This window comes from Camelus ferus, chromosome 10 (genome assembly GCF_009834535.1).
Source record: "Camelus ferus isolate YT-003-E chromosome 10, BCGSAC_Cfer_1.0, whole genome shotgun sequence".
In the NCBI taxonomy this organism is placed as follows: Eukaryota; Metazoa; Chordata; class Mammalia; order Artiodactyla; family Camelidae; genus Camelus; species Camelus ferus.
The window spans coordinates 53,652,427-53,795,177 of record NC_045705.1 but is presented as its reverse complement, the minus strand read 5'-3'; the positions used below and the strand labels follow the sequence as shown (position 1 = coordinate 53,795,177).

Sequence of the window (142,751 nt, the reverse complement as noted above, 5' to 3'; positions counted from 1 at the left end):
TGCTCCCTACTCTTTTTTGCCTATACACAGAACAAACTGAAAAAAACTGATTTTTATCGCTTTTATTCCATAGTGTCTTACATGGATGGCAGTCCAAAGAGTTGCCTTATGCACAGTTTGAAGTATCTGGAGCGTGTGCTGCTGAGGGAGAGGAGGGGAGAGAAGGAGTAGGTACAGATCTCAGTCCTAAGACCCAGGAGTACGCGCTGCTGGAAAGAGCCTTCTCCGTGGTGAGGATGACTGTGCGCTGCTAGATTTCTTTGGGTTTTCAATCTGGAAAGGTGTCTACTGACAGAATTCTGGGCCATTTCTTAGTGGGTCAGGAAACCAAAATGAGAATCCACGGAGGGAAAATAATTGAGTGAGTTGGATACTTAATCCGAACCGAAAGAATAAAGGGTGAGGTGAGCTCCATGTGTTACAGCACCTGCATGATAGGATAGCACGGTTCACCGTGTGGTCCAGGGAGGTAGGAGTAGGATCTGTAGGTGGTTTCCCTCCATTTTTGTGGGGAAAACAGAAAAGTAAATAATCAGTTACAAAACAAAGTGCTGATCTGTTGTTTTTTGAGCTCCTATTGTGTTCGGAGCGGTTTGTATTCATATTGCAGAAGGAGCTAGGGTTCAGAAAAGTTGAATTGTTACTTGAGGTGACACAGTAAGTGATGAGATAGGATTTGAATCCAGGTCTGAATTTGTTTTCGTGTGCTACCCTGTGCTTCACAGCTTAGTGGCCCCATGAAATAAATAATAAGACAAAAATAGAACATAACAGGAATGTATCATAAGGATTGACCAGCTCTGTCAGAGTCTATCTGGGACATGATATTGGAGCTTTTTGTTTTTTAACCAGGAAATCAGGAAAGGGTGATGAGGACAGAGGAGTACATGAAAAAAAAAAAAAAAAGCTCAACCTGTTTAGAATCTAAGGCATATGCAGGAGCCAAAGCATAAGGGCCTTCAGTTTGTAGAAGTTGTGGGAAGGCACTGGATAATTAAGCAGATTTAATCAGATTTCAATTTCAGGAAGATCACCCTGTAGTAGTGTAGAGAAGGAGGGAAAGGGAGAGAACCAGAAGGCAGGGAGACAAGTCAGAGGGCCGCTGGGATGGTTGAGAGATGATGAGAACCCAGACTAAGGCAGGGCCAGTGGGTTGGTGATGAAGAGTTGGCTTCAAGAGGATAAGACAGACTCGGGGGGACTTGGAGCCTGGTTGACACTTGGATGGTAAGAGGGGAGGGGTCTAGGATGTTGCCTGGCTTCTTTTCTTTAATTGAAGTATCGTCAGTTTACAATGTTGTGTTAATTTCTGGTGTACAGCATAAAATTTCAGTCATACATACACATACATATAAAAAGCTAATTTTTTTTTTTGTAATGGAAGTGCTGGGGATTGAACCCAGGACCCTGTGCATGCTAAGCATGCATTCTACCACTGTGGTATACCCTCCCTGTTGCCTGGTTTCTGATAAAGATGATTGAAGGAATGGATGGTATATAGAAGCCCTGACTACTCCAGCGTGGTGGAAGCTGAGGAAGCAGAGAAGTGTGTGCAGAGTTAAGGTTATAAGGGTAGTTTGGGACCAAACAGTGAAGTCTTAAATGCAACTAAGTAATTGTGACTTACTTCGTAAACTATGGGGTTGCACCACATCCTTTGAGGAAAGGCTGAAAAATTCAAGTTAGCGGTTTGCTTGTGTGATGCTTATCAAATGCCAGCCAGCGTGCTAAGCAGGAGGTCTTGGCGCCTGCCTAGATTCCACTAGGGGGACAGACGAGAAAAGAGATTGTCAGCTTGGGAATCACAGGGTGCTGGGGGTCATGGAAGGCCTCCAGTTAGGAAATGAAATCCAAGCTGGACTTGAAGAATGAGAAAGAGACAGATTGAAAAAGGAGAGAGGAAAACAGGGCATTCTAAGCACAGAAAACAAGTATGTGCAAAGGCTCAGAGGAAGGCTGTCACAATGTTGCTCCGTCGCTGCCCACTCCTGGCTACTGAGGTGTTTGTAAGGCAGGGACACTCCTCTGTGCCTAAAGGGATGACTGGGTTTTTCTTTTCCCCCCAGCCTTTGCTCATATGTGTACAGGTTTGTTTTTCCTGTGAGTGTGTGTGCACACATTCTCTGTATGTGGTTGGGCCTGTGCTAAATCCACTGCAGAGTGTGTCTGGGTGTGACATCATGTGTTGCTTGAGTTCTGTGACAACACACTCCCCTGATTTTCTCCCAACCCTCTTAACTGGTCCTTCCTCCTCTAACGCCCCTGAAGTTTCCATTCCCCAGGCTTTCATCCTGGGTCCTCTGCCTGGAAGACCTCGTGGAAGCCTGGGGTGATGACTGCCTCTGTGCCCAGGCTCCCGCTCTGGCCCAAGTTCAGAACTGGTTTCCTGATTCCAGACTAGTTAAATGGACACTAGGTAACTCACCTGGATGTCTCAAAAGCATCCTTTTTTTTTTTTTTTGGTGGTGGTGGGAGGTAATTAGGTTTACTTACTTACTCTTAGAGGGAGTACTAGGGATTGAACCCAGGACCTCATGCACGCGAAGCACGCACTCCACCGCCTGAGGTATACCCTCCCCCCTCAAAAGCATCTTAAATTCAACATGTTTCATATTGAACTGATTGTCTCATCTTCCTAATTCCCTTCCTCGGGTGATGACACAACCATGCACCCAGTTGTCAAAGCCAGAAACCTTGGCCAAATCCTTGATTGTCCTGCTCCCCACCCCTTTCCACCAGTTTATCACAGCTCTGCCATCAGTCTTGCCCTCTGTGATATTGCGATATAAAAAGAAATATATATGTTGCTTTTCATCCATGTTCTGGGTTCCTGGCATGCAGCTCTTAAACCCTTTAGAGTTTCCTAAATGCTGAGACCTATAAAGATGTAGAGAGTTTTGTTGTTCCTAACCAGCCCATTTCAACAGCACCTGAGTTTATGGTAATAAAGTGATTTTTGGAAAGCACCCAGATAACCACAGGATGGGGGCTGGATGCCACATGAACCGACCTTGTGATCAGAGGTTTGAACTTTTCAGCTCAGGGAGGGGAGAGGAGCTGAAGGTCGAGCCAGTCAATGGCCACTGATTTAATCAAGCCTATGTGATGGGACCTCCATTAATAACCCAAAAGCACAGTTTGGAGAGTTTCTGGGTTGGTGAACAAAAACGTGTCCAGGAACAAAGTACATGCCAGGAAGATGGTACACCTCAGACTCCACAGGACAGGCGCTCCTGTGCTCAAGACCCTTCCAGACCTCACCCTGGGCACCTCTTCATTTACTGTTGGTTCATATCCTTTGTGACAAATCAGTAACGGTAAGTAAACTTTTCCTGAGTTCTGTGAGCTGCTCTAGCAATAATTGAAGCACTGGTGACAGCCTGGGCTTGTAACTGGCATCTGAAGTGGGGGTGGGGGTGGAGGGGAGGCAGTCTTACGGGACCGAGTCCTTATCCTTCAGATCTGGTGCCATCTCCAGGTCGATGTCAGAATTGAGTTAGATGGTAGGAGACTCAGTTGGTGTCTGGAATTGCTTGGTGTGGGGAAATCAGCTGCACATCTGGTCACAGGAGTGTTTCGACGTGAGTAGTCAGTGTGGAGTAGAGGAAAAGAGCTGCCCTGTTCCCCCTCTTCCATCCATTCTCTTCACAGCAGCCACACTGCTCTTGTAAATGTGGCTGGGACAGACCTCAGGTGAAGTTCAGAGGTGTCTAATTCCCAGGATGAAGTCCACTCTTCCACCACAACCTGTAGGCTCATCATGACCTTGCCTGACTCTCCAGCTCCACCCCGGCCCCACCTGGGCTCCCTTTGCGCTTGCTTTGCCCCCTGCCTGGAGCACAGCCCCTTTAGCTGACTTAGTACCACTCCTCTAGATGTAGTCTGCATGCTGCCTCTTGAAAGGTACTCCTCTACCACAATCCCACAACTTTCTCCTACTAAGCGTGTCTCACCGTTTTGGACTTTGTTTACCCTCTGTTAGAACACAAGCTCTGTGTCTGTTCTGCTGGCTGTCACATTCCTAGATCCCAGAGTGATACAAACAGAGCAGGTCCTCACTAAATGTATGTGGCAGGAGTAAATGCATGGAGGCTTGTAGGACAACTACCACAAGACACTGGACATCATGAGTTCCTCAGGGTCACTGGGGTCCTTTGGAGAGGGGCTGGAGGGAGGTAGCACACCAGACAGGTTATTTAACTCATTCTACAAATGTCTAGTGATGCTTGATAAGTGCCAAATCTAGTGTAAGATGCTAGGGGTTCAGAAATAGACTGTGCCCTCTGCCCTCTGGGTTTCAACCTTACAGTGGAGACACAAAAATAGGAAATTATGACAAAATGGAATACCTGCTATAAAAGAGATAGGAACAAGTCTTGGGAAGACAGCAGAGGGCATGCTGAAATCTGCCTGAGAGCTAGAAAGAGAATTCAGTCTTGAAAGACACTGGGAATTGACAGGAGCACAAAGAAGAGCTTTGAAGAAAGGGATGAAGATCAAAATACTACTCAGTTTTACAGGGGCCTGTGTATAGGGAGTTGTGTTTCCAAGGACACAGCAGCCCAGAAGTAAAAATAGGGTTGCAGTAACAGCCAGGACAGTACTTCTGTTGTGTGCCCTACCTTCTCTGTGGGGACACCTGCCTCCTCAGCTCCTCCCAGAAGTTGTCAGGTGTCTCACTGGTCCTCTGAACCTGGAGTCGATTGAGTATTTTGAAATTTCAACTAAAAACATTTTTTAACTAAACATCATAAAATAATACTTATCCATGCCATTATGTCTTCAAAAACCTTATTTTGAATAATTTCCTAAGTTTCTAGGATGTGGACAAACTCAAAGAATTTTTGAGTGCTGGACATATGGGTCATTTCCAATATTCCATGGTGAACAACAGTGCAGACATGCATGTCAGGCTTTCCGTTTCTTTGGGATGATCTGTTTCACATGTCGCCTGGGAAGCACAGCCTCTGCATGTGAAGGAGACTGCATCACGGTGTCCGCTTGCCCTCTCACCACTGCGGATGGAGGGAATAGGAAGCTGAGACAACATAATCCCACCTCTGCCCTCTGGGTAAGTGCCATACACCTCTCCATTAGCCAGAACCAGAGGCACTGTGAAAATGAGCTCAATCAGAGTCTCTTTGGAGAGCCAGGGAGGTTCTAGGTATGTGGGAATCTGAACACAGTCGTGTTCCTAACTCCAGCCTATCTGTGCTCTCAAGCCTGCGGGCTGCTTGGGTGCAGGAGAGGTCCTGGGCTCTACTGGAGCCCCCAGAGAGAGAATTACTTAAAACTTTGTCCCTGGTGGGCCGGGGGAGTGCTGGGAGGCTGGGACAGAGGGGTCTCTGGCAACGACCAGAGAGTTCTGGATCCTGTGGAGAATGTGGCCCACAGCCACGTGTGGACCCTTGAGGGAATCAAGTGTGGGGTCTTCCTGGATTCTTGCTCTGGCCAAGAAGGATCGAACAGGTAAACTGAGTCATCCCACCCTCTGAGACAGGGCTTCAGCAGGGGATTGGCATCTTGCTTGGCTCTGCCTGGACCACCCCAGGTGGTGAGACCATTTCACCTTCTGACACCCACGGAACTTCCAACAACAGCCAGGCTCTATTAAAGCCAGCCTTGCTCAAGCCTCCTTGAGGAGTCAGGGAATCCGTTCTTACTTCAGGTTTATTTGGCACAGCCTATGACTGTGACATCAGATTCTGAGCAAATCTGTTGAGGAAATTAGCAGTTCTCCCACATGCTAGCCATGGTCAGCATTTCTAGGAATGTTCAACAGGGCCCTGCCAGAACTGAGTTGCTTCTCGCTGTAACATCTAGGAATCCACATGCTCAGTAATGTAAGCTCCCACAGGGCTAACAAAATTCCGGTTGTGCCCCCCTTTCTCCAGTGTTTTCTTCCAGAAGGGTAAAAACAGTTGCATTTGGTGATGATCTAGGCTGTGATTAGGTTTGTTTGTTCCATGATGGTCTGTATGATCCATCCTGGTCTATCTTCTGCTTCATAGGGTTGTCAACCCTGTGCTCGTGTTTCTATCTCATGATGATGGTCATCAGTTTTATAATGGTCTCTGTCCGGCAATGTTGGTCCTTCCGTCCGTGGTAATGGACAGCTCTACGCCTGCGGCTTTCTGAGTCATGGCCACCATGAGGGCAGTCCATGCACAACTTAAAGTCTTGGTTGCCAATTCACGTTCCTTTTCCGGAGTAGTTTTACAAGGGCCTGGTAAAGAAAAAGCACCTCCTGCTTTGGAGAGGCTAGATTGGTGCAAAATAGGAGACCAGAGCTTCTTGAGATGCTTCTTGGTCACTTTTGAGCCACAGAGTGATGACACCCAAGTATCTTACTCCATTCCCCACTCCAAAATCATTCCAAATAAACACTCATTTTGAAAACATGGTTTGAAAAGTTTTCAGTAAATTTCCTAGGGCCGACTCTCCTTCAATCAGATTTTAATGTACAGGCCCCTCTATACAGAAATCCTGGAGCGTCCACTTACCAGGAGAAACCCTGGCCCAGACCTTGACTACCAGACTGAGGTTTCTGGGGCTGTCTGCCCAAGGAAGGAGTGGTGCAGAAGGTCAGACTTAGTCCTATGACCTCTGTGAAATAGCCTGGCCTCTTCAGTGTTACTAGAATTTGGGGCAGGCAAATGAGGGGCCCTCACCAAACTCTGGAGGTTAACAGAAAATCACATCTGAACAGTGCTCAGCTGACTGCAAGGTACAAGAGACAGGTGAGGTAAGGGTTAGCTGAGGATGGAAACCCCATATTTAGACCTAAAATTCAGCTGGAGGGGGGACATACTCAGAACATGTGACAGGGATTTGGGGGGAAGGAGGTTTATGTGGAAGGTGATCTGTATGAGATTCCCATAGTTGTCAAAAAAAAGTACCACAAACTTAGTGTCTTATGGCAACAGAAATTTATTCTCACAGTTGTGGAGGCTGGAAGTCTGACATCAAGGAGTTCGTAGGGTCAGGCTCCATCTGAAGCCTCTAGCGGAGGCTCCTTCCTTCCCTTTTCCAGCTTCTAGTAGCCCAGGTGTTCTTGGTTTGCAGCTCCAGTGCTTCACTGTGCCCCCGTCAGATGGCATCCTCCTGTGTGTCTGTGTCCACCTCTCCCTCTTCTTGTAAGAACACCAGTCTTTTTCATCTTGACTGAATTACGTATGCAAAGACCATATTTCACCAAATAAGGTCACGTTCCCAGGTACCAGGGAACCCATAGTATGCTCCGAAGCAGCAGAAGTGGATGAAGACAAGGAATGGAGGGAAACCAATACAATCTAAGTAAGGTATTAAGCTGTCATTTCCATTCCACTGAGAACTCTTTAAGGAACTATTGAAGAAAACAAACAAACAAACAATTCCCCAACTGAATGACTTGAAGGCTGGAACATTTAACCAGTTCTCCCATTGGTTGAAGAATTTCTTAGGAAGTTAACTTCCTCATACTGATAGGCTGCATCTGTGGCTGGGCTGAACATCTTTCCCCAGCTAATTAGGAGAGCTTGAAGTGGGATGTGGGATGTTAGCACTGTGTGTGGAGCCGTCCACCACAGCTGTGCTGAAGTCAGGGTGGCCATAGGCTGTGGCCCAGGGCAGCAAAGGTGTCTGAGAAGGTACACCCCTTACATTGCTCAGCTCTGCTCATACCCTGCGACGAGTCTACTCTGCCGCGCAGTCTTTAAGGCAGTGGTCAGCTGCAAGCTCTTTGTTTTTATAAAAAAAAACAAAACTTTCAACAGCGGATAATAGTTCCCCTGCTATGGTTGCTCCTAAGACACAATTAATATTTATCCTCTCCTTTCCCCACAACCCAGCCACCAAAGCTGGTCTGAATTGCTCTTCCTGAGAGTCTGGGGCCTTATCAGGCTCTGTTGGCCGTGATTGCCTGGTCACTGCCATCACCAGGCCTGAAAGCACCAAGAGACACTCCAGCATTTTGTGAATGCCATCAAGCAGCAACAGCCTTTGCCTCCTGTGGACACTCGGGGTGATTGCTCCATCCAGTACGGTAACTCTCTGTACCTGATAGTCCATCAACACGAGGAGCCCCAAGTGGAAAGCTTCCTGTGTTAACCAGTGGAACATGTCCCCCAGAGAATCAGAACCTCTAATCCAGCAGAGCCAGTCACAAATGGGAAACAGTTTCTGCAAGGAGGTCGCCAAGGTAACGAGGAAAGGAGTCCATCCTACTTTCACCCCTTGGCTTCTTGGCCTGCGTATTCTAACTACTGGATTACAGCACTGTACTCGGGCTGATAGTTAAAGGCATATACTACATCCTGGAGGACAGTGACCTAATCCACAGGGTGTCATCCCAAAGCCAACTCCTTAGCTGAGCTTTTAGAAGGACTTTCTCTTTCCTACTTTCTATTCTTTGTTTCCAAGTAAGGAAGTGTATGGTAAGACCACTTGTTTAATAAAATCATTGTCATACATCCTTTACCATAAAATACACCCTTCAGCTGAGATTTAACTCTACAAGATCCCAGATTGATAATTAGATATTCCATAAGTCATCGGAGAAGCACTACAAGCATGGAAGATAAATCCATACTCAGAAAAGTTTTCAGTTCCATTAAGGACACACTGCCACCCTCTCCAGGGCGGGAGGAGTCTGATGCAATTAGTCGACCATGTTGGGCAGTCCTCTCAAGGACTGAGGTCAGGATAAGGATCCAGCCTCTGTGACGAGCATTCAGCAGCAGCAGTAGGTAAAACAGCCTTCATGACCCTGTCACTGGATCCACGCAAAGCTTCCATCACTGCCGTGCTCCCACTCTGATCGTGGGCCCAAGCATTTAGTTGGTTGAGGATAGAAACTGATGAATATCCACAGAGAAGTCATTCCGTGTGCCTGGGTGTTGTGTGCCGCCTCCGCTGCAGCTGAGGTTTTCTGATGAGCATTGACCTGAGCCTCAAAGGTCTGCACAATCTGACGCCTCTCCTGTTAGTCCATCCACACGCCTTTTCCCCAAACTTCCTTCTCCAATATTCTAATCAGGCTTTATCCAGGCCTCTGACCAACCAGTTGAGTTACTCTCTGCTGCCCAGAAGTCCATGTCTATTCTCACCTCAGGCCATGCCTCCCTGCATGCAAAGCTGATGGCCAAGTGTACTGCCCTCTAGGAGGACGTCTGTCGCCACTCACCTTTTAGGACTTGTCCCAAGAGGGTGTGTGGTATGGCTGAAGTTCATTTTGGGTTTTGTACCATCGTATCAAGCCTACCCATCCATACACCAGGTTCCAAATGTTTTCTTCCTACAGCCGTGGTGCTCAGGAACCCCTACGTGTGTGAGTGTGAGCTGAGGGAGCAGGTTGGTGCAACAGCAGTGTATGACTTGGAGTCTGAACCACCTTTCCTTGCAGGTTACTTTTGCCCTCTGAACCTGTCCCCAGTGTACCATTGTCATCGTACAACAAATCGCCTATTTCAGACAGCTGACCTGGTGAACATAATCACCCAGTTTATAACTGGTGCCCAGATTACAATGGGCACTTCTAGTCACACAGTGTCTCCATGCCGCACTTTCAGCTCTTCACAGGCTGCGCTTGGACCCCGTAGCGCACCATGAGCTGCTTTTTCATATTTTCGAATATGAGTAGTTCTGTGATGCAGAAGGCATGGCTTAGCTCTCAGACCTAAAAGATCTCCTACTGGAGCTTTCCACGGACTCCACAGAGTGTTCTCATCTAACAGAGAGGCCTCTGGCAGACTTTCAGGCTATAGAACCCAAGAGTCAGGGCCACTGGGACCTGCTGAAGATGCCTTTCTTGCTTTAGTCCACATTTAGAACTGAAATAGACAGCGGTTTCTCTTGTCTCATATAATAAATCCATTCCAACCTACCTACCCCCCTGAGACCCCTCAATAAACTGCAGTGTAGTTCCTTTCTTAGGTTGGGTTCCCCAGAAACAGACTCTGAAGTGAATACTCAGGTACAAGTAATTTATTAAGAAAGTGCCCTAGTGGTATGATGGTGAATGTTTAACAGCTGGCTCTTTAGGAAGAAAGCCTTGATTTATAGCATTTGATAATTTCCATGACTACTCCATGGCAAATGTTCCCACCAGGGCCAATTTAAAGCTACCAATGTGACGTTTCTGAACATGCGTTGGGAAGAGATACTAACAGTTGGCTCTTGGTACTGGCCAGCTCCAGCACACTGCTGAAATGCTGGTACAGAATACAAGAAAAAGAGTGGGTGCGGGAGGACAAGGAAGTGAAGCAGGAATGTGATCTCAGACAACATCCCGCAGAAGTCAGAGTCATCTGATCTTACAGGGAGACTGGGGTACAAGTTACCCCTCAGTGTTGCATGTGCCCAAGGCAAGGATGCTGCACTTTCAAACCCCTGCACCTGTCAGGTGTTAGACAAAGCACCCAGGGTGGATATAAATTCCTAGTTACCTATGGCTGGCTCTGTCCCTCTGAAGAAGAGGTGCAAGTGTTGGGTTTGAGAAACAAAGGTACATCAAAGCTGTTGGTGAGAGTGAAAGGTGGGCAGGACACACCTAGGAACAGTAAAAAGAGACCCAAAAGGATCTGAGTGAAGCACCAGTGTTGTCCCCTACACCACCTCACTGCAGGAAGGTCACCATATGCAAGCTTCAGGGAGCAGTCATGGCAAATGTATTAGACCAGCTCCAGCTGCTCTTGCCTGAGCTTTCAAACCTGAATCACTGGACAGTGCTCCCAGGTTGTTGCTGTACCCCGCAGCCCAATTGAGAGTTGGAGACAGAGTTTTGGGAGGATAGAAAAGAACAGCTTTATTGTTTTGCCGGGCAAAGGGAGTCACAGCAGGCTCATGCCTTGAAACCTGCCCATCTTGGGGTTGGGGCCTTGAGGTTTTATAGAAAAACTGGGTGGAACAGAAAAGGTGGTAACAATCAGGATATTTTACAGGGTATTAACACCTTTTCATCTTGATAAGAACTTGCTATTGTTATGGAGGATTTTAGGAGGGTCTGCCCATTTTCTTGAGGTTCAGTCCATAACCTTCTTTCAAGGCCTCTAGGATAAAAAGATAAGTTATTCTAAGAAAAGAATGCACAGGGAGGGGAGCATGTTACTCATAAGATCAATTTAGCTAAAAGTACAGGCTGGAACAACTCAATAGCCATCCTGCTAGTTTCCTGGCCTTTCAAGGTCAGTAATTTCTCCCCTGTGCAACCTGATACTCCACTCTCCCCAGCCCAATATCCTCAAGAGCTGGTCCCACATTTATTCTCCATGTTCCTACTACTGTGTATCAGATGTGGAGAACCCTCTCTCTGAAAGAGGACAGAGTCCTCTATCTGTCTTTGGGTGATGTCCTTTCTAGCTGAGTCACACTCCCCTTTTGATACGATGTAGCTTAAATCCTGAGATGAAATTACTATTTGCATATCTTGTATTAGATGGTAAGGGAATGAGAGATGAAGGAAAAAATATTGCTTAGTATATACACAAACATATTCATATCAAGAGAGGAAGAGCTCTTTCTACCAGCAAAGGAGGCTCAGCGTAATTTAGGGGTTCAAGGCTCCCAAATTCATCAAAATCTGCTCATGTGTCCTCATCCCAGTTTTCAGGTCCTGCCCATCCCCTGCCTCTTTAATGAGACTCTGGGAGGTTGAGACTATAATTTGCATTGTAATTCAACCACCCACAGTACTAGTCTTTGGATTTAGGTTTAGTTTTCAGAAATGTTGGCCCTGAGGCTAACCATATTTTCCAGGGCAACTCTAGAAGCTTGTATGTCCCTTACAAGGGCGGAGACCTTGGACTAGGAATTTAAAACATAGTTCATAACCATTTTTCCCCCAAGCTCTCCATCTGCACATAGAAGCAGATGATCAGCCCCATTATACTCTGTCTTCACTGAGGTGTTCCATGGCCGCAGTGACTTGGTCATCCAAAGCCTTGTCTCGTATAGGCATTTGACTGCAGGTGTCTATAGATGATAATCTGAGTGACCGTTTTGTTCCTGCATGCCATGTTCTACCACTGTGGCCTTTACCTATGGAAATAGGGTTATTAATAATTTAAAATCTAATCAGAGTCAATGCTGGGTAATCCAGAACCAATTCAGAGACCCCATCCTAAGTTCTGTCCCTCTGGAACCATTTGATTGAGTCAGAGGTCAATCAGAGGCAGAAGAACCATGAGTGATAATGGAGTAAGGAGTTTACCATACGAGTTAGACCTTATGAAATTGTGGGAGCTGGTGGAGCTGTCTTCAAGAAGCTGAAGGGGAGATTTGGCAAGAGCTGGAGCATGGTCGCTGCCCCATGCCATCAAAGCAGATCAGCCACAGCATATGGAGCTGCCATAGTGCCTGGTCCTTGCACAGATCTTCAGAGCATGTGTGTGCATGTGCGTGCACGCGTGCACAAACACACACACACGGCTGCTGCCTCACGTCCACCTTCCATATCTCATACAAACTATTTCCTGGGGCCATTATAATACAGAACCAAACAGGGAGGGGTGTTCTGGAAAACAGTTCCAGCTTAGCTAATTTGACATGTACAAAGGCACCATGTGCTTAATGGCCAGATCTTCTTTGGAAAGTTGAACCAGGAAGCAAGATGTGAGAGAGTGGAAAGACTGATGCAAGAAAATGAGGTGGGTGGGGTGGAAAGAGCCTAACTGAGTTGGTTACCTCTGCAGCAACTGGGGCTCACTCCTGCAAGAACACCATGAAGAGCCATGTAGAAAGGACAACCACCAGTTCCCCACCAACTGGGGGTTTGGGGGTTTGTCCTGGGGTAACTCTCTTATACTTCGAGGCAACACCTGTGCCTGTCCAGGCTCTGCATTTCCTTCAAAGAAATTCCTGAGCCAGAAAAGCAGAAACACCATGGCAGGTTCTTCAAGTGGGATGCCAGTAATATGCTTAGAACTCTCCACAACAGCTGCACTGAAATCCGGTGGGTCCAGGGAGGGGGCACAAGGCACCACAAGCCTTGTTGCAGAGGGCTTGACTCCTAAAGGATTTATTGTGATAGCAACCCAGGTATCGCTCCCATCTGTTGAGGAAGAAACCTGCACAAGGCCTCAGAGAAACTTAGAAACAAAGAGAAGATTTGAACCCAAGATTCTTAGGCCCAGACCAAAAGGTGCTTTCTGAAGGTCTGCAACCTAAAAAGCAGGTGTTTACCAAAAGGAGAGGGATTAAGTGATATGCATTTTGAACAGCAAAGGTGGTTGATACCTCCTGCACTAATGGGGCCTAGGATTATGGGGATCTCTGCCTAGGTAGGTAGAGTCTGCGAAGGTCTTGGCCCAGAAGCCAGCACCTTCAACTGTGGTGAGACCAGGCACAGTGCCCTGGGCTGAGATGACCAAAGCTACTGGTGGTGCCTCCATTGGCCACTTTTGAGCCAACAACACTTGTCCTAGAACCCCACCTGCACTCCAAGGCACAAAGGGATCTTTGCACATCAGCATTTCTTCAGGGCAGTGGATGGTTCCCACCTCCACTGCACTGTCCCGTTGGGGCAGTGGAAATCACATTTAAATCTGAGATTCAGCCAGTGGAATCTTTTTAGCAGGAGCAGCCAATGTCATTGATGTTGCTAAGTTACCAAGTTGGGGTCTACCTCTAGATGTGACTCTTAGCTCCCTTGCAGGACCTTTGGTCCTGTCCAGAACATCTGTGAGCATAGTTGTCCATGCTAGATGGTTTTGGACAGGACCAAATATCAAGGACCTTTTGGCTTGGACCAAACGTCTCCATGGACATTTTGGACAGGACCTAATATGATCAAATATCAATGGCCTTTTGTGTGGACCAAATCTCTTGTGGATGTTTTGGACAGGACCAAATGACATGGAGGATTTTGGACATAGCCCAGCTCTGCAGGCAGTACCCAGAGAAGTATCACATACCTTCTGCAAGCTGTGAGAGGGACTGCTTTGAAGGTACGATACTACTTTGTAGATGTGGGTTCTAATGGGGGCCAGTCATTGCCTTAATATCCAGGGATAATAAGGCAATCTAGTTGGCTGGTCTGAACCCAAAAAAAGAAGCCAGAGGCCAGTGACAAACCTTCTGGGTCTAATTCTGCACTCAAACTGTGAATCAGTCAAGGGAGTCCATGTCACATTCTCAGTCCCAACCCAAGGTCTGGCAAGTCAGAGCATGTCACCACCCTGCTTAAAAAGCCCTTCAATGACTTCCCACAGTTTCTAGGACATAGACCAGAATCTTGTGGCCTTCAAGGGCCTGTATCACTTGCCTCCAGATCAGTACTTCAGCTGCTTCCTCTTTCCTTCCACCAACACCCTTGGGCCATGGATTCCAGGTCCAGTGGTACACTTTTTTTCCTTGAACTTACAATATTTCTTTCCACTTCAGGTCCTTTACTCATGCTGAGCTCTGTGCCTGAAATTCTCTCATCCCCAACTTTACCTAATTAACTTATGTTAATCATTCAGATCCCAGCTCAAATGTTACTTCCTCAGGAAAGGCATTTTACATCTCATCAGACTAGGCCAGTTCCCTGAATCCCACCTTTCTGCATTCAATACTTTCTTGTCATAATTTTAAACACAATTTGTAATTATATATTTGAATACAAATGCTATAGTAATAAAACTAGGTAAGCAAAAACAGAACTTTCCTTCTATTTCCCTCTTACAAACAGCTCTTTAACATCCATTCCTACCAATGACAGTAAATTTAATCTTGCCAATTCAGGCATTTCTGGCAGGTGCCCGATCTTACTTGGGTGAATAGTCAATTTGGGGTTCTCCCCCTGCACAAAAAGGAGTAAATATAGCAGGTCTGAGGCTGCGATCCTTAGGAAGGCGTTTTTGCAAGGCTGGCTCTTGGCTAACATCTGGGAATTGGGATTTCGGGAGTGTTCCCCCCATTTCCTGAATGGCTTACTGTGCCTAATATGTTTACAAACAATATGGTTTATGATTTCTTTTAGGATTCTAAATTTTTGTACATTCTAGGCAAAGGGTGCCTATGCAACCAGCCCCCAATAAAACCCTGGGGCATTGAGTCTTCAGTGAGCTTCTCTGGTAGACAACACTTCACACACATTGTCACAACTTGCTGCTGGGGCATTTGGTTTGTCCTGTGTGACTCCACTGGGAGAGGACCCTGGGGACGCTTATGCCTGGTTTTCTCCAGGCTTCATCCCATGAGTCTTTTTCCTCTGCTAATTATCTTTGTATCCGGGCAGGAAAGGGCTGACTCGGCAGGCCTGCATTGCTTATAGCCTACACATTCCCCCAGAAAGGCTTGTCTTCAGGAGTGGTCCTTAGCCTGGCTCCTAGGAGATGACCTCTGGCCCCCTAGAATACTCTGCCTGATAAGAGTGTTTATATACCCGAGGCTTTGGGCCATCCTGTACCAGTTTGACCAGATAAGTTTATTCTAACAGAATGATCTGTGGTAAACTCCTGTTTCTGATCTGGAAAAGCAGGGAAATTGTCAGGTGGCTGAGATCAGTCAGACAGGCATTGCATATCAATGTGACTTACCCTCCGTCATAAACCTCGGATTCCAAGGCTTGGGTGAGAGTCCCTAGTTGGCAACGTTGTTGCTGGAGAATTACATGTGTCCTCATGGGACTCCGCTGAAAGTCTGCATGTGATTTTTCTTGCGTTCCCCCGAAGCCTTTTCCCATGACTGACTTTAATCTGAATCCTTTCACTCTAATAAACCATAGCCAGGAGGATAAGAGCTTCTTTAAGCCCTGTGAGGAGTCCTTCTAGTGAATCATTGAGCCTAAAGGTGGTCCTTGGGACACTGACATAGTATCCTTACCCTGTAATAAATCACAGTCACGAGTAACAACTATGTACTGAGCCCTGCAACTTCTCTTAGCAAATCATCAAACCTGGGTGTAGTCTTGGGGGATCCTTGTTATTCCCCATCCCCCTTCTTTCCCAAACTCCTAAGAGACGGGGGTGGTTTCTGTATCACCCTGTCTTCTAGGGAAAGGAAAGTGTCTGATCTGTGATCATCTTCTCCATAAGAACTAACTTGTCTCAGCTGGTTATCGTCACACCCGTCAACTTTGTTCATGTTTGCCATCTCTCCATGACTGCTCTGGTCACCTGGCCCATGTACTCTGCATCCTCCTCACCCAAACATTTAAGCCCATTTGGGTCTACCAGCCCTCTTAGTCCTTTAATTTCTCTTATAGGAAGCTCAGAACTTTCTGTGGCATTTTCTGGCCCCAGATTAAGGAAACAAAACTCTTTGAGGCCCCAGCCTTCAGGACCATTAGTCTTGAATCAGCCATTGTTGACGTTCCCACCTCTGGCAAAGGATGCTGGGAGCAGGGACTGCACTTGGATTCCCACAGACTTCACTGGGGTTTCTGTTTTCCAAGCTTTCTGTGTTATTCCACATTGAATTACTTACATCACTATAAATATTTGTGACTCAGAAAGAATGTAATGTTTTTTCTAAAGTTATCTAGCTAATTCACTCTTAATATTCAAACTAACTGCCTATCTATTTTCAGACAACTTTTTGAAAATTCTCAATAATTGATTCATTAATTTAAGAGCGCTCACAATTATCATAAGTATGGCAGCATAGAGTCATGCAATTATAAATATACATGACAGAATTGCAAGCTATAAAGCACATGAGGTGATTTTTCTTCCAAGTTCTGCCTAGAATGTTTTGCCTGTATTTGAAAGCAAATATTCAGATATTAATATTAAATCCCTAAAAAAGAAAAAAATAATAAATCCAAACAACATGCCTTCCTCATACTCTGGATGTTGTAGGCAAGTTACAGGTGATGGGAGCCCACACCATCATGTGATTTTTGATCATTCACAAGTTCAGGGATGCCAGATGTGGCATTCAGTGACCTGGCTTCCAACAAAGCTGAAGCCAAACTGGAGTTTATACATAGTTCTGTCACTGCTGTTTATAGTGAGAAGAATAAAACCAAAATCAAAAAGCAGAACTACAATAACAAAGCTTAGAGGCAGATATTTTCCCCAAACCTTCTTTTTTTAATACCAGAATCTTAATTCCTAACACTCAGCACACCTTTTCATTGCATAGTCAGCTCTTGTGATTGTTCTTAAAACTTCTACCCCAAAATTTAAGAGCATTTTTGTTGTTGCTGTTGTTGGTTTGTTTACTTATTTTGCAGTTTAAAGGTTGAATGTGGACATTGGTGCCTATCTTTTCACAGCCAGCCCTGCCTGGCCCCTTGTTCAGGCTTCCAGAGAGCCCACAGCAGGCATCTCCCCGACTTAGTGAGAACCAGGGATTACTTACCCTGGGAGATGAACAGGCCTCTTCCTGCCTCAGACAGCGGAGTCAGGGAGGTTAAGAAAAGTGACCAGTTTGTGTGGACTTCTTTGATCGCGAGCCCCACCCCTTTCTTCACTTACAGAAAGCCCTGAGGACTCAGAGTAGGGTTGAGGGGATGCTCTTGTGAAGAAGTTCCTGCCACTGTACCTGTTTGGGATGGAGAGGAAGGGGGTGGAGGCTGATGTGGGAGGTTGTGACGTGGTTGTTCAGCTGGGCCTGTGAAGGTGAAGCCAGCACTCTGTGAGCGTGAGAGTGCGGGTGGCCCGTGACATCAGCAAGGTCATTCAAAGTGCCAGTCACCTGGAGATGAGGCCCATCTCTCTGAACAGAGATAGACATCTGCATCTCTTGACCTTGGGCTTGCAAGTGTCAGGATGACTAGGGGAGAAATCCTGTAGGGGAGTCTCCCTTTTGGAATCAGAACATAGATGTGTACAGATGGCCAGAGGGACCCTGCATTGATGTGTTTCCTGTGATGGCTCTGCTTGCTTCCCTCTTGTTTTCCCTCTAAAATGAATAAAGTCGTTAAGGATCTAGGCTGTTCTCGATCTGAGAACACAGGGACTGTGTCCCCCAGGGCCAGAGTGTTAAGGGGGAAGCACTGCTCCTTAGGGTAGCAATGGGAACAGAAACTGAAGGGGAAAGGTCACCGTCAGGGCACAGTGGAGGGCGCACTTGGTTCTTTCCCCCGGAGCTTTACTTTGGAGAGAATGGAGCTTGTTTTAGTATAGGGGGTGTTTCCCTTCACAGCCTTCCATCTCTGTTGCATCAGAGGACTTTTCCTTCTGGGTTTATTCTCTGGGGATGTAGACTCCCAGGTCCCTGTTCCTCATCTTGCCATGGTGGACCCTGGGTCCTAAGTCCTTGTTTTGGGTTTCTCCACTGCTTTTTTGCTCTCCCAGAAATGTGCTGGGTGGTTTGGCCTTGCGTGGCTGAGGGATTCCACCTTACTGGATTCCAGGACCACTTGTCCTAGCATTTCTTCACAAGTAGCCCCAAACCCTCCAGCCTTTGAAGGATACATTTCCTTTCAAATGCAAATAGACTGTCTCCAATCTATCTCCTTTTATTTGGGGAAGTCTAGTATGCCTTCCCCAACATGCACAAGAATTTCCAGGAAGGAGTGTGTTCTCCTGGTCTCCTTTGTTTTTACATTCCTGCTCCTCACTTAATTCTCACTTTCCAACTAGCTGCTCGGCTTGCTGGCCTCCTACTGCACGTTGTCCCACACGTGGACAGTGCCCTGCCTTCTGCGTTGTCCAAGCATCATTTCAACAAGGTGACGGTGCATACATAGCAGACACCTACTGAAGGCTTGGGGATAATAGCGCAGCACCATGGAGCAGGAACCAACTTAAAACAGCATATTTGATATCTTTGTTCTTCGAGTTCCTTGGCCAGCCCTACTCAGGAATTTCTCACCAGCTATTTTTCCTCTTAGACTCTAGCCTTCTGCCATTCACCCTCTCTTCCTACCCAAGCCTTTCTCCTGCATCCTCTCTCTTCCAGCTCCAGACTTATTCCTCCCACCCATCATGTAACCACCGTCCGACAGCACCTACATTTCTAATACTTTCCTAATGTCTGGGATGTAGCTTCCCTAAAACAAGCAGCCTTGTTGAGCTCTTCTGTGCAGTCTCACTGAGGCCCTTCCCCTCATAACCCAAAGGCCCAGTAATCTGCTTTCAAGGAAAAAGTGCTAGTTCCTCTGAGATGAATTCTGCCCACCTGGTTATCTGGGGTGTAAAACTACCACCATTTCATAATGCTCACAGATTCTCTGTCAGGGGAGGGTGCAGCAAGGATGACGTGTCTCCCGTGATGTCTGGGGCCTCAGCTGGGGAGCCTCAAGCAGCTGGGGCCGTCCTGAAGGGCTAGGGGGTGTAATCTTCTGAAGGCCTCTTTGCTCATGTGTCTGGTGCCTAGCTGTGGTGACTCGAGGCTGGGTCAGCTGACACTCAACTGAAGCATCTACATATGACTTTTGCTTGTAGCTTAGACTTCCTGACAGCATGGTGGCCACATGGAAGTCAGACTTCTACATGGTGGCTCAGGGCTCCAGTGAACAAGGGAACACTCGAAAGGCCTTTTATTACCTAAATTCAGAAGTCTCATGCATCCAGAATCAAGGTAAGATAACATAGATTTTACTTCTCAGTGAGAGAGCTCTCAAAGATTTTGTGACCATGCTTTAAGATTGTTGCACAACTCCCTCCCACAGAATGCTGACCTGTAGCTCCTGGCATTGGTAAGATTCAAGGGTCCTTTCTCTGGACCTTTGTTAGGCTCTTCCATCTGCCTAGCTTAGGTTCCTCCAAAATGTCTGGGATGTAACTTCCCTAAAACTTTCAGCCCTGGTTCAGGACACTTGGCTTTGGGCTGCTTATTTGTTCTTCTTATTTGGGTCTCAGGATTTGGAGGTGGAGGTCTGCGGGTCCAGTACACCTGCTATTGGCTCTTATAGCTAGAGAACTCTTATCTTGTGCCAACAGCCTGGCTCCTTGGGGAGGTAGAATCTATGTTTATTATTACCACCTCCAGGGTCTTCCTCAAAGCAGGCTGCCAGAGCCTGGAAGCCAGTGCCCAATGTCAATCTCAGGAGGTCTCTGTGACTGCTGGCTCTGAGCAAGCCCGGGTTGGAGTGGACAGTGCTGCTGGAGCAGGACTTCTCTTATTGTGGGAGTCCCTTCTGAGGTCTTGTTGCCCTTCCATCAGTGCTTTGGAGGAAAGACATCCTTGGAGGCTTGACTTACAACGTTTGGGTCAGGAGCAGTGGCTTCTGGTTCTTCAGTGTCTATGAGAGGCCCCATAAGCTTCACATGTTCTCCAGATAGGGCTCACCCATCACACCTACCCAGACAATGAAATAATGCTTCACAGAGTCACAAGTTGATTCTGGAGTCCCAATCCACCACTCATGAGGTCATCATGAGTATGCTGAGCATCTCACCATTAAGATGTGGTTCAGAAGCAGTAGTTCTGTTTGGGAGGCAGTCCATGCCTGTCAATCTGTAAATCCCAAAGGGAGTAACAGTGTCTGCTTGTTATATACAGCATTCTGCTGAGCACCTGGTCCTTGGTAAATACTGGTTAATGATGCTTTGGGGCAGCTCTGAGGGCCAGTTGGGAAACTTCAGTGGTTATAGATGATTGTATTGCACTGGGTGGCAAATTTCAAAGTTATAGGGGGGACCAGCAAATTATATAAGTGAGAGAAGCCTGCTGGCTGGGGCCTGAGACAGACAGAACACATGCTCCCTGTAAGGAGAGCAGCCACTTCTCTGCTCTGTGCCTGCCATGCTGAAGGCAGATCCAAAGTTGCCAGATTTTCTTAGTTTTTAAGGCAGAATGCAAAGCCCAAACTATTAAATCTCCCTATTTTTGTGTTGTCAGCTTAGTTAATTAGAAAGAAAAAAAAAACTGTGCCAGACAAATAAAAACACATTTGTGAGCTGGACGCAACAGGTGTGCTGCCAGTTGCAAGCCCTGTGACCCACAGGGTTAACAGGCAAGTCTAGTTTCACTGGAGTTGACCCTGATCTTGGATTAGTGGAGCTCAGACTCTACCGCCCTGCACTCCACCTCCAGGGAACCTTGGCACCTCCACCGGGACCCTGGCTGCGTGTTAGCGCAGCCTCCCCACCCCAGCGGCACTGAAAGGTCCTTCTTAGGCTTCGACGACCTCTGCAAGAAGATTATACCTGTAAATCCCAGGCGCAGCAACCCAGGATGGGGGAAGGGAAGGGAAGGGAAAGAGGGGCGGAGCAGACCGAAGACTCCCTACTCCAGTTCTCCCTACCCAGCAGTAGCCCGCCCCACCCAGCAGGCACTTCTCCAAGGCCCTCTTCCCTGGGCCACCCTCAGACAGTTGTAGACGAAGTTGAGCCAACACAGCTGGATTTTTTGCCAAAGGTTTTTTAGTAGTAAAAGGGAAAGCACAAAAGGAAATAAACAGAGAAGGCATGGAAGTGGGCATGTTTACACAGCTTGGTCCTTGAAACCCAAGGGGGCCATAATATGCGAAGGGAATCTGGTGGTGGAAGAGGGAGGGAGAAGTGGATTTTCACTCGGGTAAGGAGGCGGCTGAGTCTCGACAGTTTTAGGAGAGGGGGCACTTCATTGGTTAAAGGATTTCCCTGCTGGGGGGAAGGAGGCGGGTAGATGGCGGGAATCTTCGAAACTCGAGGATGGATGGGTATTCCCATTCCTGAGAAGGGGGGCGCTTGACCGTGGCAGGTTGGAGGGGGTGACTGGATGAAGATCTCTCGCAGGAAAGGAGGGGGGCGTCTCTGTCCAGCGGGTCTGAGTTCTAGGCGCTTATCCCAGACTCCTACGCTAGCAGAAGGGAAAGCCCCTAAGTAGTCCCTGTCCCGGGAAGATTTGAAAACAGCGGTGCCCTCGTGACTCCGGAAAAGATGGGACGGTTGCCTTGGCGACGTGGAGCACACATCGGAAATAAATAAATAAGCGGTCCAGGCTGCAGCAGCCGCGCCCCCGCGGGACTCGAGCGCGAGGGAGGGGGCCCCCAAGGGCTTGGGTCCCCGCAGCCCGCGCGTCCCCGCCATTGGCAGAGCCAGAGGGGGGGTTACCCCCCCGGGGGGCCGAATGGTACAGTCCTCCGCCCGCGCCCTGGCCGGGCCCGCAGCAAGCGAGCACCGAGCCCCGCGCAGTTGCTGCCGCCGCCAGCGGAGCCCGGAGCAGAGTCGTGAGGCGGCGATGGAGGGTGTCAGCAGCCACCGGACCCTGTCCTACAGCCGCTGGAGCTACGACAGGTAGGGTGGACGCCTGGAGGATGGGCTCCGCCAGGCCCCTCCGGGTGGCCCTGTGTGGGCACCCTCCGACGCTCGTACTTCTCCAGGAGAAGTGGGCCCTCGGGGGGTGAGAGCGGGCCTCAGCGCCCAGAACCCCCCAGGGTCCCTCGAGCATCCGGGACATCGGTACCGAGAGCCTCAGATATCCGAAACTGGAGCTAAGAGAGGGTGTTCTCACCCGCAGAGCAGAGCTGTCGGAGGAGGGCACTGGGCACTGGGACCCGCGAGCTGCCCACCCACCCCCCACCCTTCCCCCACCCACCCCCCGCTACGTAGAGGGTGTCGATCCGCGCTGGAACAGCGCGGAATAGAGTGGAGGGACTGCGGTGCGGGGCGGGCCCGTGGCGGGTGGGGCGAGGAGGGGCGCTCCTCGAGTCCAGGCCGCGCCCCCACTTTGGCACCGCCACCGCCACCTGGATCTGCGAACCGCTGGACCCTCGGCAGGGACGAGAGCTAGCCCAGGGCGGAGTGCGCCGGGTCACTGCCCGGAACCTGCGAGTCACTGCCTGCTGGACGGAGCGGGACGGCAGCCTGAGGCCGGCTGTCGGGGCGTCAGGAGAGGCGCCGGCGCCCGCTGGGTTGCCAGGCTCCGCTCCCGCCCCGCGGGGATGCGAAGCGGCTGCCGGCGTGGGCGTTTTGGAGCCACGCTCCCCACGCACTGGTCCTGCAGGAAGGGATCTTACATCCTTCCTGGCGAAATGAGAAAGATAAGGACAACTGAATGAGCTGGTCATAAGGTAGGGTAGATTTATTCCGAGATTTTGTCCTTCCTACTTTTTATTTTGGTGTGTTAAATGCCACCCCCCCCCCTTTTTAAATGAAATTATGATGATAGTAAATAGTAGATTTCTGTTTTTGCTGATATTATTGTTGTTTTTAAGGTTCGTAATCCCACGTCAATCTCTAGAATTCTGAAGTTAAATTTTCTGATCCACGGCCCTTAAATGGTGAGGGCTGGAAGAGAAACTTCATTAGAGGGGCTGCTTTCTCCTCCCCAAAGTCTTGCTTCCTGCCGCTCTTTCCCCTGCTTAAAACTGTCTTGCATCTCTGACAGCTCTGGTTTTCAGAGATTCAGAGGAACAGGTGCAGGTTAATTCCCCTAGGAGCCCCCCTTACCCTCCCTCACTAGGTCTCACCTCCCAATTGACTCCATCTCCTTCATCTTCACCTTCCCCTCTCTACTGGCCATCTCTCCTCAGCCTGGAAACCTCTTTGAATCTGTCCTGTCTCCCTCCGCAAGGTGGGTGAAACTGAGTCATCTCTTTTTTCGCTTTCATTGCCTTCTTTAAGGAAAAAATATCAATTTGATTCTGTTTCTTCATCAACCCTTCATTGCGCCATCCTAACAATCAGCTTGCTGTCAGCTGTTCACAATTCCAGTGAACTTGCTCTTTTGAAAAGCAATGCTCCCTATGGAGAGGAACTTTAAAATGATTGGAATATTAAACATAAAATAACAAAAACTTAAAGCTTGTATTCAGATCGCGAATCACATTCATTCAACAAACATGTATTGAGTACAAACAGGCCCTGGAGGTTAGGAGATAAAACTACATTCATTCTTTCCCCCATATGAGCTCATAGTCTAGATTCTAGTCGAAATATGTGGTAGTGTAGACCACAGGTCTAATGCATATATGGAAGGAAATTTTTTAATTGAGATAATTCTATATACTTACTAAAATTTTTTTCCCTGCAAAAACAAACAAACAAAAGCAAGACTCTGGAATTAGCCTGGATTCAAATCCTGACTCCACCTAGCTAACCCTGAACAGATTATTTTTCCTCTGCAGACTTAAGTTTCTTCATCTGTAAAATGGGGACGTATCATGAGTATTAGATGGGGTAATAAATATAAAGGGCTTAGAATTCTGCCTGGGACATACTAATAGGTGGTACCTATTGCTGTTTTATTAATAAATACTGAAAATGTCTCTTGGGAACCCTAGTTTTCCACAGAAGCTTAGTGTGAAAATCACTGTTCTCCTTTTTAGACCCCAAAATAAAGACATTTCCTGGGATTCTGTCCTCAGAACTCTTCTCACCCTCACAACCTCAGCATCTGGGGAAGCTGTGTGAAGAAAACACTTTCTCTGGCCTTGGTCCAGATTAACTGAATCTGAATGTCCAGGAATGGGCCCTTGGAATCCGTATTTGTGTGCGACTTCCCACATGATTCTGATACAGCCGGAACCATTGATCTATACCACCCACCTCCATTTTCTAGTTACTATTTCATTTTTAAAACTTAAGTATTGAATTATTAAAAATAATTACATAATCTTCAATAAACCTGTTAAAAAGATTACACAAGCAACACATGGATGTAGTACACAGATATTCAAAATGAAATTCAGTGATTCTGCAGTCCCCACCCCCAACCCTCTGAAGTAAACCACTGCTAACATTTAACCCTCCCTTTCCAACCCTGTTCTCTGGCTTCTGCCACCACCACATCTTCAAACCTGGGCAAGCACTCCCTGTCACATTCCATCCAAGGTGATCTCTCTGCAATATATAACCTGTTCATTTAAGCTGTTTTTCCCTTTGCTTCTGAAGCCATTTAGATACTGATTATCTGTTGCTGTATAATGAATCACTCTTAAATTTAATGGCTTAAAATAACAACTGTTTTGAGTTAACTCGAGATTTTATGGGTCAACAATTTGGGCTGGGCTCAGCTGGGCAGTTTTCATGGTCTGGGCCAAACTCAGTTTTTCTTGGGCTTCACTGACTCCCCTAGCTGGTGTCCCAGCTGTGAAGGCTGCACATCGCACCCTCTCTCCGCTGGCCCTCTATTTTCCAGCAGGCTCACTGAGGTTTGTTCACATGCTGGTGGAAGGGCTCCCAGTGAGAGAGCACAAGCTGGAAGGTCTCTTAGGTTTGGAACTTGTACAGCATCACTTTGCCTTGCTGATTGCCCCAAGGAAGTCAAAACATCAGCCCACATTCGAAGGATAGAGAAACAAACTTCATCTCTTGAAAGGAGGAGCTGCAAACAATTCATGGCCATTTTATGGTCTACTATGATATGCTGCTTACATTTTTAAAATTGCTGATTCTTCTTGGTGTCCACTGTCTAAATGAAACCAAAGCACTCTCCTCTTTTCCATACTGTTCCATTCTGTTCTCAGTTGTCAACTCAATGCTTTTAACATAGACATCCATATCTTCAACCCCAGTCTTTTTCTTGAGCCTTAACCCTACGTCTCTATATGCCTGTGGACCTCTCCATCTAGATATTCCACCAACACAACTGACTCCACATGTTCAACATCACACCCTTCACTGATAACTCTGGATACTCAGTCTAACATCCTGACAGTCAGATGACCTACCTCAAGACTTTGACATTGACCTTGAACTTTCCAAGTCTAGTCACTTCATCTGTCTATTCTTATCTATATAGAGCTACTTATTATAAAGATAAAATGAATCAGTGTATGCAAAATAACTGGCCCAGTGTCCTAGTGATCTCAACAAGTTTGTTGGCACTTGGTAACCATCTTGTTTGGTTTAAGTCCAAGCTCCAGTCATTATCCCCAGAGGTTTCAGTGCCCACGTCAATGACCAAGCTAGCACTCCTTACAGTTTCCCGACCTTCCCATTCTAGAGACTTACTTCTCTTCCGTTATTTACAGGATGCATCCCTAGATGTTGATACTTGGGATTGCTTCACTTCTGATATCATACACATGAACATCCCAGTCTCTGGCCTCTGGCATCCCCCTCATACATCACTCCCACCACTCTGTAGGGTCATCCAGTGCCTTCATCTCTGCATTTTCTCCTGGCCTTTCAGCCTTTACTTGGCCTCTCTTGTTCCCTTCCCAGCCTGCACCACATGAGAGATTATTTGAATCACTCACTACTGTCACTTTGTATTCCCTCACATATGCTTGCTGCAACCCCAGCCCTGCATGGATCAGTGTTAGGATCTCCACCCCCATTTCTTATTGTGGTATCAGAACATTATCAGAAAAAACTATACAGCTATGCAGGTGGTCCCCACCTTCATAGTCTTCATCTTCAGCTTAGCCATCCACCTCCATCATCTCTCAATCTTTTTACTTCTCCTGCCTTACCTTGCCTCCAATTCCCCACAACAGTTTCCCCAAAATTTCATCATACTCTTCCTTGACCCTTACTCCACACCCCCATACTCTGAGCAGATAATCTACTGCACTTCAGTCACTCCCTTGTGGGGACCTTTTTGTTGTTTGCAAATCTTTGCCATTAGAAACAATTCCAAGATAAACATCCTTGTATAACATAACATTTTTTCCCATGTCTGATTATTTGATTAAAGGGGGTTGTTAGGTTCAGATTTTGGTATTGTTGCCAGATAGTCTCCAGAAGGAGTGAATTGATTTATACTCCCAGTCAGTCCCTTGAACTGCACAGTGGTACGATGTTGGTTTCTGAGTTTGATCTCCCTGACTCTGAGACCATGGAGCATGGTTGCTCAGAATTTGGATATTGGAATCAAAGTGACCTGACTTCAAAGCGCAGCTCTCTCAATTATTGGTTATGTGACTTTAGACCAGTGACTTAACTTCATCTACAAAAAAGATAATAGTAATTGTACCTGCCTCTTGAGATGGTCTGTTCATTTAATGTGTATTTTTTGAGCCCCTCCTAAATGCCAGGCACCATTTTAGGCACTGGAGACACAGCAGCGAACAAAACAAAGTGCCTGGTCCCAAAGTTCTTACTGCCAGCAGGAGTCAGGGTGGGGTTGAGATAGACTGTGTGTGTGTGTGTGTGTGTGCGTACATTTCAGTGCAAAGTGATATATGCTATGCTAAGTGTAAAGAAGAAAAATAAAAGAATAAGAAGGATAGGGTGTGACTACATGTGTGTTGGGGCATTGGTAAATATGCTGTACTGTGTAGTGTGGTTAGGGAGACCCTTTTGATAAGGTGGTATTTCAACAGAGACCTGAAAAAAGCCAGGGAACAAATCATGTTGCTAATGGGGAAGAATGTTCCATGGAAGGGGAACAGCAAGTGAAAAAGTCCTGAGGTAGGAGTGTGCCTAGTGGATATTTGGGAATAGCGAGGAAGCCAGTGTGTCCTTGTACCTAATCTTTAGAATACTTCCTTCCTGCTCCCCCAAACCCCTACTCCCTCCATCCTCAGAGAACCGCTTGGGTGATTCCTTTGCATTTCCTAGAATTTTACATAATGGGAATCATTCAGTGTGTACTCTTTTTGGTCTGACTTCTTTCGTGTAGCATAGTTATTTTGATATTCTTCCATATTGTGTGAATCTGTAGTTCATTTCTTTTTATTGCTGAGTAGTATTCCATTATATGGAAATACCGTAGTTAATCTGTTCACCTGATGGTAGACACTTGGGTGGTTTCCACTTTTTGGCTATTAGGACTAAAGCTATGTGACTATTCATATGTAAGTCTTTGTATGGACATGTGTTTTTATTTCTCTTGGGTAAACACCTAGGAGCAGACTGTCTGGATCATATGGTAGGTATACATTTAACTTCTTAAGAAACTGCACAACTTTTCCAAAGTGGTTGTACCATTTATACTTCCAGGAGCAGCGTATAAGAGTCCAATTTCTCGATATCCTTTGGCAAACTTGGTAGGGTCAGTCTTTAATTTTAACCATTCTAATAGGTAAGTAGTAGTATCTCATTGTGATTTTAATTTGCATTTTTAATGACTGATGACTAAGCATCTTTTCATGTGCTTATTTGCCAGTCATATATCTTCTTTGGGGAAGTGTCTGTTAAAATCTCTTCCCCATTTTTCAAAATGGGTTGTTTACTTGTTATTGGGTTCTGAGAGTTCTTTGCATGTTTGGGTGCATGTCTTTTTTTTTTTTTTTTTTTTTTTTTGAGTTTTGATAGATACATATACACCAGTGAAACCACCACCGCAATCAAGACAGCTGACGTTTCCATCCCTTCCCAAGAGGTGCAATTTGGGTGCATGTCCTTTATCAGATATGTGACTTGCAAATATTTTCTCCAAGTCTGTGGCTTTTTTTTTTCATTCTCTTAAGTATTTAAAGAGCAGAGGTTTGACTTTTGAGGCAGTTCAGTTTATCAATTTGTTTTTCATGGATTGTGCTTCTGGTATCATAGCTGAGAAATCACTGCTTAACACAAAGTGCCACAGGTTTCCTCCTAGGAATTTTCTAGTTCCTTAGGTTTACCATTTTAGCTGTGCTCCATTTTGAGTTAACTTTTGTATGTAGTATGAAGTTCAGTTTTTAAAATGAGTATCCAGTTGTTTCAGCACCATTTGTTGGAAGGACTTTACTTCCTTTGCACCTTTATCACTGTCCTTATGTTTATTTCTGTGCTCTCTATTCTGTCCCACTGATCTATTTGTCTTTCTTGGTGCCAATACCACGCTGTCTTGATTACCGTAGCTTTATAGTAAGTCTTGAAGTCAGGTAGTTTAGGAACTTCAACTTTGCTCACCTTTTTATATTTTCTTTTTCAAACCAGAATACTTATTTACTACTCCACAGTTGTAAAGATCCCTTTCTGCTTATTACGGGATTTGTGGCCCTGCCTGGGGCCCATCCCTAACCCAGAATCAAGCTACTTGGCAAGTAAAATTGGAAGGTTTTTCCTTGAGTGTGGAGTCAAAACAAGATGAAACGGGTGATTTGGAGAGGCCCTTTCACCTAAGCCCTGGAGAAACCAGAGTGTTCTTCTTTTTCAAAGTTTTGGCTATTTTGGGTCTTTTTAAAAAAGTACTTTATTTGTTTATTTTATTGAAGTATAGTCAGTTAGAATGTGTCGATTTTTGATGTACAGCATAATGTCCCAGTCATGCATATATATATATACACACATATATTTGTTTTCATATTCTTTTTCATTACAGGTACTGCAAGATATTGAATATAGTTCCCTGTGCTATAAGAAGAAATTTGTTTATCTATTTTTATATATAATGGTTAACATTTGCAAATATTCTGGGTCTTTTAAATTTTACATTAATTTTACAATGAGATTTTCAAGTTCTACAAAAACAAAACTAAACAAAACAAAAAGGCTACTGGGAATTTGATTAGGATTGTGTTGAATTTATAGCTCAATTTGGGGAGAGTCGACTCTTCAGTAATATTGGGCCTCTTAACCTATGAACGTAATACGTATCTTTCTGTTTGTTTAGATTATCTTTAATTTCTCACAGGTGTATTCTGTAGTTTTCAGAGTACAAGTCTTTAACCTCTTTTAGAAGATTTATTCCTAAGTATTGCATACATTTCAATAAATTGTAAATGTATTTAAAAAATTCATTCTAAACTTCATTCTTAGCATATAGCAATACAGTTATTGTGTGTGTGGTAAAATATACTTAACATAAAATTAGCCACTTCAGTGATTTCTAAATGTGCAGTTCAGTGGCATCAATTAGTCACAATTTTGTGTAACCATCACTACGATAGATTTTCAAAACTTTCATTACCCCCAACCAAAAGCTTTGTGCTCAGTCACAAATAACTCCTCTTCAAAAACAAAAAACAAAATACAAATAACTCCTCTTCATGTATGACTGAAAAATTGAGCTGTACACCAGAAATGGATACCACATTGTAAACTGACTATAACTCAATAAAAAAAAAAAAAACCAAATAACTCCTCATTCCTTCTCCCCCAGCCCCCGCTGTCCTCTAATCTACTTTCTGTCTCTATGAATTTGCCTATTCTAGATTTTGCATATAAGTGGAATCATACAAGATTTTTCCTTTTATCTCTGGCTTTCACTTAGGATAATGTTTTTGAGGTTCATCCATGTTGTAGCATGTATGAGACCTTCATTCGTCTTTTGACTGAATGATACTCCATGGTATGCATTTACCACATTTTGTTCATCCGTTCGTCTGTTGATGGACACTTGGGCTGTTCCCACCTTTTGGCTACTGTGAAAGTGCTGCTGTGAACACTAGTGTGCAAGTATTTGCCCAGTCCCTGTTTTCAGTTCTTTTGGGTATATACCTCCAAGTGGAATTGCTGGATCATATGGTAATTCTGTGTTTAGCTTTGCAAAGAAACACCAAACTGTTCCTCACAGTGACTGCACCATTTTACATTCCCATCAGCAACATATGAGGATCCCTATTTCTCCACATCCTCGCCAACACCAGTTATTTTCTAATTTTTTATAATACTGTTACTATTGTAGCCATCCTAGGATGAGTGAAATAGTTTCTTATTGTGGTTTTGATTTGCACTTTCCTCACGACTAATGATGTTGAGCATCTTTTCACTGTGCTTGTTGGTCATCTGTATCTCTTCTTTGGAGAAATGTCTATTCAAGTCCTTTGCCCGTGTTTTTTGTTTGTTTTTCTAATACTTCTCATTGAAGTGTAACCTCCGTAGGAAAAACTGCACAAGTCTTAAGGGAAGAGTTTGGTGATTTTTCACAAAGTGAATACACTCTTATAATCAGAAACCCCTTTTGTCACTACTGGCACAAGGGTTACCACCATCCTGACTTCCACTGGGCTGGCTTCTAATAGCGAAGATTAGTTTTGCTGATTTTTAACTTGACTTAAGAGTACCGGGTATATTCCTTTGTGTCATCCTTCTGTTCGACAGCAGATTCCTCTGTGTTTTTGCATGAAGTTACAGCTTTCATTCTCATAGCTTTGTAGTGTTCTACTGTGTGAATTTACAGCAGGATTTGTAGTGTTCTGCTATGATTCATCCATTCCACTGTGATGGCCACTTTGAATGTTTCCAGGTTTTGGCTATTGCTGATAGCGGACATTTTAATCAGTATATTTTATTTGATTTTCTTTGCTTGTTTGATTTTTGCAGCTTTGTTGGGGAATAATTGGTGCATAGGAATTACCTATATTTAAGGTGTACAACTTGATGTTTTGATATACATATATATTGGGAAATGAGGACCACAAGCAAGCTAATTGACATATCCATCACTTCACATAGTTACCACTTTGTTTTCGTGGTGAAAACACTTAAGGTGTATCCTTTTAGCACATTTCAAGCATGCAGAACAGTGTCCATAACTGTAGTCTCCGTGCTGCACACTAGATCTTCAGTACATGTTCATCTCGCATAATTGAAACTTTGTACCCTTTGATCAACATCTCCCCATTTTCCTCGTCCCTCCAGCCCCTGGAAACCACCATTCTACTCTCTGCTTATATGACTTTGACTATTTTAGATTCCACATATAAGTGATACTATACAGTATTTATCTTTCTTTGTGGAATGGAATACTATTCATATATATATAGTCTCACTTTTTCTTTATCTGTCAACAGACATTTAGATTGTTTTCATATCTTGGCTATTGTAAATAATGCTGCCATGAACATGGGAATGGAGATGTCCTTTCAAGATCTAGGTTTCATTTTTTTCTGGGTATACCTGGAAGCGGGATCACTAGATCCTATGGTAGTTCTATTTTTAATTTTTTTGAGGAATCTCCATATTGTTTTTCACAATGGCTATATCAATTAATATTCCCACCAACAGCATACAATGTTTTACTTTCTAGTTAATGTCCTTTAAAGCACAGCAGTTTCTAATTTGGACATAGCTGAATTTATCTGTTTTTTTTTTTTCCATTTATGCTTTTGGTGTCATATTTACAGCTCCATTGCCAAATCCAGGGTCATGAAGATTTACCACTGTTTCTTTCCAAGTGTTTTGTGGTTTTAGAGCTTACATTTGGGTCATTGATTTATTTTGAGTTACTTTTTGTATATGGTGTGAGATGGGGGTCCAACTTCATTCTTTTGCATGTGGAGATCCAGTTGTCCCAGCACCATTTGTTTAAGAGACTTTTCATTTCCCATTGAATGGACTTAGCACTCTTGTGAAAAATCAATTGGCCATATCTCAATTTAAAAATGTTTTTAAAAAATCAGTTGGACATAGATACATTGATTTATTTCTGGACTCTCAATTCTGTTCTGGTCTACTTGTCTGTCCTTATACCAGTACCTCACTGTTTTGATTACTGCAGCTTTGTAATGAGTTTTGAATGGGAGAGAAGGGCATGGAAGCAAGACATGACCTGTACTAAACAGGGCTGTGACTCTCAAGAGACTGGATCACTGAGATGGCACAAAAGGAGCAGTAGAAAGAGCTTGAGCTTTGGTATTAGACAGACCTGGTTCAAATCCCAGCTCCATCTCTTACTAGCTATGTAAATGTAGCAGTCATGGAAAACCCTTATTGTTTTGGTTAATTATAAAAATCCTATCTGCCACTTGTGAAAATAAAAGAAACAAAAGTCTCACAGTTTAGAAGTGTATGAAGTGTATGAAGTTCCTTAATCTCCCTTAGTCTCAGTTTCCCTATCTGTAAAATGGGGTGATTTTCTTACAGTGAAGGATCATTGTGAGAACTGAATGAGATAATGTTCATATACCCTCTCAGGTGGGCTTGGATTAGCAGAAACAGACCACACACATCTCCACCATAGGATTAGGTAAAGTGAATTTCCTAATTTAATCAGCCTGGGGCTTATTGGTGACAAGGTACCACGCTGGCCAGGAGCCTCTTCAACATATCTTGCCTGTTGGTTCTCACACAGGGCACGAAGCTGCTGGTGATGCTCTCTGCACAGCTTCTGTCAAGTTGAGAAAGTAGCCAAAATCTTATTATAAAAGTAGCCCTTTGGTATTTAAGGCTTACTTTGCCATTCTGAGAGAACATGGTACTAATGAAATAATATGTTTCTGTTTTCCAGAAGTAGGCTCTCCAGTCGCTAGAAAAAAAAAATTAGTCTCTTCTGGTTCTTCAATCTGACTTGATGTCAGCAAAACTTTGGCGGGGCTGTGTTGGGCTGGGAGGGGCAGCCAGAGTCGAGCCTGGATGTTCCTGAACATTGGCTTTGTTCCTTCACAGTATTCAAACTGCACACTATTCAACCTGCACAGTACAGGTGTGACCTTGGGAAAGCCATTAGCCTCCATTTCCTTTTCTTTAAAATGGACATAATAATAGTACTAGTCTCAGGGTTGTTGTGGGGATGAAATGAGTAAGGCTTAATAAATGCCAAGTGCTTGGGATGATGTGTGGCTCATAAAAAGCGCTATTTAAGTGTTAGCTGTTGTCATTCTGAACTGGCACAGAAGCAGGGCTCCTCCACTACTATCAGGACTTTTCTGGCCAATTGAATCTGAAAGTTGGGCCATTCGTAGGTGCAGGGTAGGTGTGTGACGCAGGCAGGAGGCGCTCTGTGGGAAGAGTGGGCAGGAAAGCGGAGGAAGGAGGCTGTGATGGGTCAGGACTGCATGGAGGGGAGCAGGCCAGGGATTGCAGAGGCTAATGAAGACCCCTTGGGCACCATTTGGGACCAGTGGGGAGAGAGGGCACATTGGGAGGACCTCCAGGTGGGAATGAGAAGCAGGGTCAGATGGAGACTTGCGGGCTGGGAACCTTAACCAGTGCCTGAGATGTGGGTGACAGGGTTCAGCTTCCCCAAGAGCAATTGGGCCTCTGGCCTCAGTGGAGAATTCACAAGTAAACCAGGACACTGAAACAGACTCTTAGGACTTGGACCCGTGCCACAGCTGTCGAGGGGCCACTGCAGAGGGTTCTGTAGGGATCAGCCAGCTGACTCCAGTCCGCACTGCTGGTGGGTCAGTGTCAGCAGAGAAGCTGGAAGGGACCGGGCAGTGGCAGGGCAGACCAGGCCTGGCGGTGTGGAGGGGCATGGGCTGACCACTGTGGCATGAAGTTCACACGTAGCTATTTCTCTGATAAGGACGGGATGCTTTTCCTGTCTGTACACTGGGTCTTATGATGCAGGAAGATGTGTTGCAAGGAGCACTGTGTAGGGAGTCAGGAGTCCAGGATCTGATTCTGCCTGCCCTATTCATTCCCATTCTGTCTCTGGGCAAGCCACTTGGCCATCTGGGCCTGCTTCCCCTGGGCTCTGCTTGACGAAGCACTCTTGTAGTTCTGGTGTTCTGCGAGTTCATGACCTGTGGCCTCAGTGTGTGCTCTGTGATTGGAAAGGCCAGGGTGGAGAGACGAGAACAGGGCAGGCTGGGATCGGAAGCCCTGGGGTGGCAGTGCCAGCTTAGGGGTGGCTGGGCAAGGGAGGCTTCGGCGGCCACCAGAGGTAGGTGACTGGAGACAGGAGGCACTGCCTCATTCCAGAGCTTTTGATGGAGTTGGAGCAGTATAAGACCTGGACAGCTGGACTGGGTGGGGCCCATGGGACAGGTGGTACTGGAGTGAGTGGGGGAATAGTTCTGAAGGTGGACAGTGAGTGAGGGGGGTGGTCTGTCTCCCATGTAGCTGGTATGATTGAGGCTCAGGATGATTAGGTGAGAAGAGGAGTCAGTTGTGGATTTCAGGCAAAGACTTCTTGAGTCCCTTAGGACTTGTGCCCACTGAGATTTGAAGTCATCAGTCACTGCAGTTTCTCAGATAGGGTCACTGGAGGCAGGCAAGCAAAGGCAGAGAGGTCCCGGGACAGAGGCTCATATCTGTGACCAAAGGTGGAAGGAAAGGCCAGCTATGCCCACAGTCCGGAGAGCAGTTGCCATGTAGGGGCTCATGGGTACCTGTTGATATCTTAATTTCTTCATTCTAGAAAATCTGGTGCCCTGATTGACAAGTGCAACTGACCCTGGGTCCCATCTGGGAGATTCTGGTCCAGCATGGGCTTGGGAGAGGGGCACACCTGTGCTCTCCATCCTGAGCCAGGTGTGTGTTCCCAGGCAGCCCCTCTCCGAGGTCCTGGGCAGACAATCTGGTCTTCTAATCTGAAGACGAACAAAGAAAACCCTGCACGTTTGTGTAGGTGGGTCTGTCAGCTGTGGGGAGTCAGCAGGCTTCAGGGAACAGCCTGCCCATGCTGTTGTCACGGGAGGCAGATTTCGGCAGGTGAACACCACCAGAGAACTGGGCCAGCCCCAGTGGGACCCAGTGTCAGGATGAGGGTTGGAGTTCAGGCCAGGGAACCTTTGAAGTCAGGGAGGGCCTGCAGGAGCTAGGATTATCTTCTTACAAGGTCACATTCCTCAGCAAAGACTTAATCCCAACCTGGCTCTGCTCCTCCAGCCCTGCAGACCAACTAAACACTAGGCCAGGAATGCACCACGCACAGAGAGGGCACTCCCTGCTCTTGTGTTGGGCCCTCCCTCCAGTCTGGCTTGCCCTGGGTGGGACATTCTGGGTGGTATTCCCTCCTCTCCAACACCAAGTGTCAGAGGGCTGATGCAGTGATGGGTCGGGCTCCTCTAGGAGAAAGCTTCTGTGAGTGTGTGCTGGTGGGTGCAACTGAGTGTGTACACCAGTAAAGAGTATATCTGGGGTGTGTGCACCACTGTGTGTACTGATGAGTTTGTGTACCTTTGCAGAGAAGGGTGTGTGCACCACCAAGCCTGGCTATATGTGGAAGTGTGAGAGTGATGTGTATTTGAGTGGGAGTGGTGTGCTAGAGAGAATTGACTCCGTGTGTGTGTGTGTGTGTGTGTGTGAGAGAGAGAGAGAGAGAGAGAGAGAGAGAGAGAGAGAGAGAGAGAGAGAGAGAGACAGGCAGAGAGACAGACAGAGAGAGATACTGGTCAGCTCCCTCCCTGCCTCCCTTCCTCCCACCCTTTTGCCCCTGGACACATAGCGGGGAAGTTTGGGAAGCGGGGAGGGGACCAGTCCACTGCCCATTTGCCTGGCACAAGGACTGCGCCTTGAGCCTGCTCTGAGAGTCACCTTGCCTGGGCAGTTTCTGTGCGGCTGGTGAGGGTAGAAGCGCTCGGGGACCCACCAAGGCCCCGAGGCGCTGGAGGGGTCCGCTTAGATCTCCTTGGGGCTGAAAGGTGCAGGTGTGACCTTGGGTGGTGAGCGGCGGGGCGGACCCCTTCCTGCCCGCCGCGCCCATCCCAAAGGAGTTGAGAGCGGGGCCCCTGAGTCCGCAGCGCCACGAGGGGTTCTGGGGCAATCCAGGGCCGCATCAATGTTGGATGAGCCCGCGCTGCCTCCGCGAGGCCTAGATACCATCTTGCTCGGTCTCACTTTTAGTGTAACCGGAGCGCCCAGGGACCAGCCTGAGCCCGCGACTCCCGATCTGCCCGGCGACGGTGCCACCTGCGGGGGGACCGGAGCTGGGGTGGGGAGGCTGGCGCAGGCCCCAAGGCTGTGTCCCAGGACCGGGTGGGGGCCGACTGGCCCGGCCTCGCCGGGCGGGGGTTGGTTCCAGCCTGGCCTTTCCCAGGCCCTTGGGGCCTGGTGCCGGGTTACATCTCCTCCACCCTCGGGCCACCTCGTCCTCCCTGGGGTGTCATCTGTCCGGCGGCGTGTCCTGGCGGCGTGTCCTCGGGGCGGTTCAGTCCCATCCCCCCGCCCGGCTTTGGGGGTTTCCTGCTCAGGGAAGGGGCTGGAGGGGCATCAGCTAGACGGAGAGAGGTCCCCTAGGGGAAGGAGGGAGAGTAGCCGCTGCTACGCAGAGCCTCTCCCTGCAGGTGAGTGCCCTTGCCCTGAGTGCCTGGGGGAAAGGGAGAGGAGGGTAGGACTGAGATCTGGGGGTCCCGACTAGCCCCGCGACTCACCACCCTGACCTTTTCTACTCCAGCCCCTGCACCTTAAACCTTCTGACACCACCTCCAGCCTCGCCCTCAGAGACAGGGGTGAAACGGGCTTAGTAGTCCACTGAGCATCTGGTACTTGCTGGCAGCCTTTGGGATGAGGTTATTACCCTGATGTGGCCTGGGCAGTGGAAAGGGAACAGCCCCTTTGGTGGTAGTAAGTTTGGACTGGATCTGCAAGCAGTGGGCTGGCTGGCAGCCTGTTTTTGTAAACAGTGTAGTGGACCCCAGGCCCACCTGTTTGTTTACATATTGGCTGTGGCTGCTTTCACTCTACAACCTCAGAGTTGTAACCCTAAAATATTTACCATCTGGCCCTTTAAGAAAAACTTTACCCACCCGAGATATCCCCCAGTGCATGCTCCCCTTCACCCTCCACACTTCCAGCTCGCCCCCCACACCGGGGCACACCCCTCTCCCCCCTCTGCATCCCCACACATCTGCTCTCCCCAGGCTGAGTGCTCCTCACACCTGGGACCTATACGCTGGGTCTCCTCACTGCTGCTTTCCTTGGTAAGAGAGGAAGACAGTTGGGAGCAACAGGTATTCCAGAATCAATAGGATATCTGAGAGCTGAGGGTTGAGCCCCTGCAGCACCCTCACCTGACCCCGAACTGATGGTGAGCCCCTCCTAGGCCGCAGGAACGGGGTGAGTTAGCTGATGGCGAGCACGCCTTCTCTGGGACCCCACATCTGTCACCGCAGCTGAGAGGATGAGCAGGTCGGTTCTGGGTTTGGGCTTCCTGTCACCTCTCTGTGGGCCAGGCCAGGAGCAGGTGACCGGACTGGGCCCATTGTGCCCTTTTTTCCTTCAAGCCTCGAGTCTTTGAGAGCAAAGCTAAATTTGTCTCTTGGTTCCCCTTCGCACTGCTGAGCTCAGGGGTCTGTTTCAAGGGTAAGAGGGAAACCCCAGGGCCTGAAGACAGAGCTGCATTCTTGCTATGCTGCCACTAGGTGGCACCCTTGAGGTGTCGGCTCCTGCTGGGGAAGCCTGAGCGTTCTTGCCCACTATTCTCCAGTTCTAGCCTGAAAGGCTGTGGTCACACACATTCTGAATCTCCCTAGGCCTGAACAGCTCTGTCTGATCCCTGAGGCAGCTCATTGACACCTCCAGACTCTAATTCAGGGCATTTTTACTTGGACATAGAGAGAGGCCATCTGGGACAACCTGCACTTGTGATGGATGATCTGTCATCACCTGCCTACTTATCCTCCCTGACAGAGCCTGGCACAGCGGAGGGGGCAGAAGGTGTTTGGTGGTGGAGAGAGTCTTGCCATCACTGTTTACTGCCGTGGTGTGTCTAGTGCTTCTTTAGTGTCCAGCTACGCTGCTGGGAAGTCAGGGGGAAGGATCCAGGCACGAGTGCACCGTGGAGGGGAGCTGGTTCAGAGACAGAGACAGCCTTTCCCTCTCTGTCCTGTTCTGGGTGGTGCCAGCATTCTGGGGGGTCCTCTAGATAGGATGGAGACACAGGCCAGGGCCAGAGAGTGCTGCTGGTTTCCAGGAAGACTTCCCAGGCACACTTGGTCCCTCGTCTGGCCCCAGAAGCCAGAGTAGGCTCCTCAGGGGTGGAGACAGGCTAGGGTGGGCTCTAGCACCTGTGGTGGCCTTGCCCCTCTCATCTGGCCCCAGCTCAGCCCATTCCAGGAGCCCCCTAGCCTAAGAGCGAACAGCTGTGTGGCTGTCCAGGGGTCCCAGACAGAGGCTCAGAGGGCTGCATTTGTGTTGGGTAGGACCACCATCAGTCAGGCAACTGCTTCTGACAGCTAACGATGGTGTCCACAGAGGCCTTCACCCAGCCCAAGGGTGACAGACAGTGCAAATGAGGTCTGAGGTTTGGATGCTGCTTAGAGGCTGTGGATGACGGGCGGGTGTTTCTGTTGACCAGGCCCCATGGAGTCAGTAGAGGCCAGGCCAGCTTGTGCATTTGGGAAGGGGCCCCTTGCAGAATCCTCTCCCTGACATCTGACATCGACATTCAGGTGCCATTTCCCTGCCTGGAACAGGCTCCAGAGCGAGACTGGCATCGCTCACCAGGGTAATTACTGGTTTGGGTTCGATTTCCATTCAAAACAGTAATCCCAGCCTGAGCTGGTGTCAGATCTGAAGGTTGATTATTAGGAACATTTATCAACAGCCTCTCATCTTCAGGCAATTACAGCTAATCTGCCATTCCTGCTCCCAGCCATGCAAAACTGCCAGCCTCTTCCCTGCCCGCCCCCTCCCTTCCCTCTCCTCTTCTCCCCGCTCCCCTCCCCTTAGCAGCCAGTCTGAGGGAGGGCCAGAGAAGGGAGCCACCCTCTGAGTCACTGTCACCCCTGAATGCAGGGGGCCCACGTGCATGCAGGGCACCTGTGCTCCCCAACAGCAATCTGCACGATGCAGACTCTTGTAATATCTGAATCTGGTTCTTTCAGAACTGAGAGGAATCCCTGCGGTTTACAGACATGAACCCATGTCTCTTGGTAACTTGTCACATGACCAGCAAGGGCCCCTCCTGCCCCTAACTTAGTCTGTCCTCCCCTTCAGGCCTGAGACTGGGGTGAAGCAAGTGAGTCATTTACGTCGGGTACAAAATTTAAGGGACTGCCAAAAAGCTCAGTGATCCTGATAAATCATATTTTAATGCAGTGATTTTTAACAACCAAAATGAATGCAAAAACATCCATAATGAACAACATGAAAACTGTAATAAAGACAGTATCCAACCCTGGAGAGCAGGACTTGGCCTCACTGGCCTCACTCTAATTCCAGCCTTGTAGGACTGCCTTTATAATTTTGATATTTTACCAATGATACGTTTGCACTCATCTTGATTTAAATATGATTTATCACTGGGTTTTCCAGTATCTCCCTAAATTTTGCACCCCAGGAGCAAGTACCCCATTTAGCTCACCCCAGTTCTGGCCCTGCTCCCCTACTTACTGTTGGGGCCTCCACCCCCGCCTCTTCTGTTCTGTCTACTGCTACAGGTTGGAGGTACTCAGCTTCTCTCTGCGCCTGGGTCCCCGCCATGGGCTGTCCCACCCATTGCCCATCCTCCACTCCATGCCTCTGGACCCTGCTTTAGCCTTCATCATCTATCTCCCAGAGGGCCTGCAGGTTGCCATGGTAACTGCTGCGGTAACTGGAGGACAGAACACCCTGGTCTTGCCCCACTCCTATAATCACATCCAGCCAGGCATGCTTGACAGTGTCCCTGACACATTGGTCTCAAAGGACTGAAACATTGCTGGATGTGTATGGAGCTGGAGAGAATTACATTACCTGAATCCCTCCCGGGTGGGGCAGATTGAGGACAGCGCGTGGCTAAAGGCAGGCTGTGATGATCTGTTTGTGCAGGGAGGCGAAAGGTGGAAGGAAACATGGATGCTGGCTAACCAGCCTTCTGCAGAGGGTAGGTCTGGGTTCACTGAAAGGCATTGGTTTTGCTGAACCTGGTCTTTAAGACAAGGCACACCTGTTCCCCGCCCCCGCCCTCCCACCCCACTGTGCTTAGCATGACTGAAGGTTAAACAAACATTTCAGAAAGATCTTTGTTGAAGGGGAGCCCAGGACACCAAACTGTATCTGGACTTGAGGCATTGTCACATCAAGGTCTAGGCCTAGGTCACTCAGTCACTCGGTGTCCCGATGCTGTCACAGTAGGAGACCCAAGGAGCTCAGGTGAAATGCAGGGGAAGCACTTCCCCCCGGTTGTTCTCACCACCTCCTTGCCCAGGCTCCCCTGTCTCCACTCCCCACATGGCAGTAGTTCATCCAGTGCCTGCTCTGCTGCTTACGCTTACTGGGTGAGTCACTCCCTCTCTGGACCTCAGTTTCCTCCTCTGGGAAGGTATCAACAACCGTGCCCTCCTTTGAGGGTTGCGCTCACACTGAAAGAGCTAATGTATGTACAAGGGCTCAGAAACTGCCAAGTATCATGACTGACGACAGGGTCACATTCTGCGGGGCCTCAGAGGACAGAACTAGAATTAAAGGGAAATGTATTTGGGCTTGAAGAGGAGAAGAAATTGCTGACTGCAGGGGGAGGGATCGCTCTGGAAAGAACAAGCACCCCGATGCGGGAAGCGTGCACTCCACTCACAGGATTCATAATCCCCTGCCGATCAGCTTAGCTTCCAAAGGGCTTCCTGCCGCAGGAGGGGTGACTCTTGAGGGATACAGTCTATCCAGCCCTGAGGTTCCGTGATTCCTTTTCTCCATCCTGCCCCAGTCCTCCCCCAGGGTGACATGAAGCCTCAAGGTGAGGATGGGCCTCCTTGGAGGAGGCTGGCTTCATCTAGTTAGTATGGTCTTTCATGGTCCGTATTTCTGTGGATCAGTGTATAAACCTGAGAGCTTCAGTGGGAAGGGGACCAGGGGGATGCTGTGCTCGAGAAAGTGTGCTTGCCTCAGCATTGGCTTTGAGGTGCCCTTTGACTCTGGCTGCAAAGTTCTGTTCTGCCAGAAATGGGACAGAAGACACCTGGAAGAGTTCCTGAGAGATGGAGGGATGCGGTTTCTGGTTCCAGGTGGCCACACATGTACACGTACCCACCTGGACGCTGCCACATGCAGTATATCTGTGCACGTATGTTTTGTGCTGTCTTCCTGGCACTGGCTTTGAAGTTTGAGGCATGTTTCAAAGTGGAGAGAACATCACACTGAGAGCTGGGAACCTGGCTGGCCCCTCCTCACTCTGAGCCTGAGTTTTCCATCTGTAACGCAAAGGGCAGGGGATGAGATGCCCTCTCAGCTAACAGTCTAAGTCCTTCCGTTCTCTGAAGCCATGAGAATTTTTGACAGAATGGGCTCATCTCTGTACTCCCCTTCTCGGCCACTTACAGTCTCCCCACACATCTTTCTCTGCCTGTTTGGCAGACCTGGGGGCCAAGGGCTCCAGGATCCCGGCAGGGTGGGGTCAGTGATGTCTGGTTTTGCAATGAGGCGTTATTTTCTGCTCAGAAATTTGAAATTGAATCCCAAAGATTCCTAATTGTTATTCTGAGCTCTTGTGGAAAATGTGAGTATAATTTTTATAAGAGAGTGGCTGAGGATGGATAAGAAAAAAAAGAAGCAGGGCTGGAGGTGGGAAAGCGAGAGGCAGAAGGTGATGTGAGCAGGAGCTCGTGGTGGTCAAGGAGGCTGGAGGGGCTGGCAAGACTTGGGCAGAGTAAAGCAGCTTAGATCCTGTCCTGAGGCTGTGGGGAGCTTCTGGAGGGTTTAAGCAGGTCAGGAGGCATGATCAGATTTGCATTTAGAATGCTCACTTGGGTGCCAGTCAGAGGATGGATTTGAGAGGAGCAAGTTTGGCGGCAGACACAATCCTGATGCGAAGATCTGGGCAGCAGACAAGGAAGCCCCACAGAGGATGTGGGTCTAGGGAAGGGGGAGGGCGGAGTGAGAGATGCTTGGTAGATACCCTCAGAAGGGCTTGATGCTTGTCTCCACTGGCTGAGGAAGGTGGACAGAGAAACACAGGAAGCAACAATGGCACCTGGCGGGCTGGATGTGTCACCCACAGAGACAGAATATATACAATGAATGATGGGACTCACAGGAAGTCCCAGGCTGTGTACCTCAGTGTGAGGTGCTGGGGACATCTAGGGTGTATGTCCAGAGGTCAGGTAGGGGGAGGGGTCTAGAGTTTAGGAAGGGGGTGGGTCCATGACGCAGGCATGTGTGGTCTCTATGTCAGGGCTGTGGGAACTGAAGCCCTATGAGGGGATAAGCTCACTTGGTAGACTTCAGGTGGAGTGAGAGGAAAAGAGTCTGAGGACACAGACAAGGAAATCCTCCATCCCCCATCAGTCCCTCAAAGGCACAATGAGTGTGCCCCCAGCACAGAGCTGGCCACTGACCCCTAGCCCAGGGCTGGCCACAGAGAGGGCATCAGTGAATGTGTCTGGCTCTGGTTCCTCCAGATGGGGCTTTTGTCCTCAATGCACCTGGCTCTGTGGGGGTTGCTATAGTAACCACAGATACAGGGATACACAGTCTCTGTGTTGCCGTGGAAACGAGCACTTGGGTGTCCTTGAGTAGCATGGCCACTGAAGCCTTGGGGATTGAATCTGTCCTAAAGGGTCTGAGAAGGAGACTGTGACGGTGGAGAGGTTTTCCACATCCTAATGAATCAGTGATGGTGGTTTTTCTCTGACTGTTGCCACGGTGATGGAGGAAGACACCCAGGTGGCTTGTGCTAGCTTCAGTGCTGAGCTGAGTGAAACAAGGAATTGCAACGGGCTCCAGGTCTTTGTGTGCAGCCTGAACAGGACCAGCCCCCAAACACACCCCATCCCCTGGCTGCCATGGGGGCCAGGACCCCTTTGCCTTCTTTTTGGGTTTGCACCCTTTTGCCGAGACAGGGATTTTGTTCCCAGGAGGCACTCCTCGGCCCATGGGATCTCAGCATTCCAAGCAACACAGGAAACCTGGGCCCCTGAAACGGGGCCACCGAAGAGATCGGTAAGCACTCGACACCCCCGCCTTCAGCCCATGGCCCCCAGCCCCTGTCCACTATACCCCCTACGACTTCACCCCTTTGCAGTCCCAAGGCCTCCCCTTCCCCACCACCACACGGGGTCCTATCCTTATCCTTCCAAAGCCTCGGGCTCTAGACAGGTGAACAGGGGGCTTCGCTCCTCTGCTTGCCCAGGATCTCGGGGGGATTCCTCCAACACGGGAGTGAGGCCTCTGCCCCCGGCAGCTCCTCTGCTAGTGGGCTCCTCCTGCAGCCTCCACCCCGCCCCCGTGCTCCATTCCCCCGGCTTCGGTCATTACTGCCCTCGTTCTCAGCTGCCTGCCTGCTGGCTCCGGCCCCACAGAGCCAGCCCTTGCCGGGAGTCCCTCTGCCCAATCCCACTAACTCCGGCCTGAAGCGGCCGGGACCGAGACCCCGGAGGAGGCCCTGAGTGACCGCTGTCTGGCCAGGCGAGGGGCAGGGATGATGAGGTGAGGCACCAGGCCGTGGAGTCACCCCTGCTTTTTCTCCTCAGGAGAACAACCAGGAGGAAGTACTGGAAGGAAGGAAGGGAGATCGCTCGGTGAGCCGGCAGGGGAGGCGGGAGCGCTGGCTGGGGAAGGGCTGCTGGCAGGAGACCCTGCAGGGCGGGGGTGGGCAGGACCCCGGATGTGCTGAGCTCTGTGTGTGGGAAAGGGGGTCCAGGGGAGGGGGTGACCCCTAAGCCAGGTCCTCACTCACTGTGATGGTCGTGGATTTGGTTTGTTCCTCCCGGACCCTCCTGTGGTCCTTTTGCAGGGACTCCAGCCAGGTGATGCCGCTGAGAGGGCCCAGAGTCCAGAGCCCCTCTCCCCAGCCCGTCCTGGGTCTCTCAGCCAGGCATTCCCAGAACCAGTGAGGGAGTTCCTTCCCATTGTTCAAAACCCAGACCTGCACACTGCCTGCCCGAGGCTGTCACCCCCGGGCCTGCCTTCTATAGTCAGGAGATGGGTCTTTTCTAAGGCCGCTGACTAGAGCCTTGTTTGTGCTTTATGGATAGCGGGATCCCTCGGATGTGTTTCTTGGCCCAGAGGATGGGCAGGAACAGCTGTCATGTGAAGGAGGGGGCTTGCCTCATAGGTGAGAAAAGATGATGGATTCCCTCCCAGCTGCCTTGTGGCTACTGAGGGTCTCCCGCACCTGCAGAATCTGCCTGCCCTTACAGGGACCAGGCCAGAGTCATAGCGGGGCATCTGGGGCTCTGGTTCGCACCCTCATGGATGTTGGCCCTGGGTTTCTGTTAGGGTCTTTGACGAAGGGTCCTCAGAGGGGGCTCTGTGGAGAGCTGTGGGTCTCGGGTATGGCCCCATGTTCTCCTTCTCTACATACAGCCTCAAACCAGATTGACTTTTTAGCCTAAAGAAAATCTCATGAAGAGAAAAATGGGAGGCAGGGGTGGGGAGCTGGTGGATCACTTGAGCCTACTTCAGAGGCTCTTGGGAAGGAGGAGGAGGAGGGTATACAGAGTGAACCCCAGGGGGCTGACTCTGCTGACTCTTATGAGGCTTGAAGACTTCCGCTCACTTGTCTTCTGCAGCTGGTGCATTTTGAGTGATGTGAGCTGCTAAGTCTCCTTCCAACACCCACGACCTGTACACTGTCAAGGCTGCAAGAATCTTTGAGATCCATCTAGCCCTTTGTTTAATAGGCAAAACTGAGGCCTCAGGGCGGAGTCACACCGCAAGCTCACGGCAGAATCAGGACTAGAACTCAGGCCCCCTGCTCAAGGCTCTTACTTTGCACCACAGGCCTGGGAGCCAGACTTGCTGTGCGGGAGTCGGGAGCTTACTGGGAGCGAATGGTCCTTTGGTTATGACCTTGCCTCATGTGAATGAAGGCCCTGAGCGCGCTGTGGACTGTATATCCACAGCGGATGCCTGGCCATACTGGTTTCTAGGATGACTCTCTCTGGGATTTGGTGTCTCTCTGCTTTTCCAGGCCCCCCTCCCCCAATCACTCTGGCTCTTTCATGTTGAAAGATTTCTGCCACTATCCCTTAAAAACTGCACACGTCAAGATGGTGCCGATGAGTGTGACGTTTCATCCATGGTAGCCAGTCCTGTATGGGTACAGGGCTCTAAGTTGATGGACAAGGGAGGGGAGGAGCCAGGCAGCCTCAGGGTTGAAGGCTGAGTCACAGGGACATAACCTCCACAGGCTGGGAATAGTCATAACTGATGGCAAAGATAGATGGTCCAGCCATGTAAGGTTGTAGCCAGAGCAAAAGAATCTTGTCCCAGTGTTTTTATTGTAGGTTCTACCAGTCATACTGGGAGCTTCCACGTCTATGAAGACAATTCTTCTGGACCCTGGCCTCTGAGTTTCTTGTTGTCTTCAACTCCTTGAATGTCTCCTTTACTTTAGTCACCCATCACTGGGATCTTGTCACCATGTGAAACTGTTCCACCTCTGAAGTCTTAATCTCTCTGTACTTCCTATGCACTCTGTCCCCACCACCCTCCACTATGTCTGTTCATTGAGAACTTCAGGCTCCTGCCTCTTAGTTTTTCTCCTCACCTTGAATCAACGCTTGTTCCCATCCAATCTGAACCCCACGACCCGTTATTTCAACTGCTCACCATTCACCACCTGGCCCCTTAGTCTCCCACACCATCCCTAGAACACAGTACCTGCCTGCGTTCTCTGGTCCTGGCTTATAGGGGTGGGGTGGAGGGTGGGAGGTGGGAATCCCTTCATGAGTTGACACCAGTCCAAATTCATGGTCCACAGCCTCGCTGAGCCCCCAGCAGTACCCAGCAGCCCTGTTGCCTGGTCCTTGCCCCTCCACCCAGGTTCTTCCCTCTGTTGCTCATTGCTTCTCTCCTCTGCATCTTCATTGGCCCCACTCTCCTGGCTTGTTGCTTTCTAACCCAGTTAAGAAATAAAACCAAAATACCTTGACTTTACAACCTCCTCTCTCTCCTACCCTTCTCAGCCAAGTCTATTGAAGTCAAAGTCAGTGTTCATTACCTCCACTTCCTCACCTCCTGCTGAGTCCTCAGTCCACTACAACCTGGCTTCTGCGCCCTCTTCACCCCTCGAGCTTCTCCTGCCTGTGTCTCCAGGGAGTCTTACTGTAAATTCATCTGAAGCCTTTCAGTTCCTGGTTGACCTGTCACCAGCATTTGTTGGAACTGAGTGCACTCTGCCTTTAGAAGCCCTCTTCGTTTGCATTCTGTGACCCCACCCTCTCCTTTTCTGCCTGCCATGCTGATAATTATTTCTCAGTTTTCTTTGTGAGAGTTTCTTCTGTTCAGCCTGGGAATGCTGATGTGGGCCAGGATTCCGTCCCTGTCCCTTTTCTTCCTTACGCTTGTCCCTGGTGAGCTCACAGATGGCCATGGCTTTCACTTCTGTCTCTAACTGATGACTAGAGTTGCTCCTTTGACCTTTCTCCTTAATTTTACTTTTTCTTTTTAGTTCTATCAGTTTTTGTTTCATGTGTGTTGAAGTTCTGTTCGTAGGTGCATAAACATTTAAGATTGTTATATCCTCTCAAGAGCTTAACCCCTTCATCAGTATGAGATGTCCTTTTTTGTCTATGGTAGTATTTCTTGTCCTGAAGTCCAGTTGGTCTGACATTAATATAATCATTCTGGCTTTCTGTGGAAAGTGTTTGCATGGCATCTTTTTCCATCCTTTTACTTTTAGCCTCTCTGGCTTTATGTATAAAGTCAGCTTCTTTTAGAAATCATACCATTGTGCCATTTTTATCCAATCAGACAAATTTGGCTTTTTAATTGGAGTGTTCAGACCATTTACATTAAATATTATTACCAGTGTGGTTGAGTTTAAATCTACCATCTTGCTATTAGTATTCTGTTTGTCCCACTTGTTCTTTTGTTCTTTTTTCTTCTTTTCCTACTTTCTTAGAGATTGTATATCTTTTGTGATTCTATTTTATATCTATTCTTATCTTGCTTATTAATTGTAACTCTTTTTGTTTGTTTTTCTTTTTTTTTGACTAAAGTATAGTTGATTTACGGTATTGTGTTAGTCTCGGGTGTACAGCAAACTGATTTGGTTATATGTATATATCTAGATTTTTCTGATTCTTTTTCATTATAGTTTATTATAAGATATTGAATACAGTTCCCTGTACTATACAAATCCTTGTTGTTTATCCTTGTTGTTTATCTATTTTATATCCTTGTTTATTTTATAAATGGTAGTGTGCATGTCCCATAATCCCTTACTCCCAATTTATCCCTTCCCTGCCTTTCCCTTGGTAACCATGAGTTTGTTTTCTATGTCTGTGAGTCTACTTCTGTTTTGTAAATAAGTTCATTGTACTTTTTTTAGATTCCATATATAAGTGATTTCATATAATATTTGTCTTTCTCTGACTTACTTCGCTAAATAGGATAATCTCTAGGTCCATCCGTGTTGTTGCAAATGGCATTATTTCCTTATTTTTTATGGCTGAGTAGTATTCCATTGGATATGTGTGTGTGTGTGTGTGTGTGTGTGTGTGTGTGTGTGTGTGTGTATACCACAACTTCTATATCTAGTTATCTGTTGGTGGACATTTAGGTTGCTCCCACATCTTGGCTATTGTACATAATGCTGCTGTGAACATTGGGGTGCATGTGTCTCATAGAGCTTTCGTCTTCTCCATAGTGGCTGCACCAATTTACATTCCTGTCAAGAGTGTAGGAGGGTTCCCTTTTGTCCACACCCTCTCCAACATTTATTATTTGTAGACTAATGATGGCCATTCTGACTGGTGTGAGGTGATACCTCATTGTAGTTTTGATTTGCATTTCTCTAATAATTAGTTACATTGAACATTTATTCATGTGTCTATTGGCTATGTCTGTATGTTTTCTTTGGAGAAATGTCTGTTTAGGTCTTCTGCCCCATTTTTTGATTGAGTTGTTTGTTTTTTTTTATTGCATTGTATGAGCTGTTTATATATTTTGGAAATTGAGCCCTTGTCAGTTGCATCATTTGCAAATACTTTCTCCCATTCCATATGTTGTCTTTTGGTTTTGTTTATGGTTTCCTTTGCTGTGCAGAAGCTTATAAGTTTGTTTATTCTTTTGTCAGTTGATGGACATTCACATTGTTTCCACTTTGTAGTTATTATAAATGATGCTGCCGTGAACATCTGTGGCCATGCTTGTTTCTTTTGGGTATGTGCTTAGGAGTAGAACTTCTGGGAGACCGTACATTCGAGCTTTTGAGGAACTCCCAGACTGTTTTCCAAAGTGACTGCACCATTTCATGTTCCCACCAGCAATGTATGAGAGTTCTAATTTCTCCATGTCCCTGCCAATACATGTTTTATCTGGGGTTTTGATTATAGGCATCCTAGCGAGTATAAAGTTGTATCTCACTGTAGTTTTGACTTATATTTCCCTGATGACTCATAATGACTAATGATGTACCTCTAGGCCATTTGTATATCTCCATTGGAAAAATGTTTATTCAAATCCCTTGTGCACTTTTAAATGGGTTATTTGTCTTTTTATTACTGAACTGTGAGCATTCTTTACATATTCTAGGTATAAGTCCCTTATCAGATAGTGATTTGCAAATGTTTTATTCCATTCTGTGAGTTGTCGTTTTACTTTCTTAAAATGGTGTTCTTTACAACACAAATGTTTGAAATTTTGATGAAGTCTAATTTATCTATTTTTTGTTGTTGCTGCTTATGCTTTTGGTGTCGTCTCCATGAAATCATTGCTCAATTCAAGGTCGCAAAGATTTATGTCTATATTTTCTTCTAAGAGTTTTATAGTTTTAGCTCTTATGTTTAGGTCTTTCATTAATTTTGAGTTAATTTTTGTGTGCAGTGTGAGGTAGAGGGTCCCAGGTCATTCTCATTTTGGATAGTCAGTTGCCCTGGCACCGTTTACTGAAAAAAGCTATTTTTTTCTCCCATTGAACAGTCTTGGCATCCTTGTCAAAAATCAGTTGACCATAAATGCGAGTTTATTTCTGGACTCTCGCTCCTGCTGTGTTGATGTATGAGTCTGACCTTATACTGGTGCCACACTGTCTTGATAACTGTAGCTCTGCAGTAAGTTTTGAAGTCAGGACATGTGAGCTCTCTGAATTTGTTCTTTTTCAAGATTGTTTGGCTATGCTGGGTCCCTTGAATTTCCATACGAATTTTAGGATCAGCTTGTCAATTTCTGTAAAGACACCCACTAGTATTCTGATGGAGATAGTGTTGAATCTGTAGATCCATTTTAGGAGTTTTACCATCTTAACAATATTTAATCTTTTTATTTATTTATGTTTTCTTTAATCTCTCTGAAAGAAGTTTGTAATTTTCAATGAACAGTCTTACACTTTTTTTTTTAAATCCACTCCTAAGTATTTTTGTGGATGCTTTTGTAAATTGAATTGTTTTCTTTTTTAAATTTGTTTTGTTTTTGTTTGTTTTTGTTTTGGGGGGAGGTAATTAGTTTATGTATTTATTTTTTGATAGAGGTGCTGGGGATCAAACTCAGGACTTTGTGCACACTAAGCATGCGCTCTGCCACTTGAGCTATATCCTCCTCCCCTGAATTGTTTTCTTATTTTTATTTTTGGATTTTTCACTGCAAGTATATAGAAATATAACTGATTTTGTATATTGATCTTGTATCCTGAAAGTTTGCGGAACTTGTTTATTAGTTTTAGTAGTTTTTAGTGGATACTTTAAGTTTTCTTTACACAAAACCGTGTCACCTATGAATAGAGATAATTTTACTTCTTTTATAATCTGGATGCCTTTTATTTCATTTTCTTGCCTATTCATCTTAGCTAGTACCTCTCATACAATGTTGAACAAATTTGTTTTGATATTAGAAGGTGTGTATTCAATCTTTCTCTTTTAAGTATGATACTTTTTAGTTTTTTATAGATGCCCCTTATCAGGTTGAGGAAATCCCCTTCTATTCCTGATTTGTTAAATGATTTTATCATGAAGGGAGGCCAACTTTTTTCAAATGCTTTTTCTGCCTTGATTGAGATGATAATGTCTTTTGTCCTTTATTCTATTGATAGTGTGTATTATATTAATTGATTTTTGGATGAAAGCCAACTTTTCATCCCTGGAGTAAATCCTACTTGGTCAAGATGTATAATCCTTTTTATATGGTGTTGAATTCAGGTGTTTTATTTTTTTAATGAGGAAGAACATTTTACATGTACCTACATATTTACATTTTCAATGTTCTTCATATGTATGTTCAAATTGTCATCTGGGATCATTTTCCCTTTCCCTGGAAGACTTAATTTGAACATCTCTTGTGGTGCCGATCTGCTGATGATGCAGTCTCTTGGATTTTGCTTGTATGCATTTTTTTTCTTTCTGTTTGCAGTGTCTGCCTCCCCCACCCCCTTTTCTGGCCACTTTTAAGATTTTTCCTTTAACCTTGGTTTTCAACAATTTGATTATGAAGTATCTTGGAGTAGTTTTCTTCATATTCTGTCTGCTGTCTTTTGAGGTTGTTGGATTTGTGGGTTTATAGTTTTCATCAAACTTGAAAAAATTGGGGACACGTTATTTCCTCAACTATTTTTTCCTGCCTCCTCTTTCCTTTTTTCACCCCATAATTACACGTGTGTTAGACTGTTTGGTATTGTTCCACAGCTCACTGATACTTTGGGTTTTCTTTTTAAAGTATTTTTTCCTCTCTGAGCTTTATTTTGGAGTATTTGGATTTCTGTGTCTTTAAATTCACTGGTCTGTTCTTCTCAGTGTCTAATTCTATGCTGGGCCACACTGAAGTCAGAGTGATTTCTTAGATCTGAGCTCCAGGGAGGGTCTACTGGTGGCTGGGTTTTAGGCTCCTGGGCAGAGCTGTCTCCTGTGTGAGGGTCAGAAAGTACCACAAGGAACCCAGTGTGTCACAGGATATTCTTATTGAAAAGAGATCTTAGAATAGGATGGAATGAACCGATGAAGGGTTTTGATGCCTGGGACATGCCCCATGTAATGGAACTCTGTTAGGAAAGGTCCCATTTGCTCATCCATTTAGAAATTAGTTTATATACATTATTTCGGCATTTGATTATAAGCTCCATGAAGGCAGGAGCCATGTCTGTCTTTTCATTGTTGTGTCCTCAGCCTGCAGTGCATGTACACAGTAAGCACTCAGTAAATCATTGTTGAGTGGACACTAACAGCAAATATGTACTGAGCACTTAACAGTGTACTGCATAGTTCTGAGCCATTTACACAAATTAACTCGAATAATAGTCACGCCCGCATTGTGAGGTAGGTGCTGTTGTCATTCTCAATATGAGAGGCAGAAACTGGGACACAGAGTTGTTAAGTAAGCTGGCCAAGGTCACATTGTCACATAAGTGGTGAGGCAGGCTTTCAAAGGCTTGTACCCTTAACCTCTCTGGAATGAATGAATGAATGAATGAGTATTTTGATATGCAATGTCTACAAAAGGAGACCATAATAATCATCAGAACATCAGATTTTCCATAATTTGGACTTTCCATACTTAATATCAATTTATATCTCTATTATATATATATTATTAAATATAATACTCAATTAAATACAATAATCCTGTAACTTTTAAGCATTAAGCAATGCTCACATGTGGCATATATCATCACTGTTATCACCATGATCTTACTGCGTGCTGGGCTTTGTATTAAGTGTTTTACATAAGTTGTCTTTTTTTAACATTCATAGCTCTGTGACATACTTGTTAGAATCCCTGTGAATTCCTGTAATGTGAGTAAGGCTCAGAGAGGTTAAGCCCAAGGTCACAGAGCTTATCACAAAGCCGGACTTGGGCCCACGTCTATTTGACTGCCTGACCATTCTCTTAAGGGCTTTGCTAGGCTCCCTCTCCTGCAGTCTGGCTGAAGTGCGGGTGCCTTGGGCTTTGCGGCTCTCTTTCTCTCACTCTCCCAGGAAGCTCCCAAATCCTAGGGCCTGGTCCGCACCTTACAGCCCTACCCACGGGGAACGGGCAGTACCCCAGGCAGGTTTTCCCAGCCCCTGTCCACCAGGGAGAGCTGAAGCTTCAACAGTTCAGACCCTGGTATGGAGTGCTGTACTCTAGAAATTCAGGGGTGCCACACTGGAGCCCCTCCTAGACCACCTCAGTCAGACTCTTGGGGAGTGCCCCAAGAATCTGAATTTTTAAATAGTTCCACAGGGGACTCTGATGTCCAGACAGATTTGGGCAACACTGGCCCAAAACTATAATCCCAACACCCAGAAGTAACTCCTGCTAGCATTTTGATTAATTCTATTTTTAAACTTTTTATTGAAGTGTATCTATATATGTACACCTAACAACACACACATTTTAGGTACACAGCTTGTAATGAATTTTCACAGCTGAACTCAGTTACGTTAACAAAACCCAGACCAAGAAACAGAACATCACCAGCACCCTGGAAGCTTCCTTTGAACTCTTTTCTGGTAACTCCTTGCTCCAAAGCGGTTAAACTGACTTCTGACATCACAGATTAATTTTGCCTGTGTTTGACATTTATATAAGTGAAAAAATTTGTTATCTCCTCTTTGAGTCTGGCTCATCTTGGCAGTGTTGTGTTTGCGGGGTTCATTGTGTTAGGCACGTACAGGAGTTCGTTTATTGTTGCTGTGTAGTATTTGTGTGAATACAGCACGCTCTATATGTCCATCTACTATTTTTATTTTTTATTGAAATATAATTGATTTACAGTGTTGTGTTAGTTTCTGGTGTACAGCATAGTGATTATACATATATACATGTATTCTTTTTCAGATTCTTTTCTTTATAGGTTATTACAAGGTATTGAATATGATTCCCTGTGCTGTACAGAAGGACCTTGTTGTTTGTTTGATTTGTATGTAGCAGTTTGTATGTCCGTCTATTATTTATGGGCATTTGGGAAGTTTCAAGTATTTGGCAACTGTGACTCATGCTGCCGTGAACACGTTTGTACATGTCTATTGCTGCACGTGGGTGTGTGTATCTGTGGGGTATTATGCACTTAGGAGTGGAATTGCTGAATTTTACACTCAGCCCTAGCAGATGCTGCCAAAGTTTTCCAAAATGGTTCTATACCAACGTGCTTTCGCCAGCAGTATATGAGTCCTGGTTGTTCCACGTCCTCATCAAGACTGTCTTTTCTTTTTATTTTGGCCATTCTGGTAAATGTGTAGTGTATAGTATTGTGGTTTTACTTTACATTTCCCTGGTGAATAATGAAGTTGAGCATCTTTTCCTTGTATTTCTTTTCAGTCTTTTATAATATGCCAACCCTTGGTAACCCTTGCTTCATTAAAAAAAAAAAAAGAAAGAAAGAAAGAAAAAGAAAATGAGTGAGACCATAAAGCAAAAAACATCTGAGAGGAGAAAAAAAAATCAGGGTAAAGTCTTATGATATTTTTCCCTTCACTGAAGTCTGTCATCTTCAAAATAAGTTCCGTCTGACTTTAAGACCTCAAGGAAAACATATGCTCCGCTGTTGTTTTGTCTCTTAGCTCTTTCTTCCTGTGCTTTTCTCAACCACTTCATTTTCACTTGCTCCACCAGCAGCATTTGTATCTTCTAGGGGATGCATTTTTATAAACTTCACACTAATATTCTTCAAAGAAAGGCCATTGTGACAAAGGAAAAACTTAAACTCTGGGTCAGGAAGGAGGCCTTGGGGCATTAATGCCCAGGCTAGTTACTGTTGTTCCACTGGGAACAGGAGGAGCTTTGCAGAGCGGAGCAGAGTGGAGTTGTGAACAGTGCAGAGTGAAGTCTAAAATAAGGTTGTTTTGTTTTGTGCTGCTAGTGCAGAAAACTGTTAATTGAAAAAATGGATTTAAATCCTCTTTAGGTGCTATTCTGGGAAAAAAAGTCTTGAACATTATCTAAAAGAATATGCAGTTGGAGTTTGTTCACAAAGCAATTATATATGTTTGTGCATATATCCTTTAAAATTTTTTTTAATTTTTAATTTTTTATGATAGCAATATCATATAATGTTGAGCATAAGTCAAAAAGCACCAGATATGTCAAAGAGGGGCACCTTAGAACAGGAAGTACAGCACTAAGCAATATAGATCTGATAGTCATGAGTATTCATGTACCAAATAATAAAATATCCTTCAGACAAAAGCAAACACAAACTTGTGTAGGCTGTTTTGACATCTAAGTTTTTTATGTAATATGTTTTCCCATATCGTTAAATATTTTAAATGTTTCATTTCTTTTTATGAACTTACTGAAATGTATTTAATCATTCTCCTATTTTGGTATTTCGATAGTTTCTAAATTCTCAGTGATGAACATCTTTGTACTTAAATCTCCATGCTCACCTGATCACCTTCTTAGAATAGCCTCAGAGAAGTGAAATTAATGGCGGAAAAAGAGTGAGTATCTTAAAGGTTTTTGATACATTGGTATTAGACATTCCTTCTAGAAAAACCATCAATCAGCACTCTCCGCAGCAATATATAACATGCCTCCCTGTTGCCTGTTTTCCAACTTTGCACTCACTTCGATTACAGTGTCTCTTGTCATGTAGAAGACTGTCTTTTTGAACCTAATAAAGTCAGTATGGCTTCTGCATTTAGGCACCTGCTTAGAAAAGCTCCCCTACTCCCTGCACATGATTAGAAAAATATTTTCCAACGCTTACTCCTTGTAGAAATGTTTTCTTTTTTACAGTAAATCTTAATCCATCTGTTATTTTTATGTCTGATATGAAGTAGAGATATAACTTTTTCCCCCCAAATGGATAGCAAGCTGATCTCTAAACCATTTAGTAAAAAGTGCAACATTTCTTCAGTGTTTTGAAAGGCCGTCTTTATAGTAAATCAGCTTCCTCTGCAGATGTGGGTCTCTTCCCACACAGTGTTGGTCTGTTTGGTCATTCTTGAGCCAGGACTGCTGTTCTGGTTCTTTCAGAGTCATAGGAAGGTTTGAAAACTGGTGTGGCGAGTGCCTCCTTACTCTTTTTCTTTTATAAAATATTCTCAACTGTCTTGGAAAATTAGCTTATTTTTCCAGATGAATTTTGGAATAAATCTGTCCAGTTAAAAAAAAATCCCACTGCACTTGTGATTAGAAGAGTATCAAATCTATAAACTCATTTGCCAAAATTATAACACCAGACAGAAACAGAGGATGCATCTCCTTAAATGTTTGTATAGGTAAGATTTCTAGTTTGTTTTTTTAGAATTTTAGTCTGCTTTCCCATATATCTGAGATGTTTCTTGTGCAGTTTTCCTAGATAGGCTATTTCTTCTATTGCTTTTGTGAATAGGATCTCTTATATTTTTAACTAGATGTTTCTGGTATGTAAGAAAATTATTTAGAGTCGGCTTGTCTGAGCTGGAGTCAGTATGTCAGAACTGAAAGGGTCAAGGTGTAGCCTCATCCTCACTGAGGCCAGAGGCTTAGGGACTTGCCCCTGGCTACCAGGTGAGCCATGGCCCAGTCAAGTCTGGAGCCCAGGCCTAAATGCCCAGTTTGTGTCCCCTAGAAACCCCCTAAGTTAGACAAAGAGGAGGGCTTGTTGTAACTCAGCAGTCAGGGAGCCAACTACTGTTGCCACGGAAACCTAGAGGCAGCATCTTCTGGGAGGACCAGGATGTGGAGTCCAGAGAGAACAGGCTGCACTAGGGTGGGACCAGTCTAGGGTGTGTGTGTGTGTGTGTGTGTGTGTGAGAGAGAGAGAGGGGGTGGAGGGAGAGGGAGGGGGGGGAGGGAGAGGGAGAGAGAGAGAGAGAGGGAGAGGGAGAGGGAGAGGGAGAGAGGAACACTTTCTAAAGAGAGAGGTGTCCGCCTCACCATTGTCCACTAAGGCCTGGTCTGTTACTCTGGATTAATGCTGGCTGGTGCTGTAGGAAGGGGTGATGTGCCACTGAGATGGCTTTCTTGTGTCCATCAGACCCAGTCCGAGGCTGCGCCTAGAGTGAGCTGGAAGTGCTCTAGGCAGTAGTGCTGGCATCTGCCCATCATGGGACCTGGAGCCCAGCTAGCATCTGCTGGACACTGGTTCTTTCTCCCTCCAGGCCCAAAAGGGAGGCCCTCACCCAGGCCACATGGATCCTGGGGTGACGGGAGCAGAGAGAGAGACCTCTCACCCCAGGACTCACCTCTGCTGATAATGGGCAGGGTGGCAAGGACAGTGTAGGAGTTCAGGGTGATGATGGGCAGGCGGACAGGACGGGGCCCAACCTTCAGGTGGAGCTGAGGGTTGGGACCGCCAAGGCCCCGGTGTGCCTCTGCCACAGCCTCCGTCTGGCCAGGCACAGGAAGGGGCTGTCCCTGAGCCCTGTGAGCATCTGTGGAGTTTGTAGCTGAGAGCCCTGACTTCCCCGTCACCTTCCTGCCAGCTCCTCCCCACCTGGGTCCTGTACCTCTTGCCTTCTGACCCCTCCCTGCCAGCCCAGGAGAGCTTGAGCTCAGCACTCACTGCACCTGAGCAAGACCTGCAGGCCCCAGGGAGGCCTGCTCTTGCGGGGCATGGGAAGAGGGTCTGGCAGCAGGTGGGGCATCTTTGTTTAGGAGTGGGATTTAGGGAGAGCAGGAAGGAGGCGGGCTGCTGGACTCACCGTGGTGCCTGAGGCTGCGTCTGAAGGACACAGAAGTGTCTAGCCCCAGTCCTTGTCCCCTCCCTTCCCAGTCCTCTGTCCTCCTTCCTGTGCCTCAGGCCGGGGCCTGACCTTCAGGAAGGGAGCTGCGGCCCCAGGGATGCTCACTCCAGCTTTCCCACCTCTTGCTGCCAGGTTCCCCCTCATGCTCTTTGGTCCAGGGGATGGGCCTAGAGGCCTCGTGGGGGCAGGGGTGTGGGGAGTCTTCTGTCTTGGCACATAAGGGTGATATGAGAATGCCTGGAGTGTGAGCTCTGTACAGGGGTGGCCCGTGTGAGCGTGGAGAGAGATGGAGGAGGTGATGGTATGCGTGCATGCATGGGGTGTGTGCGTGTGTGCTGGGGAGGGGCGGTGGGGGTGGCGTGTCTGGAGTGGTGGAGGTGTGTGGTGGGCAGGGTAAGGTACCCACTGAGGTGGAAGTGCCTTGAGTGGGGGGTAACAGGTACGGGGGTGTGCATATATGAAGAATGTGGAGGAGTTTTGGGTACGTGTGTGTGTGTCAGAATTGTGGTGTGGCGGTTTAGGTATGTGAATTGTGGATGAAAATAATCAATAAACAATCAATAATAAGAATAGAAAAGAGATTTATTTGAACCAAACTGAGGACCAGCCTGGAAGCCCGATTCTCAGGTTCCTCTGAGAAACTGCTCCAGAGAAGCAGGGTTTTTGGCACTGTTTTCTATCTTGTCAGAACAGAGAACATTAAACAAGTCAGGGATACATTTCTTCAAGGTTTCCAAAAACCTGCCCGCACGTACATGTCCAGCACATGCCGTGTGGCCTTGGCACCTGGGAGGGGAGTCTTATCAGAGGAGGACCAGCACTGGCGTCCCAGGAAGAGAGGCATTTAATCTTTATTTTTAATGTGGGCATTCTTTACTTCTGGTCAATGTGCCCTTTTCTTTAATAATTAAAGCAGATGTGCAATGTATGTTTGATAGGCCACAAACAGGCCGTTTCAGTTAGCATAAAATTCAAGTTAACTCATGTATAAGCCAGAATGACTTTCCCATACCTCATTATGTGAAAATTTCTTTTATCAGGGTAGTGGGTGCATATGAGATGTAGTTGGAGGCAAACTGTGTACCTGGACTGTCTGAAATGATGTGTAGGGGGCAGCTGTATACACGTAAGTTTGTCTCGGTGTTGGGAGGGGCTGACGCGTCATTGTACGTGGTGTGGCTTGGGACAGGTGGCACTATGTGTGGGTCCAAACCCTGTGTGTGGTGTCCGAGGTAACTGTGTGTGTGTTCAGGGAGCGATGGAAATGGACTAGCACACGAGTGTGCAGAGCATGGATGGAGAAGGGACAGGCGCTGGTGGGCATGACTTTTCCCCGCCAAATTGAGGAAACTGGGACTCACGTGGGGAGACAGGCAGTGATCCCATCCCTGGCAGCTCACAACCCAGGCTCGTAAGGGTTGGGGAGAGGACTGGCCCCCTGATGGCCTGGTGGGTTACAGCCGGTCATGTTCAGTTCCTGAGGGCTACCCTACTGGAGCTGGCTCCCGTCACCCCAGGAGAATCAAGGGTACAATAATGGAAAATTTTTGTAAGCCTAGTTGCTAAATATATCGGTTATTAAGAATTAAACTATATACATGTAAAATTAAATAAATTGTGTTAAAAACAAAGGTGATAAATACTCAAAACTCACCACTTCCTAATTTTTTTTTTAACTACATTTGACTACATCTGTGCTCTTGGGGTGATTTGTGTCCCTTGTGTCTGTGAGGCACTGCCATGCACCTGTTCCCAGCTCCGCATTCAGTCAAGTCGCAAAATCAGAGTGTTTAGTGCATGTAAGTCAGTAAATGCTACAAGTTAAGACTTAAGTTATTCTTTCATCGATTGTCTAGACATAAGGGATGGAAAACCATTTTACGAATGCAAATTACATTTTAAAGCTGATCATGTCTGTATCTGCTTCATTGTGAAAACACAAACTAATGAAGAAATAGTCGTCCAGTACTCAAAAACTATTAACCAGTTCAGCAAAGAAATCTCTCATATCACTGATGAACGAGTGAGGTTTTAACCCATGTTTTGTTTTTTCACCTTCATCTTACTTGTTTTGTTGTTGTAGTTTGTTTTGGGGAGAGGTAATTAGGTTTATTTATTTAATTTTAAATTATAATTATTATTATTTTTAGTGGAGGTACTGGGGATTGAACCCAGAACCTTGTGCATGCTAAGCAGGCTTCTACCCCTGAGCTATACCCCTCCCTCCTCATCCTACTTGTTAAATGAAAATATCAACACTCATTTGTCGTTGAAACTATAGGTTGGCTTTAGACACGGCATAAAGCAAAAATCAATGAACACATTGATTTCTGGGACAATCAACTGGCTATAAAGAATTTTTATTTGTGAGTTATGTGCTCTACACCCTTTATATCAGCAAAATTTATAATCAACTTATGTATGTATGCATGCAAATGTTTCTTGGAGAGTTAGGTATTAAACACCACTGTTTAAAGCTCTCAATAGGTCCTCGTTACCTACCCCCCTAACATGTCTCCTTTACTGGGCATGGGGTGAGGGGAAAGGGGCAGATGCAAGCTCAGAGACCCTGCGGGCAGCTTCTCAGATTGCCAGACAAACTGCAGCTGCTCACCAGCTCCACTGTGACCTCCTCCTGTTCCTGGGCTTTGGGGCTCACCCAGAGGCCCCATTCATTCAGCACTAGCTACCTAAGCCCCTGCTGTGTGCCAGGGTGGTGGGGATTTACAAGTTGGGAGAAGACATGGTCCCTGCCTGCTTGGAGCTCACAGCCCAGTGGGGGAGACACCTAGTCCCAGCCCTTGAGAGTGTGGGGCAGAAAGGGGGCCCCTTACCCCACTAGGAGAGGAGGGAGCCGGGGATAAAAGCAGTGGACTTGATACAGGGGCTCCTCAGCACCTGGGTGCACAGCACCCACGGGATCTCTGTTACAAACTCAGAGACTCTCCTTCGGTGGGTCTGGGCAGTGCAGTGCCCAGGATTCTGCCGTGTGCTTGGGGATGGTGAAATAGGTGACCCCTCAGGCCACTCTGGGAGAAATATTGATCTGGGGAGAGAGGAGGATGTGTGTAGAGGCAGGGAGATGAGAAAGGTGACATTGCGCTGAGAGATATGGAAGGAGACTTGAGGGTGGGTGGCTGGAGCACAGCAGAGGTGGGCCAGCCTGGAGGGGCGGGTAGAGAAGAGCAGGGAACAGAGGGGCAGCTCACGTAGCCCCCCGGGGTATGGATTCTATCCTGTGGAAGGAGGGCCTGTTGAAACATCCTGGTTGGCAGAAAGGTGATGTGCTCAGATTGACTTTGGAAAGTGTGATGCTCTTGGAGTGGGGTGAACTGGAGGTCGGGAGACTGGAAGGAGCTGGAGACATGTGAGGCCTAAACCCAGAGAGAGGCATGGGGGACAGAGGGGAGGGGACCGATGGAAGGGCGTTGAAGTTCAAATCCACAGAGCTTGGGGAAGGAGAGAAGAGTTAGGGTGGCCTCTGGGTTTCTGGAGGGATCGAGTAGCTGGCAGGGCCATTCATGTTGCCAGAAGACACGGGAGGAAGAGCAGGTCTGTAGTGAGGTGAGTTCAGTTTTGGACCTGGAGAGTTGGGGGTACTTCTGGAGGGACCCTGAGGCATTTGGAGCTCAGGGGAGCCATCAGGATGTAGTTTGGGAACCCCAGCAGGTAGGTGGGGGGCATGGGAGTGGAAAGGTTCCCTGGGAGAACACAGAATAAGAATCTCAAAACGGGTGTCTGGATCCAGTCTTGAAGGGCCAGGAACTCAGGTGCCTGTCTTGGCCTCATTTCTGGAACAGATGGCCCAGACACCAGGTCCCTCCACTCAAGAGAACCAGAGAGTGGGTGGGAGAACGGCTGGAGGAGCTCAGAACCTTGGTTTGGTGTGGCCGGCTGCCTTAGGTAGGAGCTGGAGGTCACAGTGCGAAGGAGTCTTGGGGCCTCAGTTCTAGCTCCAGTCCTGGCTCTGCTGCCAACTTGCTGTGTGACCTTTGGCAAATCATTTCCCACTCTGGGCCTCAGCTTTTTTATTTGAAAATGGGAAGGTTGGACCAGACCGGTGACTTTCAAATGATATTTGGAGCCCCAGGGTCACCCAGAACTATCTCCAGGGAATCATTGGAGGGAAAGAGAGAGGCTGAGAGTGCGGCACTCCAGTCCCCACCCAAGCCCCAGCTTCACCCAGAACCACTTGCTTTTATATTTCCTATGTTGGCTGCCAACTAAAACCACAGGGTCAGAGGATCCCAAGTCTGAGAAGCCTTGTCAACATAGAACTGTGGAGATTGAAGGGTAATAAAGCATGATGAGAAAACTGAATACCCTCAGACAGAGGCTGTGTGAACCCCGATGCCCACTTCCATGTAGCGCAGTCACGGTCGTGCCCAAGGTCATGCAGAACTCGGCCTAGTTGTGGGCAATTTCAGCAGTCGATGCAGCTCAGCTTGCTCCCTTCTCCTGGATGGTGGGTCACCAGCCTCAGCCATCAGTGCCCCCGGGGTGAGGGTCCCTGTCCCTTGATGGCCACAGGCCCTTCCCCATGGCTCCCAGGGACAACACAGTGTGAGGGTGGCTGCGAAGCAGCAAGGGGCCTCCCTGTCCCTTGCTGTTCTCTGTCCACTGTTGCTATAAGAATAGAACAGATTCTCTGCACAGGATGAAGAACTCTTGGTTTCTTTCTGAAGTCTGGCTTCAGTGACGATGCCCTGCCACGTGCTAGAGGCCTTAGCGGGTAACCTTGGCTTCCCCTAACCCCACAGAGCTGCCCTGAGCACCCCTTTCAGCTGGGCACTGTCAAGAAACGAGAGGCGAGGCTGGGCCTAGTCTGGTGTGTCAGAAGGCATGAGAGGAAATGCCCTTCCAGTGCCCCCAGGGAAAACTTGGACCCTTCAAGTCCGTGTGACCTCACATCCCCAAGAAGCCCACGCCTGGCTTCCCTCCCTCAGGGCAGGGTCCCTGAGCTGGGGAGGGCCCGCTGCATGCCCTTGGTCTGGGATCTTGCATTGAGGGAGGAGGAGGAGGTCAGCCCAGAGGGGCCAGAGATCATGATTGTTTGCCCCGTGCTCCTCCAGCCCAAGCTCATACCCCAGCGTATACGACCCTCCCTGTTGCTGGGAAACTTGTGCTGCCTCTGCCCTGACCTCCTAAGGCATCGGATCCCCGGCCTGAAGACTGCGCCTTGGAGAGGCTCCAAGGTCCCCAGGTCTCTTGCTCCCTCGGAAACAGTTTGGAGGAAATCTCAGCAGAAGTGACCTCCTCCCTGTCCCCTCCTTGACATCCTCGATGGGGCTCAGAAAGTTGCTCCAGGACCGTTGGGATGAGCCCCCCCCCACCCCAGAGTCCCTCCCTCTCCCCTGGCTTGCGCTCTCGGTTCCCAGGGACCAGGGAGGCCACTGCAGCCTGTTGTCACTTGGCAGGGTGGTTGGCTGGGGCCGGGATGACGACTCTTGGTGTTTCCTGACAACAGGCTGGGGGACGCAAGCAGCAATGTGAAGCTGAAGAGAGTCGTGGAGACAGGGGGCGGTGAGACCGAGTCTGTCCAGGCCACTCCCGTGGCTGGGGTGTGGCCCTGGGCCTGGGGAGGGTCGCTGTTTGAGAGGAGGACGCAGCTTTATAAGATGACTCCGTAAGTATGGCCTGGGTGGCCGGGGCCACAGGCCCCACTGCCCCACCTGGGATGCGGGCGTGGACCAGGAGCCTCTGCAGCCGCCCTGCAGCAGGCAGTGGGGGACCCCGGACAGCTGGGAGGCAGCCTGTGTCAGGGGAACACTCTGCTTGGGTCAACGCAGAGGCCGGGAAACTAGGTCTCTGGGGAACTAAGGAGCCTTGTTCCATTTCAGGGGCCTGAGAACCCTCCCCAGTGTTATAGGCTACTGAGCTGGGGCCTTCCCTGGAAGGTCATGTGTGTATCAGCGTGCGTGTGCGTGGGTGTGCGTGTGTGTGAGGGGCTGTGGTCTCTGCCATGGCTGCTGACTGCAAACTGGCCTTCGGCCCAAAGAAGAGCCCTCTGAACCCCGGAGCCCAGGAAGGCAGGCCCATGACTTCTTTCCTAGGCATCAAAGGCTCTGACAGTGGTTTGCCTCATGGGAACCTCTGTAATGTTTTTAAAATGCATGTTCCCAGGCCCCCTAAATGTTGAGGATGAGGCCTAGGAATCTCTGTTTTTAAAGCCCCCTGGGGTATTGTGCTGGGCAGCTGTATCTGAGTGAGGAAAGCACCGCCGGGCCATCTGACTGGCCGTGCGGAAGCCCAGGCCTCTGCCCGCAGTGCCCCTGTTAGATGCCTGTGCTTGGACTCTTGGGGATGGTCTGGCCCTCCGGAATCTCACGTGAGGGGAGAACCCAACATGCTCTTCAATGACCTCTTCCTGAGGCACAGAAGAGAAAGACTGGTGCATGGGGCGGGCCCTGGAGGGAGAAGGACTCAGGAAGAGGAGGACGAAGCCCCAAAGGGTGGGATTCTTGCACCACATTCTCGCACCTGTGTGGGGCCTCCCACGCAGGCTTGGCCCTCGCAGCCCACCCGGAGCCCAGGGCACCCAGGCCCATGACAGCCCCTCCACCACCCCCGTGTGGTCCTGCGGGTGAGCCTGGCCCCTTCCGCACAGACACAAGAGAATGGAGGTTAGAGAGAGACCCAAGGGTAGTTACAGAATTTCATCAGTGGAGTTCCTTGTTAAACGTTTATAATGCCTTTTGAAAAGTGACCTTTAAAGCTCTCCTAATTAACACGAAGGTTACTGACTTAACTGAGTCAACGTGAAGACAACATGAGGTAACTGAGCGTTTACACGGTGGAGCTGGAGTCTGGGGTGCCCTGAGCCCTGTTTCCCATCCGGCCTGCCCAGGGATGCGCGTTCATCTCCCCCGCCCCTGCTCACTTCCACGCCTCCTGGCCGCAGTGCATCTGAGATGCTCACTCGACCCAGTTTGCTTTGTCAATCCGCAAGCGCTGAACCTTTGGGCCCTTTCCAATTTCTTGCTATTATAAATATCACTGCTATGAATATCTCTGTACAAATTACTTTCTGAATATTTTACTGGGAAGCATTCCCCATGTGGAATCACTGGGTCAAAGGGCGTGCACAATTTTATAGTTCTTGTCACGTATTACTAGAGAGTTCTCTGGAAATATTGAACCTGTTTACCGTGACACCAATTATGGATGGCTTGTCCACACAGCCCTCCAGTGTTAAGGTTTGTTGTTTTTATTTGTTTGGAGCTGTTTTATTTTGGTTTGATTTTCCCTGCCTGGTCATATCGATCGGTCTGGAGCGATGCTGTGAAGTTGAGTATGTCCTGCGTAGTGACTGGTGGAGTTGGGACTTTGTCTCTGAAGGACCCCAAGAACCTGATGGGCAAGGATTATAGTAGGATCAGTCCTGAGTCACAGAGCTGGACCAGGGCTGGGAAATGCACAGCGTTCTTTTTCTAGACTTAATCCTTCCGTCCCCAGCATCAGGGCAGTGTGCACATCAGGACCACAGTTCCACTTGCTCTGAGGCTGAGCGATGGGTGACTCACAGCCACCTGCACCCACTGGGGCCTTCTGGATATGAAGATGGCCATGTTGTGCTTGTGGCTGTGGTCATGGGGGATGAACCCTATTTGGGCTTTGTAGTATACTTGCCTGTTGTTTGATCCTGATCACCACTGGGGAGCTGCACTGAGAGTTTGCCACTGCCTGTCAAACCAGGGCTTTGATGATGGCCAGAGAAGCCAGCTGGGTAAGGCCAGGAATGTTTGTAAGGTCTGGGCTCTCATGTCTTGGCTGAGGTCCAAGCATGAGGAGTTTGGGACCAGGAGGGCCTTAGGAACATTAACCCAAGTCAGGATCTAGGGCTGTGGGCTGCAGATAATGTTGTGAGGGCTCACTGGTGATATCAGGGACCCAAAACTGAGACGGTGAGGTTCAGGGGCAAGATATATCCAGTGATGGAAACTGGGTGCCAAGGCTGTTATGGGCAGGGCCACAGGGCATCTGGGGATCTCAGAGCAGACAGGCCAGATGAGGGAGGAGAGTGAGTCCAGGCAGACATGGCTGGGGGGGCAGCGGGATCTAGAGGAGTGTGTGAAGTTGGCAGTCACAGTGTCAAAGGACTCGGTAAATTGGAGAACAAAGAGTCAGACATGGATGTTCAAGGGTATTCTGGGTAGGATGGAGCCATAGGGCAGTTTGTGTAGCCAAGGGGGTCTTGGAGTCCCTGTCCAAGGGCCTGTCTACTTTGAAGCAGGGTGCTGGGGAGGGAGGACACAGGGCCAATTTGTGATACAGACAACAGGGCCCAGCCTCTTGGAGGGGAATTGGGAGAAGCTGGCCAGGGATCAGCACTCCAGCCAGGCACCTGGATTTGGGTCTGCAGAGGCCTGGATCATGGACATGGGGCTGAGGGTGCAGCAAGCATGTTGCTGGGGCAGCGGGGAGTAGTCCTGGGCTCCAAGGTCCTCCAGGCTTTGGGCAAGAAGCGAATCCTGTTCCCTCTCATTCCTGGCCTGCTGCTCATGGGCCCAGGGCTTGGGTGGGGCTGTGGCAGGTGGTAACAGACAGAGGGGACATGGAAGGGGCCCCAAATGGCAATTCGACAGAGCTGAGAAGTGGTTTGGTGCAGCAGAAGCACAGATTCAGATTCAGATAACCTGGTCTGATCCTGGCACTCCATGTTACTGTGTGATGTCAGTTTACCATCTCTGAGCCTTCACTTCCTCTTCTGTAAAATGGGAGTATTCACTTTAGGGTGATTGAAGAGATTACTTTGGAAAAGAATACACAAAAGTGCTAGCACAGGCAGATGATGCTCAACAGATGCCAGTTTCCCTCCTTTTGTCTCTTGGAGCCCCCAGAGCAGGGTCGTGTGTGTGTGTGTGCGTGTGTATGTGCATGTGTGGTGCAGGAGGGCCCTGGGCTGGAGAGTGGAGTAGGGGGGGGTGTTGCAGGCAGCATGCGTGCTGGCAAGCCCAGGACAGAGCTGGAATAGAACCTCAGGTTCTAGGTTAATCTCACCTGTGGATCATGGTGAATTTAGCCCAGTGGATGCCCAACATGGGAAGCAGCAAGTGGGTGGGTTAAATTCTGGCAAGTGTCTGAGTCTCTGTTTCTGAATCTGAAAAATGGGTTTATTAACACCTCACATTCAGAGTCGAGTAAGGAGTAACGATAATACATGGAAGGTGCCAGCACCCCTCCTGCACAGAGTAGGTCCATTCCTGTGTGATAGTGTGCTTTCTGTGGCTGCTGACTCCTGCTGACCTCAGAATCCGCTCACCATGAGGGGTTTCTCTCTGTGACCCCGGGGTCCATCTTGGGTTTGATAGACACGGAATGGGGCCTGGGCATGGCAGTTAGCGCTCTGGCTGGTTCGGTCTGTGGCTAATATGTCATCCCAGCATCGGCCTAGGAGGGAGGATGCAGCTGGAAGCTGCCCTGAGGCCCCTGGGACCTGAACGGGGCAGGACCATGTCAATTCCCCGATTTCTCATTGTTGCTAAGAGATTCAAGGCTAAACACTCAGCCTGGCCATAAATACTCACCCCATATCCCCTCTCCCCCCATTCATTCCATTCTCAACACCACCCACCCCAATGCTCTCTCCTACCTCCTGTGTCTCCCTCACCCCCTTTTCATTAAACCTTTCTCCAGCCTCAAGTGTAGGCTCTGCTGCAAAGTCCTGCCTGACCCCTGGCCAGACTGCGTTGCCCTCCCCTGTGCCCCCGTAGCTCTGGACCCCATCGCTGGCTGACTTCTCTCTGCCTGGGATTATCTTTTGTTGTGTCTGCATCCACCTGTGTCCCCCACTGCCCTGAGATCCTCACAGGCCGGCACCATGTCTTACTCATCTTCAGGCCCCAGGAACAAACAGGGCCGGGTACAGAGCGAGCCTCAATGCCGGGACGCACAGAGCCGGCCTATAGCATCACTCAACGATTTGGGGCAGGAAAGGTCTGAGTTTCTGTTCTCCCATTAAGTCCTGCTATAGAAACCAAAAAGGGGGGATGACATCCCAGACTGTCAAACCGCAGAAGAATGGCTGAGCTGGTAACGGCCAGAAGAGGTCATTTGTGTTAATCCTTTATCTCTGAACTGTTGGACTGAGGCCCACAAAGGGGAAGACCAGCCCCAAATCACTCAGCAGCGAGAAGTTGTGACTGGTGTTCAGACTCCAGTGTACTTTCTGCTTTGTGGAACTGTTCTTTGCTTTGCTTTCTTCTACACAAACCACCTGCTAAAGTAGCCTCAATTACTTACACTGAAAATCAGCCCAAAGCTCACAGCTCTGGAACGTTTCCCTCTGCCCGTTCCAGATAACCACAGGCACACTTCGTTTTACACTGTTGTCACAATTTTGTACTCCCAGTTTCTTATTTAGTACTTTTTGTAATTAACATTTAAATTAAGTTCTTACAGAGAATGGGGTATATTTCTGGGTTGCTTATTTCCTTCCATTGAAGATTCATGTGAGATTCATGTCCCTCAACACACTGTTTTAGTTGTTGTCACTTTAATATAGTTTAATATCTAGTGGGACTGCCCCTCTCATCAGCCATCATCGTCAGAATGTCCTTTGCTTTCCTTACTTGTTTTTTTTTTCCTCCTGATAATTTTTACCTGGGTTTTCTAAAGGAATCAAGGGCGGGGAAATAGTTTATCCCAGGCTGCCCTGATCTTGGGTGTCAACACAGGGCACTGTGTTGAGTTGGGCACTCTTAACTCATGGCTCTGAAAATGGAAAAGAGGCCCACTGATGGGGTGAAATAAGCAAAAAAAGAAGTAGTGGTCCCAAGTCCCTGACCACCCCCTCCCTCACTAGCGCCCTCACCTGCCGTCCCAGGATGCAGGGAAGGGCGCCCACACAGTGTGGGCGTGCTCCCTCAGGATGGATGTAGCTGGTGCTGGTGATCGCACAGTGACTGAGGGTTTGCCTGAGACCAGGAGCTTCTGGGCAGCTTCCCATGTAGGTGGGAAGTCTGGGGAGCATGCCCCGCCCACACATCCTCTGAACATGCACCACCAGCCCTGCACCCTTCCCCCCTCCCCAGCAAGGGCCCAAGCTTCCTGCCCGGTCTGTCTCCATCCTAGATCTGTTTGCTTTGGTGCAAGAGTCTGCCTCCTGCTGCCCAGTCTCCCCAAGTTGTTAACTCAAAAACAACACCTCACCTGTAATTAGTTCATTTACTCCTAAAAGCCCTCACTTTTGAGGTACTGAGTGGACACCTAATTGAATCATTGACCCAACTGCTTTGTGAGACGAAATTTAGGACCACTGTTGATTGACACTAGCCGGCAAGGCAAAGTGATGCCTTTGCCTTTCTTGACATGGAAGCCTGGTTCACAAACTGTCTTGGCGTGTGCCTTCCCTCCCTTAGATCATCACCTAAGGGAACCTTAAGAAATCCCTGCATGTTATCAAGTGTCAGAATCCCCTTCGAATTTTGCCTTGAACTAAATGAAGTCTAATTTAGGAAGAATTACTATCTTTAAAATAGTCTTCTCATCTTGTAGGACTATATTAGGAATCTCCATTCAAGTTCTTTTTATACATCTCAGTTATATTTTATAATTTTCTTCGTATGGAGCACAAAGAAATTGTATTAATGTGATTTTAAAGGATTTCCTACATAATCTTGCCATTGTAAATGAGATGTTTTTTCAGTCTATAAATGATTATTATTTTGTAATAATAGAAATGTTATTGACTATTTCCTTTATCTTTTTATCTGGTGACTTCATTGAATTTTCTTTTTTAATTTTTATTTAAAAATTTTTTAATTGAGGTATAGTCAGTTTACAATGTCATGTTAATTTCTGGTGTACAGCATTGTGATTTAGTTATACATATATATATTCCTTTTCATATTCTTTTTCATTATAGGCTATTACAAGGTATTGAATATAGACTTTGATGAATTTTCTGATTCTAGAGGTTTTCTTGTTGATCCATTTAAGTTTTCTCAGGCTCCCAGGACCATGTGCCATTTTCAATCATATAAATTATAACTCTGCTTTCTAATATAGTGGACTAATGACTGTTCATGTCATCCTCAGGAACTTTTAAAAAATTGTAGTTGGCTTGGCTCCATCCTTACTGAACCACCACCCTCGGGCTCAGCAACAGGAGCTGGGACTAGAAGGAGAGAGGGTGCGAGGTAGATTCCAGACCAAGGAGACAACATTTGCAGAGGTTGGGAGAGCACAAGCTTGGCTAGTCTGAAAGCAGACCAGTATGGCTGGAGAAGAGAAACTTAATCAGCTCTGTGGACACTTAAAAATGTTTTTGGTCTGTAAGCAAGAGATGTCAGTGAAAGATTTAAAGCAGCAGGTGCAATGGTAGATTTGCATTTGGAAAAGATCACTCTCACTGCCATGTGAGAACAGCCTGCCAGGGAGCCAGAGGGAAAGGGGGTGCAGCTCATTATGTAACAGCAGCTAACTCATCCGTCTCCTTACTATGTGCCAGGCGCTGCTCAAGTGGTTTATGTGTATTAACTATTAAGTTTCCAGGTGCGCAGGGAGTTTGTGGCAGAGCCTGGTCTGAAGCCAGCAGATCTGGCTCCAGAGTCCACACCTGAAGCACACAGGTTATCCCACGCCACAGATGAACTAGTATGGATAAGGGCGGTGGTACTGGAGATGGTGAGAAGACTGAAGAAGGGGATCAACTGGAGGGACACTTAGGATTCAATATCAATAGGACCTGGTGACGGACTGGATATGGGGGGTTAGTGGGGGGAAATACCGTGTTTTTCCACATATTAATGGCTGTTTGGAGTTTCTCTGGGACTTGTCTATCTACTTTTCCATTGGGTTGTTCGTATGTGCTTATCACCTCTACTCTTTTTCATGGGGAGGGAGGGGATTCAGACCCATTGCCAGGGTGCATTCTGCACCCTGTCTCCTGGGTGTGTGACTGAGTAAGGGATGGTCCCTGCTCCTCATGCTTCTGCTTAGGGATGTGAGAGCGAGGTGAACCTAGTCTCAGTGTTTCTGATCAGCTCTCCCAGGGCATTTGGAGGGGGAGGTGAGGAATGTGTGGTTTTTTTCATGTTAATTGTCAGCTGGGGCCCTGGATAATGGAACTCGAGTGACATTGGAGGCCTTTGACATTAATCCAACCTTCTGATCTTATAGATTGACACACTGAGGCCAAGAAAACTGGGAAGAGATTTGTTGTTGGTCATGTAGGAGGCCAGGGACCTAGACCTAGAATTTGGGTTTCCCAACATTCAAGACACTAAAGGCATCTTCAGATCAAGTGAGGACATCAACCAACAGCATCAGCTAGTGTCTGGTCAGCTGCCCTGGTTGGGGTCCAGGGGAGGATCCTACAGAGTGTCAGAGCCAAGAGGTGGGGTGGGGCAAAGTTAAAAATAGGTTGCGTTGAGCCAGAGAAATAGGTACCGATTGCTTGTGAAAACCAGATGGACTGAGGTGCGAGTCTGGGGAGCTGGGACCCAACACAGGGACCTGGGGATTTTGGAGCAGGTGGTCAGGAGGCTGGGGCAGAGTGGAGGGGGACCAGAGCTTGAGGAGCACACAGCACCACCCAGAGCCCTGCCTGCTGGGGAGGGGAGACCTCTGGAGTCCTTGTAGAGGGTTAGCCCAGCTTGCCCATCTCCAGGAAGACCCCGGAGTCTTGACGAGTGTCAGGGCTCGGACAGGGCCAACTGGTCTGAGAAAATCAAGCCAACTCATCCTGCCGACTGGAGCCCCTCACTCCCAGTCACTCGCCCCATATCAGCCTCAGAGCTGCAGGATCTGGAAGGGCGGGCTCTTCAGCAGCAGGGAGGGTGGTGCCTGCAGAGTAAATGCAGAGAGAATGCGGGCAATGATGAGGCCTGGGAAGCCGGGAGAGAGATGCTGAGAGAGGTCCGGAGCATCCTGGAGTTGGAGAAAGGCAGAGCTGGGTACCACTCACCAGCCCCACCAGCCCCAGGCACCATCTTCCCTGAGGAAGTCTAGAAGGGGTGGCACAGAGCTCAGAGATGCTGAGGGGGAAGTGGTCCTCTCCTCCCTCCTCCCAGAGCCCAGGTGGGGCGGGAGCCCCTGGGACTACCTGTTCTCATCCTCATCTGGCCTTAAAGCACAGGCTTTGACCAAGGCAGTAAATCCTTGCTCTTGTGACCACCCACAGTGCTTAAGCTTTCTTTTGCATAATAGCTCCTCAGGGTTGCTGTGAGTAAGCGATGAGATAATGCAGGTAACGCTTAGCACAGTGCGGGCTCTGCGCCAGGGCTCAGTAAGTGGGAGCTCAAATTACTAAATGTTGTCACACCTCCGTGGTGCTTTGGACTTTCGACACAGTGATCACAGGTTCACGTTCCTGCTCTCCGTTCAGCCTCATGCACCCTATGCAGTAGGCAAGGTGTGCATTGTCCCCATCGAACAGATGAGGAAACTGATGTGAGCCAAGGTGAGTGGTCCCTGGCCACCCAGTGAGTTTAAGCAGAGAAAACAAGAATTCAGTTCTAAGTCTAGTGTGTTTTCACTGCTGTGTGTTTCTTTTCTAAAATACAAGACTCCTATCCTTATTTCAGAGTTGAGCAAACTCTAATCACCTTCTTTTGTCTCCTAACAGCCTTGCTGTAAAGAGTCAAAACATCAGAGAAATTGAGGGCTGGAAGGTAGCCTTTGAGAACATCCCACCCCCTGAATTTCCCGAGGCACACACTCAAGTGTGACATACACACTCAAGGTCACACAGCACCGTAGCGACAAAGCCAGGGCTGGAATCTGGGTCTGGTGTTCTTTCCTCTCTACTTGCTGCCTCTGTAGGTCCTGGAACTTTTCTTCCCATTTAGAGTTGGGAAAACGAGCCAGAGAGGTGAAACAACTTGGTTCCAATCCCACAGCACTATCCGACAGGATGCTGGTCCTTCAGTGACCTGGTGGCTTTAGAGTGTGGTATTTATGATCCATTAGCCGCAAAAGGGAAGGGCTGTGGAGCGAAAGATGATGTGTTGAGGGTAATAAACTTTGCAAATAATTTAAATTGCATTTCAGGGTCTAATTCCTCTTGCTAGAGAAATGGGTTTGTGAATTCTGAGTAGGGTTGTTTAAAATGCATTTCACATTTTAAACAACCATGGTTTTCTTAGATTAGGGGGAAAAAACCAGGTCAAAAACGCAAACTCATAGGCTTTTCTGAAAGGTTACAAAATAAAATGTTCTTTGCTGGCGGATATAAAGGCAGTGGCTCTCTGTTTGACAAAGGAGAGGGCTCTGCTAGCTAAATCCCGCATTATGAACAAATGAGAGCTCCCTCCCTCTCTTCCTGATCAGCCTAATTCCTTGTTGCTTATCTGCAAATCCAATAATGCTGGGAAAACAAACCCCTCCTGCTGGCTGAGCACAGGGGCCTGGGCGCTTCTCCCCTGAAGCTTTTTCCTATTTATAACTCAGCCCCTGCTCCTTGGAGAGCTGGGCTTAGATGCCCTGTGGGGAAGTAGGCAGGAAGACTTGGCTGGGAACACAAGCCTCCCCAGGATGGGGACACTGTGCTTCAGCTCTAGATTCCCAGTCATCTCCCCACCCTTGTCCAGGACCTCTGAGCAGAAAATGCTCAGCAGATCCTCAAAGTGGAGCTGGTAAACTGAGCGAAGAGCAGGTGTTAAGCATCCTTCCCACACTTCCCCATGCCCCTCCAAGATCAATCACCTTGCTCAAAATTGCAGACGCTTTTTATGCTTGCGTGCATTCGAGTGTGGCCACCTGGGTGTCATCTTTATAATAGCTCAATTGCACAGCTTTTCAAGTCTTAGTTATTAATTTACCGGTCCCATTGTGCTCCAAGTGTGTTTACCATCTGTCTCCCCTGACCACAGTGGTGGGGTGTTGTCTGGGCTGGGTAGGGGCCACTAGGAGGTCTAAGGAGCCAAAAGCTGGAAAGACGTAAGAGGAAGCAGAGACCTGGAAGGAGGAACCACCTGGAAAGGATGATGTGGTCCTAGGGTGGCCTTGCAGAGGGACTAGACTATGTCTTTCTCATCCTGGACAACCTCTTCTGAGATCATTCATGCACGTGCTAATGTGCGGAGGTTCTTTATAGGACATTATACTTTCCTCCAGTGTTGTATCTCATCTCGTACATCTGTTCCTCTGTCATTAAATTCCTTGTAAAGGATGCGTAGTGAATGTAGAATTACTTACCCAACCAAGTCCCAACTGATAGACATTTCTGGGCCCCCGACTCCTGCTAATTTCCCCCATTAGAAATAAAGCTGTGATGACTGTCTCTGTGTATTAACTTTTGACTCCAGTGCATGGTTCTCTTGGCTAGATTTCTAGGACAGGAATTAATGAATCGAAGGGCTAAGGCTCTCATCTCTGGGTTTTCTCCAGAGGATTGCCGTTAAGCCTGTGGGCTCTAGAAGTCTCCACTGCCTGAGTTGGGATTTGAACTCTTTCACTTATTATCTGTGGGACTCTGAGCAGGTTATATAACCTGCTTTCTCACCTGCAAAATGGGGGTAATAATGATTGCTACCTCACAGCGTTGTTGTGCAGATTAAATGAGGGAAGCTATGTGTAACTGTTGGGTTGAACAGGCATGACTCATGAGTTGGAGTCACTCAGCCAGCTTAATTTTTGTCTCCCGTGGTCTCTCGAATTTTATTCTAGGGGGTCTGTTTTTCCCCTTAAACCTAGATGAAATTGAGGGAAATTCCCATGACTTTCCTGGCCATTTCCAGGTAACCAAAGGTTGTCCTGTCAGTAATTAATATGTTCTCTCTATTGTGATAAGAAAAAAATGTAAACTTCAGAGTTACCCCAGCTTCTCTTTCCCATCACAGTCTGCTGCAGGCCGACTGCTGTGGGAGAGGGTCCATCTTGTGGTTCCGACTCTCTCCAGGGTCCAAGATGAAGGCACAAAGTGGGGACAGGCGAGGAGAGGGGCAGGAAAGTTCTTGCCTGACTGATGAGCTGGTGTCACCCTCTCTGGGCCATCTCTCTCGCTGGGGCGCTTGTGTGGGTTCTTGAAGACCCTTCCATCATTCGGGTGTCTCCGCAAGGGCAGCTCCCTTGATGTGAGTGATGCTCTCTTCCCATGGCTCGTCCCATGGATTCATTCTCAGGCCATGGGAAAGCTGGGCTCATCCCCTCCCCAACTGTGACCTCCCCCGACGAGGGGGCCCTCTTGGCTGGGATCTAAGACAATTACACCCATCCCTCATGCCTGGGTCCACACTGGTCCACAGGATACACTCCTGTATCCATCACCCCACAAACGTGAGAGCACAGGCTGACCCTGAAGCTGCAGCACCCTCTCAGCCATCAGGGCAGATGTCACCTAGATGCCCCAGCATGGTGGCCCCAAGACCACTGTCACCCAGTGAGCTCCCCTGGTGGACTTCCTCAAGCCCTCTCTCCCTCCCACTTGGGGCTCCCTGGACCCTGGGGGCTCTCTCTAAAACTCCTCTTAATCTTCCAACAACCCTTTGTTCAGCCTCTTATATTTTTGATGTACCAGAGATGAGTGCCGGCTAATGGTCCAGCCTCTTTTCTGTGTCACCTTTGACGGTGTCCCACCTCACTCTGGAATGTGACATCTATTAACTTGGCACCTCAGAGGGAGAGTCCCATTTCATCAATCTGTTGTGCATATTGCTTTTATGAAACCCGTAGAGGGTGCCTGGCATAGAGCGTGTCTTCCACAAATGAGTCATGTCTGACCCCGTGTCACAGGCTCCCCATTTACATGGACTTCATCGCTGTTACACTTGGTTTGCTTTCTGTTGCCTTGTTTTATGCTTTCTGAGTTGAAGGTTTCCTTTAGTCTATGCTTGTTTCTGTTGTGGTGGAGATTTTTATTTGTTACTATCTTCAGTAGTGATTTGGAAAATAGACATTTTTTTTTAAGTCTACTAGTGGTTACCCTACATTTTTTCAGAGACAGCAGTAAGCCTTTTCATCCCACGTTAATCATGTCTCACAGGGCGATGGTCTTTGCATATTCTGCAGTTGCTGGAATGGGGGTTTCAGGGGGCACTCTGGCTGCCCACACGTGTGCCACCATCTTGCCATGATGTCTGCCCCACGGCTTTAATGGGTACTGGGCTCTGGTGTAGGGCCTTTCATCTCTGTTCTGGACTTTCCTATTCATCATCTACTAGTTTTCAATTCCTCTAGTCTTGTCTCCTTGTATCCTCCATCTTGCTCTCAATTCTATTTTTCTAAAAGTTACATCTGGACAGGTTACCCTTGGCTTAAAACCCTTTGGCTGTTTGCAGCAACATGGATGGACCTGGAGATTGTCATTCTAAGTGAAGTAAGCCAGAAAGAGGAAGAAAAATACCATATGATATCACTCATATCTGGAATCTTAAAAAAAAAAAAGACACAAATGAACCTATTTACAAAATAGAGAAGACTCACAGACATAGAAAACAAACTTACAGTTACCAGAGGGGAAAAGGGGTGGGACGCGACCAGTTGGGAGTTCGAGATTTGTAGATACTAATAACTGTATATAAAATAAACAAGTTTCTTCTGTATAGCACAGGGAACTATAATCAATATCTTGTAGGAATCTGTAATGAAAAGAATATGAAAATGAATATATGCATGTATGTGTATAACTGAAACATTATCCTGTACACCAGAAATTGATGCAATATTGTCAACTGACTATACTTCAATCAAAAAAAGAAAAAAGAAAAAACCCTTTGGTGATTCCCCATTAGCTACAGGATAAAATCCAAGCCCCCCAGCCTGGTGCTCATGGGGCCCTGCGATCTGGCCCTACCTGAACTTCCAGGCCCTTCTGCCACACTCAGCCACTCACCTGTATGCCACCACGTGAGGTGGTTTGCCAAGGTTTTCAAGTGCATTGGTCACATACTGTCACATCTCTATGTGTTGCCTCGCATCATCTTCTCTGTCTGGAATGCCCCTTGGTCACTGAGCCCAGCAGCGCACCTGGCCAGTGTAGAATCTCAGGAACTGTTCAACTCCCCCCCCCCCCCCCATTTCTCACATCTATCGAAACTCTCCTCATCCTTCAAAACCTGATTCCACTGTCATCCTTTTTCATTCTCAGGAAACTCTTGCCCTAATCTGACTCCCTCCCTTCAATCCTGTGGGCCACCGCCTGCACTTTGTGCACCTGGACTGTGACACCAGCATCTTGGTGCTTTCTGTCTCTCCTGCCCAAACTGAGAGCTCCCTGACAGCAGGGCTGAGCCTGACGCTGGCCAAAGTGCTGCCTGGACCCTTGAGCCCAGCCAGGTGGAGTCGATGTCTGCTTGATTGAACCACCTTCCTCAGAAGGCAAGGGTGGAATGCCAAGCTATGAGGCAGGGCCCCCTGGGACTGGGTGCCCAATCAGAAGAGATATTCACTTATTATTCATATCCTTTTGCTTCCAAAACTGAGGAGAGGTGGCCCACACTCAATAAAAGTGTTAAATTAGAAATAGAAAATTTAAGATTCCACAGGGAAGTAGCAAGTTGCCAAAAAGCTAACCTCCTTCCTCAGGTGAACTGGCCTTGCTGAGGGGAGCTTGCACCGGGGTCCTCTCCAGCTGGAGTGGCAGGTGTGAGGGTTTCCTTTGGGCTGCTTCTGTCCCCATGTGTTCTTTTACTCCCCTCACAAACTATGACCATGCTTGAAAATGCCTACGATGCAATCAGGAGAATTGAAATTCACAGCAATACCTCATCCTTGAGGAACAGGACAGGTGGTGAGGAGGGTGCACTGGGTGTGGCACGTTTCAGGCATGGTATGCTTGTTCCTGAGCTAAATTTGAAAAGCTTAGATACTTCTTCAAGGGTCATGTAGAGACCAGCTGCATTTTAACTTTGACCTAGTGCAACATTCCTCACGTGGCTTTCCGGAGTGGCATTTTAGTGGAAGCCAAGGACACATGCTTAAAATGGCAACCAGGGAAGCCACTGGAGCAGGAAAACCCATTGCCTGTTCTGAATTGAGTATGAACACTCACACATCCTCTTAGAACTCATGAAAGCACACACTTAGATCCTTCCCATGTGCACACAGCAGTGTACCAACTAACAAATGTTTTGACCGCAGGGACACCTTACACACACACACACACACACACACACACACACACACCCACACCCACACACACCCACTCACCCACTCACACAGCTGTGGCACACAGCCCCACTGGCTCCCCCACATCCCAAGTGCACACAGAGCTCTGCAGGAGGAGACGTAGAAAGCCGTCTTATTTCTGCACCTCACTCTGCCTCCAGATTTTGCTCCCTTAGGACAGAACCTAAAGTGTCTATTTAATAGATTCAATTACTCCAGGCTCCTGAGACCTTCCAACTTGATTCTGATTGCTTTAAGGTGTCAGATAATTTGGGACTAAAGGGGAAAGGCAGCCTCAAGTTCTTGAAGACAAAGTCTTCTGAGCTCATCTCTGAAGTGGTAGCTGCTGATGGTCTGGAGGATGGGGCTGACCTCTCGCTTCTAGACAGGGTTCTGTCCACAGGTCCTGACAGACAGAAGCCTTGGGGCATGCTTTGCTGTGCTGCCTGGGCCTCCAAGGCAGGGACCAGTCCTGGGAGCCTGAGAGAGGTGAAAATGGAGGCCCAGGCCAGGTGTCCCAGCAGCAAGGGGACAGCCCTACTTTCTCCTCGCACCCCCCCAGCCCCCCACCGGGATGATTTTATTTTATTTTTTTTGGTCAGCTGTCTGTCCTCATTGACCGTGATAGCTCTTGGAAGTTGATAAATAATCAGAGGTCACAGCCTTCAGAGAGCTTCGATGCTGTGCCAGACGGACATGGGTCTGACCTGTCCTGCACTCCGGAAGCCTGAAGAGGGAGACTGGATGTGTGTACGTGCCTGCATGTGCAGTGCAAGAGCTGTGATAGGCAGGAAGGAGGCTAAGGCCCAGGCCTGTGCACCCAGACTGCTTGTGTGAATCCTGGCTTCATCACTGACCTGTGACTTTGGGCAAGATCTTTGCCTTCTCAGTACTTCAGTTTCTTCTGCTATAAATACAGCGCCTACCTCCTCGGGTGTTTGTGAGAATTACACGAGTTATAGTATATAGCTAGCACCTGGTGCTCAGCAAGTGCTCCAGATATCTTGGTTACTGTTTTTATAGCTAATGAGCAAGGCTGCAGGCCTGGGAGAGAGAGTCCTGGGGTGGAGAGTCATGGCTGTGGACCCAGAGCAGCAGGAGGGGCCCCTCCCTCAGCCCAGCTGGCTGTCCTCACACTCTCTCTCCCACTTTTGGGCAGTCCTAGGATCCCACGTGGCCACTCTGCTGGCATGGTTTGGGGGATGGTGCTGCTGAATCCAGGGTGCCTGCCTGCAGCATGGGACTGTGCCCCTTGGCAGCTCCCTCCCTGATCACCTGCCTCTCCTTCCTGCTCCGGCCAGCCCTGCTGTAGACTTGTACCCTTCACCTCAACATGCCACAATTTGCTTTAAAGTTGGTGCCCATCACAGCCAAGACCTTCTCAGCACTCTTGAGACTTTTAGATTATCTTTGTTGGGAGGTTTCTGCCTGCATTTAAGTGTAGACCCTAGAAGGGCTTTGGGGGACAGAGATCCTGGTTCCTTTTCTGTTCTATCGCTTCCTAGCTTTATGTCCTTGGGCATTTTGGCCTTCCTGAGGCTTTATTCTCTGGGAAATAGGGGTAACTACTTGCCTCCCAAGGCTATTGTGAAGATTAAATAATATAAATTTATGAGGGCTGGGGATGCAATTGACAGTAAATGTTATTCTTGTCTTGACTGTTTAACTTAGAGGGGATGGACTCCTCCGCAGTGAGGAAATACCTTCTGTACTAAAACCTAAGAAAGAAGGTTCTCTGGGGCATGTGAGAACTGGAGGCGGTCGGAGTGGCAGGGAACGGGGAAGACCAGCCTCCATGCTGCGAACCCGGAGGTTCGCAGGACCTCTTTCGGTCTTTTCTGGCATCATTCTCTTCCTATGCAAATGGACTCCCACCCCCACTTCTCCCCTCCCCGACCCCGCACCCCAATATGAGCAGCGGTTTCCCATTCATCAGTGGAGATAGGTAGGCCAGTTAGATAGGTAGGTGGGTGTTAGAATCATCCCCGTTTCACAGAGGAGGAAACTGAGGTTCAGAGATCTGGGACCGCCCAGGGGCGGCGCCTGTTCACCCAAGGTGGGCGCGGGCGCGGTCACGTGTGCAGAGCCTGGGGACCCGAGGTTTCGGGAAGCGGAGCGTTGGGGACGCCAGAGCCGGCCTGGGGGTGGGGTCTCCGTCGGGGGCGGGCCGCCGCTGACACGCAGCACTCCGGCCCGGGCGCGGGACCGAGCCCCACTGGTGGCCGGGCGGTGCGGGCCGCCTCTCCCAGTTGCGCGCGCGCGCGCGCGCGCCGCCCCCGCGCTCTCCGCCGCTTCGCCCATCGCTCTGCGCCGCACGGGCAGCCGCTCGCCGAGCCCGGGGCCGGGGCCCTGGCGTGCTGCGCGGGCCTCGGCGGGGCTCAGCGCCCCGGCTCGGGAGGATGCGGCCCGGGGCGGCCCGGGAGCTGAGCAGGGCCCCCGCGCCGGCCCCCGCGGGCCCCGGCCTCCCGAGCCGCAGCCGCCGCCCCGCCCCCGAGAGACATGACTTCCAAGCCGCATTCCGACTGGATTCCCTACAGGTACGCGGGCGCCAGCCCCCACCTTCTCTTTAACTCCAGGGCGCGGGCCCAGCCCACCACCCTCCAACGCCGAGGGTGGGGCAGGGTCGAGGGTGCCGGGCCGGGGTGCCCACTACCCGAACTCGGGGCGCAGGGCTGGCTGGGGACGCCGGGTCGGGGCGTGGGGCAACACTGAGGGGCGCGGGTTGGAGGCGCTGGGCCTTTCTACCTCAACTTTAGGGGCCCTGGTGGACCGAACCCGCCTGCTCTGCCCCCTTAAACGACTGGGTTGCTGGAAGGGGCCAGTGCTCTGGGCCTGTGTGGGCCTTGTTGGGGCCGGCAGCGCCGTGTGACCGCCTGGGGAGGGAGTGAACTGTGCTGAGCCCCCTCCTAGGCCCAGCACACAGGGTCACACTCTAGTATATCCGTGTGCACACATACACCCATACATCCGCAGGCATGCACCCACAGACCATAAAACGCTCCTGCTGGTCGGTTCCTACACTCAGAGCGTGAATTCCTGGAGACAGTCATTCCGAACCCAAACCACAGGCTGCTTGTATATACATGCACCGTGTATCACTACACACACATACGCACGTACTGATTCTCAGGCTTACACAGATGCACTCCTATCTGTGCACAAAAACAAACTATTTGGAGGATACCTGCCACCTACTACTCCCACACAAGTACTACTCATGTGTTTCAGAGACTGAGAAATCCACTTGCTAACTGGGTTACACCTGGACACATACCAACTCAGTACATGAGAATTGCCTTGCATGCACAAGAGCACCTACGAACCCAGGCACGCTCTGGGAAGCACAGCCACCCTGTGTTCCCTGACGCTGTGGTCTGTCCCAAAGACAGCTGGGCTTTCCCCTGAGCAGAGATTGAAGTGGGGGAGAAGTCTCTGGGGCTTTGCACAGGTGCAGGCCCTTCCCCATCCGCTCAACTCTATTCTCTCCATTACCACTGGAAAAGAGCTCATCGCCATGGCAGCGCCAGATCCTTGGCCACCTATTGGCTCTTTGGTTGCCATGGGCTACGGGGCTATCTCCAGGCCTCCCGTGAGAAGCCTGTGTGTAAAAGGGGTGCCCCACTGCAAGGGTCCACTATGTTCTTGCCCACCCAGATGCACATGCCTGTGGCTGGTAGGCACAGAACCTCTGGACCTGCCTGGTAACAGACTGCTCTCAAAGGGACCTGATTCCAGGCACTGATAGAAAATAATTCTGACAGAGCTCTTCTATGAGTCTGTCCAGACAGCATCCAAAATGGAAACCAGCTGAAACCGCCTGAGGCTTGTTAAAAGCAGATCTTTCTGCAAACAAGCACCTGTCACTGGCCTGGGGATTCAAGGTTTCTCTTAAGAATTGTTGTCTCTAATCTCAGCTCCTATGGGGCTTCAGGGCTTCCCAGGTAGGATTTGTGGGTGCCCCCCCACCGATACACACACGTGCACCCGTGGTTTCCTGCAGACATGTGTAGTCACACCTCAGAGTCTCATAGACAGGAGAGGACTGTCACCCTGCACAGGCATCCTGGCGGGGGGGCACAAGTAGTTCCTGGAGCATTGTGGCTTTCTTGACACATGTGGGCTCAGGACTTCTGAAAGACAGCACAACCACACAAAGTTTCATTAACCTTTTCTAACCATCCAGCAGAAGTACCTGGGCAGCGCCTGTGGGCGGAGAGGCCTCACATGCTGTGGAAGTACCTGAATGGGGGTGTTGATGGCAGGGTGGGGAGCACAAACTTAGGAGAAAGAAGGGGGCAGTGCTTGGGGCAGTGGACATGATGGTGTGTTTAGGATCTAGCTGGGGGCCAGGCCAGGTCATGATTCAAGGAAGCCTCTCCCAGGAGCCAAGGACCAAGGCAACTTGTAGAGTGAGCACACAGGTTTCAGAGAAGGCCTGCCTCAAAGTGGGGAGGCTTAACCTGCCTCTGGGAAAGGGGGCTCTAGAAGGTGGGGCTGTCTGTGGAAAATGGCTCTGTCCTCCAGCAAGTGCCCAGGCCCGGCCACTCCAGCCCCTCATTCCTTCCTTGGGCCCACACACTCCACCTGGAGCACCGAGTCCTGCCACCCTGAAGCCTAGCCCCAAGCAATAGCTTGGCACTCTTGCGGCTCTACGCTGTTCACTGTCCCATTGCTCTGCCACCCCTGCCTTCTTGGTCTGGGGCAGGGAGGGTATAGCAGGGGGCAGGCTGTAGTCAGAAGTTGCCAGACTCTCTCCTGCATTCCTGGGGTTTTTCTGAGCCTGGGAAAGTGCTGGACTTGGGTGTAGACTTCCAGAAGAGGAAGATTTGGCTGAGAGGAGGAGCTGCAAATTGCCTCTTGCACTAACGAGGCTGCTGATTGCAGTCAAAGCCACATGCCTGCTTGATCACAGAGAAAACTGGGGCAGGAGACGGCAAGGCAGTGCACTTACAGATGAGAGGATGAGCGCGTGTGCAGGCTGTGGTGTGGGATTCCCTCATGTCACAGCGTGTCAGAACTGGAATGTGTCATGTGGTTTGGGGACGAGAGGTCAGTCGATACCTTGTTAGCTCTCCTGATGGGGGTTCTGTTCCCTCTGCAGTGGTTGCACCTGCATTCTCTGGGCCTGGCTCCTTTTCTTTGAAGCAGTGATGGTGATAATCTTCTTAAGGATAATTGAGACTCAGTTTATAATCATGGATTAATCTCACCTTCTGACTTAGAAGGGAACCATTTAGTTTATAAAGTGTAACAATTAGAATAACTTTGCCTTTTTTCTGTTATTACTACTGATCATTTCTATTTCTGCCATTCTTATCACCTGTGTTCTTGAGGCACAGTAACTGATTCTGGTTCATGACTTGATAACGTTTTATGAGTTGTAGGTGGACTGCAGAGAGTCAGGTGTATTGAGGGTGGGAGTTATGGCCGGCCCTGTCCTGGGTGCTCGGTCTGCATGGTCCTGCGACCATTGCCTGGTGTCTCCCTCACCAGGCAGTGAACTCCTGGAGAGCAGGAGAGTGCCTGGCGTGACCCAGCATAGACAGGATGCCCACTGCTTTGAATCAGAGTGGCATCCCCAGGTAGCTTTTAGGACTTCTGGCTTTCCTGGCCCCACACCCGAGGAATGCAGTACTCTGCCCTCACAGTGGGGCTTCAGGGGTGCTGCTGGAAAAGCAGGGCTCTCAGAGAATGAGAATCTCAGGCAGGAGGGGTCCTCCCAGGCTGTCCAGTCCCCTGTGTGGCTCTGAGGCTCCTGGAGCCTCCCTGCAAACGGCCTTTTATTATATGGCCAAGACCATTAGAAAATTCTCCCTTGGGGTGAGCCCAATCCTGTCTCTGGGTTTCCCCTCTTCTTGGTTCTTGCAAGATTCTCAACATACTTCTCTGCTTACGGGGACGCAGAATGATTACTGATTAAGTAAGACCCCCGACTCTCTCATTTCTGCTGCTGCAGGGAGCCTCAGCGGTGCTGGGCCTCTGGCCCACGCCTCACCTCCGGCAAAGGAAGGAGGAGCAGGACCTCTGCTTCCAGTTCCACAGGGACTCTCTCTCCACCCCCACCCTCACCCCCACCCCCCCAGCTCGAGCGTCCTTGGGAAATCTTTCTGCTGCCTGGGGTAGAGGGAGCAGGACACTCAAGGTTGATAGCAGTGGTTCAGGGAGCAGGGATGCTGTGGATGCCCTCCTCCTGCATGGGTCCTGGCGCTGCATGCAGGGGCCTCGGTGTGGCCTGTCCAGCCCTGAGCAGAGTGAGGCCGTTATTTCCTTGGTCCTGTCGCTGCCCTCCCTGTCCTGTCAGCTGGCTTTGATACTGACCTGTCACCTCGAGGCTTCTGTAAACAAAACTGCAGTCTTTCATCAGGCTGGTGTGAAGCCCCATCTCCTCTGTTCTGCCTGTGTGGGGAGGCCTGGGTTTGGCGGCCCGCCTGTAAGACTTAACCACCCCCTTTTAGGTTTCCAGGGTCTTCTGAATGCATACTGTCTTAGTGAACAGTCAGTATCTCTTCTACCCTGAAACCTGTAAGTCTGTTGAGAGGCCTGCCTTGTGTCAGGTCATCAGTAAGCTTGCTAACCAAGTGAAGCGTGATGCTAGAAACTGTCCTTGACAATGGCATGATGCATTGTTGCCAAAGCCTTCCACTGTCTAACCGGCCTCACACACCACTTCCATGGCTCCGTCCTGCCCACAGGGTATCGTCGCCGGGCCCAGTAGTTCTTGCGGAAGCCTGGCCTGTGCTGTGCTCCTGTCTTTCTGATCAGCCTGAGCAAGTGTGCCCTGACCTGCTGGCACCCCTGGCCTTGCTCCACTGGTCACGTCCCTTCTAGCTATTCAGCTGACCCCTCCACAGTCTTACCTGGGGCTGCGTTAGACACACTCATCTGCACACACTCTAATTTCTTTCCCTATCTGAGCAGAAGGCTGTATTTGCATACTTCCAGCTTTGTAGCTGCTCAATTACTTTTTTGTTCTTTAGCCATCACCAGCTGTGGCTCCTGGTGTCCATTTGCATAGCTGAGCATTAGAATCACCTGTGTCACTTGCTTTAGAAAAAAAGTGTGACGTGGAGGGTTGATTCTGGGGCATCTTCCCCAGCAGTTCAGAGTTATCAAGTCAGCACCTGGTAAGTTTGGGAGCCAGTGGCTCCCAGTGGAAGGGAGACACCTCATCCTGGGAGGCTGGAGCTCTTGTGAGCAATGTGGTCCTCTCCCTTCTGGAGCTGCCCCCTACCTCCACCACTGTGTTTCCGCGATGTTCCAAGTAGCCACTAGGCAACAGAAGCCACAGATCTGGACGTGTTGGGGTGTCTGGCACTGGGCATGGAGTTCGCAGCCAGCCACCCTGGGTCGTATTTCCTCCCCTGACAGCCCACTTCCCTGATTGCCTGAGTCCGGCAGGGGCGGCTTCCACCATGACCGAGGGCAAGGAGTGAGGGCAGAAGGCAGGGAGTGGGCATAGAGAGTGGGTCTGCCCCAAGGTTGGCCTCGCCCACAGGCCTCTGGTCAGCTCTGGTGGGTTAGGCGGGGCGTGGACGGTGGGGTCTAAGAAGAGAGGGGGACCTGGCTTTTCCAGCCCATGGGAGAAGTGTCCCTGATTCATTTGTCATCACACGTGGTTCACTCCAGGTATCTATTCAGTGCCTCTGAAGAATCAAGGGGATGTGGAGGGGCTGTCTCCCTGGGAGGAGAGGGGCCATGTGGTTGGCCTTGGACAGAGCAGATGGATGGGTGGACATAGCAGACTGGGTTTCTCTGGCCTTCACGAGCCTGTGGCCAGTGCTTTCCTGGGCCTCCCTAGTCCGGCCCCTCAACGAGGCGACTGTCCTGAAGGAGCCGCCCGGGGCAGCTGGAGGACCCATCATCAGGGCCCTGTCTCCCGCCCGAGTTTCCTGGCAGGGCTGCAGCTGGCAGCCTGGCCTTGGCAGTGATTCCATAATTGGAGTCCGAGTCATTAAAAAGCCATTACTGTCTCCTCTCGTGGTTATCGGTTAGTGCTGTCTATAACAGTGCCCATCGGAAGGCGGCAGGCCAGGGAGAGTCTTGAGGAGGGAAGGTGCCACATTGGGAAATGAGAAGGCAGGTCTGGGCGGTCTGGTAGGGGAGGAGGGGATGAAGAGGGGATGGGGCCTGCTGAGGAGGTGAGAGGAGCTTTGGTTCTGCTCTCCCTGGAGACAGCCGTCATTCTTGTCATTGTTCAGCTACATGCAGGGGAGTCTTTTGTTAATCACCAGGGACAGCTGTTATGTGTTCCAGATACATTGTTGTCAGGCAGAAACACCGCCCAGTACAAGCTTGCCCTGGCTGGGGAATTGCAGTCAACTTGGCACCTTTGCGGCTGTACCAGGAGCCTGCTTTCCTGCACGTGGCACTGCTGCCCACTCCTGGAGCCTCCTCGTTTCACTGGATTTATTGCCGGCCCTCCTGGATGGGTCTTGCTCAGCCAGGCGTGTTCTTACTCACCAGGCACATGTTGGTTCTCCCCAGCTGCCCGCCAACCCCAGCCCTGCACGCTCCCTTCCTCCGAGGCTCCAGCCTGCCTGGTGCCGAGGGAGGTGGTGGGCGGCTCTCCAGGCACTCCTTGGGTATCTGAGTTTCTGGAATCTCGGAAGCCTTGCCCTTGTGTCCATCCATCTTTCTTAGAAGGCTGGTGGCTAAGTCCATTCTAGCTATGATCACATCTAGTGACCTGTGTTACTGAAGCCTGCAGTTCTTTGTCATTCTCCCCTACTGGGGAATGGAGGTGGGGACGGAGGAGAGGAAGTGATGCTTTCATGGAACTGTGGAAAGTCCATGGCCGGAGGACAGTGGTCTGTGGTGGGAAGACACCCCTCTGCACGGATGAGGATGTGAATGGGGCACTGGGCAGGGAGGCCACCGTGGCTGGACCACCTTTTGTCAGTCGAGCAGCCACTGTGACCAGCAGTTCGGAGGTGGCGTTGCTAATGGGAGCTTACCTCTCAGCAGGATGTCCCCCTTTTATATTAGGTGTCAGTACCTTTGTGGTGTCAGCACCATGGAAGTTGTCATCTTTGCTCTGCTCAGCGAGGCCTGGGGCCAGGGGTGACCCAGATGACAGCCTTGGCCCTGCCCTGGGAGAACATGATGGCTCACATCATCCCAGGATCCAGGAACCGGCCTCTCCTGGCAGGAAGGGGAGCCAGCACTACCTGGTGGAGATGACACTGGCTCCTGTGGCCAGGCCACCAGCACATGTCTGAGATGGCAGGCCGCCTTGTGTGTGCCCAGGAACAGAGCTTGGCAATCAGGACACAGTTGGATTTCAGTCCCCACTGCCCCTCTCAGCCAGGTGGCATACAGAGCCAAACTGCAGATGTCACCCATACCCTGGAAGCCACAAGCTGCGGTGGACAGGGATGTTTGCACACTGACCCTCTGGAGCTGCTTTGCCCTTGCGTTACCCAGTTGGGCCGCCAGCCGACGGTGGAGAGGGAGGTAGGGGAGTTGTAGCCTCTCGGACCTGGCAGGGCTCCCAGGCATCTTGCTTACCCTGGTGCCGTCACCCTTTGTCCAAAACTCGTGCTGCCCACCCCACTCCCCCAACCCCCGGCCTGTGGCGTGTGCCTTCTGTGATGGGACACTCACCATCCCAGCCATCTGGGATTTTTCAGAGCTGTTCCCAGTTCTCTGGGCCTGGCGATGCCCTCAGGTAGGCCCATGTGCACTCTTAGACAGGAGGACTATTTTAGGTAAACTGAAGCCTTGACTTAAAAGCATGTCTGCTGAGGAGTATTTTCTCCTGTGCTCTGGCAGCTGAGGTTTTGGTGAAGGAGGAAGTTCTGTGCATGGCCCCAGGTCCCCACTGGGGCTCCTCTTGAGTGCAGAGCAGCCTGTAGGCATCAGGAAGATCCTTCCAAAATGTCAAGTAGGTAGGACAGCTGCTAGTTCAAAATATGCAGAGTCTCTCTAGGTTGTGGCTAGAGAGGTGGGTGTAGCCAGAGATGGGTGGTGGGCTGTCTGCAGTCCATGGACTTCCTGCCACCCTCTGGCTGGCTCCCCCAGCACAAGTAGTTTGCATGAGCTGAAAGGACATTTCAGGTCAATGATTGTTCCAGCTAGAAAGGGCTGCTGCAGTCAGGAGGAGGTGGAAGTGCCCCACCTTGTCTTCAGGGTGCTGTGACGTCAGCTTTCCCCCTGACGTGTGTGCTGTACTCACCTGCACGCACGGGCACACTGCTTCTTACACAGGTGTCTGCATGCATATATATCCAGGTGTGCTTACACACGTAGATGCACTCACACATTTGGACATCTCCTGGTATGTGCACACGCATGAGATACACCTGCAGCCTCACACGCAAACCCAACACACTTGGGCGTACCTGTGCAGCCACCCCCACAAGGTCTGGTTCGGGGCAGGCTCCAGAATAACTGGGACAGAGCAGCCTGGAGGTTCCCAGAGCACAGATCCTCAGGCTCCAACCCCATCCCATGCAGCTGTCCTGACCTTGGCTTTGATAGGATTTGGGCATAGGCCTCACGCATGCATCTTAGACTAGAAAGCAAGCTAGGTGGTGGGAGCTCCCTCTCATGCTCTGCCATCCTGGGACGTGGGGCTGGTCCGTATGAGACGATGCTGCCCATCCCAAGACCTTAGTTAGGGACTCAGGATTTGATGCCCTGCAACCACCTGCGCTGCATCTGTGGCCAGGGAAGGGCCTAGAGGCAAGTTGCCGGGCTGTGCATTGATGTGCTGTGTCTGCCCCACACCCAAACCTGCTCATGTCCTGAGGGGATGGTCAGTGTCTTCACTCTCCCAAATGAGGGGACTCTCAGTCCTCTATATGTGGGGAAGGGGGGCAGTGTCAGCACCCCCACTTTACCACCTGGAGAGCTAGGAGTTTGCCTTAAACAGATGGGGAGAGAGTCTGTCCTGGAAGACCCACGCTCCTCCAGAAAGGATGGAAAGACAGAGGGAGGGGTGGAGCTGGAGGGGCAGGCCCTTGGGTCTGAAGCCTGGCCTTGGGCCTGGCTTGTTCCTGATGCCTCTGGATGTCAGTCAGGCCTGGCCCTGCTCATGGGCCCAAGGGGAATGTGTCCTCCTGTATTTACTGGGCATGGTAGACTGGGAAGTCATTGGGGCAGCAGGGATCCCAGCAGGTGATAAATCCCCAAAGAGGCAGAAAGATGGCTCATGCCTTTACGTCTTGAGCTGGTTCTCAGATAGTAGCTTCACCCTTCCTCCCTCTCCCACATGCCCAGGGACCATGATAGGAGGGGCTCAAAGAACCCAGACGTGCTGGGCGTGGGCTCTGGGCTGTCCTGGCTCCTCGTGGCCAGGCCCTGAATACCCCTCTCTCCACCTGCAGTGTCTTAGATGATGAGGGCAGCAACCTGAGGCAGCAGAAGCTTGACCGGCAGGTGAGTGAGGCTGGAGCCAGGTGGAAGGGTGGATTCACCATCCTGGCCTGAGTCTGAGCTGGAATGTCCAATGGCCAGGGGAAGGGCTGGCCCCCTTCCTAGGGTGATCCTGTCTAGTGGGGAGAGGGGCCCCTCCCAGGAGACTAGCAAGCTCTCTCCTTTACCAGCTCAGCGTTAGCACTGCCCCAGCATGCAGGGCTTCTGCCGGCAGGCAGCTCGGGTGACTGCAGTCTGTGCTGTGATCCTGCCAGGGCAGCTACCTGGCCTGATTTTTGCCCGCTTTCCCTGTACCCCAAGTCTTGGGGCACCAAGAACATGAGGCCACAGTGGACCCCGCTGTGACCTCTAGAACCGAGCTGAGTGAGCAGGGCCCCCTCCAGTCCCAGTCTGGGCGACTTCCCTCGGGCGAGGCAGTAGCCCTCTTGGGGCTTCCCAACCCCTGTGCCTGTCCGGTGCCTCTGTAGCGGGCTCTGCTGGAGCAGAAGCAGAAGAAGAAGCGCCAGGAGCCCCTGATGGTGCAGGCCAACGCCGATGGGCGGCCCCGGAGCCGGCGGGCCCGGCAGTCGGAGGAGCAGGCCCCCCTGGTGGAGTCCTACCTCAGCAGCAGCGGCAGCACCAGCTACCAAGGTACCCCTGCCCTCGGGGCGCCAGCCTGGGGTGGCCCCTGTGCCACAGCTTTAGACCCTGGCACTGCTTGGGGGGGCCCCTCAGGGACTTGCTGCTGACCTGGACAGGTGAGAGGCTCGTGCTGTCAGGGTGCCCAGGCGGAGCATGGCACCCAGCCCAGGTGGCAGCTGAGTGGGGCAGGCAGAGGGAGGCTGGGACTTGGAGCCGTGGGCTCCTGAGTCAGGTGCAGGGGCCAGAAGGTACAACTTTAAGGATCTAGGAGTCCAAAAGCCCAGGTTTCTGATCTGGAACATCTCACTGAGAGCCAGAGGCAATGCCTAGGAGTGGAATAGTCTGCTCCCCGCCAGCATTCTGCCTCCTGAGAGGGACCCATCACCCTGCCCGCCCAGTGCCTCTGGTGACAGACACCTGTTGCCTCGCCTCCCTGGGCTCCCCGCGCCCTCAGTGTGCCTGGTTCTAGCCTGCAGTTCCCTGCATGCAGCCGTGGTGACCAGCAGCCTCCAGCTCTCATCTTTGTCCACTCTGGTTCTCAGCAGAGTCCCCTGGGCATGGACTTCTCTGCACTCATCCTGGGGGTGGGGAGGGTGGGTGGCTCCATTGCCTCCCTGTGCTCAGGACCCTCTTTGTTGCTTAGTACGTCAGGCTGGGCAGATGGTTGGTCTCTGTGAGCCTGAAAGAAGGACTCAGACTCAGTCCCCACTGCCCCCTGCTGGTGCTGGTAATCACCATGTCTTCTGTGTCAACTATTGACTATAAGAAGGTTGCAGGCATCTGGCTTCTGCAGTTGGAAGGAATCTTAGCCACCATGGTGCTCTCCTCCTTCTCCCGCTTCCTTGGGACCTGGAGCCTCCAGCCACTTCAGACAACTGGCAGTGGCCTCCTCTTGGGGCTCCTTCCCAGTGATGCCCCTGTTATGTGCTTCAGTTCAGCACCTGTGGCAAGAGGCCCTTCAGAGGAAGGAACATGGAACTTGCCTCCCCATGGAACTGGCCCCCTGGCCCGCCCTCACCGGCAGCCTTCTCATGTTCCTCTGTGAGCACCATCCCAAGGGTGGTGGCAACACCTTGCTGAGAAGGCCCCACTGTTCTGGGTCCTGTAGAACCTGATCTGCATCTGGTGGAGCCTTGCATCAGTGCCCCTTCCCTGCCCTGCCCAGCTTGGCCATCTGAGGCTGCACATGGGAGGGGAGCCAGCTCCTGGGACTCGGGGCCCTGCCACTTTGTGCCAGAGCGGGCATCTGGAGGCTTTGACAGAGTCCGGCAGGTCACAGCTGTACAGTCGTTTTGATGGGTGTTTCTTGTGCACTGACTGTGCCAGGTTCCCAGAAAGATCGCAGCCCCCCTGATAGAGTGCACAGCCCAAGTCAGAAGACAGAGCTTCTGGTCACCTGCTTGCTTGTAACTATAAGCAAGTCACTTACACTCTCTGGATCTGCTTCCTTCTCTGTGAAGTGAAGAAAATTCTCTTATGGCTTTGAAAGTTGAAGCAGCCATGGTGCGTTCCAAGGTCTAATCCACTGAATGCTGTTCCCTGTTCCCTGTTGAGACTCCAGACCAGGCTGGGTGCAGGCAGCTTCTCCGGGGCCAGTGTTCCCCAGCTCTGAGGAGGCTGCTTCCGGGGCTGGCTGACCTGGGACTTGGTTTCTCAGAGCCCCGCCCCACTCTGCCCCCACCGCCCTGCAGCGTCAGCTGCCTCCTGCTCTGCCCTCTGCTGGCTCTTAGTGTTAACTACAAGGGGATCATTCCCAGGGGAGGATGAGGGAGTCTGACCTAAATCAGAACCCACAGTTTATCCCAGTAGAGTTTTGACCTACTGGCTGTGCTTGTATGTATGCGTCTGTTTCCTAAATATTTATTGAGAGCCTCCTTGTGTCAGGCTCTGGATTAGAGTCTGGGGCTCCACAAATGGGTGAGCACAGATGGGTGTGTGTGTTTTCTTATGAACTTAAGGTCTAGGAGGGGAGTGAGAATTAAACAGGTTGTCCTAGGTGTGCTTTATGGAAAGGAGCCAGGCTCAGTGAGTGAATGGCAGAGAGTCTGCTCCCAGACTAGCGGCTTCCCTGAGGAGTGAGGTCTGCGCTGGAATCTGCAGGAGTGGGAGTTAGGGGGCGGCAGTCAGGAGGGCCGTCCAGGCGGTGGGACAGTCAGAGCAAGGCTGTGGCAGAAGGGAGTCCAGATTGTCTGAGGCACTGAAAGAGCCTGGTACGGCTGGGACTTGGGGTGCCCGAGGTGAGTGTGCAGCTAGGCCTAGGGGAAGGGAGATGGAGGAGCCAGACTTGCAGGAGAACATTGGACGTCCTCTTAACAGCAGTGAGAAAGCACTCAAGGACTTTGAGCAGAGTGGGGGTCTGATGCTTGCAGGGTGCGGAGACACCCAACTGTGGCCCTCCCAAGACCTCTCTGCTGGTGTGCAGCTCCTTGTGTGGGTTATTCTGCTCCAGGGGCTGCTCTGTGAGGCAGTTCAGGCTCCCTGGAGTGCTTGCCCTCGCTCAGGTCTCTTCCAGGGGATGCAGCCTTTTCCGTCTGCATCTACCGTCTCCGATGATGCGTGTTTTGGCAGACACTCTCCCTCGCCCTGCCCGGGCTCGAACGTTTGCTGACCCAGAGCTTTGCTGACCCAGAGCACTGACCGCTCTGCTCCTAGGTTGGTTGGCGCAGGCCAGGCTGTTGACTTTATCACCCTGCCGGGGGGCGGGTGCTGCCTCCTTCGAGCTCATCCTGCCCTGTGTGCCTCTGCCTATTAAAGATGATAGTACAGAGGCCCTGGTGGGGCTTGGGCAATGGTGGGGCAGCTGGGAAGTGTTGTGCTGGAGCTCTGGTCTCACCTTGTGCCCATTTTCTCTCTCTCTCTCTCTCTCTGTCTTGGGCTCTCTCCTGAGCAGTTCAAGAGGCCGACTCGCTTGCCAGTGTGCCACTGGGAGCCGCCCGCCCCACAGCACCAGCCTCAGCCAAGAGGACCAAGGCAGCTGCAGCAGGGGGCCAGGGCGGGGCCTCTAGGAAGGAGAAGAAGGGGAAGCACAAAGGTTGGCTTGCCCTCACTGCCGCCCTCCGCAGGAGGCCTGGTCCCGGCTGTGGGGTTGGCGGGAGGCTTATCCTCCAGACCTGGGCACGAGGGACCGGGTGGAAGGCCTCGGTGAGGGCACAGAATGGCACTCGGGTCCCCCACCCAGCCGGCTCACAGGCTGCCTCTAGCTCATGTGGCACCCGGGCCAGCCTCCCGTGCTGCCAGGAAGTGAAGTTCAGCTCAGCTTTGGCCCAGGAAGCCCCTCCCACCTGGCCTGAGCGCCTCTACCTCCATCCTGACCAGGATGCTCCCTCCAGTGGGGCTCACTGGCTCCCAGGCTGCCGTCCCATTCTTGGGCATCCTCCACTCTCTCCTCTAGTCCCAATCCCTCTCTTGGCTCACAGACCAGTCTGTTCCCTCTGCTCTTCTCCCTCCAGAAAAGATCCCTGGAGATCAAGGCCAGTTTCAGTGGCCCCGGCCTGAGTCCTGTGTCTGCTGGCTAGACCCCTGTCTCTTCAACCCTTGTCTGTGGGAGTGACTTCCAGGCCTCTGGGTCCTGGTTGGATAGTGGCGTCAGGGTCCGTAGGCTTCTGGAGCTGACCACAGCATTTTGGGCAGAGCCCAGATGTGTGGGCCAGGCCTTGCTTCTGGTACTGAGGTTGTGGCATTTTGGGCAGGAATGTTGATGGGGAATGGAAGGCCCTCCATTTGAGATGGCAAGCGTATGCGACCTTGGTCTTTTTCGAGGGGTCCCACATGTTTAGTGACGTGTGTGAGTCTGTATGCGCGTCAGCAAGAGAGAGAGGATGTCAGCATTGATGATGTGGAGCTGGCCACGTCCATGCTGAGTGGTGGCCTCACTGTGTCTGCATCCAGCTTTGTTTTCCCTCTCATGCTTCTCACTGTGTGGCTGGTTTTGTAGCTGGCTGCTGTCTGCCTAGGGATGTGGGGCATCTCAGTGCAACCCTTGGCAGCCAGTCTGGGGGAACAGCAGAAGAAACGAAGCCCATGCCCCTTCCTAGCTCACTGGTGGTTAAGAGGCTGACAGCAGTCATTCGGTTTTTAAAATTCAGTTTTGCAAATAAAGTTTTCAGAGGGTCCCTGCATTCATCCCTCAACCTCTTCCTGGACATCTGAGAATCCAGGCTCTTCCTGCCCTCCACCCCCCAACCCCGATGAGACTCAGGAATGTCCATGGCCTGCAGGCACCGGCGGGCCAGCAGCACTGGCAGAAGACGAGTCTGAGGCCCGAGGCCCCGTGCAGATCCTGACTGTGGGCCAGTCAGACCACGACCGGGACGCGGGGGAGACGGCAGCTGGTGGGGGCACACAGCCCAGCGGGCAGGACATCCGTGCTGCGATGCAGAGGAAGGGTGAGCCTCGTGGGGGTCCAGTGACACCCCCCAAAGCTCAGTCCCAGGTTCTCAGATGCACCCTTCTTGGAGAGCATGGCCCTCCTGTGTCTGTTCCAGGCCCTGGTAGGGGGCACACTTGGAGACCAATGAGAAACTTGGGCAGGGGCCCCTGATAAGGCTAAGTTAAGGGAAAGACATATGAACGAAGGTAACCAACCAGCCCACAGCCTGGTCCTCTCTCTCCTCACCCCTGTCTCATGCCCCCAGAGAGGCCCAGGTTCAGGGACAGATTTCCTTTCCCTTTGGTTCCTTTGAAAAAGCTTTTGCCAAATGTTCCCCCTCTGCCCACTGAGCCAGGGGGAGCAGGGCCAGGAGGCTGAGAGGCAGGGCTGATCCCTCAGGAAGCGTGCTGCCCTGATAGTTTCCCCACCATGAGCTCTGCCCCAGGGACTGTGGCAGCCCCCGGCATGGGGCGGCAGCTGGCAGCCCAGCAGTGCACACGTTCTGAGAAATCGCACTAGGGACAGCTTCCTGGAGAAAGGGTTACTGAGGCAGCTGGAGACTGGAGATGGCATGCCAGGAGGGAAGAGGCACGTAGATGGGGGCCTAGGCGGGCTTTGGAGAGGAGTTGGTGGGCCCCATATGTCAGGCTGAGTAAGGAGTTGGGCCTTTCCCAAGAAAATTCCATGGCCTATGCCAGCCAAGGCCTCTAGTGGAGGCCAGAAATGGAGGCTCCCACGCAGGGTCAGCCCAACTCAGGCCTTGCTACATGGGAGACGGGATACCCTGACTGCTGGAGAGGAAAGGTCTGACTGAGCTGAAGCTGGGAGGTGGGGCTGCACCCAAGGGTAGTGACCAGCGCCAGATCACATTTGAGAGAGGGGAAGTGTGTCCTGTGTGTACCTGGATGTATGTGTGGGAGTGTGTGAGTGCATGTGTGTACATGCGGCGCTGTGTGTGTGTGTGTGTGTGTGTGTTTGTGTAGAAGTGACAGCCTGTGGACGGGAGACTAGGTGTGCCTGTCTGACGGCTCATCCCTTCCTGCTCCTCTGCACGGCCCAGGCGTCTCCGGCAGCATGAGCTTTGAAGAGGAGGAGGAGGAGGAAGAGAACAGCTCCAGCTCCTCCCAACTAAACAGCAACACCCGCCCCAGCTCTGCCACCAGCAGGAAGTCCGTCAGGGTGAGTGCAGAGGCTCCTGCCCAGCAGCATCCCCCCAGTGGGAGGGGAGCGAGTGTGGAGAAGTGATGGAGAGATGGCTTCTCTGGGGACAAAGGCTGGGCCAGGTACTTACCAAGATCTCCTCCTGACTGGGCTCTTATGTCCTCCCACCCAGCCTCCTTTCTCTTAAGCCAGGCCAGAAGGGTGGGGGAGTTGGAATTGGACAGGATGACCTCTAGAACCTGCCCGGTTCATCCACCTCCACCCCCAGGGGCTGCTAAGGTGAGGGAAGGGCCAGCTGTTGACCCCAGGGCCAGGGTGGCCAGGCCCACATCCCAGAGCCCCTGCCCTGTCTCCCACCACCCCCCGACTAGGGGCAGCTTTGGATCCTGGACCGTCCATTTTAGCTGCTCAGGGTTCCTGGGGCTCAGCTCCTACTCTCTCCTCTGTAGGAGGCAGCCTCAGCCCCCAGCCCGACAGCCCCAGAGCCATCAGTGGATGTTGAGGTCCAGGATCTTGAGGAGTTCGCACTGAGGCCGGCACCCCAGGGCATCACCATCAAGTGCCGTATCACACGGGACAAGAAGGGCATGGACCGAGGCATGTACCCCACTTACTTTCTGCACCTGGACCGCGAGGATGGGAAGAAGGTGAGATTGGCTTGGGCACGCAGCTTCACCAGATGGGCTTGAGGTCCTGGGGGCTGGACTGGGACTGGAAGCCTCAGCTCCGACACTCTCCTTTCTGTCCCCCCCCAGGGGACGAAAGCCCTCGTGCCTAGTTGGTGCATGTGTGTGTGTTTGGGAGCTGGAGCGAGGGAGTCACTTATGCAAGTGGCACCTGTGATTGTGTGTGGACTGGAGGCTGGGCCTGGAATGTGACCTCACTCCACTCCCCAAGGTGTTCCTCCTGGCGGGAAGGAAGAGGAAGAAGAGTAAAACTTCCAATTACCTCATCTCTGTGGACCCAACAGACCTGTCTCGAGGAGGGGACAGCTACATTGGGAAACTGCGGTACCAGCACTCCTGAAGGAAGCCGGCGAGGGTGGGGGAGGCAGGGGCAGGCTCTCTGTAGGGGGCACCTCCTGTCCCTGAAGGAGGTCAGGTGCTCTCCCAGGGTCTTCTCTGTCAGATCAACCATAGGCCTAGATCTGTGCCAGCCTAGAGCCAGACTTGGAGATGAGCCCACACATCCTACCCGAAGCTGCTCCCAGGCAGGGGCAGGGGGGGGTGCAGGCCTACTAAGGGCAATAGGTCAAACCCCAGGATGTCACTGATGATGTAGGCCACCATGGTTGGTGTCAGGGGGGCAGGGCTGAGTGAGCCCTTGGGTTGGGGAAGGCCCTGAGCTCGGCCTTAGGTGAGGGAGGGTTTGCTGAGGAAGAGCACTGGATCTGGGAGCATAAATCAAGCTTAGAGGCAAGGAATTAAAGCTGGAGATGGAGCTGGACCCAAACTCAGGTTGGGCAGGACAGAGCAGGTCATCTCCTCCACCCTCCTTGGGGTGCTGAGTCCCCTCACAGGCTTGCCAGATGCCACTCTGCCTGCTCATGTCCCATGAGGGAAGCCACTCCTGTTCCTCCAGGGAGGCTTTCTGTGGAACCCAAATTTCCCTGAACTGAACTGAGATGCTCTTTGACTCAACTCAGAGCAAGTCCAGGAAGCGCCTTCACAGATGGGGATTCTGTGGGCACTGTGCCCCCAGGTCTGCTCCTGGCCCAGCCCAGAATGCTTTGCAGGCTTCTCATAGGATAGACCCTGAGCTGCTCCCTGCCCCAGGGCAGAGGGTGCACGACCCTATACTGATTGTGCCTGTCCTCCAGGTCCAACCTCATGGGCACTAAGTTCACCGTTTATGACAATGGAGTCAACCCGCAGAAGGCATCCTCCTCAACTCTGGAAAGTGGAACCTTGCGCCAGGAGCTGGCTGCCGTATGCTACGTGAGTCGTGGGTGCCTGGGTCTCTGATCTCCAGGCTAGACGTGACACTCAGGACTTGCTACTTGTTCTGTGGCCTATCCCACCTATCTTTGTGGACAGACAAGGCTGCGCAGCGGGCTGCCCTCTGTGGAGTGACCCCTGCCTGCGGACTTTTGGGAACTAGGCCTGGCTCTCTGCAGCCCAGCCTGGAGGCCTCCTGGAGAGGAGGCAGAGGCCTGGGTTCTTGTTGGAGCCACCCTTAAACCCTCCCCCTGGTATTCAGGTCCTGAATGGACTATCAGGCACTTAGTATAATCATCTCACTTAATATTCAACCTAAGAGCTCTATCCTATTTTATTATATAGATGAGGAATCTGAAGATCAGAGGTTGGATCACTTGCCATTTATGGCTCGTAAATGACCAAACGAATATGAATAGGGGATTACTCCATCTCATTCTGAAATGAGGGACTGGTACCGTCAGCCTGGTCATGGGCATTTTTTGGAGGCTAATTGGGAATCCATAGCTGTTTTGTATGATCCCGTGGTGCCACCTGCTGGTCAGCTTTGGGGAGGCAGCCTGAATCTCTTCAGTTACTTAGCCTCCACTACGTTCCAGGTGCTGTTTGAGGGAGGCACTGAGAATACAGTAGTGAACAAGAGATACAAACATATATACCTTTATGGGGCTTAAACCCTTGGTGGGGGAGATAAGCTATAAAACCGTCATATAAGCAAAATAATTCCCAATTAATGTTAAGAAGGAAAAAATAAAGCAGGGAAGAGATAGGAGTGCCCTTCTAGGAATGATGGCAGGGAGGGCCTCCCCGAGGTAGCGCTTAGGTAAAGGCCAGAGGAAGTGAGAGCCCACCATGTAGGTGTCGGGGAGAAAACAGCGAGGGCAAAAGCCCTGGATGCCTGGTGATTAGGGAGAAGAGCAAGGAGGGTGGAGCGGATGCAGAGAGGAAGTGGGGAAGAGAGGCGCTAATGGGGCCATATTATGTGAGGCATTGCAGGTCGAGGTAAGACCTTCAGCTTTGACTTTGAATGAACTGGGGAGGAAAACAGTCTGACTTAACAGGACCACTCACTGCTGTGTGAGGAACACATGATGATGAGGAGGGCAAGGGGCCAAGGATGGAAAGAAACAAGGAGTCCAGTTAAAGGCTAGCGCTGTGATGTCGGCGAGAGGTGGCGGTGGTGGAAAGTGGTTGAATTCTGACTATAATCTGAAGGAAGAGCTGACAGCATTTGCTGATGGGTTAGAAGTGGGGTGGGAGAGGAAGAGGGGCATCAAGTATGAGTCCCAGTAGTTTGAGCAAACAGAAGAATTGAGTTGCCTTTAACTGAGGTGAGGAGGCCAGTTTGGGCAGAGTGGGGACTCAGGCGCCAAGCTGTGGATGTGGTAAGTTTAGAGATGTCTGGTGGACATTCCAGTGGTTAAAACTAGCTCATTTTTATTCCCTCCCCTGGGTCTCTCCAGTAGGTAAGTAGAGTCCTCAGACGGCCAGTGTTTTCTCTCTTTCCTAGGAAACAAATGTCTTAGGTTTCAAGGGGCCACGGAAGATGAGTGTGATTGTCCCCGGCATGACCATGGTTCACGAGAGAGTCTCTATCCGGCCCCGCAACGTGAGTCTCTCCCCAGTCCCGCCCGCCTTCCCCATCACCCCAGCCTCTGCATGAGCTTGTAAGGGCAGAACTCCAGCTAGTGTGTATATGTGGAGGAGACGCAGTGTGGGAAGCCCTGGAGGTCCAGGACACTCTAAGGGCCCCCACCCCTGGGGCAGAGCCCTCTCTGGGGTGGTCAGGGTGCTGGCTCAGCCTGGCTCAGCTGATGCCGCCCTCCCAGGAGCACGAGACGCTGCTAGCGCGCTGGCAGAACAAGAACACGGAGAGTATCATTGAGCTGCAAAACAAGACGCCCGTCTGGAATGACGACACACAGTCCTACGTACTCAACTTCCACGGGCGCGTCACACAGGCCTCCGTGAAGAACTTCCAGATCATCCACGGCAATGACCGTGAGTGCTTCTGCCCTGACTCGTTATGTTCACGTGCCACTTGGGGCCCTTAGTGGGGTTCAGCTCGCCTCGCCCTGCCCATGTAGGTCCGCGGTTAAGGAAGTGGATTATACGACTTAGGTTAGATGTAAAGAACTTTCTAACCATAAAGGCCCTGGAGGAACCTTCTCTGGAGCTCTGACCCTAGATCCTGTGCACTAGGCAGAGTCTCAGGTGTGGGGACCCCCTGTGAATGGACTTTCTCTCTCCTTCCCTGTCTCCTGCTGTCTGCGTGCGTCTTTCCCCTTTGCCATCTGTTCTGTCTCTCCTGCTGCTTCTCTCAATTGGTCTGTTTTACCTCCTTTGGGATTCCCTCGGCATCTCTGCTTCTCGCTTTCTCTACCCTTTTGTGATCTGGGTGTCTGTCCCTCCCCATCTGCACCATCCCTGCTCTGCCCGCCTGTCTCTGTCCACGCTGTGCCTGGTTCCAGCGGACTACATCGTGATGCAGTTTGGCCGCGTAGCAGAGGACGTGTTCACCATGGATTACAACTACCCGTTGTGTGCGCTGCAGGCCTTTGCCATTGCCCTGTCCAGCTTCGACAGCAAGCTGGCCTGCGAGTAGAGGCTGCCTCCTGCCCTTGGGGTTGCCCAGCCTGGAGTGGAGCTGCCTGCCTGCGGAGACCGCCCTGCCGACCCCTGTACCTAGGCCTCCTGGCAGACGAACCTTTGGTTCTCAGTGGGCCCCTGGGCCCAGCCATCCAGAACTGGCTCTGCCTCCGCTGCTGAGGATGGGTGGGTATGAAGGGACCAGCGTGAATTCTTTCTGTGCCCCAAGGTCAGTGCACCCCCTAACTCTTGGGCTAGTATCCCGCTGCAGTCACATTTGCCAAGCTGGGCAGCCCCTTCAGCCAGGGAGGCGGGAGGAGGGAACACAAAGTAGGGCTGCTGCCCAGACGTCGGATGATCACGGGTCCCCAGCAGTGAGGGCACAGTGAGCGTGTGTGTTAGTGTGCAGGGCATGTCAGCTTTACACGGCCAAGGGCTCAGTAGCCGAGCCTGGCTCTGACAACTGCAGAAAGTCCTGCAACTTGCAAAGGCCTCAGCCCGGCCTGGGAGGAGCTACAAGGGTGAGAAAAGGTGAGTGATGGGACCTCGTCAGGACCGCAGGGGCCCCGTTGTGGCTGTGGGAATGGGCTGGGGTGGGGGCAGGGTTCAAGTTGATTTGACTTTGATAGGATTTCTCTGTATGCACAGAGGCGGCAGGAGGCCAGGTGTCTTAGAGGAGGGGCCCGCGGGGCCCAGGCTCAGCACGCAGGTAGGGCAGGGAACAGGGCTACCTGGAGCCCCGCCAGCTGCCCCAGGAATGCTGTACTGAGCAGCCCCTGCACAGACCTCGGGGCGCCAGCCCAGACTGCACAGGCACGAGTGCCTGGGGCTCCTGCCTGTGCTTCAGTCCCCGCAGCAGTCAGCCTGGGCCGTGGTTGCTGAGGGCTTGTGTGTGGTCTCCTTAGCTGGGAATGGGATGGGGGAGGGGAGCAGGGGATATCTTAGAATCACAAGACATCAGAGGTGGCAGGATCCTTAGTATCTAGAAGGTGGCGCTTGCCCTGGGTCCCCTGGCTGGGTAGTGGCAGAATTCAGAACTTTAGCTCCCTTGATTTCCTTGTTCCCACCCTCCCCCAAGAAACTGCTCTCTCGCTTTCCTGGGTCCGGTCTGCATGCCCTTGTGTGCATTTCCAGAGACTTAGAAATGTCAAGAGTTGATGAGGTTGAAACCATTTCAGTAGGAAATCGGGCAGTTCCCTGCTGAAAGCTGTCTGGTTTTGCAGTCCCCGATCAGGCCAGGCCTGGGTCTGGCTTCCCCCCGCGGGCAGGGCTTAGCAAGGCTGCTGCCCGTCTTCCTCTCGGGGTGACACGTGGGCTGCGCACGGTCGGGCCTGATCTCTCCTCCTCAGGTGGCACCATCTACTCTGAAGGCTTGGGGACTCCTGTGTTTTTGTCATTTACCCCGACCAGGGCTACTTGCCCAGATGGAGAGCAGAAACTAGTGGGAAGCAGGCAGTAGTTCCTCACTTCAGAGCAGACAGACGTGCTTGGAAAAACTACATAGGAATTGGTTTTTTAAAGTCATACTTTAAACATGTTAGCGGGGCTCTGAGTGAGGTGAAGGAGTTGTTTTGACTTCAGTGGAATAGTGCGCCCTCACCTCCTGGTATCCTGGGTCTCCGGTGTGGCACGCTTGGAGCAGGGCGTACCGGTTCTAGCAGGGGTCTGCCTGTGCCGGGGGCATTCGTCTCTGTGAGCGATCCAGGTTTTGTTCACATGGCCTAGTTTCTAGACACTCGACCTGGGGCCATCTTGAGGGCATCAGCACTTGTACTGGAGCTGGTCCACTTCCCAGTGAAACACTGTAGGGCCGTCCTTCCTCCTTTTCCGTAGTCCCAGTTTGGCTCTTCCTTTCCTGACTTTGGGAGGAGAGACCTGCTGACATTTGGAATGATGGAAACTAGGTGATCTCTGAAGTCTAGTCAGGCTGTTTCTCTGTCTACAGTTTTAAGGTAGAACAAGCTAATTTGGATCCTCATGAGAGGTGGGGTCCTGGTGGCAGAGTTGGAAATTCATCAGAAGCACAATGGGAAACTTGCCCCCTGCTTTCTCCTCTCGTATTCAGGACGGAGGTTGAAGGAGTATTTTGGTGGGGTCGGGAAGGTGGGCTGAGATCTCCAGCCCGGGCCTAGAGAAGGGGAGCTCAGCAACAGAACCCTCTGTTGGGCAGTGACAAGTAAGAGCAGTTGAGTCACCCAGCCTCACAAGGTCTATTCTTAAGACCCCATGCCTGGTGATGCTGGCTTTCCTTGACCACTGGCTTCACAGCCATGGGCCCAAAGACTCATAAAGCTGCCAGGGCCCCTGGGGCTCAGCCTCTCCCATAGTAAGAGTTCTGGTCCTTCATACCCTCTACCCAGACGGTCCTCAGTTGGGCAGGGAACTTGGTGATGGAAAGAACAGTCCCAAAGGGTGGTGGGTAGCTAGGACCTTAGGCAGCTTCTCTGTAACTGCTCCCAGTGCCACACCTCAAAACAATGCCCCAAAACAGTTCCACAGAGCAGTGAAGTTCACTTCCCCAACTCTTCTCCAATTTCAGCTTTTTTTCCCCCTTCTGGCTCCAAGGTGCTCTGTGTTTGTCTGTGTCTCTGTATTTGGGGCAAAGGGCAATCTGCAAACAATCAACCGAGGTTTCCTATTACGATCATACGATCATTTCTACGGGTGAGTAGGAAAGGAGTAAGGATACAGGCATGATCACATGTGGATTTTGTTCATTCATTTCATGCTCTTTGATCCGAAAGTGTACCTGGTCTCCCAAGTCTTTCTGCCACGTTTCTGACTGGGGAGACACCATCCAAAAATGTTTTTCAGTTCCCGGTCCGCATAAGCTGAGGAAACTGGTGTGTTGCATGCATGCTTTTGGATGAATTTGAACATCTTGTAGTTGAACGTGCCTTAAAAATCATGACACCAATTCCGAAGGAGCACGTAGGGTCCAGACCTGTGCTGAGGACAGGTGTTAGGAGCCCGGGAGCGTGAGCGCCACAGGCTAGAAGAGAACCTTTGGAGCCCACCTCCTTTAGTGACAGGGCAACAAAGCTGTAGAAGCAGACGTTTTTCTTTGCTCTGGAAATAGCAAGGCACTTACCTCTAAATGGATTTACTGTCTATTTAGAGGCAGTTGTGAATTTAATAAGCCACACTGATGATGATTTTACACTAAGCTGCCCATCCTTTCCTTACAGTGGGGCCTGCAGTGAGGGGAGATGCTGGGTTGGCCATGCCTGTGGCTCTGTTTTGCAAGCACAAATTCCATCTAGGAGTCCCTGCTTTCCCCTTACTGCAGTAACACTGGCCTCCCCGCTTTCCCCTTACTGCAGTAACACTGGCCTCCCCTCTCTGTAAGCCTTCACCCCAGCTGAGATACCCCCGTCACCTCAGGATGCCAAGAGCACACTTTTTTTCATATACTGAATGAGTCTTCTTTCTTGTGGTGTCCAGGACAGAGTACAGCCTGACTCCCCTGCACTCAGCCCAGTGCGGGGCCCCGGATTGTAGAACTGTAGCTGCCCCCAGGAACAGGCCAAAGGACGGGCTCTTGTTTGAGTGTACTGGTCACCTGTCCTTCCACACCTCCAGTTGGCAGTTTTCTGTCATCTCAGGGTATGTGGGGAGAGGTTCAGCAGGAGTACTGGGACAGGTTTGCTTTTTTCACCCAAGTTGGGAGGCAAGTTAGTTGGTCTTACAGAAAGCACTACTATACTTAGTGACCAAGTGATTTGAGCAACAAGTAATTTTTCTAGGTCTGTTTTCTCGTCTCCACAGTCGGGAGGTAGGACTGTTACAGCTTGCAGTGGGACTCAGGGTGAGTGGAAGTTGGTCCTTGTTTTCATCACTTTCTAGCTCATCACTGTGCCTTTTATCTTTCCTAAGAAAGATGTCACACCCCTTTCCTCTTCTATTCTTCCGTCCCTCCCCAACCTTCACCATTAAGGTCCAGGCAGAGCTGGAGATTAGGCCGAGATCTGAGTTTCCTAGAGAGGGACAGAGTGGCTTAGAAAGGGAAGCCCAACTCTGGCCTCTAATCCTCCATTTGGTGACAAAGGGGACTTAGGATGGGTGAACCTTCTCTTGTTGGGAGCATACATTTAGCCAGTTTTCATAATGCCTAGGATGTGTATGTCTATTTGCACAAGATTGTCTTTTCCTATTTTGGAGTGGTCAGACATTTTATTTTTGTTCAAAATTACCTGGAGTTTTAGACAAACTTGCAAAACTGTGCTTTTATTAAGTGACTTTTTGAATAAACTCTTTGGTATTCTGGAGCAGATATATGTATTTATTGGTATGTGCAATGACAGAGTTGGTATTTTCCCATGTTGACATCATGTATGTTGTAGAACTTAGTGTTTGTCTCAGTACAGACCCTATACCAAATTAAACTTGAAATGTTTCAACACTTCTGTGCAATTTTTTTCCCCTATAAAAGAAATAACATTTCTTACCTAAAAGTTTTTTGCTACACCATTCATTCCTTCTGTCCTAAGAGCCTCAGGGGTGGGCAGGAAGGTGGTGATAACAAGGGATCATAGCTTGTTTAGAAGTAATTACACATCTTCCCTCTGGCCGTGCTCTTCAAGTCACGCAGAGGTCGGGAAGGGCTGGAAGAATGGTAAGGACAGAAGGTACTTCAGTTAGAGCATCCTCTGCAGGCCAGCTGAGCCAGCGAGAAGGACGGGCTGCTGGGTCCTGAGTAAACCCCTGTGGGCCTGGCCGATAGGAACAAAAAGAGGGCCCAAGTGGTAGGAACGACATGACGACCCAGCCACTTGACTCCTCGAGCTCTAGGCAGAGCAGCCTAACCTGTTTCAACAGGACAACCCCGCTGCAGGCTTGGCAATTTTCTTTTCAGCCTATGGCAAATATGAAGCCTGAGCAAGGGAGGTTGCAGTTGTGGCTGGAAGCAGACATGAAAGCTACGGGTTTGATCCTGAGGGAGGCGGTCAAAGTTAAGCTGCCCCAAGACTGCAGGACTCTGCTCTGGGCTATTCCCAGCAGAGTAGCCGTGGAGGGTTTCAGGCAGCACAGGACTTGATGACAGTGTGATCCTGTGGATGACACTGTCATGAGCACCTACCACATGCACGCCCTGGACAGACATGATACACAGCATCTCACTGAATCCTACCGGCCTTGCAAGGGGGATATTATTCCCAGTTCATACATGAGGAAATCAGTGCTTAAATCTAAGAAGATGGAAAAGGAAAAATAGCAAAGATGAAGTACATTTTAGAAAGAATTGTGTGAAAATCATCAAGGCAAAATCAGTGATACTTCATGGTATTCTCACTGGGTAGCTGAAGTGTTAGATTTTCCTTTAGCATATAGTCTGGGTTGAGGGAATTTAAGAGTGTGGTAATAAGTAGGGCTGGTTTATTTACTACCCCAGATTTGGAGTTTTTATGTCCTACCTGAACCATGGCCTCGCTCCTGGGCTCTGCCTCTGGAAAATAGCACATGCAGGGCATTACTAAAAAGAAAGGAGGTGGTGGTGGTTTAGTGGTCAGGCTAACGACAGATCTCTTATACAGCCATGACAGAGTCCTGCGGAGAGTCCTGCTTTAACCTATTATTGGGGCATGATTATTATTAAAGCTCCCTTTTCCCAGTGTCCCAGTTTGGACCATAAGTTGTCGGATCACCAGTAGAAGGTACAGACAGTGACCATCACTCTCAGAGGCCATCTCTTGTAGAGGCCAAGCACGGCCCCGCTCCTCAGCGCCCCACTCGGCCCAGCTCCTAGCGTTCACTCTGCACTAGTCCTGGAGGGAAATGCTCTCCATGTGCTCCTGCCGACCAGGAATGGGGATCTCATGGCCAAACCACCCACCATGGTCCCCAGCGATGCAGCTGTTTCTGAGGCCAACTGTCTGCCTCCAGAGATATGACTGTGCTCTGCCACAGTGCCCAAAGGTCACTGTAGACCTAGTGTCAGGGGGCTGGTCACATTCACAGCCCAGACCGGTTCTGAGAAATGAAGACCAGGAGAAAGACAGCCGGCATCACAACAAAAACCAGTCCCATGATTTTGGTCTTCCTGGGTTGTATATACAAATATAGCTGTCATCCCTGAAGAATAAATGGAAAATCCAACAAAGGGCTGCCTAATCTGAAATGACCAAAAAGCACATCAAAATGTTTGAAATATAAATAGACACAGTCCTGCTATATAAACCAACCAAGAACAAGGGCAGCAGGAGCCATCCTGAGGTCTAGTACTTCAGGCAGGAACTATTTCCATAAGCCACTTCCGCTCATTAACATTCCAAATAAAGAGTTGGTTATATGACACCTAACACACCAGCCTCATTAAAATACCTGAACATCCATTTACTTTCACAACCGGCTGCTCTAACACCACTGCCAAGAATGTCCTTTCTCTCCCTTGCCCACCTGGAAAAGTTCTGGCATCCCTCAAGACCCACCTTCTCTGTGAAGTTTCTTGCGAGTACGTTAGCAAAAATTCTCTTTGCTCCTATAGATTTGGGTTCGTATCTCAATTATAGCACAAAACCTTGTCCAATAAAAGCCAGCCAGCTACTGCCCACTGAGTGGTTACTGCGAGCAGACAGGGCCAGTGCTGTTTTATAGGCACTCATAACCACCCCGTGAGACCTGCACTTTGACTCCCCAGCTTTAGAGACGAGAAAGCCGAGGCTCGTGGGGCTAGGGATCTGGCAAGATTCTATAGTGAGGACAGACAGAGATGGAATCGTGACTGGCATTTCTCTGCCTGCAGAATTCATGACCTTGAGCTCTTTTATAGTTCACATATCATTTAAAAAAAATAAATTGGATAAGGCTCCCATGTTAAACCGAGTTTCTTTAAAGGTAGGAATTGAGCCTTTTGTTCCCACTGCTCTGAGCAGTGTCTGCTAAATGAATAAATGGATGAATCAGCTAGAAGGAAACAAATACACATCTCTAACAAGGGAATCATATCCTAAGGCAAAAAAGAAACTTGAACCAGGGTCCCAGAACTCTCCTCACTGTGAATGAAGAGAAAGAGCACAGAAAATAATTTACCGAAACAGTAAAGAGCACCTACATCATTTTTTACCTTCAGCATTATATTACATCTAGACTGGTTTTAGTACATTTTAAACTGCATTCTTGACAAGTGAATCCAAGGTTCCACACAGAGACAGATGCAATATACTTTCTGTAGACTCAGTCTTAAATGACTTTTTTCTGTAGCTGTTAACTAACAAATGCCTAGCAGTGGCTGACGCATCATCTTACTATGATCCTGTACCTTGTGACAGCAGTGACTACACTTAAATGTGTGATTTCAGCTATTTTCCCGGCCTCTTACTCATGCCAGGCACAAGGGAACTCTAAAAGCCCAGTGTACCACCAAGTCTACCTTCATATGATTTCTTAATTTTCAAGCCTTCCACATTTCATGACTGGGAATGTCCTCGGGAAGGTGTCCTCTTTCAACTCTCAGGTCTTTCCTGTAAACAATTCACTTACCCTTACTAGACTGAATACATCTTACCTCAAGGAGACACATGACAGATGGCAGCTCAGAGATTAGGCTTTTGGTTTGGTCAAAATTCTCCCAGTCTTAACCCACCTCCTACTCTGCCCAGCTCAAAAGACCCAGATAGCCACACAGAGAACAAATGGTCTCTTCCTGGGCACTGCTCTGTTGGGTCCCTGCAACTTCCCTGTTGGGCTAACACTCGGTCCACAAGCTCAGTCCTCGTTTCTGTTTGAATTTGATTTGTTAGAAGAATAAATTTGCCAGAGGGCACAACATTCAGAAACAGCTTCTAAGCAAGGACTGCCCATAAGGGCACGAGTTCTCTCCCATCACCAGCTCCTGGCCTTCTAAGCATCTCATGGCAGGACTGCCACCCTTGGGCAGGCTTTCCTGAAGCCTTAGCAGCCTCAAACCCTGGCTCTGCAGGGCAAGGACTAAAGTCTCTACGTAAAGCGTCCTCTGGCCGCTGAAGACCAGAGGTATAAAGTGCTTCTGGGTTTGGCAGTTCCATTAAGCAGAACAGGGATAAAGGAAGCTTGAGATCCAGGCAAAACCGTCCCAACAAACTTCTGGGCTCATTCTTGGGTCAGTGGGAGTCTTCTGCTACTCTGGAGAAAAGCGCAGATCTGAGGAGGCCTCGATGCTCCTAAAAAAGGCCCTTGCGTGAAGAAGGGGCTTCAGCTCAGACAGCAAAGTCTCGCCCAGCTCTGGCCCCATCAGCCCCACAAACAAAATGTTTTCTTCTTGAACCCAGCGGACCACTAACCTGCTCAAGGCCTACAGAATAAGGCATCTTGGACTCTGAAATCTTCACTCTTGTAATCTTAAGTCCTCATCATGTGTAATCTGATGTTCGTTCACAGGTAAACCATCTGTTATTCCTAGTGCGAAGAGTCTGACCTCTGCCCCAAGGGGTGCCATCTGTAATTACAACAGATCAAAGATGACTCAGTGGATCAATTCTGATGGAGGACAGGCAGGAAGAGAAAGAGTGAAGCTGTCTTGCATTCATACTAATCTCTGTGATGTTCTACAAGGTGACAGGTGTGTAAGCACCAGGAAGGATACATGATATACATGGTAGTGGCCTGATTGGCTATGATATTCAAACACAGAGAAGGAAGTACAGGACACAGGGCCAAGGATGAAATCAGAGATGGAGAAAGGTTGCCTTGGGATTAGAGTAATGGATACCTCACCCAACTGGCTGTTTTCATTCCAGACCCTGGGGGCCCCGCTTCCTCAACATGCCACCTGGATGTGCCTTATCATCACTGATGCCCAAGCCTTCACCTCTGAAGTCCTGGGGCCACACTTCTTTGGTGGTTTCCTCTTGCTCACTGTAACTGTCTGCACTGAATCCAGCATTTTCTGCCAAGACAGCGGGATCCTCTTCTTCAGGAAAACAGCAGGAGCATGTTTCTGGCTTTGGGTCACAGAAGGTAACAGAATTCTCTTCCTGAGCTCTGGGGTCAGTAGGCATTTCCCAACCCAAATGGTCGGATTCTTCCTCTTCCAGCACCCCCATTCTTTCAGCTATTTCTTCAGCAGAGGGCTCTTGTGGGTTGGGGTAATCCACTAGGATGGTTTCTTGCCTACGCTTGATGCAATCTGAAAGGTCATAAATTGGATAAGTCTCTTCAGGGTAACCTAGAGAAAAAAGTGGCACAAGGTCTTACAAAGAATTTCTCTTCAAAATAAACAGCGTCAGGCTTAAAGAGGCTTCTCAGGCAGCAGCCATCCTATCCAACAAATCCATTCCAGAAAACTCTAAAACGCCTCTAACAGTGCTAAAGTGTCACCTGAGCAAATTCTTGACGGTCTGCTGACCGTCCCCCAGCTCTCTGAAACACAAACCAATTCAGGTGAAAATCCCCTTCTTAAGTGCAGGGTGCTCGGGGCAGAGTGTACGTCTCACACCTCAAGCTTCTGCAGTAATGATGAAGATTAAACAAACAACGTGAGTCTCAGTTACAGGGGGAAAAAATGTACCAAACACCAGATGGAGAGCACATAGCTCAAGGCTAATGTTTATAATTTCTATTTGGAACCATTTCTAAATCTTCCCGGGGTGGGGAGGGGAGGAGGGAAGGAATGCTGAGCTCTTTGAAAAATACACCACAAAGCCTTCTACTCATCAAAACAATTGAAATGGCTTGCAAGTGTCAGAAACAGAGCACTTCAGCGAGACATGCCCAAGATCCCGAAGGACAAGGACTGCATTTTCAGAAGACAGAATTCCCATTGTTGGCTTCTCCATTTTCACAAAAGGGAACAAAAGAAAACAACAAACTGGTAAACAAAATGAATCCCAGCAACGATAATGAGAAAAGGGAAAATGGTGCCAAATTAAAGAACGAAATGAAATAAATCTGTGTCAGCCAAGCCGCGCCTGAGCGGCAGATGGGCCGTGCTGGAGCTCATATGCCAGTGCTGGCAACAGCAGCCATGCTCCCTGCGCAATGTGAAAGCTGGAGAATTCAAAATCCACTTGCACATTATGATAATTGGCAAATTTTTTTCACCTACAAATTCTGAAAACCAGGGGTCTTTTTTGGTGCCGTGGTGGGTGTGAAGAGACATTTTTACAACATTGATAATCAAAAAAAAAAAAAACAAAAAAAAAAACCAAACAAAAAACAGTAAAAGTTATACAGACTCATTGTAGAAAATTTGAAAAACACAAGTTTTAAAAAGAAAACACAAATCACCTAGAATCCCACCACTGATAACAATTTGCTGTACTATCTCTGGTCTTTTTTATCATATATAAACATATATTTTTCTTTTCTTTAACAAAGAAGGATCATACTGGATATAAATGTTGTACCCAGATTTTTTTCATTCAACATGGAGAAATGCTCACGATATAATAATGTTATCAGGCATTTTAAAGTTGGCTACAATTATGCCACCGCACAGCTACATAACTGACATGATACACCATCCCTCTCCTTTTTAAGACAGTTTCTTTCCAAATTTCCATTATAAGTTACATATTAGTTAAGATCTCTGAATATAAATCCATGTCCACTTCCCTATTTCTTTAAGATAGACTTTTAGAAATATGAAAACCAGATCAAAGGGAATGGACATTTTAAAAGCCTTTTTTACACTCTGCCAAATTACTTTCCAGAAGAATTGTATAAATTCTTAGTCCTACCAGTGATGTAAAAAACTGTCCATCTTATCACATCCTCATGAGCACCGATTGTAGTACGTTAGGAACCTTGTCAACGCAGTCCTCACTCCTAGGCTTAACTGACTATGGATGAAGGCTTGGTGAAATGGATCTCAGCTACCCAAGGCCCTCATAGTCAACCTGGTGAAGGGCAGAGGCTGGGCAAGTCTACTTGCAAGTTAGCTCCTAGCCACTGAATGCTTAAGAGAAGTCCATTTTCTGGCATGTTCCTGCCTTCTCCCCACACCAAGAGCAAAGCTTACCTTTGGACTTCCATGACTATCTGCTTTGGTTTAAGAGGGGGAAGCCTGCTGAGGAAAAATCAAATAGTAACTCACGTAACTACTAAGGTAGCCCATGTCAGTCACTATTACTGGTTACTCAAGAACTTCACTAAAAATATGAGCAAGCAACAAAAACTCACTGTCCTAAGAGGAAATAAGCAGTTCAAAACAGAGAAACCAAACTAAGCAAACTATATAAATGGGCCCTAAAAAAAGTCAACGCAGGAAACAAAGAGTTAATGTCAAACTTATAACTGACTGCCAGTAATACTCAACAGGTTATTGCACTGATAAAACCAACCAGGCTTCACTCTAAAACAGGGAGCAAAGAGCTGTTAGAAAAAGAAAGCCATAACTGCAAAACAAAATTAAACTTAATAGAAGAAAACAGCAGGTTGAAATGGACATGACTGAGAACCACAATAATATGCTAGAAGTTCAAGGTGAGGAATTCTCCTAGGACAAAGATAAAAATGACAAAGAAATGGAAATTATAAAGATAAGCTGCAAAGAAGACTCATTCAAGATCCAATCTCAGAATTCTAGAATGAGAGGGCAGGTAACTCTTACTGATTTCATTGTTCAACACTTTCTTCTATACAGTATCTTCTTCCTTGAATTTTAATTTTTGTATCTGTCAGAATACTTCCTTAAGCACCCCCCCCCCCCAATAGACTGGTGTACTTTCTGAGTACTACACATAACCACTTTTCACCTTTATAGAAAGAATTGTTTGGCTGGGTATAAAATCATAGATCATGCCATTTTCCCTTATAAGTCTGAAAACATTGCTTCATTCTCTTTCCATTTGATGTTGAAAATGACAAATCTTATCCCAGTCTGAGTCTTTTTCTCAATGGGCAACCTGTTTTTAGTTAGCTAGTTTTTGGTTTCTGTATGGAAGTTTGTATTCTTTTTACACTGAAAAATTTGAATTTGTACAGATTCATCAGCATATGTCTGAGTACTATTAATGTGTGGATTTTTCCAAGTATTTTTGCCTAACATTTAGTGAGTTCTTTCCGGCCAAAGACTTGAGTCTTTTTTCAACTAAATATTTTCTTTTATAAGAAATATTAAAAAAAGCTACTAGACTTAAGTCTGTTTAGGACAGTTGCAGGATACAAGATCAGAATACAAAAATAAATTGTGTTTCTATACAAATAGCAATAAGCAATTTAAAAATTTTAAATATCACCATCAAAAAAACAAACTTTAAGGATAAATTTACAAAACATGTGCAAGACCCTAGATACTGAAAACTATTAAAAAAATTGCTGAAATCTTAAAGATCTAAGTAAATGGAGAGATATAAAATGTTCACGGAATGGAAGATTCAATATTGTTTTCATGTCAATTCTTCTAAACTGATTTAAAGATTCAATGTAATGCCAATCAAAATGCCATCAGGCTTTTCTTTGTAGAAACTGACACACTGATTCTTAATTTATATGCAAATGTGAAGAGCCTAGAATTACTGAAATAATTTTGAACAAAACATAGTTGAAGAACTTGCACTACCTGATTTCAAGACAATATAAAGACACAGCGAAAAAAGACATTGTGGTCTTGGCATAAGTACAGACACACAGATCAATGAAAGAGAACAGCAAGTCCAGAATAGACTCACACATATGGTCAACTGATTTTCCATTTTCCAAAAGGGGAAGGGTTGATTTCCAACCAACATGCCAAGGTAATAAAATGTAACAAAATAAGCTAGAATAATTAAATATCAAATGGAAAAAAACCCCTCAGTCCATATAAAAACTAACTCAAAATGGACCATAGGCCTAAATGTAAGAGCTAAAACCATAACATTTCTAGAAGAAAACAGAGAAGTTAGGCAAACCTTGAGTTAGGCAGTTATCTTAGACACACAAGAAAGTGAATCATAAAAGAGAAAATGATAAACTGGACTTCACTGAAATGAAAAAAATCTGCTCTTGGAAAGATGCCACTAAGAAAAAGGCAAGCCACAGATTAGGAGGAAATATTTTCAAAATTTGTAACTGATAACTTATGCCCAGAATATAGAAGGAACTCTTGCAACTCAATACGAACACAACCAACTCAGTAAAGAAAGTGGCAAACAATGAACAGACGCTTCACTGAAGATATACAGATGGCAAATAAGTACGTGAACAAATATTCAACATCATCAGTCACTGGGGAAATACATACTAAAGTCACAATCGAGATACCACTATACACTCACTAAAACAGCTAAAATTAAAAGGACTGGCAGTACCAAGTGTTACCAAGGATGTGGAGTGACTGCAATTCTCACACATTTCAGGTGGGAAGGCAAAATGGAAAGCAGACTGACAGTTTCTAACAAAGTTGAACATACACTTATAAAATCCAGAAACCTCATTCTTAGGTATATACCCAAAGAAATACAAATATATGTTCCAGTAAAAACTTGTATGCAAAAGTTCATAGCAGTTTGATTCATAATAGCTCAAAGCTGGAAACAACCCAATTGTTCCTAAACTGGTGAGTGGAGAAGCAAATTGTGGTACATCCAGACAACAGAACACCATTTAGCAATTAAAAAAAAAGACAGGGAACTACTCATACCACTCAACGCATGAATCTCAAAAGCATTACACTGAATCAATGAAGGCAGAAACAGAAGAGCACGTGCTATGATCCATTTATATAGAAAAGGTAAAGCTATAGAGACAGAAAGCAGTTCAGCTGTTGCAGGGGCAGAAGGAGGGGATTCGCAGCAAAAGAGGGAACTTTCCGAGATGATGGTAATATCGTGACTGTGGTATGATTACACAACTCTACACATCCGTCACAACTCATCCAACTATGCACTTAACATTTGTGAATTTTATTGTATATACATTATACCTCAGTAATAAAGCTGATTAAAAAAATTTTATAAGATCTCTCTTCTGGGCTGATGGTTAACAAAGAAGTAAGAAGACACTGTTTACCTTCCCAGTCCTCCATGTAAGGGGCCTCCTCAGCTTCTTTCTCTGGAGTGGGTCTGTCAATGAGTTTTCCTTCTTTCATGACCCTGGTGATTTCTCGGAGCTGATGCAGCAACCGTTTTTCTTGGTCAGAAGTCACTGTCTGTGCTCTGCTTAGAAATATCAGACAATCCGGCCAGTGAGTGGTAAGTATTCCAAGGCAATGAACATAAACATCACTATGCTCTGTCTGGATTCCAGAATAGGAAGTCCAACAGCAACAGATAATAATTCTAGGAACTGACCCTGGAACTGCACAGCTGGGAACTAGAGATGTTGGTTCAATGTTGTGATTTTATAAATGGGAAAACTAAGGCCCAGAATAGTTCAAGTGATTGTCCAAGGTCCCAGAATGACTTAATGTCAATACTGGGACAAGACCCCAAATGTCTTAGCTTTCAGTTCAGTGTTCTTCCAGTACACCTCACTGCCCTGATTCTCTAATCTCCAAGCAATTTCACCATTACTCACATTATTCCATTTACTACAAGCCACTTTTCTCTGAAGTAAGATCATCAAAAGAAAATGTGCTGGATCATTAGCTTCAACTAGGAAAAAATATGCTACCAGGCCAACCCTAGAATCACCAGGCTGAAGCTACTCATGCAGAAATAAAGATAGATCTTAAAATTTCAGAGCTGGATCATTCTGACAAATCATCTAGACCAGAGAAATTGGGTAAACTGAGGCCCCATGGAGGGGAAAATGCACATTTACTCACATTGCTAGTTAATGTCAGCACTCTAACTGAAACTAAAGTCTCCTGACTTCTGAGCATTCTGTGCGATTACTGAAGCACAGCGCTCCAGTTCCACAGGTTAGAAAACCTGGGTGTGAGTACTACCCTAGCTGTGTGGCTCTGGGGAGATGTCGGCACAAGTGAGATGAGGCTCATGGATGACGATGTGACTATTTCCTTTGAGAGGGAAGCACTGCCTCACACTGACAGGCAGGCAAGGCCCTGCTCAGAAGACTGAGAGCCATCTGCTTTGGGACGGCTTTTATCTAGTGGCAGGATTTAACAGAGGCTACTTATTCTCCTCTTAAAAACCCAAAGCATTTGAAGTCAACACTCATGAAGGGGACATGCTACATTCTATACTAGCCTTGTGGAGGTAACACCAATTGTTCTAATCGTCTAGTCCCGAACCTACATTTCTTTTTACACTTAACCTACATTGACGTTAGCCTTAATGACTGATAGGGAAAAAGAAAAAAGGGCTTCTCCCTCCAACGTTAAGATGGTTAACTAGATAATGAAGACACAACGTTTCTACAGACCTCAGTGGGAGGAAAACAAAAACCCCACGAGTGCCACTTTTCCCACGCTGAATGGCCTCAAAGCCACGATCTGAAGAAGCCAGGCTGTCCCGCAAGCAGCTGAACGGCTGCGTTACTCTTCCCATCAGGACCGGAGTCCTGACTCACCACAACTGCGCACCTGTTTCATAACCCCTAATTCTTTCTTGTAACAACCCACTTTCCGGGAGGCTTCTGAGGCGGCTAGGCCACCCCTAGCTAAAGAGCCCATATGCTTGTCACAACATGCTGCACATGTTACCTCTCTGGACTGTACTCAGTATATTCTGATTTTTACTGAATGAAATGGTCTTGACTGTCTCCTAACTCATGGAAAATTGGAACCCTTAATTAGAAGAGGGATGGGTAGGCTAAGAGAGGCAGAAACAGACAAGAGAAGCTTTCAGAGAGAATTCCAAACTAAAGTGCCCTCAAATGTACTCACAGTGTCCATATCATGCATTAGGCAATTAATCATGATCCACTTACGTCTTCTGAACTTATTGCAATGAACACTCATGGATTCTTCATTGTGGCAACCTGGTTTGATACTCTTGGATGGTGTATCAGTAAGTGGTAAGTTCACAACAGCATAGGCACAAGTGCCATGAATGCTGTAACTGCTCGACAAACGTGTTTGATCAGTCCTCACATTCCCAACATCCATCTTCTCCTGCCTCCCTGAAATCTGGCTTCTGCTCCATCATTTTACCAAAACTTGTGAATATCAATGCCCAATTTACTCTCAAGTCCGAAGGTCTCTTGCTCGCATTTCATTCTGTGGACCAGCCTCTCCTGATAGGTCCTCCTCCTCTGGCTACGGAGACATCTGTATTCCTCCCACTTATTTAACCATTCCTTGTAAATCTGATCCTGGCTCACTTTCTTAGTCCCCTCCTAAAACATGGTTTTCCAGAAGGCTCAATCCTGGGAATCTCGTTCTCCACTCCTACAGTCATGCCCTCAGTAATCAGACCCAATTATCACAGATTAAACCATCACCTCTACAAAGATGATGCCCAAACTCTACCTCTAACCTGGACTTTTGACACAAAGGCCAGTCTCATAACACCAGTTATCTCTTGGGCATTTCTACTAGGAGGCCTTGCCACTGTAATGAAGTTAATCTTAAATTCACCCTTCAAAACCATATCCTAGTTGGCCCAGGATCATGAGCAGCTCTGCACGACCAGGCAAGCTAGGTGAGAGCGGGGAGGGCAGATTCTAAGATATTAGAAAATAAAAGGTCACGCTGGGAGATAACTGAGACTTCTGAAGGCTACAAACCCAGAGGAATCATCCAAAAGTTAAACCCAGAGAGAATGAAACAGTCTCTTACAACACCGTTCATGATGAGCACAGAAATCAGACCAGCAAAAGAATGCAGGTGACTCCCACAAAGTGTGATATGCCTCAAGGGTTTGGTGATCTCATTTTCCCCCTGGCCCTTACCTCTTACACCCAGTCAAACGACTTCCTAACTTGTGTCCTTTGTTCTGACCTCAATACCCAAATTTCCTATTGTTGTGATACATCATACATGGGTGTTCTGATTGCACTTCAACCACATTCAAAGCTGAACTCATGATCCTATCCTAACACCTTACCGTCATTCTGTGCTTTTATTTTGGTTGATGCCATAATCTTCCTTCTAGTTTGGGCTGTAAATCTCCAAATCATCTCTCTCTTGTCCTTTGTTTCTCTTATCTAGTTAGTCTTCTTTTGGAAAACCAATCCCTCTTCTGCTCACGGTGTAGATGTTAAAGCCATCCGTCCCCTGACTTCTCTTTCAAGGTTGGCCACGTAGCCCATGGCCAACCATCACACTCCATCCCTTTGGCTGCAGTGATCGATTCAGTGATATTCAGTAATATATGACCCGAGCTGGGCCAACTATACTTTCTAAAACTGGATCTTGAGCACAGTGAAGCCCGAACTGAAAATTTTTCACATTAATTCATCCTGGCAGCAGTCCTTGACGAGACTGCCCATTTGTTCCTATTCCCTAAATACTCATACCTACTCTGGTTCCCACTCTTCTTGCTAACACTTAATCTTCAGCTATTCTTTTGATATTGTAAGCTACCCCATACTCTTCCAACAAATTCTGCTGCGCCCTCCAAATTTTTGCTACCCAGAGTTGGCTGCTTGCATCCAAGGAATCCTGATACAGCCTATGATTTTTCCTCCTCCTTGAAGTCCCCTTAATTTGCCCCCCACCTATTTTCCTCTCTCCCGGCCTGTTTATTACCTTTGCTAGAACTCTTTCAATATCCTAGCATATAGCACTTTACATATGATTTACTCTTCTAAAGCATAGCAGATCATGGCCTTTCTCCTCAAAAGCCTTCAGAGGCCCTCTACTGTAAAGACAATGAATTCCAATTTCTCAGCCTACCATTCAGGGCTTTCCAGTCTGGCCCCGTTTACTTGTCTCGTTTTCTCTCCCATCAGTTGCCTCCCATCTACCACAGCCCTGGTGTACTTCACTCCAGTTACTCAGAATGACCTGCTATTCCAAAAAACATGCCTTGATTCTCTCACCTTGTTTGCTGCTGGTGCCAGCCCCTCCCTCTGAAACATTTTTCCCCAAACTCTGCCTGAGGGAATCCTTCCCTCCTGTAAGGCTTATTCAAATTCTCCCTTTCCCTTAGACCTTCTGTGGTAGGCAGAGTAACATCCCCTCCCCACCCTCCAAAGATGTCCACATCCAAAACCCTGGAACCTATAATGACGTTGCCTCACACATAAGGGGGCTTCAGGCTGCAAATGGAATAAAGATTGCAAATAGATGATCCTGGATTATTTGGGAGGACACAATACAATTATGAAGGTCCTTAAAAGCAGTGCGGGGAGGCAGAAGAGGCTAAAATAATACGATATGAGAGTCTCAACCCACTGTTGCTTTGAAAGTGGAGGAAAGTCCATGAGCCAAGGAATGTGGCAGCTTCGAAAATCTGAAAAAGGCAAGGAAATAGGTTTTACCCCAGAGCCTCCAGAAGGGAATGCAGTCCTGCCAACGCTTTGATTTTAGTCCAGGGTAGGACTTTCCAATATACAGAACTGTAAGATAACAAATGTGTGTTGTTTTAAGGCATCAAGTTAGGGGTCATTTGTTACAGCAGCCATAGAAAACATGTTCCTAGAGCGTGTATTTTCTCTCTGAGATCAATTCCTTATAGAGAAAACACCTGCCACTGACAACCATCTAGGGCTGTGCAGAACAAATCAAAATAGGTACCAAAATATTCTTATTATTGCTGAAAATGCCTGCTTTAAAGTAGTTTCTTTACATCTACCTCAATCATTCCTTCAACATGTACAGACACTGCCAGTGTGCCAGCACTTAGGAATGCAAATTTGAACAATGAAAATTCCCTATCCTCAAGAAGGTTACAGGGCATTAGGGAAGACAGAAAAGTTAACAGAAAATAAGGAAGTAATATGCTTACAATATCCAGCAGAAGCAGGTGGCCTGAGAGCACATAGGAGGAACACCTAACCAAGCTGTGGGTTCAGGGAAAGGCTCTCGGAGGAAATGATGTCTAAGTTGAGACTTTAAGACAAGCAAGAGTTAAAATAAGTGTGTGTGGGGAGGGGGTTGGGGGGACACCCAAGCAAAGGAAAAAAGTATACGTAAAGTCCTAGAAGCAAAAGTGCACAGTTCCTCAGAGGAACAAACAGCAAGCAGTCAGTGTGGCTGGTCCACAGACATAAAAGAATGGAGAAGGTTAAAGCAACTGAAGTATGCAGAGCCACGTCACCCAGGACCATGCAAGTCCTGTTAAAGATTCTGCACTTCATCAAGAGCAACAGGGACCTACTGAAGGGTTAAAACAAAAGATGTAACCCACTGGGTTGGAAAGCAGAAAGTGAACTAGAAGGAGGCAACATTAGAGAAAAAGAAACTACATGAGATAGTTCTGACCTATGTCAAAAAGTAAAGGCATACTCCACTCACCCACTTATTCTTCCATTTCAACTAATACTTTTCTAAAGGCTACTATTGGCCTATGCTAGGCTCTGGGAAAAAGGAGGATAATCCCTGCCTAGTAGAGTTTAAAGTCATTTGCAGGGACACAGACCTATTAATTAGGAAGAAATGGCAAGACATGGTGATTGATGAGACATGGGAAATGAAGGAAAAGGTGAATCAAAGATGACATCTAAATTTCTGCTTTGGACAACTAAGTAGATGGTGGAGCCGTTTGCTGAGATGGGGAACATTAAAGGAAGTACAGGTTCATCCACGGGTAGATGGTGAGTTCCATTTTGGACACTCACTCACTCAAAAGACATTTATTGTTTGATGAGGATAAGGGGAGGTATCTATGAGACATGTCTAGTAGGACCCTGAACACAGAGTTTAGGAAATGAAGAGAAGCTCAACACAGAATAATCATGATTTACTCTTCCACCGTGATAATATATGTACACATGCTTGTATCACAAGTGAGTATCTACTCTTTTCCAATAATATTTACTTAGTACCTACTAAGTGAACACAGTGAACAAAACAGACTAAGCCTGTCCTCAAAGAGTTTATATCCCAACAATGATGCCAGAAATCTACAGTCTCACACACTCAACATGCCTGCCAACATGTTTGCACCCTCGCTTCTCCTCTTGGTCTATGCCATGCTTCTAGGTAAATAATTACAGCTGGACATGCTGCTCCAGGAAGGAAATTGTGCTGATCACAAGGACAGAAATGAGGGCACCTCAATTCTGATTCCTAGATCCTTTCCTTAGCCTTTGTATCCTTGGGCTAGAGAATGTGCTTAATATTAGACAAACCCTGGCACAATACCGACCTTCCAGGAGGCTTAATTATTTAAAAATGTGTGCAGACTTACATTGTTCACAGGTGAAAGCTGTCTGAAAAGTTTTATTAGGTAATATCAAAAATCTTTCCCATATTTTGATTCTTTTTTTCATATTTTGAGTCTTACATAAACATTGAGATGAAGTTTCAGTAACTATACTGGAATTTTAAGCGAAGTCTTACAGTTATGGAGTGACATTATATAAAAGGACTTTGAAGGCTGTAAACGAACATGTCTTCTTTGTCTGAAATCCTCTCCCTGACCCCCAGAAGCCTGGAGATGTGATAAAATCTTGATCTGACAGAAAAAATACAGGGGTATTTTGGGCTCTTCTAATAATCCTAGAAGCACAGACTTGTAAAAGAACAAATGCCGCAGAAACTAAGGTTAAAGGATTTAAGTATAAAAAGGAAAAGAATGTAAAACATGCAGCTACCTAGCCCTTCCAGTTTTGAAGGCGGAAGTCCCAGAGGGCCTACCTATAAGGATAAAAGGTCTTAGATTAAGGCTTTTCAGAGAGAAAGGCACATCCTTATGGCCTGGAAAATGAGAGACCTGGGAAAGAAAGACACAAGCTCTGCTCTCCGCAGTGGAAGGAGAGAGGCTCTCCGGTTCCTGAGAGGTACCGGGGGAAACGTTTTACACAGTCATTGCCATGTGGCAGTCTGGAATCTGTATATTCTCAAAGAGTCTACACTCCAGCGTCTTACAAGGAGTAAATAAATGATCCTAGCTAGGATCTGTGGCCCCAGAAACAGTGAGACGGCACAACTCCAGCTGCAGTGATGGTGTGGGGTGGTGGAGGGGACACACAGCTCCTCTGCCCTTGCACATACAATGAGGAGAAGCAATCCTGGCACAGAGAGGACAAACAGTAGTTAGGGGTCACAGTGCTGCATCCCTAGCTTGGGCAATGGAAAGATGGTGTGCGTGGTGGGGTTATTTGATTTGAGCTAAGGGAGTCTGAATGGCAGTGAATAATAGTGAGAAAATATCTTCATGTGGTTTCTTATTTCTTACCCCAAGGCCCAGGGGTTGGGTCTCCCAGGTGAGAGGCCCTGCCCACGGATATTCATCTATAGTTTTCACGACCCTTAGGTGTGGCCTAGAGCTTCAAATAGACCAGGTCCAGGGTACAGGTATTTTGTGAGGCACTGGGGTCTATATAAGTCTGGTACTTCCCCACCCAGACTGTGAGGGGTACAGGGTAAGGGCAGAAAAGGCCAGAAAAGTATAGTTGCACAAACTGGTTTAGTCACACTCATACAAAACACTCAAATACCAGATAATGTAGATAAAGCATTTAGCTCAAAGCTTGGTTCCTAGTAAGTGCTCAATAAATACCCAATAGTATTCTCTGCTCACACAGGTATACTCACGAATAGATATGCACCCTTATCTCTACCACTTGGGAAAAGTCCAAACAGTCACTCTGCTTTCTGGACCAAAAGAAAGTCAAGGGTCCTGGGCCCAGATAGGCAAGGTTCATCCTCATAAATGTCATTTCAACAGAAATGCAAGGAAAAGCCAAGCCAAGGGGCTGCAATTCGAGGATGTTTACTCTTCTCCTACCCAGCCAAAGATGGGCAAGGCAGGAGCCAGGAAGCAGGGAAGAGAGTATGGGGCACTAGTACCACCAAGGATGGTAAACAGAAGAGGCCAAGAGCGGAAGTTTTCTGAGGCAAAAACTCCACATGAGGTTGTAAGAGGGATCTTTCAATGCATCCTCCTACATGGGATTCTGCCATTCACTCCCAGTTCTTCCTCCATTCTGGTCAGAAGGCCGAGCTCAAAGTGAATCCCTCTTTGTTCTTAATCTCACATTCTAGTTTCTCTTCCCTGGCCTTCGAACACCCATGTTTTCTTAGTTGATGCTCACTTTCTATCAATCTCTGGAAGCCACCTTTTCAGACCCTCAGCAGCCCTGCAGCAAGAGAAGAACGCCTTCACTGCAGGGCATCCTAAAGGGCTAGTGTTGCTCCTGACACCTATTGACACGTCTAATTCAGTTCTGGCACAGCCAACATGAAACAAATGCCTACTGTGATCACATTAGCTCTCTTCTCTCATTTTGTCTCAAGAAGAAAGCATAATATTTAATAACCTGGTTTTACTTAAAATTATGCCTTTTTTAGCCAGCTAGGAAACTGTCTTTCTTAAAACCCAGTTCTTTTACCCTGTAGGTTCTGCTCACAAATTTACTCACTCGCCCAATAATATGCACAATGCTGAACATACTCTTGAAAATGAGATTACTTGATAGCATGAAAATGGAAATGTTAAGTGAAAAATAATATGTAAATAACAAATATGTTGACAATTACATAAAATGAAAGTAAGTGGGCCAGAAATCAAAGAAAAACAAATTTTTGAATTGACTCTCTAAATGGGAAACAGTCTGATTCCTGTTATGTCAAAACCTACCTCTCACCATTAGGCCCCACTCTGTTGATTAATTTTTCCATGGCTTCCTCTGTCTCCTTCAGTTTTTCTTGCAGTTGAACAAGCTCAAAATTGGCTGAAAAATAAGCATCGATCTAAGAACCATCATATACAATTCCGTAAACTCTTTTCTGAAGCTCGGCTTGCTGTGACACTACAATAATCCAGGCTGGCCTAAGACTCAGAGAAGAGACTGAGAGTCCTCTGGTTAATTCAATCAGGACACAAAGAAAGGGTCCAGAGGTATAGGCACCAAGATCTAAGAATACACGTTGAGTGAGTGATGAATAAATCACTCTCTCTGACACACAGAAATACAGCAGGACCAGCCAAAGAAAACACCTAGGAGTGAAAAACATAGCCTTACACAGTCAGCCAAAAAGAAATGAAGATCAACATATCATTTCTAATTTAAATGATGCTTCAGGATAAAGTACCAAACCATAAGGGACTTCAGGAGTTACGACCCTGAAATGAGCAATATTTTACAGCTACATAAGATCTGAAAATATATATGAAAGATAATTGTTTGAAAGTTACTCTTCTTCAATAGAAGAAGTCTTGAACTAGGGCTGAGACCTTCCCGCCCACGGTCTTCTACTTCAGTCATCTGGGGTGAAGGGGTGTAACCCTGCCTTCCAGAAGCAGTTCCCTCAACAAGGGTCAGTAAGGAGCACATCTATCTATTGAAACTAATGTTAAGACTCTAAAAGTAGAGCATAAAAAGTAAATCACTCATTCAGTACAAGAAATGAACTTTAAAGCAATAGGAAAATTAAATGTTGTTCATTATGTAGATAATTTAGTTATTCTGTTTCCTACCCAAGTATCATTCTACACATATATTTAGAGGGTCATCATAAAATGTAATATTTCAAAGGCCTTTTACTACTTCTACAAAAAATTCTTATGCATGCAGTTAACATCTGTGCCACATAAACGCTTAGGTTGTATTTATTTTCCATATAATTCAAAATTGAAGCATAAGAAGCTGACATAACTGCTACTACATTATAAAATGGCTACTTTTAGGAATTCATTTTATTTACTTCTATTTTAAATGTATTACGTGACAGGATACAGAATTCGCTACTCTTTAAAGAGTTCACAAATCTTTAAAAAAAAAGATTTTTATGACATATTCACCATCACTTTTGGTTAGACACTATCTCAGTTAAGAATACAGCTGGAATCAGTCACTTAAATCTGAACATTTAAGATTTCAGGATGTAGATGTGACTGGGATATCTATTTCCAAAGAGAATCCAGACTAAATCCAGAAATACAAAAGCAATTATGGCCGAGGGCAGATGCTTCAGTGGCCCAGCCTTACTTCATTTTGCTGATGTCTTTCTTTTAAAAACCTCTGATGAGGCTTCAGTATCTACAGGATAGTCTGACCCTCGAGGCCTGCAACAATATGGCTTAACCTACCCACCCTTCATGCCTTCTTTCCCACAGGTGCCCCGTGTCAGGCTGCATCTTCCTCAAGCGCCCTATCTAACAGGCCTTCCACCACAGCCACCCAGCAAGACGTGATTTCCCACAAGGCTTTTGCCAAGTCCCTTCTTTCTAGGTAGTAAACTTTTCACAAGTGGTTTTTCCTGACATCCATTTTTAGACTATAAATTCTCAGAGGGAAGAGCCGTGCCACTAACGTTTCATTTCTCCAGAGAGAATATTCTAATTGGTCAATAAGTATTTGATGATCACATTTTAAGAGTCAGAAGTGTTCAACTCTGTCCGTAGATCTAATAACTGACTTTGGCAATGACTTGATCTCACTGTCTCAGTTTTCCTCTATGTGAAATTTCCTCCCATATTCTGAAGTCTGGAAATGAGAAGTAATCCATTTCAAATGTAAATATTAATTTGCTAATATATAAAAAAGTAAACTGGTGGTTTTGTACTTTTTACAACTCTCCTTCCTTTAAAAGCCTAATATCAATATGGAAACTTCTGAGACTTCCCAGAGCTAAGGTAAAAATGGCATCAGATTCGTCTGGGACAACTTTTGAGAAATGCTTTTAAGACCCGTCCACAGATTGTCCCTCCAGCTGTATGGCTGTCTAACTCAATGAAACTTATGAATATGCTGAAGAGGCACTTACTAATTTTCCTGTGGGTGTTTCCAGGTGTGGCAGGAGAGCATTTCCGGTCCTCTGCAGTACTTTTCCCCTTTGAGAGCTGAGAATTGAAGGAGGTACAGCACATCAACAGCAGCTCAGACCCTCAAAGTCATGGAACCCCTCATAGTAAATGAAGGAAAAAAAAGGTTGGGAGAAATCAAATGAAATAACATTAGAGAAACACCTGAACAAAACAAAACAAAACAAAACAAAAACCACCCAATAGAAGGTTTCCAAGTAAAAAATTATTGAGACACAAGGAAAAATATCTCTTTACAGGACATCTGCCATCCCCTGTTCACCTAAGATTCAGCTTGGGCTGCCTCAAGAATTCCACCTCTTACTTTTGTTAGGAGGACAAGTGAATCTCCTGCCTCCACTTACGGTGCCCAGCCCCATGGCCGACCAAAGCCTGCCTAGAGGTGGAACTTAACTGGAAGTCTGCATTTAAAGGACCCAAACCATGTCTACCCAGAGCTAGGCAATATCAGGCTTAGTTTCAGGACGTGGCAGTTCTGTTTCAGAACTGCCAATTACTGCAACTGATTTTAAAAACAGCACCTCATACTCTTGGGGGTAAAAGAAGGAAAAAGTAGTGTTGGTACAGTCATTATTTGGCCTCGCAGTGGCTACTTGGAAATCACTGTGCCAATCCTAATAATAAAGGACTTCTTAGAACATCTTTGTGCCTTTACAGCTTGCAAAGATGCCCAGTCAAAAAAAGGTGGGGGGGTGCGCGGGCAGGGTGCAGGGAGGGGAGGTGTTGAACTTTATTACTTATTGCTCAGTGGATTAGGAACTAGGAGATTCGGGTTCAAGTCCTGATTCTGAATTTTTAGCTGTGAATTCTGGGGCAAATTGTTTAGGCTCTGAGCAAAAATTTTCTCATCTGTAAAACTGAGATAATAGCTATCTTAAGTACCTCATAAAAAGGAGGCAAGGTTTAAAGAGATGATGGGTTTGAAAAAGGGTTATGAACTGTAAAGAGTTTTAATGCTGACAATGATTTTTATTATGATGATATTAGATTTTCATTGATGTAACATGACCAGGATGATTCCACTTACCTTAAATAGAATATACAGTATGTATAAAAAAATCCCAAAACCATAGATTGGAATAATCTGCCCCATCAGGCCTCTTCCACTACCTCCTCCTCCAGTGCCTCCACCTGATCCTTTGGCTTTTGCAAAGGCCTCTGCAAGGTGAGACCTCTGGAAACGAGCCCCAGGGGTCTGGCCATCTGAGGGTGCCTGGTGATGATGCATCATCGGCGGAAATCGACCCAACTTCCCTGAGAAAACAAATTAATCAGTCTTAATCATTAATCATTTCCTCTACCATTTTAAATATGGCTATCATGAAAACACCTCATGCACTGAGACAAATAGGAGCCAATTCAAACAAGTTTAAAAAATATAAGAACTCGATTACAAGGCTATAGAGGCATCACAAGAGTTATCTCACAGAAAATAAATACGATATGGCAATCTCTAGCTCTTCACCAAACCCACCTTCTCTTCCTTTTGAGACCACAGGTAGATGACATTTTTCAGCTTCCATTCAGTTAAATGGGATCATGTAACTGAGTTCTAGCTAAAGGAATGTGAATGACAGGTGCTGGTTCAAGGCCTGGCCTATGAAGCTTCCTATGTATTGAACTCCATGTTCATTTCCTTTCTGCAGGCTGGATGCTGGCACCCAGGGAGACCTTGGAGGACATATGTTAAAAAAGGCAGAGCCTCCATCAACCTGGAATCCTGAGTAACTGTGTGTCACAGAGCCCTCCACTGCTGCCACCCTACCAACTTAGAACCATCTGGACCTGTTTATGTGAGCGAGAAATAAACTTCTATTTTGCTAGGGCCATTATACGCTTTGAAGTCTATCTGTTAGAGCAGTTAGCCACCTCTAACTAATACAGATGAGGAAATGCAATCTGGTCTCAGAAGAGAATACAACCAGAAACTGGAACACCATTAGGGTCCAAGACAGCTACCCTCACTTTCTATCTCAATCTTTCTCCCTCTCTATAAGAGGGCCATAAGGCTTTTCCTTGTTATTCTGTGCATATCTTCCTCATTCTCATTCCTCTGCAAAGAATTGCTCCTGCTTCTTTTTGAACATGCAGGAAGATGTTCACCCCCAAACCCCTCAATTTGCATGTCCTTCAAGAGGACAGTGGAGACTGGTCTTAATTTCAAATTCTTTGCAGGAAGATCTTGAGTACTCAGCTTGGGTAGGTATACAGCACTTTCCAATCAGCTGGAGCTGAGTAGACAAGATTCATGGAGTACAATTAGGGTCACAGGGACTCATCCCTATTTGTGGAAGTGCAGGGCTTAGAGAAAGGAGGATGCATCAATTTTCTTACATTTTTCTCCTCCACCAGGAGCAGCCAAACATTAACACCAGCTGCCAAGTCTCCTGAGAGTCATAGGTGAGAAAAAAAGGAAAGATACCTCTTCAAAAGGCTATGTAAACAGGCTTGCATGGAAAAACCACTGGGAGATAATAAAGAAAAACATGAAGCAGCAGAAAGAATTCATGAATCAGACTCTAAAAATACAAATGATACAGTGAAAAATTGTTGGATTTGACCTCAAAAAAACTGTGGATTTCTGTTCAATGAAGAACACCATGAATAGTGTGAAGATAGAGGACAGACAAGGGAAGCTTTTGCAACATCTAAAATTGACAAGGGATTAAATCTCTAGAATAGATAAGGAACTCCCACTATTTGATATGAACATTACAGGAGACCCAATAGAAAAATGGCCAAAAGACATGAGTAGCTATGAACTAGTATGGTTAACAAGTATATAAAGAGATGATCAAATTCAAACTAAAACCAACAAGAAAAATACCAATTAAAACAATGAGATAGCACTTATACCTATCAGAAGGGCAAAGATTGGAATGGTGGGTAATAGCAGGCGCTGGCAAAGATGTAGGGAGGCAAGAACTCTCTTACAGTGGGTAAGACTGTAGACAGATACAGCCATTCTGCTAAGTGATCTAACTGTACTGAGTGACATTCAGTATATCTATGCCCTATAATCCAGTGATCCCACTCTGGTGGATAAATTCCAGAGAAATTCTCAAATAAAGCTACCTATATCCAAATGCGAGCTATAGACTTTAGAGACCTGTGTGGGAATGTTCACTGTGATGATGTTGTAGCAGGGAGCCTGAAGTAACTGACCTCCATAACTGTGAGAATGGAAAGTCAAAATGGAGAAGATACAATCATGGAATTCTACATAGCTTTCAGAAAACACACTTTATATGTACCTTCAGCAATAGGAATATATCTTGAGAAGCACAGCAGTGAGTAAAAAAAATAAGCAAATACCATACGTAAGCTAAAGACACATCATAATTATACTATGTGTCTTTCAAACAAATGTGTAGGTCTAAGAACATAAAACAAACACATTAGAGTGGGTGCACGTGAATGGGGAAAGGAATGGGCATGTGGATTGAAGATAAAGGGTTAAAAAGAAAATAAAATAAGAAAGCAACCTTGCACTGTGATGTTAATCAGGTGCTATGAACTGAGAACCATCTTTAAGTCAACTCTCTGCTCCTGAGGTAAGATGCTGGGAGGGCAGGCAGGGAGTGAGACAGCCAGGGTCTGCGCCAGGGAGCTGTCTTCTGCCTTGCGTCCTCTCTCAGCCAAGCTCCACTCCAACAATCCTCCTTTCCCTCCTGATACTGACTTCAAATGACATGGAAATTATGAGAAGAAATGCTTCTTTTTAAGAGTAGGGCAGCAACAGAAGCACAGCTTCAGACAGCAGAAGGAGGAAACCAGGTCACTACTACTTTTTTTGGGTGCTGGTGACTTATTTTGCTACCAAATTGTCAAAGATCTTAATATCATACTAGCTCTAAGGCTATAATGCACTTTGAACAAATGGCTAGCCAACATCCGAGAAGCTAGCCTTTCTTGTGAGAGAATCTGATTTATCTAGTGTTCAATATACTAGATTTAATATCTGTATTAATATCTTGTTGAATTTCATTTTACTGTACTGAGAAGACTGTTTTAAAAACTTGGCATAAAACAAGATATAAAAAATTCAAACCAAGTAATGGCACAAAAGGCATTAGTTTGCATTTCTAAAATTGAAAAATGATGATGATGCTAAACATCACACATTTCCCCCCAAAACTTTTATAGATCTGTCATCCAAGAATATTTATTGGACAGCTATTATGTTCAGCACTCTGTGCTATGGGTAGGAAAGGAGGAGAACCATAAATGAAACAGAAACGATGGTTCCCCCATCAAACGATGCTTTTAAAAAAGTAGTATATCCAAAACAGCAAAAAAGGAACAGGGTATCATGGATCTTATTACTAGACAGACCAAATGTCTAAGTACTGAAAGAATGCAAAAAGGAACAAAAAGAGGATAGGAGTCATCACTGAAGGAGGGAATGAGATTCAGAATAGCAAACTGTGATGGTTGTACAACTTTGTGACTATATTAAAAACCACTGATTGTGCACTTTAAATAGGTAAACTGCATGACATGTGAATTATATCCCAACGAAGTTGAAATTTTTTGAAGGAGTCACCTACTCTAACTACTTTTGTTCAAACCCTCACCCTCACTTCCCTTAAGTTGTGGTCCTGATTCTGCTGAGTATCATTGAACAGGAAACTCAGTACTCCACTCCCCCTGGCCCCCTAGAAGCCCTGGCCACCTCTGTACAGCTCTGACTGTTAGAACTGTCTTCTTTATACTGAATTAATGAATGAGTAATGGGAGTAAGAAAGGAAGTATAATACAGGGTTTCAAAAAGCAACACTAAATGAATCATGATGTGGCAAGAAGCACTGAAACATTAAAATTGATTTTTAAAAAAGTTTTGGAAAAAGCAGTTGCAGACTAGAATCAAAGAAGCACTGAAAAAGTACAAAATACTATTTTCAAAGGTAGGAGAGGGGATTGGAGAGCAATGGAACAGACAGGCTAGATGGTAAAATATGTTTTATATCCTAGGAGAAATCTGTGCAGTTTATACTCAGTTTAGTAGATCACAGATTTGCTACTGAGTACTTAATGTGCCAGGTACTGTGCCAGACACTGAGATTAAAATGATAAATAAAACAGAATTCCTGTCTTTGAAGAGTTTATAGACAAAAAGAATAGTTATAGCAACATGGTAACTAAACCTTAACCATCAAATCCAATGGCTTTTACTCAGTTCTCATTCTTAAGACTCCTCTGCTACACAAGAAAGTGATTACCACAAGTCATTCAACAAATATTGGATTAATCTGAACAAATCCTTGTCAAATTTTACTGCCTTAATATCTGTATAACATCACTCTGCTGATCTCTTCTTTCCCCAATGACTGGTCCTTCTACCTATTCCTTTTCATCTTTCACTGGTTCTTCTTTAATCCTCTCTCCCCAAGATTCTGTTTCAAACTTCGTTCTTTCTTTTTTCTTCATCCTTTGGCAAACTCATTCATTCTCAAGGTATCCATTACAATTTCCAAAATGTATAGCTCTAGTTCTGACCTTCCTCCAAGCTCTTACCTCTTCTCTCTAAATTCCATTAGTGTATATGTCCTTTGGTGTCTATCACTTCAAACCTAAAAATGAAACTTATTTTGACCTTCAAAAACTTGCTCTCTTTTTTATTTCTTTTCTTTGTAGAGTCATTCTCTCAGACCTTTAGGCATCACACCTATAACCTCTGCCACTTGGGACCAAGGGTACACTTGAGATGACAGGCTGGGGTTAGAATGCTGAATTTGGAAGAGATTCTCTTTGTAAAGTTAACTGTTCTCAACAGGGAGTAATCTCACCTCTTGGATCTTGGTGCCACTATGTTTCTTAGAACTGAATATTCCAGAATATTGAAAAAGTCAATGGCTAGAAAACACCTGGAGATGTCTAGTTGAAATGATTTTTTAAAAAATCAATTTTTTAAAGAAAATAATCCAAGTGTACAAAAAACTTTAGATGATAATACATGAGCACATGTATACCTATCTACCAGCAGAGCTAACTGGAGCCCCTTGTGTATTCTTCCACCTACCCTGAGATAGCCACAACTCCAAATTTATTCTTATTAGAATGTGTGCTTTTACACTTTACACGTAAGTATACATCCATGAACAATATATAACATTGTCTTGAGTGTTTTAAAACTATATTATGAATGGATGGTAGTGATGGTTATGTAACAGTTGGTAGTGATGGTTATATACTACTAAACTGTATACCTAATGGCTGAAATGATAAATTTTATGTTATGGATATTTTAACCAAAATTTTAAAAAAATGTATATTATAGTATCATATTGTACTTATGCTTCTGCAACTTCCCTTTTTGCCTTTTTTTCTAGGTGAGGAATCAGTATTTTATCTTAGAAATCTATTCATGTTGATATATGGAGCCCTAGTTCATTCATTCAAACTGCTATATGGCATCTCCTTGTATATCTATATCACAATTCACTTACCCCACCCCCCATTCAAGCTGATGAACATTTAGGTTACCTATTTTGCATTTCTCATCATTACAAATGCTTCCTTTATAGCTACATTACAAGAAGGATTTGTGGTTTCTAAAAAAAAAATATTTAAAAAAAACAGCTAAAGAAATCAGAACATTAAGATATTAGAACATTAAAATTGTACTTTCCAAAAGAGAAAACAACTGTATCCTTATCTCCATATGTACTTAAATATTCTATAAAATGGACTTGACTAAATTCCAATTGTTTATTGAAAGCTTTCCCCATATTTAGGTTTATTTAATTATTAAAATTTCACTTAGCAAATCACTTAAGCTTGACTAAAAACTTAATGGGTTTTATAGAGTGAAGCTCTGCTTTCCCTTGTTAATAACCATCCCTATTGCTAACAACAAAAACAAAAACTAGCACTGTTAACAAAAGAGCTTTCTGAAAGCAACATTAAACCATCTGCAGCATTTCATTCTTAGGGCAAATAAATCAATAAAGAACTGGATGTGTTTATACTTCTGATTACCGCAATACAAGAAAGGTCTTAATGGATGGTTCTTTAAGATACGTAAGCTTCTCCCTAAATACTGAGGAAGTTCTAGAGGCCATATTTAATTCAGCATTGCTTAAAGTGGTGCACTAGCAACAGCTGACTCTGTCTTCCTCACATCTTGAAAGAACCACATTAGGAGGCCAAGGTCCAAAATAAATCAAGGTTTACAAAAAGGCTAGCAAAAGCAAAAGGGGCATTTTTAGAGTGAAAAGGCAGTTTGCCTGATGATAAAACGTAACGCTGAGAAAGCAGAACTTCTTATCTCTATTCTGCTAACATATTCTTTACCAAAAGGTATGAATTTGGGGTTAAATGGAGAATTAATAGTCCTAGAGGGAAAAAATGTCCCAGATGGGTGAGGAGTTCAAGTCTGTCCACTAAATAATTTCTACCAAGAAGACTGGTAAAACTTGCAAATAAGATCACCGAACTAAAAAAAATTTAAGAAATTATATTGATTAAAAGAGAAATCTTGAATGAACGGAGATAGATAATTTGTTCCAGTTCACAAAAAGTGAAGGTGATCCTAAAAGCAGTTTCAAAACACTGATACATTTAAAAAAATAATTTAAATGGTCTATCAAGAAGACATGCCATCCTAATCAACGGTGAAATTGTGAAAAAAAATTAAGAGGCAGTGGGAGAAATTTGAACACCAACTGGATATTTCATGACATTAAGGAATTATTGATTTTTAGATGTAATAATAATATTGTGGCTATATTTTAAGAAGAATTCTTATGTTTTTAGAGATGTATATGAAAGTATTTAAGGGTGAAATGACCCAATGTCTGGGATTTGCTTCAAAATAATTGAGCATATGAAGGAAAAAGTAAGTGGGGATATTCATGACACAAGATGATGGTTGTTGAAGCAGGGTAATGTGGATTCATTTTACTACTCTCTCTACTTTTGCTTATGTTTGAAAATGTCTTTAACCAAAAAAAAGGTTTTAGAAAATGAAGAATAGCATATAGCTGAGAGAGATAGTAAACATATACACTAAACAGAACAATAAATGTTCTGAAAAAATGTCAAGAGGCTAGAATTCTGGACCAAATTTAAATAGATAAAATGCGACAGGGAAGGCTACCAAGTCCTATATTTGGTTCTGAAACATCAAATGAACAGTACAAAATGGACAAAACCTAGATGAGCAGCTCCTATTTAAAATTAAGTTTAAGATTCCAATTAAACAGCAAGTGCCAAAAAATCTAAAGCAATCCCCAGGATGCATTAATTGAAGTACAGAATTTTAAAAAAGAGGGTGGGGAATGCAATCAGCTGCTCTTCCATGAGGTAACTGGATTACTCTTTCTATTGTTTGCCTTCTAAGAGGGCTATGTTTAGATACTTGCAACTATGTCATATGAGGAATAGATAAAGGAGCTAGGGATGCCAATGTAGGAAAAAAGATGGAAGAAGGGGATATGATACTAGTCTTCAAATTCCTGAACTCATTATCTTTCCCCTTTAATCTACTTTACTTCATTACTATTTTGGTAAAGGGTGTCATAAATCTATATATTCTCAGTTTATAGCCAATAAACTGAGAATAATTCAAGATGCCTCCCTCTCCTTTACCTTCCACTTCTATTTAAAAACATCTCTTAGAATTGTTCTTTCCTCCCAGCCAGTATTGACTGCCTCCCTTGCTCCATTTACTCCATCTTCCTCCTGTACCCCTATTTCCCTTTGGGAATCACTCTCAACTCTACAGTGGTTAATCTGCATATTGTTTCTACCCACAGCACTACAAGTAACTTAATTCAAGCCATTAAGATGAGTGGCTATGCTAGCAGGAATTACTGGGAAAGAACTGGGAAGATGGGAGGAGGGGATAAGAGTGAGAGGGGAGTGAAGGAAGAGTTCAAAAGAAAAGAAAAACATTCTCTCCTTCTCTGGATAATTGAATGTGAGGAAGTGGTATCTGGAACTCATGCAACCACTGTTGCTACCCTAAGAGAGAAATCAGACAGAGCCAACTTGAGAAAGAACCCAGAAGTGAAAAGGACACAGAAAATCAGACAGAAGCCCTGATGAGACTGTGAATCTCTAGATCAAACCACACAGGAGGCCAGTTCTAACACAGGGTCAATTCATTTGCACAATAAATTCTCTTTTTGACTTAAGACAGTTCACCTGAACTTTCTGTCACTTATCATGAGAATCCTAATGGATGAGCCCAAAGACCCTGGCTTAATGATGTTCCTGGTGTCTCAAATGGACTACTTCAACAATGTTCTCCCTAATGAAATCCTCACCATCCAGCCTTTACACTGTTGTCAAGGTGTCCTTTCTAAAACTAAACTGGATGTTTCTCTTCTATTTACAAATTTACAATGGCCTCTTCTGTCTTTAGAATAATATCCAAACTCCTTAAGTATGGCGGAAAAAAAAACCTTTACACTTTGGCTCCTTACAACTTCTCTGGTGTCTTCTCTTACAGCTAGCTCTAAGGCTATTTCAAGCCTCTGGGTGTTCTTTTTTGCTCTGTATTCCCTCTGCCTGGAATGTCCTTTTTTATTTTTTAAATTGAAGTATAGTTAATTTACAACGTTGTGTTAGTTTATGGTGTACAGCATAGTGATTCAGTTATACATATATATTCTTTTCATATTCTTTTTCATTTTAGGTTATTATAGATATTGAATATAGCTCCCTATGCTATACAGTAGGTCCTTGTTGTTTATCTATAGAATGTCCTTCTTAATCTGGCTAATAAAACACTTCAAGAGTTACCTCCTCAATTTAGCCAAAGAATACAGGCTGGTTTAACATTCAGAAATCAATTATGTAATACATATCAATAGAATGAAGGACAAAATCCCCATCATCACTTCAATAAACACAGAAAAAGCAAAATTCAACACCCCTTCATAATAAAAATACTCAACAAACTAGGAATAAAGGGAATTCCCTCAAGCTGATAAAGGGCATCTTAAAAAAAAATCCATATCTAACAATATCCTTAATGGTATGAAAGGTTTCTTAAGGTTAGGAACAATCAAGGTTGTTATCTCTTCACTACTTCTACTCAGCATTGTACTAGAGGTTCTAACTCAGGCAGTTAGGAAAGAAAAATGAATAGCATGTAGATTGGAAAAAAATTAGTAAAACAATCTCTACTAGCAGACAACATAATCATGTATTGGAGCTAAGAAACAATCCACCAAGTTTGCAGAATCAATATTAATACACAAAAGTTGTTTCTAAAAACAGTAATGAACAATTTGAAAATAAAATTAACAAAATAATTCAATTTACAATAACACCAAAAATAATAAAATACTTAGAAATACAAATAAGAAATATAAATACTTAACAAAATAAGACTTGTACACTACAAACTTCTTTGAAATAAAAACCCAAATAAATTTCTAAAAAACCCTGTGTTCCTAGATTAAAAGACTTAATATTGTTAGGATGGCAATAATCTCCAAATTGATCTACAGATTGCACACAATCAAAACCCCAGCTGGCTTTTTCTACAGAAATTGACAAGCTGATCCTATAATGTGTACAAAACTGCTGGGTCATAGGAATCAGAAATCAATCTAGAAAAAAGAACACAATAGGAAGACAATGCTTCACAACCTCAAAACTTACCACAAAGCTACAGTAATTGAGATAGTATGGTACTGGCATAAGGATAAGTATAGTTGATATTTGTATCAATGGATCAGAATTGAGAGTGGATCAAAAACAAGCTCTCACACTTATAGTCAACTGAATTTTGACAAGGGCATCAAAACAATGTAAACAGAATAGTCTTCAACAAATGATGCTGGGACAACTGCATATCCACATGAAGCTGGACTTCTACCTCACACCATATATAAAAACTAACTCAAAATGGATTAAAGAGTAAATACCATAAAACTTGAAAACATGGGCATAAATCTTCATGACCCTGGATTTGGCAAATTGTTGTTTTTAGATATGGTACCAAAAGCAGAAGAGAAGAAAAAATAGGTAAGTTGCACTTCATCGAAATTAAACACTTTTCTTTTTAAATGGAGACCATCAAGAAAGCAAAGACAACCCACAAAGGCTGAAATGGAAGAAAATAATTGCAAATCAAATATCTGATAATGGACTTGTACCTAAAATAAAGAACTCTTGTAACTCAACAATAAAAAGACAAAACCTCAATTTAAAAATGGTCAAAAGTCTGAATAGACATCTCTCCAAAGAAGATACACAAATAGCCGATAAACACATGAAAAGATATCAATGTTGTTATCATGGAAACGCAAAAGAAAAAACCACAATAAAGATACCACTTCACACCTACTAGGATGGCTATAATCAAAAAGGCAGACAATAACAAGTGTCCATGAAGATGCAGAGAAACTGGAACCCCCATGCATTGCCAGCGGGAATGTAAAGTGGTGTAGCTACTTTGGAAAACAATCTAGTGGTTCTTCAAAACTGTTCACAGAGTAACCATATGAACCAGAAATTCTACTCTTAGTTCCAGCCACACTAAAATGCTCTCATTTCCCAAGTGCATAGACTCCAGAGAAATGAAAGCATTTATCCACACAAAAACCTGTACACAGATGTTAACAGCAGAATTATTCATAATAATCAAAACCCAAAATGCCCATCAACTGATGGATAAATAAAATGTGGTACAGCCACACAATGGAATATTATTCAGGCATAAAAAGTAATGAAGTATTGATACATGCTACAACGTGAATGAACCTTGAAAACATGCTATATGAAAGAAGCCAGTCACAAAAGATCACATTGTATGATTCCATTTATATGAAATATCTAGAACAGGCAAATCTATGAAGACAGATAGTAGACAGTGGCTGCCTAGGGCAGAAGGGGTTGAGGTGGGGGGGGGTGTTGAAAGGTGATGGCAAAAGAGTATGAGTCTGGGGGCGGGGGGATGATGAAATGTTCTAAAATTGATTGTGGTGATGGTTGCATGACTCTGAATATGCTAAAAGCCATTCAAAAGTACACTTTAAATGGCTGAATTCCATGGTACACACATTATATGTCAAGACAGCAATTATCAAAAAACAAACAAAAACAAAAACAAAAAAAGACTTTCCTCCTCCATGACACCTTTCCTGAGCCACCAGTAAAACTGATCATTCTAACATGTGTCTCTCTCATTCCCTAAAAGGACTTAAGTACCTGCAATGGACCCTTTTTGCACTTATTTAATGTCTGTTTCTCCCTACTAAATTGTGGCTTCATCAAGGCAGAGATCTGACTCATTTTTTCATGGAATCTGTAGTATTTATACATTGTATGTAAACTATGTTAAAGGTACATCATAAATATTTGTTAAAAGACTATCTTAATGGCTGTCATGTGGGAAAGGAACTGTGCTTGTCTCACATACTCCAGTGGGCAGAAATGGAAACTACAATGACATGAATTTTAAGAATTTTCAAATAATCAGGGCTGTCCCTTTCTTCAAAGCAAAGGTTTCTGGGTTTTGTGGATTCTCTGAACTGACATTCAAATTCTGAATGTATGTATAAAAAAGTATGTGCATTTTCTCCTGGGGAAAAATCCATAATTTTCATCAAATTCTCAAAGTGATATACAACCCCAAAATGGCTAGGATTCACTGTTTTTAAAATGTCAGTGTACCAGGGCAGGGATTTTAGTTAGCAAATTTCAGTTACTGGAATGCATCATTTAAGGTAGGTTTCTGCCTCGATTATACTACTTTGGTAACTAACTCAAAAAACAACTCACAATATCAGTAGCTTCATCATCTTATTCATGTAAAAGTATTGATTGCCCATTATATGCCAACTGCTAAAGAAACAGTGGTGAACAAGACAAACTGCTTGCCCTCAGGAGCTTAGATTTAGAAGGTGGAGACAAAAAAATAAATGAGTAAACGAACAAGAAAATGTCATACCATATAGTAATGCCTGCAACAGAGAAAATAAAATAACATGATAGAATAAGGAATGATGAGAGAGGAAAGAGTTACTTGAGCTAGGGTAATCAGGGGAAGTCTCTCTAAGAAGATTACATTTGAGCTGCAACTTGAGTGCTAGGAAGGAAGCTGAAGGAAGAACACTTGAGGAATAAACAGAACAAAGTGCACAGATTGGAAGACGAGGACACCGAATATTAGAACTTGAGTTCTTAAGAGAAAGAACCATGTCTAATCTCTTTTCTATACAACATTCAGAAGAGTGTCTGGCACTCACATTGAACAGAACTTATTCAACATAATTCAGCATAATGAAAATTCAATGTGTTAAAACACTATCCTAGACAAATCTTTATTGCTTAGGATCATCATGAGTTGACTTCGTCAACGCAGACAATATAAGCAAAGTGAGTAAAATCTTTTAGGTTGTTTTTGTAATAAGACAGAAAAAAAAAAGAAAACCAAATATGTAAGTTTTTTTTTTAGAAGTCTCTCCCAGATAGATAGTTTTACAAACATAAAAACTATCAAGCAAATTCTATAAACAGAATTCTGGGTTCAATCTGTCCTCCACCTCTAGAGCTTGGTGCTTTGCATTTGTAGTCTTTATTATCTATGATGCGCAAAAGAGGGCGGAGCGACAGCCAGCGTGCACGAATTAGAAGGAAATGAACTTCAGCTGAAAAGGAGCTGTCCAACAATCAACAGGTTGACTATTAGTGGAAGTGTGGAGACTGTAAATCCATGTCTCAAGGATGTTACACAGATAATTTCTAGGAAAAAGTTACCAGAACTTCACGACCTATAGAGAATTGTTCTAGTTCCTGCTTCCGGCCTTTGGCATCCCTGCCCGTACACTCACTCATTATGTAAAAGGCCTAGAATGCAACCCACAGGGTGGATTTTTAGCCAGCACATACAGCATGCCAATAACAAAGGATTAACAAATATTTGTACAGGTAAGGGGAACGCAGAGCTTTGTTCATCTCAGTAACTGAAATTCGGGTTATTAAAATCTTCAAGTTATATTCACAAAAAGAGCCTGAAGCAGTGAGCATCCAACACCAAACTGAAAAGTACGCAACGAATTAAGGTTAACAATACCAATTCCAACTGACGATTTCATTCAGAAAGCACACGGAAACCCTAAAGAGAGCAATCCAACTGGGAGCCCTCTTAACCCAAAGCACCTGAACGGACGGTGCGTAAATGAGTTAGGCCAGAGAGGGGAAGGGGCTATGAACAACCGGTGTGTGAGAGGCCAGCTGGAAGGTGCCGGGGCTTGGATGCCTGCGTTCCGGGCCTGGCCTGAGGCGCAAGATCAGGAGGGACCCGGTTGGGGGGCGGCCCGCTGGTGCCAAGAGAACCGTGGGGTTTGGCACCTCCCAGTCGCCGCTGGGCCCGCCTTCTCCGGCAGGGATGGAGACTCCGGAAGCCGCCGTCCCTGGAGCGGCGCCCTCCGGGCTCGCTCGGCGGCTGGGGGAGGGGGAAGCGGGCCGCGCTTACCTTCGGGGGCCGGCGGCGGCTCCGGCCGCTTTCCGCGGGACAGGAAGGCCTTGGGCAGCAGCAGCGACACAGCCAGGACGAGCCCCGAGGCCAGGGTCACCCTCTGCACGGTGGAGTACGCCATGGTCGCCCGCCCTCGCCGCAGGCGCGGGCTCCAGCCGGAACCGGAACCGGAACCGGAACCGGAACCGCAGCGCCCGCGGCCTCCGCCAACCCCACCGAGGGCTGCACGGACGGCGACGCGCGAGGGACACGTGAGCCCGGCGCCCGCGCCTCCAACTCCGTCATGCGGGGCTGACTTGCTCCTCCCGCGCGGTCGCCTGGTGAGATGAACCGCACCTGCGCGCTCTCATTTGTACGAGCCGAAACTCCTCCCTCTGCCCCACGCCCCACTGGGCGGTCTACCGGCCAAACCTCCAGTTGTGCCCTTCTCTCCATCCTTGCTCACCACACTGCTCACTCCTAACAGTTTCCTAGTTACTGCTCGACTCATGCCCCTCATATCCCTTCTCATCTGCAGCCAAAATGCAGGTCTAATGCGTTTTTAGCTCCCCATAGCTTAAAATCGGTCGAATACTCCTCTTTATTCTAAGAACGAGGGTCAAACTCCGTTCTATGACCCCGCGGCCCTCCGTGATCTGGCCTTATCAATGCTTCATCAAAACTAGATCATTTGCTATTTCCCCAGCTTTTTCTTTGCTTTCAAGGGTCTTTTGATTGTTCTATTACCTCTACCTGGAAAATTCCTAACACATCTCCACCTGTTAAAAACTTCTCAAAGAACAGCTGAAAAATATTACCCTCATGAAACCTCTTCAGTCAGCCTCTCCTTCCTCTGTATCCCCACAGTATTCGTTATTGTCTTTATGCATTTATTTAATCAACATTCTAGTGATTCTTACTGTATATCACAACCTGAAATGGCACTCCAGAGTCTGATGAATAAAATGGGTTCCCTATGGGGTAGATAGTTATTGAAACAAGAAAATGCAGGAAATATTCTGGACTCTGTGGCGCTCAGCTTAACTGGAAGGAGGAGGAATCAGGAAAATCTCCTGGGAGTGAGTTCAGGTACACACAAAAGGAGTGGCATAGGGACAGCAAGTCAGAGGGGTTCACTTGCTATTGCCACAGTCTTTTTGGTAAAGGAAATGGTCATGCCATTATCTGAGAACAAGCAGGGTGGGAAAGGACTTGAGTGTGGTGAAGGTTTGGAAATGTGATGAAATATTCATTCAGAATTCACTCCAGCTTAGCAAAGGGGCTCCCTTTGAGGATTAAAGACAGTCAGGGATTCCCTGTTCTCTCCCTGAAGATTAAGAGCATCTTCCAAGCAGCACATTCTGGGTAGGATCTGGAATCTCCAAAGCATCCCCTGAGACTGACAGCCTCCAAGGGGCCCATGCTAGAAGACCGAAGGTGAGCAGGGGAGGGACGGATAATTGGAGAGTCCCTTAGAGATCAGTTAGTAAGCTGTCTTGTTATTGGACCAACAGGAAAACTGAGGTCTGCAAAGGGGAAGGGATTTGCCATGGATCACCCTGATAATTAGTGACTGCACCAGGATTGAAACCCAGATCTCCCAACTCCCAGACCAGGCTTCTCTCTACACCTCCCATGCTCCCTGCATGCCTGCCAATTCTTTGGGGCAGTAATGAGGAAACTGTCTTCGAAAGTAACAGCTAGAACCTTCATTTACTGCATTTAAGGAATCTGAGCTTCCCTGTGTCCTTTTCCCATTTGACAGCCTGTGAGGAAGTGCCCCAGAATGTTTATCAAGGTGATTTGGAAGACAGTCCACGAAATCAGCCCTAACATCAAATTTCTTTAACATTGGACACCAGTTGAATTCTTACAGGGGACAAGTGGAGGTTAAGGGAAATATAACTCAAGGCATTTACTTATATAGTCACTTTTTTTGTGGGGGGCAGTAATTAGGTTTGTTTATTAATTTATTTTATTATTATTATTTTTTAATAGAGGTACTGGGACCCAGGATCTCTTGCATACTCAGCACATGCTCTACCACTGAGCTATACCCTTCCCTCTAAGGCATTTACCTATAAATAATTATAAAGTAAACTTCTCCTAGGATTGAATTGACAGCTGTTTCATTAATTCCTAAATATGAGGTCTCCCTGGAAGATAGGCACGAGAGGAAGTGAAGGAAGAAGGAGGGGGAGGACAAAGGAGAACTCACACAAGGTATTTGAAGGAAGAATTTCTAAATGGGAACTAAAAATAAGAAAGGGAGAGTGGGAGAGAAAGTAGAGGAAAGAAGACCAAGGAGGAAAGAAGACCAAGGAGAAGAATGGACACGAAACAGTAGCTTTCTCATGAACTCCCTGCCTGCAGGCTCCCAGGTCCTGTCCAGACAAGGCTATTATTCCTGAGTCCAAGCTCTCGACCCTCCTCTGCTTGAAAGACTTCAATGACTCCCTTTTGGCTGCCATATTAAGGTCCAACTCATTGGTCTCCCTTTCAAGGACCTGCATAATTCATCCTCTTGCCCCCAGCTGCCCTCCTGTCTGGACCAGCATGAGCTCAGTTTATTCCTCTCTCAGGACAATTATTTACCTGATTTCCTTCCCTTCTCCCCTTGCATGGCCAATCTTCCCTAATATACAAGGCCCAAAGAAATTGAGCCTCTTCCAGGAAGCTCTCCTGAACACTCCAGCCCATGCTGAGTCTTCCCTTCACTGAATTCCTGTGGCCATTTTTTCTCATGGGCTTGTTGGGTCTTTTCACCTAAGTGGAAACTCCAAGAGGATAAGATTGTCTTCTCCCCATGCCATGACTAAGCACAGAATTGGTTCACAGTAATCACTTATTAACGTATAAGGCTGCTGGTTTCAGAAACACACACTGATTCTGCCACTGCTCTGAGCAACTACACATCTTTCTAGGAATCGACAATCAGGTTTTTTTTTTTTGTTTGTTTTGTTTTTTTTTTTGAGGAGTTGCCTTCAAAGGCACTAACTTTCAGTTATAAAATAAGTCAGTCCTGGGGATGTTATATACAGCTTGATAACTATAGTTAATAATACATTATTATATATTTGGAAGTTGCCAAGAGAGTAGATCTTAAAATTTCTCATCATAAGAAAAAAAAATTATGAGTGGTAATGAGTGCTAACTAGACTTATTGTGGTGATCAATTTGCAATATATGCAAATATTGAATCATTATGTTGTATACCCGAAACTAATATGTCAGTTACATCTCAATTAAAAAAGACATGATTTAGAAAAAAAGAATCACCCTAAAGAATCTCATATCAAAAAGTCACTGATTTTGCCCACCATAGGTCACTCTACCATATCCACCAAATGTGCCCACTAATGACTGTAATGGTTAATTTTATGTCAATTTGGCTGGGCCACAGTCCCCAGATATATGGTGATACATTATTCCGAATGTTTCTGTGAGGGTATGTTGGATGAGATTAACATTTCAATTGATGGCATTTGAGTAAAACATCTGGTCCTCCATGATGTAAATGGGCCTCACCCAATCAGCTGAAGGCCTAAATAGAACAAAAGACTGATGTCCCCAGAGTAAGAGAAAATTCTGCAGCAGGAGATCTTCAGACTTGAACCAACCATAGCATCAGCTCTTCCTGGGTCTCCAGCCTGCCACCTCACTCCAAAGATTTTGGACCTCTATTATCACATGCGCCAATTCCTTAAAATCAACATTCATTCTCTCTCTCCCTCTCCATACACAGACATCCAATTGGCTCTGTTTCTCTGGGGAACTCTGACTAATACAGTGACTTTGGCTATTTCCAAAAATGTAATTCCCCCTGTGATTGATGCTTTTTCATCCCAGGGGAGATTCCAAGGATGCACCTTGGCCTCTGAAAACAATTTTAAAGAGCCCATAAGGAACAATGGCCACCCCATTGCAGAGTCATAGACCATTATTAAAGACAGGAATCATGGTGGTGAGCAGTGAAATAAGACCCAAATTTTCAGAACTCTGAGCAGCAGGGAACAAGGCACATGACTCCAAAGCCCAGAATGAAAAGCCTAAAAGAGGCAGGAGATGTGACAGGATACACACAAGAGGGTATATTGGACCAGGGCCTTGAGAGATGGGTGAATTTTCCATCAGAGATAAGGGGAATGTGATAAACACCTGCCGATAAGGATGTCCATAATCTTTTGAATACCATCTCTTCGTCAGATGTTATGCACATTGAGAACCTCACTTTCTCAGTGTAGAATCCACCAAACCATATTTCTTCTGGCCACTAGGGTGCAGATACATAACTCTGTTTCCCCAGTCAGATGTACGCATGCCTGACGTTGGTTTGGAAGTTATCTCCGAAAGGAAACAGCGATGCCTGGGCTGCCTTTATGGGACGGCCACAGGTGGCAGCAGAAGTGGAAGTCCCTGCAGTTGGTGGTGGCCACAAGCAGCTTCCTGAAGGCAGAGCAGAGGCCATGCAGGCCTGGGGTCAGTGGCATTAGTGCTCCCTAACAGCCAGTTCTGTGGTGTGGTTCTAGGAGCTGGTCCAAGGTCTAGAGCCCCAGTTTTCTCCCCCATGAAATGGAGGCTGTGCCAGATCTCTCCCCGGAGCTAGCAAATGTGATGGGGCCTGGAAGGCAGTCGTGGGTGAGACCAAAACAGCGGCAGTAGCTGCAACTCAAAGCAAGTCAAAAGGAAGAAACCTGGAACCAGAAAGATGGTTTCAGAGGAAAACTATAGGGAGGAAGCCTCTAGAAGGCTGATAGTCCTCTCCCTAAAGGTTTACCCAACCAGGACTGGGTGGGCAAAAGTCGAGAATACGAGGACCCAAGCTTCTTGGTGGTGAGTGGTGGAG

The 142,751-nt window shown here is 47.4% G+C and overlaps 2 protein-coding genes across 21 annotated transcripts; one reads left to right on the top strand and one right to left on the bottom strand.

Annotated features, from left to right (window-relative positions):
• Positions 1-21,891: 21,891 nt before the first annotated feature.
• On the top strand, positions 21,892-103,208 carry TUB (TUB bipartite transcription factor). Of its 10 annotated transcripts, none has more exons than XM_032489078.1 (12): positions 21,892-22,073; positions 88,081-88,132; positions 88,597-88,759; positions 91,641-91,781; positions 92,968-93,135; positions 94,180-94,298; positions 94,730-94,927; positions 95,178-95,290; positions 96,100-96,217; positions 97,728-97,826; positions 98,047-98,218; positions 98,689-103,208. In XM_032489078.1, exons 1-12 carry the CDS (start codon positions 21,907-21,909, stop codon positions 98,820-98,822), a joined length of 1,644 nt encoding a protein of 547 aa, XP_032344969.1. In that variant the 5' UTR covers positions 21,892-21,906; the 3' UTR covers positions 98,823-103,208. The 10 variants fall into 10 exon arrangements, with proteins under 10 accessions (XP_032344969.1, XP_032344973.1, XP_032344977.1 ...); XM_032489084.1 differs by lacking the exon at positions 21,892-22,073 and adding an exon at positions 43,582-43,604; XM_032489083.1 differs by lacking the exon at positions 21,892-22,073 and adding an exon at positions 62,174-62,330.
• RIC3 (RIC3 acetylcholine receptor chaperone) lies at positions 100,318-138,251 on the bottom strand. 11 transcript variants are annotated; one of them, XR_004323308.1, is made up of 9 exons: positions 137,924-138,242; positions 124,514-124,740; positions 123,429-123,504; positions 121,300-121,393; positions 112,715-112,863; positions 107,592-107,948; positions 104,221-107,219; positions 103,255-103,410; positions 100,318-100,684 (listed from the first exon to the last, which is right to left on the bottom strand). XR_004323308.1 is itself a non-coding variant. In XM_032489099.1 (7 exons), exons 1-7 carry the CDS (start codon positions 138,045-138,047, stop codon positions 103,390-103,392), a joined length of 723 nt encoding a protein of 240 aa, XP_032344990.1. In that variant the 5' UTR covers positions 138,048-138,251; the 3' UTR covers positions 103,018-103,389. The 11 variants fall into 11 exon arrangements, 2 of the variants coding, with proteins under 2 accessions (XP_032344990.1, XP_032344989.1); XR_004323309.1 differs by having other exon boundaries at positions 100,318-100,681; XR_004323306.1 differs by lacking the exon at positions 100,318-100,684 and having other exon boundaries at positions 103,018-103,410; positions 104,221-104,252; positions 107,065-107,219; positions 137,924-138,243.
• Positions 138,252-142,751: the final 4,500 nt, after the last annotated feature.

Bases quoted from the DNA above. Each gene is read 5' to 3' on its own strand.
- TUB (XM_032489078.1), top strand. From the start codon at position 21,907: ATGGTACAGTCCTCCGCCCGCGCCCTGGCCGGGCCCGCAGCAAGCGAG. The intron at 22,074-88,080 runs GTAGGGTGGACG...CTCCACCTGCAG, and splicing joins AGCCGCTGGAGCTACGACAG to TGTCTTAGATGATGAGGGCA. The intron at 93,136-94,179 runs GTGAGCCTCGTG...TGCACGGCCCAG, and splicing joins TGCTGCGATGCAGAGGAAGG to GCGTCTCCGGCAGCATGAGC.
- RIC3 (XM_032489098.1), bottom strand. From the start codon at position 138,047: ATGGCGTACTCCACCGTGCAGAGGGTGACCCTGGCCTCGGGGCTCGTC. The intron at 124,741-137,923 runs GTAAGCGCGGCC...TTGTTTTCTCAG, and splicing joins GCCGCCGCCGGCCCCCGAAG to GGAAGTTGGGTCGATTTCCG. The intron at 104,253-112,714 runs GTAAACAGTGTC...GCTATTTTCCAG, and splicing joins TTACATGGAGGACTGGGAAG to AGGCAGAGCCCAGGAGCGAG.